Genomic DNA, 135651 nt, shown 5'->3' on the forward strand with positions numbered 1-135651 from the left:
CAAAAAACTGAACTGTATTGCTGTTTTTTGTAAAAACAGACAAGTTGTATGATCTTATATCCATTTTGTTTGATTAGCTTTATTGCAGAGTATTATGATAGTTGAAAAAATATTGAAAATTTGAAAAATATATGTATAAAAACCCACAATATTATTTTGGGTTCAAATATTTTATTTACATCAAAACAAAATTTATTGTCTTTTTACTTTCTCGGCTTTAATGGAAACAAACTCATCAACAGTACTTCTAAAATCTACTTCTTTTCTTCTTTTAAATTGAAGGAACTGACATCATTGACAACTTGTCTTGACTAAGTAAAGATCTTAAGTAATTTTTAATTGACTTTAGCTTACTGAAACTTCTTTTGCAGGACGCCATTTGTGAATTTTAATGTGTTCATTTTTCAAATTTTGATGTTTTGTTTATCAAGAGTTTTGCACTAATTTTTATTTTTAAAAATACTGCATTAAAATATTATCAATTTCTGATTTTTCTGGTGCCCCATTAACTTTTGCACTAAGTGAGTGCCACCTCCTGTGTTCCAGGTACAGAAGATCACTTGCCCACATCCGAGCATGACAAGAGTTAAGCTTCTGAATCTTCTTCCATGCAGTGCCCTCTGAGTGAAAGCTCTTCTCTGCTCTGTTTGTGGCTTTGGTAACAAAATCTATCCAGGACTCAGCTCAGGGGTCACTCCTTCTCTGAAGCCTTTCCTGAACACCACTCTTAGGAAAAACTGATGGCTTCTTTCCTCGGGCTCCACTAAATCTTTACCTGTTTCTGTCAGATCACTTACCATCTGTCTACCCCAAACGCATTCACCGTAAGCCACTCAAGAGCAGGGACTGTCTCATACAATTCTGTGACATTGGTGCCAGCACGGGCACCTGGGAGCACTACATAAATACTGAATGAAGGGAGGGAGAGATGGGAAGAGAGAGAGGAGAGAATAAGGGAGAGAAGAAAGATGGGAGAGAATAAACAGTTGTCTAATGAAAAAGAAGGGAGTGGACAGTTACCTGACGAAAATCCCTCTAGGGTGACTTGACTTTTTTTCCTTTTTAAGTTATTTGGCTCCATGAGTTAGTACTCTTTCAGTTTTAAGTAATAGAAACTCCAACTCAAACAACTTAACCAAAATCGGGGAAAAGAAGGGGGAGGTGTTCTAAAATTAAACCCGGGATTTAATTCACAGTGTTATGCCTGAGAGACTGAGGTCAGTGACCTTGGAAGAAGATTTCTATTACCTTTCCTGAAAGAAGAGGGCCCACCACACCACGCAGGGCCACGGGGGAAGCATCAGGGTTTGGTTGGCGGCAGAAGCAACAGTGAGTGAAAAGCCCAGGCCAGAGCCTTTACTGGAATTTCTGTGGGAAAAGCAAGGCAGGGCGGGGGCTTAGGACTGGCCCATTTAAATGATGTTAGGTAGGCTGTAGGCTACAGGGGTAATCTCTAGTTGTCTGATACCTGGCCCTGGGTTGATTTATGGTAGGAGAAATATTAGTTTAGTGTGTGAGAGTTTGATAAAGAGACTAGTCATGGGGTATAGATGGGATTGGCTGGTTTGCACATGAAAGGCATGCTCAGGCCAAGTCTTTGCTATCTCTAAAAATTGGCTCTTCCTGGGAGGAACAGTTTCTTCCCACTAAGAGAAGCTACAAATGCCAGAGCATCAAGAATACAAAAAATAAGAAAACATAGTTAATATAATTGACCCTGTGATGAATGGATGCCAGACAGACAAATACAGAATCTAAGAAACCATAGAACAGGGAGAAATTCACTGATTCGTAAAACTGAAAATTCAGAATTATTTCCAACATCAGGTGAGGTTTGATCCAGCACTTCAAATGATGTCATCAAGGACTCAACTTCACCCTCTCTATTCAGCCTTCCCTGATAGACTCCTACAAAGGCTTCCCAAATGCACCACTCAGTGTAGCAAAATGGCTTTATAACTGTCCAGATGTCTCGTCTCCATGGGCAACTAAAATATCAGTGGGAAGAGTGAAGCTTCTTTTTCTCAGAAGTCTCAACAAATAGTCTTCTTACATTTCATTGGCTCTGAACAGGTTATGTGCCTGTCTCTGAACCAACCACTGTAAGGAAGAGAATGGAATATATGGATAGGCTTGGGCCCATCATACACCATTCCTAGAGCTTGGAGTCAAGTCAACCCTACTTGGACTGTGAAGATGAAAAATGTAGTGATTTCCAGAAAAAAATCAATAAACCCAGGAAGGGGACATGGATACTGAGCATCCAAAAAATGCCTGTTAATTAAAAATTTTTACATTGCTGGTACCAGTACTTATATCACAGTAGTAAAAGATTCCAGATTCCCCTTCCTTTCTGAATAGAGTAGCATGGCTTTATTAGGCAGTAACTCCTGGGGATGTTTAGAAAAAAATACACAATTTATTAATGTGCACTTTAACAAGCAGAGTGGACAGATATTACGTATACCATTACCATTTTGGTTACACTAAGCAGTGCTTTCACTAAAGCAATCCTTCACATTTTTGCCCACATCAAAAGTGCCAATATTTTAGGAGCATACTTGGAGTAAAGTGGAAGATATTTAGAGGTATCTATATGGGACTTGGTGAAAAGAAGTCTACTTTTTCTATATTATGTAATTGTGATAAGAAATAAAAACACAACGTATTATTGAATAAATCTGTCCATACGTCTAAGTCAAATAAATTCCAAACAACTTTATTGCGAAACTTAGCTTACTTCTGACCATAACTTTTTTTTTTAATCAGATTGTATGCTTAAATGCCTCCCCACAATTCCTGACAAAGGAAAGATCATCTCTTCAAATTCTTGATAGATGACATCAACCAGAAATGCTATTTGCACAAGCAGGTGATGAAAATGTTTAAATCATTTTTACAACCATTCAAAATTTTACAGCAGCTAAGATTACATGTAACGGATATAACAAATCTTCCTTTTCTTTTGTTGACAAAGGTAATGTTGAAAGTTCTTGCCAAAGTGTGGATTTGAATGCAATCAAACATTTTCATACCAAGTGTTTTAAAATCATGATGCTCTATTTGGAAGAACATCCACGCTTTATTGGAGCGGTCACCCTGAAGCTGGCTTGGACGTCATTAAAGAGCGTATGTGCCGCAAAGGGATGGAAAAATCTGACAAATATATATAAGGATAGAGAGTCTCTGCTGCTGTAGCCGAGAGCTCTGCTTTGTAGAGCCTCTGACTCCCCTCCTTGCTTCCCACCCGTGGACACCATGACAAGACCTTGGGTGCAGTGCATGACCCTTGGCATCTCATCCAGTGGCTTCAGGGGCCTCTTATCCACTATGGGCAGTGGGACACTCTGCAGTTGGATACTGAAATAGATATACAGGGGACTGGCTTCCTTGGCCTTGCTCATACCTCTTAGCAGAGGAACAGGGCCAGGTGAATCAGAAGAAACTAGGGGACTCGCCCTCAGAAATGTTCCTGATGAGGCAGTTCCTAGTGGGAGGCCCTTCCACACCATCCTTCTGGCTGAGGTACCTGGAATCCATTCGCGAACACCTATTAGGAAGCACTGCCCTAAAAGTATGATTACAATGCTAACAACAACCCACATTCCATCCTCCTAAATCCTGCAAACAAATAACATAGTAATAATGGGGGAGATGAAACTTGTGGCAAAGACAGCTATTGTCCCACAATATCTATTTTCTCCTTTCAGAATGATTGGACCTGAGCCCTTGATTTTTATCTGGGTATATAGCCCATTTCCTAACTCCCCTCTTTGGCCACGATTCTGTCACTTAGCTGTCACTTAAAAAACTAGATGTCTCCTAAGGACATAGCTTCCCCTGAAGCCCTCTTAATGATGGCTCTTTCTTTTTTCCTATAGGGTCCAAAGGTGGCATCCATGCCCTCCTTGCTCATTATTGCTGCCACCAGGTCATTATTCCTCTCTCCTTCCTAAAAATCCAGCTCCACTAAAGCACATGCCTTAAGATTATACCATCTGTTGCCTCCATTTATTGCAGTTTTCTACCATCTTCCTGGTCACTTCTCATTTATTGAAGATTTTAGTCCCTGAGTTTTGGCATATCCCTTTACTTACATTCTTGTCACCATTCTTGGTGATTTTAGTACGCACATCGAGAATTCATCAAATTCTTGGCCTCTCTCGTCCTTGCCCACATTGTCTCCATGGTCCTCTTTCCACCACGTGGGACTCATTAACAGTCATTCACTCTGGGGATTGCATGCTACAGAGGCTGTAACACTACACCCTGAAATGAGACTACAGTGTTCCTCCAGGAGACAGACAGAAGCTGGTCCTTCGTGATGCTGATGAGCTGCCAAACTAAACAGCTCTGGAATCAACTAGCCTTGGACTTTGTTTGGTAAAATCATAAATTTCCTTACTGTTTCAGCGATTTAAAGTTGATCTTTTTCCTTAATTGCAGCCAAAGGCATCCTAAATGATACAAAGCACAGGTGAAACAGATGTATTACCTATTATTAATACCCAGGTTTGCATTAAAGCAAATCATCTCCTGCATGGAGAATGAAGAATTGGAAGAAGTAGTGCATTAATCGAAGTGAAACAGTGATGGGTTTGGAATAGTGTGGGAATAGTGGAAATGCAAAGAAGTGAATAGAATGAAAAGTTATTTAGAGGTAAAATCTCTAAGACAATCATGAGTGATTGGATTTCTGTGTGAAAAATAGGGATGAGTCAAAAGTGAATGCCAGGTTTCTAGCTTGAACCCCTGAGAAGATGATGTTTTATTATTGTGATCTTAAACAGTGGAGGAGGTCCAGGTTTACAGCAGGTCAGGAGTTCAATGTTAGATGCATTGAGTTTGAGGTATCTGTGAAATATCCAAAGAGAACAGAGGAGAAATTTGGGCCATAGATGTAACTTTGAGAGTTGGTATATAAATAGTAATTGAAACCATTGGAATGGCTGAGCATCTAGGTAGAAAGTACAGACCTGTAGTTTCCAAACTTTAACGTGCATGAGAATCACCTGAAGAACTTACTTAAAGATAGATTGCTATACCCCATCCCAGAATTTCTGATTCATTAGATGTGATGCTTAGTTTTATGTGTCAACTTGGCCAGGCTATAGTACCTGGTTATTTAATCAAATATTAATCTAGGTGTTTCTTTGAGGGTATTTTGTTGATGTGGTTAACATCTATAATCAATTGACCTTAAGTAAAGGAGATTACCCTCAATAATGTGGGTGGACCTCATCTAATCAGTTGAAGAGCCTTAAGAACAAAAACTGAGGTTCCCCAGAGAAGAAATTCTATCTCAAGAATGCGGCATCAATTCCTGCCTGAGTTTCTTGTCTGTGCCTGCACTATACATTCTGGACTTGCCAGTCTCCACAATTGCATGAGCAAATTCCTTTAAATACATATATCCTGTTGATCCTGTTTTTCTGGAGAATGCTGACAGATATAGCAGTTCTGAGGTGAAGAAGCCTCAGAATTTGCTTTTCTAACAGCTTCCCGGGTAATGTTGATGCTGCTGGCTCAGGGACCACACTTTGAGAAGCACTGATGTAGAACTGTAAGTGAGCAAAAGTGAGGCCATCTTGTTTTGCTAAATGGCCCCAGCCCCTCCTCTGTGTGACTACTCGCTGCTCTGCACGCACTTTAAAAAATTCACATGCTCTCCTGATTTATGGCGTCTGCTTACATATGTACTCCCTGATACTTCGATAAATTAAAACTTTGTTCTATGAGTTTCTCTCCAGGAACAGGCTGACCACAGGCAGGAAACACACCTACAAGGTATCCATCACAGCTGACAGAAGAATGGAACAATGTGGTGCCTGGAGCCCGTCATGCCTGGAGACCAACATCCTGGACCCCCTCCTTACTGCCCATTTTCCCTATATAACTGCCTCAAGAATCTGAAATCCTCAAAGATGAGTTTTTGAGACATTAGTCACCTGTCTTCCAATTAGCCAGCTAATCTAATTAAACTTCCTTTCTTGATGTCTAACTCATTGTAATTAATTGGCTCAGATCAGGCAAGCAGAGGGAGCCCACTGCTCAGTATCAGAACAAAGAGCTCACAGTATGGAGCCATAATGGAACTTGATATTTAAAGGATGGGAGCAGCTGCCAGGACCTAACAAATGAGACTGGAAAGGAATGGTCATACAGAACAGTAAATCAAGGGCGTGATCCCCAAATGAAGAATGTTTAAGAAGAAAGGCATAGTCACTTGGTTTGGATAACACTGAAAGCTCAAGCAAGACAAAGAATGGAAAGTTGAATTGAGCTGAGTCAGAGAGGAAAATGTCAGAAAGCTTTGGTGCGAAGGGCCTTAGGGATGGATAGATACCTAGGAATTATTCATTTATTCAGTCATTTTACATATTATTTTTAAATGAGAGAGTAAAGCACATTTACGTAATGATTGAAAGCATCAAATATAAAGCCTGAAGGTGAAGATACAGGAAAGGAGGTCATTCATCGTGTGAGTCTGAAAAGGCAAAAGGGAATGAGATCAAGAGCAAGATACTGTTTTTAAGTAGGGCCTATCTCAGGACTACATTCATTGTAATGATACGCTGAGCCATATGGGATTGCCAATATTTAAGATCTTTTTACTCACAAGTATGATAATTCTGTAAGTTCAATCAATAATGAAATATAATAACTGGCCTTTATTGAGCACTATAGGACAGATAATTCCTTTACTTACCATGTTTAATCCTTACAACAATCCTATGAGGTATTATCCATTCTACATAAGAGGAATATGAGTCATTTGGAAATTAGATATTTTACGGAAAATTACAGTTGGCAATTGATGAATCCAGATTTGAAATCAAATGTTCTTACTACCAGAACCTGCACTCTTACTCACTACTATGTATGTTGTCATACCTTCTTTTTTCTAAGAGGAGGGAAATAGGAGTTTTGAAAATAGGAGAGTGTAGATTTGCAAATTTGGTGTACAGAAGTTGAGGAAGTTACTGTCTAGTGGCTTCTACCTCCTCAAAGGCAAGGTTATCCACTGAGCATGAAGGGGGGGAGCGGGGCAAGGGAAGGTCGGAGCTTTCTAGTGGGAAAACTCTGAAATCACGTGTATGCTTCCTGGGGCTGCCATAACAAATAACCACAAACTCGGTGACGTGAAACAACAGAAATTCATTCTCTCACAGTTTGGGAGTCCAGAAGTCTGAGATCAGGACATCAACAGGGTTTGTTCCTTCTGGATACTGAAGGAGAATTTGTTCCATGCCTCTCTCCTAGCTCCTGGTGGTTATCAGCAAGGGTGTTCCTTGGCTTATAGCTGTATCATTCCAATCTCTGTCTCCATCTTCAAATGTCCTTCTTCCGTATATGTATTCCCATCTCCAATCTCTCCCTCTTATACAGGCACCTATCATTGGATTTAGGGTCCACCCTAATCCAGTAGGACCTCATCTTAACTTGATTACATCTGCAAAAACTCTATTTCCAAATAACACTACATTCACAAGTACTTGCTGTTAGGACTCAACGTATCTTTTTGGGAGACACAGTTCAACTCATAGCATCATGGTTTGCAGAATGGACGAGGGAGTAGGCTAAAGAAACACAGTAAGATTGGCAGGCAGTATTGAGAGCCCAGATGGGCTTTGAATTTAGAGTAGCACCAATCTGCCTGGGTATGTGAGTGAAATGATGGTCATGGAATCTGAGCTGGGAAAGGACAGTTATAAGAGACATTGGAAAGTGCATTGGACTAAAAGTCCTGAGGATGAAAAACACTTGCAGCAAGCTGGGAGGCTCGGGGACTGTAGTCTCTGAAATGGTATTTGAATTCATGATTATGAAGGAGCAGGGTGGCTCAGCCCAGAATACTGTGGGACAGAATGGGTGTTTGAGGTGAAGTGTAAAAGGTGGAATTGGTGATGAAGACACAGAACTAAGTGGCCATAGCTTTCAGGGATTCTCCACCTGGACACCAAACTTACTGGGAAGTTCCTAGGACAACCAAGGGTAGAGACAAGGTGAGTCAGTGAATGAGTGTTACTGAGAAGAAAAATGAAAAGACGAAGGCAGTGGTTTGGGCCAGTGGAATCAGCCTCAAAGGTACAGTTTTTTCCATAAAAGAATGAAGAAGCAATGATCTGGAAACAGCATGAGGAGCAAAGAGGACTCTAAACACAACAATTGACCCCAAGTCTCATAGGAGGGTGCCAGATTACATAGCAAGTACATATAATTAAAATCTTTGTCATCTTGTTCATTTGCAGAATCATCAAAAGCAACATTAGCTATGAGTAAGGATGCAGATCATCTTCAATGGGAAAGAGAATCCTCCAAATGGTAGTTACATCATGGAATGCGAGGCCAAGCCAAGTTCATTCCCAGTGCAAGTGTGCACAGTACGGCAAAGGAGCAGAAGTCACAGAACATACACTCGGCTACCAGGGCCCTCTCCTATGGTTTGGGAGCAGTGCTCAGATGAGTGGGGAGTGAGTCATAAGCTGGGCAGACCACTGTTAACTTTAATATTTTTATTCAAAAGACCCCCAGGGAGAATTTGGGAGACATAAAAATACCAATTTTATATGATAAAATATTCCAATTTTATTCAGTGAAATTCGTTTTGATATTTTTATATTATGGTAGCGTGGTAAAAATGACAAAGTCCCGGGATCTGAAAAAGCTTTGCTCTGCTGACTGTCACTCTAGGATAGAAAATAAGGTCAAGCGTGAAAGCAACATGATCAAAGGCAAAGTTAAGAAAAACACATGGAGTATCTGGAGAGCAGCTCCCCAAACATATGTGGTTATATTGGTATGAGAAAATCTTAAACAGGGTTGGCAAAGAACATTTGAAGACATTACACTTGATTCAGAAGGAAATAAGAGACTATTACAGGGAAGACAAATTTGTAACACCTTCAGCTAATTTCAAATTTTAAATTGTGTTCTCATATATTAATTTTATTATTCCAAACATGGGGAGAGTCAGGCACGGCATATATACTCGATGTAAAAGAGACAAGAACAATGAGGTTCAGAGACACCAACTGCCCCCCATCACCCAGCTGATAAAGTGGAGCTGGGGCTGGACCTGTGGTCTTTCCGGAGCTCTGCTCCTCTTCCACTACTTCATGTTCTGTTAACTCTCAGGACATACAGAAAGCAGGACTTTGGGAAATCTATTCTGGAAGTGTCATGCAGGGAAGGTTAGAAAGGAACGAACTTAGAGTCGGGAGGCTGCCAGGGTACAGGCTGCAAATGCCCCCATGCTAAGGACTATGTGGGAGATTGGAGGAGGCTGATCTGAGGCATCAAAAGCAGAAAGGCAGGACTGGATGAATAACTTGAGCAAGCTGAAGGAGGCAAATGGTTAGAAGACAGCACTAAAATTTCAAACCAAATAACCTGGTACAAACGGTGCCACTAGAGAGGGAAGACGATTTACAGAAATTACAGAAGGGACCTAATGAATTTGTTCTGGCATGCATCGAGGACTCAAGAAAACAGCAAAATATACAGAGTGAGAGGCTTTACAACAATTGGAAGTACAGGTTTATAGTCCAGTTCAAGTGTTGGAACTGGAAATTTAAATTTGAAAGGAATTGACACTAGAGCAGATGGACTTTATATTTCAACCTATTTTTTTAAAGATGAATGGGTCACATCAGAAAAATAAATGGTAAATAATAAAGGGTATTCCCTGATGAAATTCATTTAGAAAGTTCCCAGAATGTATTATCAAAATTCAACTTTTATAATCATTGTCATTTCTCATTTCTTCCGGGTCTCAATTCAAACAGCATGGTCTCAATGCTTGTGTCTACAGTGGTAAAATCATCTCCTGAGATTTCAGACATCAATTTATCTTTTTTATTTTCCAAGAAGATACGCTCTTTTTCAGTTGTCTTCCAGCTATACTTTTCGATACTCATTGAAGGAAATTTTCAAAGTGATACATTTGACAATCCTCATCTGGGTTTTAATTAAGGCACTGTAGTACACAAAGGATCAGCACAGGTCAAAAGAAGTCAGAGGTCAAAAAAGGAAACAGGCGGTTAGGATTCTGGGAGCTTTAGAAGTTGTAACTTCAGGTCTGACGATAATGACTAGAAAGACTTGACAGATTAAAAGTTACATATTTAAAAAATTAAATTTACTTTTGGGGAAGTATAATGTTAAAGCAAACGTAGAGTAACCCAGTGAAACTAATTTTGAGTTCAAAACAAAAACGTTAAGGACAGAGAGGTAGGAAAAGGTAGCTATTAATTTAAAATAAAATATTCTGGAAGCACTATCATCTGCTTTTACATTCAGGACAGAAGGGACAAAGTATGAAGAGGAAGAAAAGTGAAAAGAGAAGAGAAGCAAAGAATATAGAATGGACAAATTAGGTAGAAAATGAAAGAAGTGAAGCAAGAATTCTCTTCAATCACAAAGACTAAAGTGTTTAATTTACAAGAAAAAGCCTGAGAGAACACTTTCTTTTTCTGCAAATTTATGGCCCCTTCCTTTTTCTAAATCAGCATCCTTAAAAAAGGGATGGGAAGGTGTTCTTTATGACCAGCATGACCATATCATTTAATGTCCACATCAGAGTACTTTTGTGTAGGACAAATGCTAAACTAGATAGGCTACCCAAGACCGCTGATGTCATCAGGAGTATCCCAGGCACACCAGAATGGGGGTGTAGCAGACTGATAGCAAAATGGCCACAATTCCTCATCCCTCTTTGTATCCCCATCTTGTGCAGAACAACTTCATGATACGAGCTCTTCCGATCAAGACGTGGACTTTATTTCCCACCTCTTGACTCTGGGCTGGCCAATATGGTTTTGTTTTGGCCAATATGGTACAGCCGAAGTGAAGCGCCAGTTCTGAGCCTTGGCCACAAGACACCTTGAGCATCTCTGCTCTATCTCTTCAACTCCCGCCATCCCCATTAAAACAAGACCAAGCTAGCCTGTTAGAGGATCAAACACCATGAGAAGAGCTGAGGTCCCCCAACCAATATCCAGTTAACTCCCTTAGAAGCTGAACTACCTAGCCAACCTACCGCTGCCCATGAGAACTCACCCAAGATCAGATCACCCAAATGAACTATGCCTAATTTCCTCTAAAATCATGAGCAACATGAGCCACCGAGTTTTAGAGTGGTTTCTTACACAGTGATACCTAACCCAGATGACTCACTCCAAGTGTGCCTACCACTTCAGAAATTCAGCAATGAAGCTTTCTACTCGAGTGAACCAACCCAATCCATCTCTCCCTAGGGCAGGGTTACAAGGCTCTTCAACCAAAGCCCTAGAAGATATTAAGCTGTTGCTGCTGCTTTTTTTTTTAAGTCTTTTATTTTTAGGAACTCAGGACTGCTCCATCCAAAAATAATATTGGCTATCTTCATGATTACGTCTAAGACATTAAAATCTACTGATCTTAAAGCTTGCATTTAAGCAGCATTCTATAGTTTACATACCATTTTACTAAAAGAAAAAAGAGCTATGAAGCATAGAATCACTGGTTATCATTGCCCATTTTACAAAGGAGGAAATCAAATCAAAGGGCAAATTAAATGACTCACAAGCAGTAAGTGGCAAAGCTATAACAAGCTATAACACTTGTCACTACATCTACAAACTTTCACTACTCCTTCTTAGAGCTCTTATGCTAAAATCTTGGGTTACTTTGGTATATAATTTTTCAGGTATTTAGTTATTTAAACCAGTGAGGCACAGTTTCCTTTCTTATACAAATAGGAATAATGTGACTTGGCTTAAGGGCTGTTTTGAGGAGCAAATAAAATAATGTATGAAAAGCACATAGCACAATGCCTAATACAAATGTTAGGCCCCCTGCCCTCTCTCACCACAAGGCTCCCTTCCAGGCTTGATAACCTCAACCCTCATAGCACTGAGCATTACTTGAAATGATAAGCTTTCAGACAGTTAGTATAGGCAAATTTTATTTCTACGGTAGAAGCATTTATTTCAGCTATAGAAAAATAACACTATTTCAAAGTCAAGGGGACTAAGCAGAAGTGTACTTTTTCCTTGTATACTCATTCTCAAATATCACATATAGTTTCAAGACATTCTTAAATTAACAAGGAACAAATGCAGAATCAAGGTAGTTATCTGTCAACAGAAGAGAGGTGTTAAAGCTACATATGAGCCCTGGCAATCAGAAAATACAAAGTGATCTCGTGCAGGGATTCTCACCTTGAGTGTCACCTGGATTGTGGAAACAGCACCTTCAGGGGACTGAAGGCAGGTTAAGCAAGCCCTTGGTCTCAGCATAAATACCAAAGGGACCGAAGATACAAACTTTCTTCCTCAGGGAGAGGCAAAGACAAAATACACCACGACAGATGAGATCCGCCATTTACTCATTGCATGACTTCTCCGAGCCTTAGATTAAGGAATAATAATACATCTACTCTCAAGAATTGTTCTACAGATTAGGTCAGATAGTGTGCAATAGTGCTTCTCTAATTCATAACACACAGCTACAATCATTCTCCCCCCACCCCCACTGCCAAATAGCTGCTATTTTAAAAATCAAATAAGCACTCATTTGAGTTCAAGCTCATGGACTACTGGTACCATTTTTATATTGGTAGCATTTTTGCTAGTTTCAACCATCCACTAAATTAAGATTTCAGTACATGGTTGAAATGACAATTTTTGTATCTAAACTAAGACACTGAACTCAAAGAAAGGGAACTAAAGCTTAAAAAGTGTGTGTGCTGCTTCTAAAGCGACAGCTAGGTGAATGAACTGCTTTTCACAGTGACCTACTTTAGACAATCTCTGACGTTTCGTGTATTATTTTCTGAATCTCAGGTTATTTATAGATGAAAACATGGGAATAAAATATCTATTATCTTCATCACTTTCTATATTCAATACACTACACAGTAATGAGTCATAGTTAAAGTTTTTGGCCATTTAAGTAACTACCCACATAAATATCTGAGGTTTTAATACTCTGAAACTATGAAACCAAGCTATAGAGGTGCACAGTCAGGCTAGGATAGGGCTTCTCAACCTCAGTAATACTGACATTTGGGGTTGGTTAACTCCTTTTTGCAGGAGGCTGTCCTGTGCACTGCAGCATGAGACATCCCTGGCCTCTACCTACTACTACACGCTAGGAGCAACCCACCCCACCTCCCAGTTTTGACAACCGAAAATGTCTCCAGACCTTGCCAAATGTTTTCTGGGGGCCAAAATCACTCCCTAGTTGAGAACCCCTGAGCCAGAATTTTACATAGACATAACAGTAAACTCTGAGTGCACAGATCATACAAGACTACGTAATTGTACAATAGTTTCGGCTATAGTGTTTATGTTAGGGCACAGAGTTTTTATATCATAGACTACTCTAGCACACAGTTACCCACATACAACTATCTTTTTCCTATTGAAAACACTGACATTAAACAGGGAAAAAAAACCCACAGCTAATCCTGTAACCAATTTTAAATTACCTGATATAGAGAAAGACCTACGGTTTACCACCATTTGCTAAATGGAGACCTAGAGAAATCACTGCAAGTGTCCTTCCTTCTGAATCCGAAGTCTCTCTTTCTCCACTTGTAAGCGCTCCTTTTCAATCTGCAGCTTCTCCGATTCAAATTTCAGAAACTGCAGCCTATCTTTTTCCAGTTGCAAGCGTTCTCTCTCAAGTTTTAACTTCTCTGTTTCTATGTCCTGTGGCTGAAGTATGGACTTTTCTCCTTGACCAAGTTCGTTTTCCAATGACGGTTTCTCTGAGCTGACTATCTGTAACCTCAGCTTCTCCCTCTCAATCTGCAGCCGCTCCTTCTCCAGCTGAAGCCGCTCGTGCTCCAGGTCTAAATGCCGCAGCCTCTCCTTCTCGATCTGCAGGCGTTCCTTTTCTACCTGCAGTCTTTCGGCCTCGATATCCAGTCGCCGCTTTTCCAACTCTAGTTTCTGTTTCTCTATGTTTACAAGCAAATGGGGCTCATCATACGCAGACCTAGAGGGTGTTGAGTTCAGTGTAAAAAACTCATCGATGTGGGGAAAATCAGGAAGTTCATTTTCCCTCCTGGAATCTGGTATGACTGAGGACAGCATTTCTTCTTCCTCCTCAATCTCAAACTAAAGAAAAGAGAAAAGTAATTTTCAGTATTTCTTTTCTTTCTTTCTTTTTTTTCTGCAGGGGAAGATTTGCCCTAAGCTAACATCTGTTGCCAGTGTTCCTCCTTTTTCTTCCATTTTCCCCCACAAAGCCCCAATACATAGTTGCGTATATTTGTAAACTGTTCTAGTTCGTCTATCTATGTGAGCCACTGCCACATCATGGCTACTGACAGACAAGTGGTGTGGTTCCACACCTGGGAACCAAAGCCAGGCTGCCAAAGCGGAGTGCACCGAACTTTAACCACTAGGCCATCAGGGCTGGCTCTCAGTATTGATTTCCACCTCATGGTTACTAATTTATCTAAACATTTCCTAAAAGCTTTCTGTATTGTTTGAGCACACAAAACCATTTACTCTTAATTTTAAAAAATATGTACAATGAATTACTTGATGTCACTAATATATATAATTGAAAGAAGTATACTTAGGTGAGAAGAAGGAAATTAATGAAATAAAGAGGAAAGAAATGGAATGACTTTGCTATGTACTATTTTTAAGTTAGCCTGAAAATAGCCTGAAAATCTGAGAACTTCTTAACCATTTCTGGACTAGAATAAACTCCCACATCAGAAAAAATAAAAAGAGGGTTCATAGGCTAATACTTACTTCAGGACTCTGGGGATCTCTTTCTTCCTCTTCCACTTTGACCTCAGTTAAGGATCCACCTGGATCCCTGAAATCTGCCACATTTTGCCAATCAAAATTTGCATCATTTCGGAATCCAATCTTCTCATCTATCTCTTCAGTGAGAGAGTCATCTAAATCAGATGTGGGAAGGGGAAACCCTGACCCAACCAGCTTAATGTTCGCCTTCATCCTCTTTCTCTTCATAAGTGCTCGCCAGTCCAGGTACCTTCTTTTCACTTCCGTCCCCGTCCTCTGCTCCCCTTCTCCTACAGCATTCACACACTGCGCAATCTCCTCCCACGCCATTCGCTTCATCACGTTAATTGTTGTATTGAGCTGCTTGGAAAAAATCACTTCTTTCCTTTTTGTAATTTCTTTCAAAAGGGTCTGAGTTTCTTGAACACTGAAATTGCTTTTCCTTTTCCTTTTCAACTGCTTCATTTTTCTAACTTAAATGCAATTTTTACCGTAAAAGAAGATGTGAAAAAAATTTGAGGAATGCCACAAAGTACAGATATCAAGGGCGATGCCTTGTTGGCACTTTGTTTAAATCAGAGTTTTCCATTCATCCAGTAGCACAGGCAGGCGGGATAATTCCTAAAGAGAAAGAAGTCAAAATCAATCAACCTGCAACTTCTGCACTGTACTTCAGCCCAAGAATAATTTTAAAAAACATAATTTAAAAAAAAACAAAACCCTCTAAATATGGCTCAAAACTGCCTACATTTCTGTCTCTGCCAGCACCACCATTGTCCAAGCTACCATTTTCTCTCACCCAGCTGCTATAAGGGTCCTTGACTAACTGCCAGTATTCACTCTTGACCTACTCCCCCCTACTTCTCCCGCTCCTTTTCCCATTCTGCTCTCCCCAGTTCATCCTCTCCAATTACACTGGCCTCTTTCAGTCTCCCATTCTCATCAAACTCTTCCCCTGTTCAGGGCTTTTGTACAGTTTCCCCTCCTTGGCCTACTTAATTCTTCCTCATCCTTCGACTCCCAGATTAGACATCTTGTTTCTCAGTGAAGCCTTTCTTGACAAGCCAAATTACTCTTCCTTGTCTAAATGTTACACTTGTGCTAATATACAGCTAAGAGTCTGTCTCTTCCCCATTTCACTAGAAGTTTCATGAGGGCAGCAACGTTTCTGCTCACCATGACCTCCCCAGGGCCTGGGAGAGTTTCTGGCACATGGCACATACCATTAACACTTTTTGAATGAATGAATGAGTCAAGTTGCCAAATTGACTACTAGGTTTGAGATGTCAAAAAGAAAAAAAATTTATCTCTGTAGAATAATGTTAGAGGAACACTGACTGTAGCCTTTGCTGGGCTACAAAATCAATAAAATTCAGAAACAAATTTGAGAGAGTGTAACCTGATCAAAGAAATAAAAACAACTTATATTTTACCACTTTTCAAATTAAACCTACATAGAAATTCTAAGCTTGGAATAAAATTTCCTGAAACACTGACAATACTGTAAGGATACAACGGAATTAAGAGAGTAGCATAAAAGTGGCAAGGATTTTTTCTCAGCCACTCTACCTAATTAATTTGATTTTTAAAATCACCAATTAAAATAGAAAAAATAATTTAGAATCCCTAAACCTTGCGAAGACTAATGCACCTTTCATGGTTTGCCACTGTAATTCTGTCCCTCAGTGCTCACCACATCCTCCCCTTCCCTCAGACCAACGACCTTAAACAGAAGCGCCTCACAGCACATGAAACAAGGCTGCATATTAAATTTGTTTCTAATCAATACTTTTAATTATTTGCCTTTCTTTGAAGAATTTCTCAGTACTTTGTAATATTCTGGGCCATTTTAACTGCAGAATTGAAGACCATGATATAGGCAAGTAACTGTACTTGGAGTCTCCATGAAATAAATTTAAAATACTCATGTGGCAAAATCTTACTATAAATTCTGAGTGGGAAAGATCCTCTTGTAAACATTTCTTTTAGATGGTTTCTCCATCTACTGTTCTCCAGAATGTTTCTCCAACTTCCAGAAGACTCTCATAGTGTCATAGCATCAAAGAGGGTGTGCCCAAAACTTGTTAGAAAGGCAACTTTTCAGCCCCCACCCCAGACCAACTGAATCAGGAACTCAGAGGTTGGGGCCTAGCAATCTATGTTTCAATAAGCCCTCCAGATGATTCTATTGCATGCTAAGTTCGAAAACCACTGTGCTAGACCCACAGCAGTAAAACAAATGCTTCACACATCTCACTCCCCTGCATACCTTGATTTCAAGTCCTACACAAGTACATATGACCGGCGAAATCAAAAGCACATCCGAATCCTCGTTACAATGGAGCTGGAAAATGGAGTTTTCCTGTTATCTAGCCTTTGCATTATGGAAAGGCACACTAGGAAGCTGGAAAGGATGTTGGGTGAGGCTTTTCCTTGCAAAAGATTTTAAAGTATGTAATGGAGAACAAAGGCTCAGAAAGAGCAAGTGATATATTCATAAACCATGTTTTCTGACTTCAGCTTCACTCACTGATCACTGCTAGAGCTGACTTTCCCACCCTTACAAAATGAGAAGGTAGGATGAGATTGCTAAAGTTCCTTTCAGTTCTTTCACTGTACGATCATAAACATTTCCTGCCAATATGAAGAAAAAATACCAAAGATCCATTCAGTTCCATGTTCTGTCATTTAATCCCCACCACAGCAGTGAATGTGAGATACCAGCATTTCTATTTATAAAACAAGATTCAGAGAAGTTAAATAATTTGCACATTACACAGCTAGTTAAATGACAGAACTTATATCCAGGTTCCCTTACGTCCTTCCACTTTATTAGCAGCTTGTGATACCTAAATCTTAGAAATGTGTTGGCTAAGGTAAGTTTTGAGATGTCTTTTAGCAGAAGATTTTCAAAAAGAGCAGACTCTCATCTCTGTGGAAAGTTTAGAGAAGGGTCTACATATGGGCACTAAAACTCTTCAAAGCTTCAACCAGTTATATTTCACTCTACCATGGTTTCTTCTCTTAAATACTTTAATATCTGCCAGTCTAAAATTTTTATTAGTGTGAAAAATATTTCTCTGGTAATTGAAAATACAAATAGTATCTTCTACTGAAGCAAAAATACATCAATTGAGTAAGGCTAACTAAATTTAATCATAAAATGTACAAATCTTTTCTATCATTGGTTGAGCCTTTTCTCTTTAAACTTAAAAGTAGATGCAGATTCCTTATTTCTAAACTCTAATAAAAAAGTATTTTTTATTATCATTTCACTAAACTTTAATGCAATTTTTCCATTTCAAGTTTCCAGTAATCTTTGTTCAACTAACTTTGTATGTATGTAGTAACATCACCAAAAATATGCCCATCACTACATCTTTTTGTTTCTAATCATTCATGTGGAATAACCATCTCCTGAACTGTCACTTGCTGCTGAAATGGAGGTCAGAGAGAACTAAAAATTCAAAAGAGAAGAAAATGAACTCTCAAGAAATCACTGTCAATTTCACATACCCGCAAAAAGGGTACAGCATGCAAAAACAAAAAAAGATTGCAAGCAAACTATTCCTAAAGTAGGCTTCCAAAATTTCTTGAGACAGTTGATAATAAAACTGAAATCCACTCAAGTGGAATGTATAATCAGTGGCAGCACTTCTGATCTGGTTCTAGGCAAACACTGCCCTTAGAGCCAAACATAATCCTCTTGTCACTAGAGTATAAGCAAACGTATTCATAAATTAAAACATCATCAAAAGAGGCAGTGTGTATAGTGATTTTGAGCACAAATTCTGCAGTCACACTGCCTGGGATAGAATCCTGGCTCTGCCACTTCCTACCTGTGTGGCCTTAGCTACTTAACCTCCCTAGGTACAATTTCACTTGAAAATAATGTTACTTCACAGACATACCATATGGATTAAAGGATTTAGTACAATACTGAGAATAGTTCCTGGCACACACTAAGCAAGTTAAATAAGTTTGATATTATTACAACAAAGGCAAATCTTTACATAATTTTGACAAAGGAAACAGAAAGGTCACAAATATTGGTATTGTTCTAGTTCTCAGGTCAAGCGGTAGGCGCATCGGTCTTTATTTTTATGCTTCATAACATATATGCTACATTGGGGTGTATTGGAGCCTGCTGGAGGGAGCTGGCAAAAGTCAACTGTGCATCTCTCTTCCCAACTCCATATTCAGAGATGGCACGTTGGGAGCTAGAAACTGGCCAAGATGGCGGTATTGACACCACAGAAATGGACAACTGTTGCATACTAGAACTTCTTTTTTTTTTTTGAGTGGTCAGGGAATGGGTTAACTAGCACACTTACAGCTACATTTTTTTGCATATTTCAAATATTACCAGATAAAAATTAAGGAAATGGGGGATGTTTTAACATTTGATCTCAAGTCAGTTTAGTGAACATTCTAGAAGACTTGTAATTTTAGAGGATCACATTTAATTAACACTCAGGCCTAACATTCCTTAGGTAATTCAAGTTATCAAATGAGCTGGGCAAGTATTCTGACTTCCTCTCAAGGCAACTGAAGAACACTTATGAGGTACTATATTTATAAGCCACACAAAAAAGAATTGAAGCAAACTGATTTATACATCATTAAACCAGCCCAAATATCCTTCTCCTTAGTCGCTACATTGTAGCACTCTCTTCAGTGAATTAGTGAAGTCAAAGTCCAGGTTTGGCTTTTTCCTTCCTCCACCATCTGCTCCACCACTCTGAGGATCTGGGAGATGGCAGCCCACCTGCTCCAAAGACAGTATGTTCAGTACAAACACTGTGCCTAACAAATACAAGCAGGCAAAAATACAATTTAAAGTAAGAAGGTGATTGGAGGATGGGAAAAAGAGTAGAAAATGAAACAGAAAATAACCCAAGGTGGGTAAGCCGGCAAACTGAAACTTCTATGGGCAAAGCATATGTTTAAAAGAAAAAGGCAGCTCAAGTCACTATCAGCAAGAAGCAGTTTTTGAGATTAAAAGAAGACTTTAGGTAAACTACCCACCTGGTAACTATGACAAAGAACATTAACAGTTAACAAGTTACACAAAATTCTGCAAAAAAAATTTTAAGTAAACAAGCTATGTTGCTACTTAGGCAGTAAGGACTAAGGATGAGCAAGTTATCAAAGACATTCTAAAAATGGAATCAGCATGCTAGACGTCCTTATAAATAGAACAGAGAGCTAAAATTACATCAAATTCCATACAGAATTAAATATTTACAACACCTTAAGGATGACTTTTTGTTTCTAAAGATATAGAATATTTCAGACCATTTAAATAGTAGCTTCTTGAACGTAGAAACACTATCATATTTTAAAGGTAAAACCGTGGTAAAAATATAAATATTCATGAATAAGGGATTGGATAAATAAAATATATTACAGCCACATAATGGGATATACGCAATAAATGCCATATTAAAGTACGAAGAAGGCTTAGCACAACATTATTCCTGTGTAAATGCTAGAGTTAACGCAAGCCAACGAAACTGGAAGGGAAATGTGTGTGTATGTCTATGGGTGTTCACACACTCAAAAAAGATCAATTTTCCACTTAGGAACATTTATAGTCAGAGGATGCTATGCTCGACAAAGGTTCACGCACTCTGTGCGCCGCCAACCCCCAGCTCTAGGGACCCCGTGTGCAGTCATCTCTGTCTTCAGCCATACAGCCATTTGTTAGCCCAGAGCACGTGCATTTTATTTTACTTTGAGGTGATTAACATTATGTTAAAAATATACTTCTAGAGATTTTAATTATGGAAAAATACATTTTTTTAAAGTCCCATAAACCCAATACCCACAAATCTCTATTCATCTGGAAAAAAAGGCAAAATACACATGGTTAGAAAAGCTAAATAAAGGTACAAAATGAAGTGAAAATCTCTCTCCACCACCAATGTAACTAATATTAATAATTTCTGGAGATTCTTTCTGGAAAATCATATGTTTAAAATAGCATACATGTATTTAACACACATTACACACAATTACATGAATATATATTAATTCCATTCACATACATTAATTAAAAAACAGTGACTGTTGAAAATGTTGAGATGTCAAATTATAAAAAAGTGCAAGAGAATTAAGTGAAAATAGAAAAATGAGATGTATATGAATGATTCTAAAGGACAAAGGAAGAGACAAAGAGGGAATCATGAATGTAAAAAGTTACCAGCCGCTACAATGAAAAGTAATCAACAAGAGATGAAGAAAAATTAAGAAATTGAAAAAAATTCTGAAGATGTTGCTAGAGCAATGTCTCTCAAACTCTGTATAAATGTATCACCTGGATTCTTGTTAAAACGAGATTCTGATTCAGTAGGCCTGGAGTGGGGCCAGTGATTCCACATTTCTGACAAACTCCCAAATGATGCTGATGCTGCTGGTCCTCGGACTCTATCTTGAGTAGCGATGGTCTACACTAGAGCAGCACTGTCCAATAGAAATATATGACCCACACAAGCAACTTAAAATTTTCCAGTAGCCACAGTAAAGCAAAAATGAAACAGAACAAAAAAAGGTGGAATTATTTTTAGCATATTTTATTTAATCCTATATATTCAATATATTATCATTTCAGTATATAATCAATATAAAAATTATTAATGAGGGAGTTTCCATTCTTGTTTTTTCCACTAAGTCTTTGAATCCAGATATATTTTACAGTTACAGCATATCTCATTTTGTACTAGCTGCATTTCAAGAACTCAACAGACATATTAGTGCATGTCTACAGCACACTGAAATCACCTAGAGAATTTTTAAAAATACCTATCTCTGACCAATTAGAACAATCTTTAGAAGAGGGCCCAGCATTGGGAGTTTAAAAAGCTCTCCAGTAATCTTCAGCATTCTTACCACACACACAGAACTAACTATGTGAGGTGATGGATGTGTTAATTATCTTGATCTTGGTAACCATTCCACAATGTATTACGTATATCAAATCATAATGTTGTACACTTTAAATGTATACAATTATATTCGGGAATTATTCCTCAACAAGGTTTATAAAAAAACAACCTCTCCAGGCGATTCTCATTTGCAGTCGGGCTTGAGAAGCACCCTGCTAGAGAATCAGTGTTAAAAGTTTACTTGCTCAAATGTGTACAGAGAAGCAAGGTGGAGTGCAAATGTGGCTAAGACATTTCCCTTCAGAGATCATCAGGAAAAGGCCTCATCTGCCACCAAAGACTTACAACCTAGACAAAGCTGGTCTCTTTTTGGAAGAATATGCCCAGCAGAACATTATGTTGGCTGGAAGAATATGCCTAGTTGTAAAGACCAACTCACACTCCTATTTGTTGGCAACACATCAAAGGAATACAAGTCAATTGAGACTTAAGAAGAAATGGAATGCTCTCTCTTTGATTCTCAAATCAAACTTTCTTATAAGTAGAATGTCTTTAGACCCCTACCCATGTCTTTATTAGAAAGAATTAGGACTGAATTGGGAGTATACATCAGGAACATTCATTATTAGATTAAGTAATTAAGACACACTGCTTCATTCAACAAATACGTAGTGAGTGCCTAAAACCTTTCAAGGGCTTTCCACAGACTTAGGAGGTAAATTTACTCTCTCCATTCTTTCTCTCTCCCTGTTACAAACTCTATCTGAACATTACCTATACATCTTCATATCTACCTTTGCCAGTCTTATCTGTCACCTCCAATTCTAACCCCCAACCTACTTTTCCCAAACCACCCTCTCCAGCACACAGTACCAGTCATTCTGAAATTCCTCTAAATTCTAGGTCAGCCCTGTCCAATAAAAATATAATGAGAGTCACATATATAATTTTAAATCCTCTAGTAGCCACATTAGAAAAATAAGGAAAAACAGGTTAAAATTAAGATATATTTTAACCTAATATATCAAAATATTATCATTTCAATATGTAATGAATATAAAAAAGTAATTAAGGTATTTTACACTGCTTTTTTGTGCTACGTCTTCAGAATCCAGTGGGCATTTCACACTACACTTTACAACTCAATTTGCACTAGCCACACTTCAAGTCCTCAATAGCAATATACTGCTATTGACTACTGTACTGGACAGCACAGTTCTAGTTTTCTTGATCCCTGGCTTAAGAGTATCATACATGTACTCCTTTAGCATCTTCCCAACTCCCATGGTCTCTGTTCTTTTGTCTGACCAATGACTACTCATCGACAGCGCTAGACGTAACCATCTGTTCCTGGACACCTTCACTGTTCCCATTCATCTAAGTCTAACACCCTTGCTACACACATGTTCCACTATCATGCTGTATTATAACGACTTATTTTACATGACGAACAATAAGGGATCAAAGATGAACATATTAATCTTGCTATCAAATAATTTATTGTCTAGTAAAACAGTTACGCATAAAAAATTTCCATGAAAAAATCCTAAGGGAGACTGTAAACTGCAAGCTGTGAATACAGACTACCTAGGCTTGTATGTTCATTCCACCACTTACTAGCTCTGTGATCTTAAGCAAATTACTTAACTTTTTAAACTTATTTCCTTATCTATAAACAGGAAAAAGAATAGAATAACACTCCCGATGTTTTGAAGATTAAATGAGATAATCCAATTAAGAAGCTTACATGCATAAGACATAGTAAGCCCTCAACAAATATCAGCCATTATCCATTTCCCAGTACAGTGTCTGGACACGGTATGTGAATATATGAAAAGTGCAACAAGAGAAGTACTAACAAAATACCCTCAGTTTTCAGGAGAAATCTTTGATGGGATCAAGGAAGTTTGTGAGACGAACTAAGCATTTGATTCAGGTCTTATAAAACAAACAGACTAAAGAGGGACAGCAATAAAGGGGAGAAGCACAAGGAATTAAAGCTGGAAAACTAGGTTGGGGCCACATCTCAGCAAATCTTTAATGCTGATTTAGTAAGACCCTATACTTTGTTTAAAAACTTACTGCAAGAGACAAATATAACTGTGAAAGTTCACTTTTTTTTTTGAGGATTAGCCCTGAGCTAACATCTGCTGCCAATCCTCCTCTTCTGGCTGAGGAAGACTGGCCCTGAGCTAACATCTGTGCCCATCATCCTCTACCTTATATGTGGGATGCCTGCCACAGCATGGCTTGACAAGGGGAGTGTAGGTCGGCACTCAGGATCCAAATGGGCGAACCTCGGGCCACCGAAGCGGAATGTGCAACTTAACTGCTGCGCCACTGGGCTGGCCCCCAGAAAGTTCACATATTTTTGAAACTCAAGCAGGTTACGTTTTACATGGAGGCAATGTTTACTGTAATAACAGACACACTATAATATATAAAATGTAGGTATATAATAAAATAATAAACATTGATTGCAGTTGTCAAGAGAATCCTAATTTATGCAGACATCCATCATCAGATTTTGCCGCTTTTAGAATCTGAGATCAATTTAGTAAATGGATTGTGGTAAACTTATTGGCACATGGCAGAAATAACAGGCCTTTTAAAACTATGCCTGAATCAATATATTTTTAGAATTTTGGCAGCAGTTGTTACTTGCATGTCCTATTTCTTCTCAACAATTTGTAACTCCATACCTCTATCTTACAAAAGTGGTATTCCTTTGTCCCTAACTGTTCTATGCTACACTGATGAAGGATTTCACTGACAAAATGCACTTTAATACACATTTTTAATCTCACTGAAATTGATATTGGCATGTATCTTGGATTTCCAGTCAGTCACAGCTTAACTGAAAATTTTTGACATTTTCTGATTAACGTAAGAAAGTACTAAAATCAATGCACCTTAAGTTGAAATTTGGTAGCTATGCTTGCAAGGATAGAAGCTATGTTTCCAGGAATGTTGTTTTTCTCCCCCACGTTTTGGTGCTCATATAACACAGCCTGGGTTTTCTGTTATCCATTACCCAAAAATTTACTCAAATATTTATTGAGGTCCTACATGGCAGGCACATATTCTTGGTGCTGGGGATATAACTAACCTCAAAAAAATGTGAAAAGATGCCATTTTAGATGCCAAATACTATTCCTTTTTATATCGGTTGTCTTCCTTGTCTTTACAGGAGGGTATTCAGTAGTTGCAACCTCTAAAAATCCATAGATCTTCCATGTCCAATCACAGAAAACAGCCATTTCCTTGAAATCCTGTCTCAGAATCACTCTTTACTGGTTGGAAATAGGTATGATAAGTAGTTCACTTACGTAATCCTGTTAAGATGAGGTACCACCAATGACATACTATAACTAGACAATTTTTTTCAAGGACTAACCCTTGAGCATGAAGTTCCTAAAAACTGCGTGATAAGACAGAAGGAAAGGATCTGAGGATAATCAGGCAGTGAATCCTGGGTCCAAAATAATTGTTAGGTAAATTCACTAGGCTGTTCAAGAAACAAAGCATCACAAAATCTACAAACTTCCCCCAACCTGCACCCTAATCGATTTAAAGTTTCCCCCATCCCACCACGCCACCAGTCTTGGAGGAAATTCACTTCCCTGCCAAATGGGATGCTCTTCTCTAAAACTTGTGCTAGGTAAATAACTAGTCTATTTAAGGTTCGCCTGTTATCAGATTAATAAAGTACCTCGGACTCCCTCCCCGCCGCTTCCGTTGAGACCGCCCTGTAATGGCCCCTGGGAAGAATCGAGGCCGACAGAATTCCCGGGAGGCCGCCCAGGAGCAGGGGGCGCGCACCTGACTCGGCCACAGAGCAGCGGCTGCACCTAGTGGGAGATGGGGCAACCTGGAAGGAGATTCCTCTCTCTGGATATTAAATTGGAGTCCCGACTGGGTGCCCAGAAACTTCCGCAGCCTTTTTTCGGCGGTCTGGGCCCTCCACACCCTCCCTGGTCCGGCGGCAGCCGCGACTGGTACTTCTCCCCAGCGACGTAGTCCCGCGACGCCGCAGAGCCAGGGCCAAAGCCGGCAGCGCGGGGGACGGGCACCTGCCACTGACCTCGCCGGGACCCTCCCTGCTGCGAGGGCACCCACCGTCCGCGAACCCACCGCCACCCTAACCGCCTCCTCCGGGACAGAACCGCTCACCTGCGACCCCAGCGGCACCTCCGCCGGTCGCCCGTAAGTGGGGGTAGGAAAAAAGATGCTTCGTTGATTCCCCGCCCACCGACTTTGCCCGCCCCCCTGCCGGCACCCATTGGCTAGCGCGGCTGCCGCTCGTTTGATGCGGCTCGTCCATTGGCCTGGAGGTTATTGCCATTCTGGCTGAGAGCCCGCCCCAGGTCTGGCCTCACAATGGGAATCGAGTCCCAAACCGGTTCCGGGTTAGTGCCCTGGAATTCCGCCCCCTTGTGATTCGCGGCCTCCCGCTCTGCGCTCAGTCTTTGGCCCGCGCCTCTGTCAGTCAAGTGGACTCTAAGAAAGGATTGGCCCCTAGCGATCAGCCCGCTGCGGTGTTCCACCTGATTGGGACACTGGTCGCTCCATCTCCAAACTCTACTCCTGTCCTTGATCCTCACCTGTTAAAGGAGCAAAGAGGAAGTGAGACCCCTGCGTTTCCCCAGCCGGTTCCTCACCCAGCATGACCTTCTGCGACCTAGTTTGACCTCAGCCATTCCACTGAGACTGCCCCTGCCAAAGGTCACCGGTGATTTCCTTATGGCTAAACCTAGGCATCACTTCTCAATCCTTATCTTCCTTGACTCCTCCAAAAATATTTGACTTGACCATTTCTTCATTGTTTTCTGTAATATATGCTTCTGGTTTTCCTCCCTCTTGGGCCTCTTCTCTCTCCTCCTTTGCAGTTGTCTCTTTTGCTGCCATCTCAAGTTCTGGTGTTATTAATGGGTCTGTCTTTCCATGGCCTTTGTTCAGGCCTCTACTGAGATGCTGAATTATGTCAGTAGCCTCCTTTCTGATCTCTCAGTATCCCGCCAGCCTTAGTGTAGTCCCTTCTTCAGCTGTAGCCAAGATAGGGTGCCTAAAGTTCTTTGATGGAATCACACTCTTCTTAAGATAAAGCACAAACTCTTTACAAGAGTGTCTTCTGCTTTTTCCTCAGGCTTCGTCTTTCATCGACATTCCGCCTCTTGCTTCTTCCTTACTCCAATTCCTTTGCTTATTTCAGTTCCTATGATGTGGATTAAGGCTGCCCCAGCTAGAGAAGCCCAAGGTGACCTGGCCTACATGCCAAACTATACGACCCAGTGGACTTTTTTTATGGTATGAATTAGGACTGCCCCAGGGAGAGAAGCCCGGGGCATCCTCACCTGCATGCCGATCTATATGGCCAGATTCGTATCTAAAGTTATATGACCACACAATAACCAGACCTCGTCTGCCCTGAAATCATTTAATGACTTTTTACACCATCTTTTCTTTTTTTCCAGTAAAAATAAGTCACGTACCCATGCCTTATAAAATTAGCCCTAACCCTCAACTCAGGGCAGCAGCAGGAGCTCTGACTGCCCGTGGGTCCTGTCCCCACGCACCAGCTCTGCCTGCCCATGGGTCCTGTCCCCATGCCAGCGGGGGCAGCAGAAGCGGCGGCAGCAGAAGCTCTGACTGCCCGTGGGTCCTGTCCCCATGCTATTCCACACTATTCTCTAAATAAAAGAGCACTACTGCCAGATCTTGAGAGTCTAAGAAATCTTTCTTTCAACTCCTCGGCTCACCGACCCCGCATCACCTAGACTTGACCATGGCATTGGGACTTAGTTTGCACTATTTTCACCTGGAAAGATTTCTCCCTGCCTCTTCCCTGCCATGCTCAGAATTCCTCTTAAGAAGTTACTTTAAATCTGGCAACCCTACTCCTCCGGCCTGCGCCCATCACAGTCAGTACCTTTCCTCTGACAGCTCTTACCCCATGTGCCTTGTGGGTGGGTCTTTCTTGTTCACTACTGTAATTTCCTTGCCTAGCACATAGCCTAGAATATAATAGGCACTCAAGAGATTTGGTAAATAAATAATAGAATTTTCTGGATGAATGGTGACTCTTTGCTGGATATTCCTAGAGGAACTCTCTTCCATAACATAGGAAGTACATATGAAATATGCTCTTTAAAATGTAAAGATCAGCTTAATCTTTCAGATTTGTATGTGTGACTTTGTAAAAGAAGCATGTCTATATTTTGCCTAGGTAGAACAAAAAAACTTTTGTTGTTTTTGGAAAAATATGAATACTTGTGTTTTATAATTTTGGCTTTTATTTGTGGTGGGTGTTTTTTGGGTGAGTGAGCTGAGAAGGTAGGAGAACTATCCATCCTCATTATGACCAGACAATTTCCCTCTGTCCCCTTTCAGGGTCTGTCCACCATTTGAACCTATTTATTTCTTTTAGTAACAGGAATAAGGCTTAGAATGATTAAGTGAGTATTTAAGAAACTTCTGCTTTCATATCATGAACTTATTATGCTTTCTCCAATTAACCTTAGTCTCCTTGCTAATTGCAAGACGTTTTCCAGATATCCTCAATATTTTTTCTCAGCTTTATCTCATCCGAGTGGATGTAGACCCACAAGGGAGAGATTGAAAGTAATCTGAAATGCCTAATATTAGCACCCCATTAGCAATCTGATCATCTGTTTACTGATTTGATTTTTGTTAATATTATTTGCAGGCTAGAGATTTGACCCAAAGGTCCTTACATACTTATTCTAGAACTGAGCTGTACAACTGCAGTAACCACTAGCCGCATTAACCCTTGAAATGTCACTAGTACAGCCAAATAACTGAATTTTAACTGTATTTAATTTTAATTAATTTTAATTTAAAAACTGATAATCAGTTCAGACTGGATCACTTCTAAGTATGTTTGCAAAACTCGAGTTATGTGAATCTACTTTTTCAACTATAAGTTTTTTGAACTCTAAATGCAGATTGAATATTTTTTATAAAAAATTAGCATCTGATTTGAGATGTGCTGTAAGTGTAAAATATACACAGGATTTCAAAGATTTAGCATAAAAATGTAAAATATTTCATTGATAATTTTATATTGATTATAAATTGAAATTATAACATTTTGCATAATTGAGTTAAGGAAAATATATTCTTAAAATTAATTCTATCTCTGTTTTTTTACTTTTTAAAATGAGACTGATAGGAAATTTAAACTTATACATGGGGTTTGCATTATATTTCTCTTAGACAGTGCTGTTTTAGACTGTGCCTGGCCATAACTTATTAAAAGTCTCAGTATGAGAATATAATAGTTAACTAAAATATTTCTATTTCATTGCTTATTATTTAACCAAAGGGAAAGAAAAAAATCACTTTTCCTGTCTTTCCTCCAACGCAGTTTAGCTAAGAAAAAATAAGCCAGTGAACACATTATAACCTGTATTATATACCAACACTTACAGTTCACTGTAGCATGCTGTTTTCAATCTCCATTTTTGCCTTTGCACGTGCTGTTTCCTCTGTGTCTTGTCCTTATGACGTACTCTTATTCTTCTTTAAAACCTGATCTTCTCTGACAATTTTAGAAAAGATCAGCTCTTTTTTTCACATGAAAAAAATCCTTGTACATATCCTATTTAGATATCATAGTGTATTGCTGTTCCCTTTTACCTTTTTATCTCCAGCATCTAGCGCATTACCTGGTACTTAGCCTGGCAAAAATATATTTGATGAATTGAACTGAACACTGACAAGATAAAACTCACTCTCTTTTGTCCTCTGTGGTGTTCCATCAATTTGCTTACAATTTTCACCATCCATCAGGTAAATTATAATGGTTTGTAAAATGACATGGAAAACTTTTCACCAGCAAGTTTCTTGATTCTAAAAAATTTATATTGAATGGAAAGAGCCAGTATGGTTCCTATAGAAATTGTTGCGATTATTTTACTTTAGTTGTTAATAAAGGAAATAATTGTTGCAATTATTTCCTTGTTTCCCTTATAACTGGGGAAAATAGGGAATGCTAGAATATGAGCTATTTAAAAATGGTAATCATTATAGCAAGAGGTGGGGATGGCAAATTTTAGTTTCAAGATCAGTCTGGTACCAAATTTTGAGAACTCAAATGGGTCCTGGCATTCCAACCAGCATCAACTATGGTTAGGTTGCGATTTTTGTTTGTAGTGGGAGGTTTGGTTTCTACTAAAATAGCCTATGAAATAGTATGAGCCAACGGTTATTAGGAAGATCATTAACAATACTTTTTCAAAAAGTCATCGTCTATTCCAGTGCACATGTTTGTGAGGTTGCCCATGGAAGAAACAGCTTAGTTGCAAATTAATTCCTGCAGTTTGGAATGTGTGCCCTGGTGAATTTCTATTTGGAACTCATTTTTAAAAATCACTTTTGGTATGTATACACTTTTGGTTTCTCTCTCCTGTTTGGCAGTCAAAAAGGCCTCTTGTTGAATAACACTTTTAGTGCCTGTTTCTTTGAGTCCTCTGCAGGATGAGTTTTATTTATGCAAAATAGCCTATATTTTAAGTCACCCCATCCCAAATAAATCCTGAATATTTAGTGAAAATTGATCTAGCCTTTTTCACATGATGTATCAACAGAAGAACATGCATCAATTTCATTTTAGTGGTAAAGATTAATCATACTGTTTTCTCAGTTTGAGAAATTATGGTGATTTTTGTAACTTCTTGGTTGTGCTTATGCATGTGCATTCTTGAGTTCCTTTTATAAGAACGGTGCAGATTTTTGCAGTTAGGGCCTTTCATTCACTGGCCAGTTGTCTTTCCTCAACTCCCTTAAAAATAAATATTGAATGGGTCTTCTTTGTCTCTCCCCCATCGAATCTACAACTAATTGGACATTCACTGATTAACAAAGGATATCCAGATAGCATCTCAAGATGCCTAAAAGTCTCGTGCTACTACACATCGGAAGGCGGACGGACTTCCCCCCCAGGAGGAGGTGGAAATAGGTGAAAGCTCTCCGACCCCCGACCCCCGGACTGCCTAGTTCCTGCAGGAGGCTCTCTTCCAGCGGACTCCCCCATAGCATCGCCACACACCAAGGGCAGGAGTGTGCACTCACCAGCGGAGCGATGGTGGAAACAGGTGACAACACCCCTACACAAGCCCCCCACGATCACACCTAAGCCCAGGGGGAAATCCCCAGCGTCCCGCACCCACCGGCAGGGAAGGCCTCCGCTCGCCATTAGCAGGGAGGCCCTTCCCAGAAGCCAGAACAAAGAGAAGCTCCTGGTGGGCCTGGCACGGCACCAGACCACAAGCTGCCACTGAGCTCACGGTCTCCAGCGCACAGCTCGGTGCAGGGGGCACTTGGACTTCCCGGAGACGTGCTTAGGGACACGGTTGGAGCTCCAGCACCTGGCTCTGCAGCGCAGGGGAAGGCTCTGGGGCCCCACATCTCCCCGGCAGGGAAAGCCTCTGCTTGCCATTAGCAGGGAGTCCACGCCCAGAATCCAGGACAAAGGGAAGCTCCCAGTGGATGGATCCCCTGGGGTGGCACCAGACCGCGAGCTGCCACTGGGCTCACGGTCTCCGGGACATGGCTCGGTGCAGGAGGTGCCCAGACTTCCTGTAGATGTGCTTGGGGACATGGTTGGAGCTCCAGCACCGGGCTCTGTGGCGCAAGGGAAGGCTCTGGGGTCCCGCATCTCCCCAGCAGGGAAAGCCTCTGCACGCCATTAGCAGGGAGGTGATGCCCACAATCCAGGACAAAGGGAAGCTCCCAGTGGGCAGATCCCCGGGGCGGCTCCAGACCACAAGCTGCCACTGGGCTCATGGTCTCCTGCACACGGGTTGGTGCAGGGGGTGCCCGGACTTCCCGTGGACACGCTTGGGGACTGGGTGGAGCTCCAACACCCAGCTCTGCATACCGGGGGGTCGCTCCAGGGTCCCGCACCCCCCCAGCAGGGAGGGCCTCTGCTCGCCATTGGCAGGGAGGCCCTGCCCAGCATTCGGAACACCAGGAAGCTCCCTAGAGCAGAATTCCCCACAAGGACAGAGCTTACAAGCTGCTGCCAGGCCCACGGACTCTGGCCGTATCTCAGACGATGCAAGGGGCTCCCAGAGATCCCGTGAGAGTGAAGTGGGGCAGAGTAGAGCTCCGGTGAAATGGCTACGTAGCCCAGGAGGCATCTCCAGGTTTTTGCAGCAGCCTCAGCGAAAGCCTCTGCACAGCAGTACTGGAGAGGTCCCAACTGGCAATCACAAGGCGGGAAGGCCCTGGGGCAAAAGCAGCACAGGTTAGCTAACAACAGACTGCAGAAGATACCCATAGCTCTGCTGGGACCTATAGTGGACTAGTGTGATCTGGTGGGCTCTGTTAGAGACAAATCAGAGATTATAGGTGATCCTGCTCCCGGCTGATGCTCCTGTTGTGGCTGAAGCCCACAACACTGCTGCAGACCAGAAGGAGGGAGCACCTCTACATGGGCTGCAGCAGTAGTCACCAGCAGCCTGAGGCCCCCTTGTGATTACCCCCACAACCAACGAGGGACCCCCACAGGACCACTGTGACTACGAGGAGGGGTCCAGGCCCAGTCAGTAACAGCTGACAGGCTTCCTGGTTGGGGCAGTCTAAACAGCTGCCCACCCACACACACCAGACACAACAAGTGGAAGCAGCGAGTAAACTCTATCTGTATGAGGAGGCACAAATCCACGCCATAAAGCAGTATGAAAAAATATATTAAATCTCCAGAACAGAAGGAAAATGATAAGCACCCAGAAAACAATCCCAAAGACAATGAAATCTATAACCTAAATGACGATGATTTCAAAACTGCCATTATGAAAAAACTCAACTACCTAAAAGAGAATTCAGATAGACAACTCAATGAGTTCAGGAGCTATGTCACAAAAGAGCTTGATACTATAAAGAGGAACCAATTAGAAATACTGGAGATGAAGAACACAATGGAGGAGATTAAGAAAAATCTGGACTCTCTGAACAGTAGGGTCGATAATATGGAGGACAGAATTAGCAATTTGGAGGATAGGAATATAGAAATGCTGCAGGCAGAGGAGGAGAGAGAATTAAGACTAAAAAGAAATGAAGAAACTCTCCGAGAATTATCCAACTCAATTAGGAGATGCAACATAAGGATTATAGGTATACCAGAGGGAGAAGAGAAGGAGAAGGGGGCAGAAGGCCTGTTCAAAGAAATAATGGCTGAGAACTTTCCCAACTTGGGAAGAGAGATGGAACTTCACATCACAGAAGCCAATAGATCTCCAAACTTTATTAACGCAAGAAGACCAACGCCAAGACATATAATAGTGAAACTAGCAAAAGTCAATGACAAAGAGAAAATACTAAGGGCAGCAAGGCAGAAGAAAATAATTTACAAAGGAAACCCCATATAGCTATCAGCAGATTTCTCAGGAGAGACCTTACAGGCTAGAAGAGAGTGGAATGAAATATTCAAAACTCTGAAGGACAAAAACCTGCAGCTAAGAATACGCTACCCAGCAAAAATATACTTCAAATACGATGGAGAAATCAAAACTTTCTCAGATAAACAAAAGTTAAGGGAGTTCATCACCACAAAACCTCCTCTTCAAGAATTGCTCAGGAAGAAACTCATTCCTGAAAGATCAAAAAAAGGAAAGGGGTTACAAAATCCAGAACAAAGTAGATAAGCAGAAGGACAATAACACAAAGTAACAGCTCTCCATCAGGACAAAATGCAAAAGAACTGGAAAACAAGTGATAAAATGGCAACAGTAGGTCCCCACATTTCAATAATCACACTAAACGTGAATGGATTGAACTCTCCAATCAAAAGGCACAGAGTGGAGGATGGATCAAAGAACAAGATCCAACAATATGCTGCCTCCAGGAAACACACCTCAGCCCCCAAAACAAACACAGACTCACAGTGAAGGGATGGAAGACAGTACTCCAAGCCAATAATGAACAAAAGAGGCAGGTGTTGCCATACTTATATCAGACAAAGTAGACTTCAAAGCAAAACAGATAAAGAAAGACAAAGAGGGGCAGTATATAATGATAAAAGGGACGCTCCACCAAGATGACATAACAGTTATAAATATATACGCACCTAACACAGGAGCACCAAAATTCGTAAAGAAACTATTAACAAAACTAAAAGGAGACATCAACAGCAATACAATAATACTAGGGGACCTCAACACCCCATTAACACCAATGGACAGATCATCCAGACAGCAAATCAACAAGGAAATTATAGAATTAAATGAAAAATTAGATCAGATGGACCTAATAGATATATATAGGACACTTCATCCAAAAGCAGCAGGTTACACATTCTTCTCAAGCACACATGGAACATTCTCAAGGATAGACCATATCTTGGGAAACAAAGCAAGCATCAATAAGTTCAAGAGGGTTGAAATAATATCAAGCATCTTTTCTGATCACAATGCTATGAAACTAGAAATCAACTACAAGAATAAAGCTGGGAAAGGGCCAAAAATGTGGAGACTAAACAACATGCTACTGAACAAACAATGGATTATTGAAGAAATCAAAGAAGAAATCAAATATTATCGGGAGACAAATGAAAATGAAAACACACCATGCCAAATTATTTGAGACGCAGCAAGGCAGTCCTAAGAGGGAAATTCATTGCAATACAGGCTCACCTCAATAAGCAAGAAAAATCTTACATAAACAACCTCAAACGACACCTAACGGAATTAGAAAAAGAAGAACAAACAAAGCCCAAAGTCAGTAGAAGGAGGGAAATAATAAGAATTACAGCAGAAATAAATGATATTGAATCAAAAAAGACAGTAGAAAGGATCAATGAAACAAAGAGTTGGTTCTTCGCAAAAATTAACAAAATTGACAAACCCTTAGCCAGACTCACTAAAAAAAAAGAGAGAAGTCTCAAATAAATAAAATTAGAAACGAGAGAGGAGAAATCACAACAAATACCAAAGAAATACAAAGGATCATAAGAGAATACTATGAAAAACTATATGCCAACAAATTGAACAACCTAGAAGAAATGGATAAATTCCTAGACTCATACAACCTACCCAAACTGAATCAGGAAGAAATAGAGAATCTGAATAGACCAATCACAAGTAAAGAAATAGAAACAGTAATTGAAAACCTCCCCAAAAATAAGAGTCCAGGACCACACGGCTTCTCTGGAGAATTCTACCAAACATTCAAAGAAGATTTAATACCTATCCTTCTCAAACTGTTCCAGAAAATAGAGGAAGATGGAGCGCTCCCTAATACATTCTATGAAGCCAACATCACCCTGATCCCCAAACCTGACAAGGACAACACAAAGAAGGAAAACTACAGGCCCATATCACTGATGAACATGGATGCAAATATCCTCAACAAAATTTTGGCAAACTGAATACAGCAATACATCAAAAAGATTATACACCATGATCGAGTGGGATTGATACCAGGGACACAGGGATGGTTCAACATCCGCAAGTCAATCAACGTGATTCACTACATTAACAAAATTAGAAACCAAAAACCACATGATCATCTCAATAGATGCAGAGAAAGCATTCAACAAGATCCAACATCCATTTATGATAAAAACCCTCAATAAAATAGGTATAGAAGGAAAGTACCTCAACATAATAAAGGCCATATATGACAAACCCACAGCCAACATCATACTCAATGGACAAAAACTGAAACCCATCCCTCTCAGAACAGGAACAAGACAAGGGTGCCCACTTTCCCCACTCTTATTCAACATAGTACTGGAGGTGTTGGCCAGAGCAATTCGGCAGGAAAAAGAAATAAAAGGAATCCAAATAGGCAACGAAGAAGTAAAACTCTCGCTGTTTGCAGACGACATGATCTTATATATAGAAAACCCCAAAGAATCCATAGAAAAACTATTAGAAACAATCAACAACTATAGCAAAGTTGCAGGGTATAAAATCAACATACATAAATCAGTAGCATTTCTATATGCTAACAATGAACTAACAGAAAAAGATCTCAAGAACTCAATCCCATTCATGATCACAACAAAAAGAGTAAAATACCTTGGGATAAATTTAACCAAGGAAGTGAAAGATCTATACAACGAAAACTACAAGACCTTCTTGAAAGAAATTGACGACAGCATAAAGAGATGGAAAGACATTCCATGCACATGGATTGGAGGAATAAACATAGTTAAAATGTCCATACTACCTAAAGCAATCCACAGATTCAACGCTATCCCAATCAGAATTCCAATGTCATTCTTTACAGAAATTGAACAAAGAATCCAAGAATTCATATGGGGCAACAAAAGAACCCAAATTGCTAAAGCAATCCTGAGAAAGAAGAACAAAGCTGGAGGCATCACAATCCCTGACTTCAAAACATACTACAAAGCTACAGTAATCAAAACAGCATGGTACTGGTACAAAAACAGGTGCTGAGATCAATGGAACAGAATTGAAAGCCCAGAAATAAAACCACACATCTATGGACAGCTAATCTTTGACAAAGGAGCTGAGGGCCTACAATGGAGGAAAGAAAGTCTCTTCAACAAATGGTGCTGGGAAAACTGGACAGCCACATGTAAAAGAATGAAAATCAACCAGTCTTTTTCACCATTTACTAAAATAAACTCAAAATGGATCAAAGACCTAAAGATTAGGCCTGAAACAATAAGTCTTCTAGAAGAGAATATCGGCAGCACACTCTTTGACATCAGCTTCAAAAGAATCTTTTCAGACACCATAACCCCTCTCATGAGGGAAACAATAGAAAGAATAAACAAATGGGACTTCATCAGGCTAAAGAGCTTCTTCAAGGCAAGGGAAAACAGGATTAGAAACCAAAAAACAGCCCACTAATTGGGAAAAAATATTCACAAGTTATTTATCTGACAAAGGATTAATCTCCATAATATACAAAGAACTCACACAACTCAACAATAAAAAATCAAATAACCCAATTATAAAATGGGCAGGGGACATGAACAGACATTTCTCCAAAGAAGATATACAGATGGCCAATAGACACATGAAAAGATGCTCATCATCACTAATCATCAGGGAAATGCAAATCAAAACTACACTAAGATGTCACCGCACACCTGTTAGAATGGCAAAAATATCCAAAACCAGGAGTGACAAATGTTGGAGAGGCTGTGGAGAAAAGGGAACCCTCATACACTGTTGGTGGGAATGCAAACTGGTGCAGCCACTAAGGAAAGCAGTATGGAGATTCCTCAAAAAGTTAAGAATAGAAATACCTTATGACCCAGCCATCCCACTACTGGGTATCTATCCTAGGAACCTGAAATCAGCAATTCCAGAAGTTCCATGCACCCCTATCTTCATTGCAGCATTATTCACAATAGCTAAGTCATGGAACCAACCTAAGTGCCCAGCAACTGATGACTGGATAAAGAAGTTGTGGTATATATATACAATGGAATACTACTCAGCCATAAAAAGGGACAAAGTCATCCCATTCACAACAACATGGATAGACCTTGAGAGTATTATGTTGAGTGAAATAAGCCAGACAGAGAAAGACGAACTCTGTATGACTCCACTCATAGGTGGTAGTTAACATATGGACAAAGAGAACTGATCGGTGGTTGCCAGGGGAAAGGGGGGTGGGGGGAGGGCACTAGGGGTGCAGTGGTGTACCTACAACATGACTAATAATAATGTACAACTGTAATTTCACAAGGATGTTAACTTTTATAACCTTAATAAAAAAATAAAATAAAATAAATAAGTATTGAACGCTATTCTGTGCCAAGCACTGATTGAAGGGCTTCATATGCATTAATCTATTTATTATAAGAACCCTCTATGGGAAGTCTACTAGTATTCTTCACATTCTTTAGATAAGGAAACTGAGGCAAAATGATGTTAAGTATCTTTCCAAGATTGCACAGTTAGTAAGTGTCAGAAATGGAGTTTAAATCCAATCTGTTCACTTAAATTCCACACTGTACAATCACTCAAATGGATGTGATTGCTACCTGCAAGGAGATTGTTTTAAAGGTGGCCGGCCCGGTGGCGCAGCGGGTAAGTTCGAACATTCCGCTTTGGTGGCCTGGGGTTCACCAGTTTGGATCTCGGGTGTGGACATGGCACTGCTTGTCAAGCCATCCTGTGGCAGGTGTCCCACATATAAAGTGGAGGAAGATGGGCACGGATGTTAGCTCAGGGCCAGTCTTCCTCAGCAAAAAGAGGAGGATTGGCAGCAGATGTTAGCTCAGGGCTAATCTTCCTCAAAAAAAAAAAAATTAATTAATTAAAGGTGGCCAAAATATTTGAAAAGATTTTAGTGGAGTAGGGGGACAGTCAAACTCCCCCCAAAAAACACCCTCTTTTTCCTAACATTTGTTGGACTGTGTTGTAAGCTCCTCAGAGGCAGGGATCATGGCACTTTTCTTTCATCCCCCAGCCCCTAGCACAGACCTTGCATTTACTGTTTATTCCCAAACAAATTTAGATTTGGGGATGTGGAATGGAGAATGGTCATATAATTCCTTTGAACAGTTGCCTTAGTCAATGAATCTATCATTGGTTAGCAGCTGATTGAAAGCTTCTCTACACCACAGTGTCCATTGCTTTCATTTCTGTTCTTCACCAATTTCCATGGAATACCTTCTCCTAAACACCACTGTCTGTACTGTCTATAGGCAAATTTGTTCTTAATGTTTTTTCCTGCTCACATTTTTTTTTCTGTTAGGAGTAATAGTGGCTGTGATCAATATACAATAACAATAACACAGATGTAAATGGGATCCTGAGTTGGCCTAGAAGACTTGCCTTTGGTTACTCCACTCATGTAAATTTTTTAAAGACAGCAGCTGTGATTCCTGGCAAGACTTTTTGGGTTGATCAACTATAAAAGCAACAGAAAAGGCAGAGGGACATACAAAGTAGGGAGAAACACATTTCACAAGACCCAGAAATAGAGTATACCTCAAATTTTACCCTATCCCCAAGTTGCCAACACACAAACACTGTCTTTATACCGTTTAACGCATTACACCTTTTATGTATGCAAATCTAAGATATGAGAGTACAGGTTTAAGCCATAGTTACCGAGATGGATATGGGGGATCCTGGTGATTAATCAGTTTTCAAAAGAATTTCTATTCATAAAAAGATAAGTCAAAAGAGTTTTTTTTTATTAATTATCATACATTATAATCTGTATTCTTTCATTTCTGTTCTCAGGATGTTATCTTTCTTATCTCCATTTTACAAAAGAGAAAGCAGGTCCAGAGTGATCTATGGCTCGTCTAGTCACAAATTGGCAGTCAACTGGAGACCACGTCGTGAGTCTGCCCGCTCCTGTGCTGTGTTCTCTCCACTGTATCACGTCCTACTTCAGTCATGTTCTGCCACTTCAAATAGTGTGGTCTTCTATATCAAATTATTTGACTTCTCAAAAATGTCATCGCTCAAGAAACAAAGAAAAAAAGTATAAGACAAAGTAGACCAGTGTTGTGTCCTTTCCAAATTCCTCCCATTCTCATAATTCTTAGCTAGAAAATATAACCAATAATACACTTGCTGGATGCTTACTAAGCGCTAGACACTATTAAGTACTTTGGAAACATTACCTCTTTAAAGGGTTTGCAGTTACGGAAACTGAGGACATATCACCATTTTATGAAAAAGGAAACTGAGGCTCAGAAAAGTTAGGAGGCTTCCTCAAAATCACATGACAAGGAAGTGGCGGAACTAAGAGAACACCCTCTGATTCCAGCCCCATGTTTCACCCAACCATTATGAATACCTTCTCTTTGAACAATAAACAGTTTTCTAAATTACTGTAGAGTTGAATAAACTTTCAGAAGTCAGTGGCAACTTATATAGCTGTTGATAGCCCAAATAAGTTGATATATTTCAATAACCCCTGTAGCATCAGGTATAGTCATATAAAACATCCCTCTCTGAATTTCTGGCTCTCTGTCCTTTCAGATCCCTCTGTCTACCTTTTCATACTTTGGTTCTTTCTTCTTCTACCACCCCTGGCTCAATTATGTTTTTTCTAACTTTCCTTTGTAATATCCCTTCTACACTGCATTCCCACTACTCTGTCCTCTATTTTGCCTTCTGAATCTTTCCCTATTTTTTTCTCCATTAATCAAAAAGGGGTAGCTGAAGTATGTTTCTATCCTATTGCATATGGTAATTTAATAATAATGTAATAGTATTTCAGTTCCTAATCATAAGGTTAAAAGTGGATGAATAGATCATATAACATTTTCTTAAACAAAGAAAGCCCCTCAAAAATTCCAAGGAATTTCTTTACTAATTTTTGTGGACCCTAATTTCCATTATTCTACAATTTATTTCTCCTAAAAAGACAAAAAATATTCTCCTTTTTCCATTATTATTTCATGTTAAATTTCAACATCTCACAAATTAAAGCTATTTTTATATGTTTAAATTAAAAGGCTGATTTTTAATAACAAAAGAATGTTTTACTTCTACTTCCTGAGTTTTTTCCTCTATATTTTTCTACTTTTTAATCATGTTTTGCAATTTGATTAAAGTGCAGCAAGGCCTGTCTCATGTCATCTGTGTTCTAGTACTAGAAAACGTTCTCATACATCTTGTGCATTAATAATACTGCCCCTTCCTCCTTCTTGCGGGGAGTGAAAGGGGCTTTATTTTAATAGAATTTGGAATTGGTGTCAGAATCCAGTGTTTCATTACTATAGCAACGGAAAATAATGGAAAGACTAAACGTCAAACACATTCATTGTTGCTATAGTAACAATCAGTTGCTTTACCAAATATGTTTACTGTTCCATTCTGGTCAGTTTTTTTAAAATATGCTCATCTATATGAATGCACAAAAAGGGAGAAAAAAGTTCAAAATCATTTAAGAAAGACAAAAGCCCTCCAAGAGATGAAAGCAATTTGTTTCACTGTCCATTATTTGATAAGAAAGCCACAGAGTCCATGAAAAGACTATAAGGGAAATAGAAACGCTCATTTCTGTTCAAATAAGTATTCTTCCTATTTGCAGTCAGGGAAATTGGAGCATGGAGTTTAAGACATGTCTATATTGTCATTTCATGCTATTTCAAACCATTTTTTTCTGAGCTGAAAATAGGGAATTCTGCCACATTGAGATGGAAAACTTTTTCTTTTTAAGCAGTAGCGCTTGAAGGCACATGCCTGCCAGACAACTGAACCCCCAACAAAATCATTAAAGCAGGCAATAATTTATTCCAGCCCCTTCAAGTATCTTCCTTTTCCTTTCAACAGCCTCCTCCCTTGCTGGCAAAACATCCTCATTATAGTAACGCGTCAAGGATCTCTGTATCCCACAACGTCCTAGTGATCTTGGTTTGTACCTTTTTCTTCCTCTTCCCATAATTATTTCCACTGGACTAAAGCTAGGGAGGACAGGCACCATGATTTCTTTCACCGTTGAAAATGCATTTCCTAGCACACTGCCTGGCTCATAGTAGAACACAGTAAATGTTAATTGAATGAATGAGCTTCCCTCAAACAATGTCCTGTATTTTAGTCTTTCTGAGACTCTACTGGATGACTAAAACAGCAAATTCAAAGTAATATTTAAACAGGCAGCAGTGGCCTAATGGGGCACTTTTCTCAAAGTACAGTCTACATTAGAAGTGACTGGTATTTATAGGTTCATTTAGGAAGTGGTTGTTGGAAAGTCAAGGTACATTTATTCTACAGAAGCAATGTGCTAAATAAATGGTAGTTAAGTTTCTGGGTTGACCAGCAAAAATACATAGAATGCCAGTTGTGTCTGAGCTGTAAAAATAATAGCACCACTTCCATAATTTCTAGTTTTTTTCATAAAATTGTCGACTATGCAAAATTAACTTCTATTCCATTTCAGAATTTCTGGAGCTTATCTCCACCAGCCTATAATGGTAGTTCTGGCATCAGAAATCATTCTTAGGTACTGGTAATGTGCTGGCTAACTATACTTCTGTAGTAGGCAGAATAATGTTCCCTGAAAGATATCCACATCCTAATTCTCGGAACATGTGAATATCTTACCTTCCATGGCAGAATGGACTTTCTCTGTGTGATCAAGGATCTTGAGATGAGGAAATTATTCTGGATTATCTTGGTTGCCCCAATTTAATTACAAAGGTCCTTATAAGTAAAAGAGGGAAGAGGAGAGTGTCAGAATGATGCAGTCTGAGAAGACTTGACCAGACTTTGCTGGCTTTGAAGAGGCAGTAAGGGAACCATAAGCCAAGGAATGTGGGCAGCCTCTAGAAGGTGGAAAAGGCAAGGAAATGAATTTTAACCATGTGACTCCAACTTTGGAATTCTGACCTCCAGAACTCTTAAGATAATAAATTTGTGCTGTTTTAAGCCACCAAGTTAGTGTTATTTGTTACAGCAGCAATAGGAAGCTAATGCAACTTGCACGTCTACATAAAGGAAATGAGCTCTCAAAGAGCAATTGTTCTGAAATGCTTTTGATTTGGCCCACTTAACTTCCAGTTAACAACCCTTCACTCATCCCCTACAACAATCATTACTTTCTAGTGAGCAGAAAAGAATTCCAATCATATTGAAAAGGTACAAAATAACAATAAAAATGAGAACTCATGATGTACTAGTTTTAGTTTATGAGCATCAAATTTTATTAACTCTCAGTTAACCTTAATAACCCTTTATTAACCCTCACTCAGTAGATTACTTGGAGTTAACCCCTATCTATATGAAAAATTAAAGCCTTTGAAATGGACCCTTAAGAACTAAAAAACAGCCCTTGGTTTTGGAACACCTCTAAGACAAACAGTAGGAAACCAAATGTTGAGAAACGGTGCATCATCATTCTTCCTGCAAGTTTTTTTTAATAATGAATTGGAGAGAAATACCTGTTGTGTGGGTCAGGTGAGGAACTCTGAGGGGTTGAAGGGAGGTGAAAGAAAAGAATTTCAAATTTTGATTCCTGAGAAATGATCCCATTCATTACATAGGTCGTTATAAATTTATTCTTTTTCTTGGAACACTTTGGTTTGACCTTTTATTCTTCATTCATCTATAAATGTTTCAAAATGTATCTCTATAAGATAAGGAATATGGTATTATCACAACTTACACAATTAACAATTCTCACAATCTATTCTAGGTATTGCAGTTACTCTGCCAAATGAAAATAATGTGGTTGTGATGGTGCATTTTTGAAAAGCTCCATAGAAAAATGATAACAGATGTACCAAATAATAATATGGGAGCCACTGAATCACAGGAGGGGACGGTTCTCCACAGGTGATCAAATCATTGAATGTTTTAATCCCATCTTCCCAGCACCACTAAGAATTTTCAACCTAAGTTTCCCCATTTCTACCTAAATTTTCCCAATTCCTTTAATCCTCATAATAGAATTTCAAGTCTCTTCACACCTTGCTCCTCTAGAACACTTCTGTTGTTCTCTTGTAAAATGTGATATGCAATATTTGAGGTATGAAATGGGATTTCCCCATAGTAGAATAATCAAACCATCCTTTTCCTTATTCTAATGAATTATTCTTAATGAATTCTAAGATTACATCAACCTGTTGTTTATCTATTTTAGTTGCCACATGTATTCATTCAACAATTTATTGAGGATCTACTATGTGACCAAAACAAACAAAAATCCATGCTGTCATAGAGTTTACACTCCATGATCTAGATCATTGACATATAAATCTATAAGTCCTAAATTTATTTTGAAATCTACTCAGCCAGGTTCCTGCCAGCTTCACACCCACTTTGGGCCCCTGCTTGTCCTGAGATGTCTGCTTCTGCTCTGTTCTGAAAACATTTTTAAAGATTTCATAGCTTACCATGTGTAAGGGTAGCCGTTCTTTCCCAATAAACAGATCTTTAGATGAAAAGATTTTTATCCACTGTTTACACTTGTCATTTAACTCAAAATTATTCACTATTTCCTTTCCTTCCTGAAAATAGTAACATCAAATGAAAATGAGCAGAACTATAGTGAGGTATTTTGGAAAACAAAACAACAAAAAACCAAATGACAACCTCAGCACTTCGAGAATGATGAAAAGAAGAAGAAATTATGCACAAGTGCAAAAACCTAGGCATTACTGTGTAGTCAATCACCAAAATGACAGCGGTGCCCTACTGAGGACAATTATTAAGAAGCACATCACCCGGCTTTCCCTATGTTGGCCATTTGATTATGCTTGTTTCCATTCACGCATGTGGACTTTGGACATTATTTTAAATTATGCCATAAGGAAAGCCAAACATGATTTTTGTTTTATTCAGAAAACAAAATGCTTTTGCAGCATCACTGACTAAAGTAATAACTGTTATTTCAAGGCACTTTTCAAAAGCATGAAGCGCTACATTTGCTGGGAAGCAAGAATACCTAAGGTCATTTGATTCAACATGAACTAATCCACAGGGAGTTTCACAGCTAACAAAGGAAGGGCCCAGTTCAACATTCTAATATGAGACTGGTTGTATTTCTCCCTCTTTCCCAAATCTAATCTTTTTGATTGTCCTTCTTCAGTGTTGTTAGATTCCATCTCCTCTGTGGTCTGGTTCTCAACATCTTTCACCTTTGGAAAGAAATAGTGCCCAAATAATCTCCCTGCTCCAAACCATCCTGTTCACTACTGTCAAGAGTCTCATCTTGAAGCCAAGACCCCATCTTGTCACCTTCTTCCTCAAGAACCTCTGCCTCTCATCCTGCTTCCTATTGTTCTTTTCCCTACCAATATCTCATTTACAACTGCTGAGTCTTAACAAGGTAATTTTCAATTTGTTTTCTTACCACTAACTAAGCTTTGCCCCCTTTATCTGGGATTTTATACATGTGGGCATTTTTGTCTCTTTGCGTTCTTTGCTTCGAGGAGAAGGAGGGGTGAGAGGTCTACATGTGTTTAGGCTGTGCTGGATTCTAATGAGTGGGTTCTGGTCTCTTTGGCAGGAAGGTACGCTATAGCATCTTGGACAAGCATTGAAACTTGGTGAGAAGAGTAGACAGGACAGTAGAGTTGGCTAGACAAGAAAAAAACTAGGGACATCACAGGAGGAGGGGCTTAAGTGAGAAACAGCAGGCAGAGTTGGAGATCTGGTGAGTTGTAGGCTGGACCTGGTTAGACAACTGGGTGTCAGGATCACAGCAACACAAGGATCTATAGTAGAGGCTGTGTAAAAAGTGGGGTTGGGCCATTTCTCAAAGCATAATTAAATCAGATTGGTTTGGAAAAGCAATACAAGATACTCTACAATATGTGGTTGAATTAGAAATTTAATCAGATGGATATGTTAGCCATTAATATGCAAGTTTAAAATCATATATATTTATTGATTCTTTTTTTGTCTTTTTTCTGCTCCTTTGGAGTAGTTAGGTGTGCTGGAGATATCACCAGATATAGATTAAAAGAGATCTGAGTTTGTGGAAGATTATATTTTCTAGTGATGGCCACATCAATATCTCCCACCTCCCATTCTCTTCTGCAGTGTGACCTTACTACTCCTCCCCATTAAGAGAAGGAATCTATTTCTCCTCCTTCTTGAGTCTGGGCAGGTCCTGTGACTACCTTGACAAAAAAAAACACCAGAAAACAAAGAACCCCAATAACATCAACAACATCAACAACAACAAGAAAACCAGTAGAAGCTATGCTATGCCAGCTCCAGACATCGTCCTTAACTAGCATTGGCAGCACCGTACAAGAAGTGTGATCACCCTGATACTACCAAGCATGTGAGAAATCCACACTCGGAGAGGTCCTGTAGGATAAAAAGTGATGTGGAGCTGGAAAGACTCCAAGAAGCACTGAGGCGGCAGACAGGTAGATGAGGAAACCACCTTGGAAGTTGAATCCTCACACCATCTGCCCCAGCTGATGCTCCATGGGTCAGAAACAAACCACATGGCCAAACCCTTCTGGAATTCCTGATCCACAAGGAGGGGTGGGGGGCAGATACAACAGTGGTTCCACACCACTAAATTTTGGGGTGTTTTGTTACACAGCAATAAACAACCAAAATAGGCTTCTTGTTCCATTTCTTTGAGTAATCCAGTGACTGCAGAAGCTCTTTATCCACCTCTATGAGATGTAGACACTGATCCTTGACTATCTACCTCATGTACTTACTGTAATGTTCAAAGATAAATAGGTGAAAGTATTGTGGAGGCAAGATATTATTATTTCTCCTTGAAAAATGTATCTATAATACTGATTTGTGTGTGCCCATGTATGTACATCTTCATTACCTCATGAGCATTCTTTCCAATTATAAGCATAGATATTTGAGATTAATTCACTGTATTCCATATGCAGCCTTTGTGGTAGCTTTCAATTTAGGTGGAATGTCTTTTATTAAAGATAGAAATTACCCTATGTTATTTTAATAATCTTTTAAGCTATTACTAGCGTTTTTCCTTCCAAATATATTTTACATTTCAGTCCAATATGATTAGAAAGCATCCCCACAATTTTTAAATTACCAAAATGATTTTCCAATCATTTGTACAAATCACAAAGCCTTAAAGGAATTCTCTGGCTCATTGTTTCTTGACTAAGGTAACTTGAAAGAGGAAATAAAAATCAATTGTGCTTCCCTAAATAATAGAAAAGCAAAGGAGAAATAAAAAAAGCAGTAAAATCATATTGTCTGTTTGTTTTCATTTTTATAGAGCAAGCATATTTTTAATTTATAGCCAGCTGAGAGACTCTTAATCTGCAGAATTGGTCAATAATGTAGTTCAATAACTCTCAAACTTTGAGGCCTTCTAGTTTATGAAGGAAGGGCTTACTTTTCAATAATAATTCCCATGGATAATAACCTAATAATGTTGAACGAAGGCTAAATTTCTTCAAGTGATAAAATAGAAAACATTGACCAAATAAAGTTTCAAAACTGTGCTACTGACTATAGTTGCTTGGAATTGAGTGTTCTAGTCAATTTAATAATTTGGTTAATAGAAGTTTTCATAGAGAGGCAGTGTGATTTCAAGAAAATAGTTCCAGGTACTATCCTGAGTTCATCTTACTAGTTATGTGTCTTCAGGCAAAGTGTACAACTCTCTAAGCCTCAGTTTACTCATTTCTTAACTCATAACATGGACATTATGGTATCTATGTGATTAGGGTTGTGATGGTTAATAAGAAATGTACATAAAGTACCTATCATTATGCTTTGTGTCTCAGAGCTTTAATTGGAATTTGTAGCTTCTATATCCATCTTGGAGGCAGGACTGGCCATTTTGCTGCCAGTGTTGCTAATATCAGCCTTGTCGTTTCTATAATCACTGTTATCAGCCTTACTCCCACTACTTGTTACTGCTCCTTCTGGGCCAGAAGTAGACCCTCTCTTCACTAGAGGATCCTTTCACTGAAAGGATAAGTCTCTTTTTTTGGTGAGGAAGATTGGCCCTGAGCTAGCATCTGTTGCCAATCTTCCTCTTTTTGCTTGAGGAAGATTGTTGCTGAGCTAACATCTGTGCCAATATTTCCTCTATTTTTTGTGTGAGATGCCACCACAGCATGGCTTGATGAGCAGTGTGTAGGTCTGTGTCTGGGATACAAACCCTTGGCTACCAAAGCAGAGTGTGCAAACTCTACCACCATGCCACTGGGGCAGGCCCTAGGATAACTTCATATTTTAACTTTTTTTATAGTCCCCCTTTTCTAGATAAGCTTCCTTTAAGCTTAGTTAGTGGAAACTTGAATCCTGTGCCAATCCATCCCACACCTTCCGACAATCAGTCAGAGTGTGAGGGAGCTCCCAGAGGTTAGGCCAGCCATTGCTGCTTCTTTCTACCCCACCCAACAAATGCCCAACACTTCTTTGAGATTATTACTTCTAGTGTCTCTTGTTTGACAGTTCCAAAGTCTACAGGTGCATGTGAACAGGACTCCTGGTGACCTACCCCTCCTCATGCTGGACTTTCCAGTAGGTGCAATCTCTCTCCTAAAGCCTTAGGGACATCATGTCTAAAGATTCCATATTGCTTGTAGATGATATTCTATGTGGCACTTCCTCTTTTAACACCTGCTGGTCTCTGACTATGAAGTCACTTACTGTATCAAGTCAGAGGTCAGATCCAGGGTAAAGCTGGCCTTGGGAGTATCATGTGACTGTGAAGACTGAGACTAGGTATAAGACGTTTCTTTGATTTGCATTTCTAACATGGTTAAAGGAGCCAGGACAAAAAAAAAAAGAAAGAAAGAAGAGTGCCCTGAATTTGATTCCATTTAAGAAAACACATTCCAGCAAGTAGGCCACACATATTTGCGTATTTAAAAAAATCAATACAGTAATCAAACAAAAATCCATTAAGCTATGAAATAGCAGAGCTACAAATCTATGTTGTCTTTAATGAATGCATTTAGTCTTCTAGAGGTAAAACGTTCAGAGGAAAGGCTAAATGAGTCCTTGGTTTTAAATGGATTCAATCTTGAAAATACCATTTGTATACGCAGCCTCAGCTGCTAAAAAGATATGATGTTCAAAAACGCAATTTACTTTACCAAATGATACCAGAAGAAAATAGTAAATACTGTTTATCAAGAATGCTGATATATTACCATTAAATGTTCGCTGAGCATCCACAGAATGAACTGCATTCTATTAGGTACCTTGAGACCACTGTAGTTTCAGTTAGAGTAGTCCTCAGAAAGCCCTCAGAAAGCTTAGAATGAAATAAGGAAAGAAGAGTATCCATTAGGTATAATATAAATGTATTGACTTATTAAGTATAAAATTTATTTCTTAGATCATTGAGCAAGCCACTATTTAAAAATTGTGTTACTTCATACTATTTTCTTTATCTTTAAATATGCATCCTGAGTTAAAAAGTCATAGAATTATATTTGAAAATATATATATAAAACTTCAAAATTAGAAAGAAGATCAATAATAAAAACTAACCTTTATATGGTGCTACTATGGGCCTGGCGCTATTCAAACGGTTCCGTATATGTTAACATACTGAATTCTCACAACTATCCTATGATGAAGACACTGCTGTTATGCCCATTTATCAGAGAAAGAAACTGAGTCACTAAGATGCTAAATAGCTATGTGATAGAGCCCTCTGGCTCCCTACACCAAATTTCTAGTGAAGGAAATTAAGAGTGAAAGAGGAATGACTTTTTCAAACAAAACTAATTTCACATTGCAAAATTGATTTTTTAAATCTCTCAAATACAGGGCAACTCAAAGTATAAGACAGAAAACACCAGTTTAAGAAAACTATGAGTTTGGAAATTAAAATTTTTGTTGTAGGCATTTTCCTGATGAACTATCTACTTCAAGCCATTATAGACTAATAGGACTTAGTTTATGTGGCAGATTTTTTAAGAAATGGGATATAGGTAAGAAAAATTTTAAAAAGGTGGGAGGTCTAGCATAGGGGAAAAGGGTAATTAACCTTTCTTGACAATTTGGCCTGGATCTGGCCTTTAATAACATGTGATTTACCTTCAGAAGATAATTTCATCACCTGGAATAGCTAATGTTGGTTATCAAACTGCTCCATGAGCTATTTTAAATTGATTTTTCCATTGGTTCTGAGATTAGTACAGATAAAATGTGCAGGTTTCTAAAACTTTACTACTTATTCAACAAATATTTATTAGGAGCCCATGATGTACCAGGTACTAGGTACTTGAGATACATCAGAGAAACAAAATAAAGATCCCTGCCTTAACAGAACTTAAAGGCTGTCAGAGGGAGACATAAAACATTGCTATATAGAATGTGGGAAGATGAGCAGTGCCATGGGGTAAATAAAGGAAGAGCAGAGTGTGAGGGGTTGGGGGTTTTATGGGTAGGAGGATAGTTGCAGGTTTAAATAGAGTATTAGGGTAAGTGCCATGGAGAAGGTGACATCTGAGCTGAGCTTTGAAGATGGGGAGGGATTTAGCCATGCAGATAGCTGGGTGAAGAGCATTCCAAGCAAAGAAAGCAGCCAGTGTAAAAGCCCTTAGGAGGAACTGCCTGTTCTGAGTGCGTAAATGGGAGAATAGTAGGAGAGGAGGTCAGAGAGATAAGAGGGAATGTGTCCACTGCATGGGCTTTGGTTTTCTTAGACAGATTTGGAGCCATTGGAGGGTTTTGAGCAGAAGAGTGAAATGATCTGACCTACATGTATCTTAATGGTATCGCTCGCTGTTGTGTTGAGAACAGACTGTAAGGGTGTAAGTGGAAGGACAGACACTAGTCAAGAGGCTATTACACTAATTCATATAAGAGATGATGGTGGCCCAGGTGGAGGCAGAGATAATGGTGATTCTGCTTATTTTCCAAAGGGGGATCCTACAGGAATTCTTGGTGGACTGGACATAGGTTATGAGCAAGAAAAGTTGAAGATGTGTACAAAAACTTTGGCCCAAGGAACTGGATGGATGGAGATGCCATTACTGACTGTCTGGGTTGTAAGAGGGTATATTAGTTTAGCTTTGGAAATCTTAATTTTTTTGATGTTTATTAGACAGCAAACAGGAGATAATATGTAGGGATTTTGATATATGAACTTCAGAAGAGGTGTGGATTAGAACTATACACTTGGAAGCCATCAGCAAATGGATGGTGTTTAAGCCCTTGACATTGAGTGAGATCACCTAGGGAGTTAGTGTAGATGGAGAAGATCTTAAGAGCTGATCCTTGGGACATTAACGTTAGGAGCTCAGGGAGGAGAGAAGGAACAAGCATAGGAGACTGAGATGGAGTGAGACAGAACGAAAACCAGAAGAGGGTGAAGTTCAGGAAGCCCCATGAGAAAAATATATCAAAGAGGAGGAAGTGATGAACTCGGTAAAAAGCTGCTAATAGGTCAGGTAAGAGAAGTATCAAGAGGCTACTAGTGGTCTTGACTAAAGCAGTTTTGGTAAAATGATTGATAAAAGCCTGAGAGAAGAAAGATAAGAGATGGATGCATGCAGAGAAATGAGGTAGTTTCTGGAAGGTACATGGAGTCAACATGTTTGTATGCTGATGGGAATGATCTATAAAGATGGGGCAATGGATGCTGAAGGAGAACGCAGGAAGAACTGCTGAAGTGAGAGGGAATGTGATCTACTCACAGGTGGGAGTGGACACAAGAACATTTCATCTATTGTGAAAAGGGAGAAGGAAGAATATATAGATAAAAATGCTGGTAGGTGGGTAGATTTGGTTAGTGATGGGAAGTCTTAGAAGTTCTCATCAGATCACTTCTGCTTTGATTTTGCACAGTAAGTATGACAAAGCAAAAGAGAGGCAAAGGATTTGAGCATATAAGCATGGGAGTGATCAGAAAGTTTAACAAGGAAATTTAAGCAGTTTTTACCTTACAACGTAATTTTACCTTGCAATGGTAAGGGAGAAAGAGGATACAGAGGCAGAGGTTTGAGGGAATATGGCTGCAAAACAAGGATAGAGCATAGAATGCAAGATAGAGAGTGAAGAGAGACAAGGCTAAAAAGAGGCCAGATTCTGATGTGACTACCTACTTCCTAAAGAGAACAGATCATTGAGTTTGGTATGGTGGTAGTTTGTTAAAAATGGCACCCAATGAATCATACCTCTCTGTTTCTGCATCCTTTATGATATGTCTTTGCTATTTGATATGGAGTCTATTTCCCACCCCTTGAATCCATGCTGTTTTGTGAATTGCTTTGACCAACAGAATGTAGAAGCGGTGTGTGGGACTTCTGAGGCCAGGTCTTGAGGCCCTGTAGCTCTGCTGTCAGTCAGAGAGAAACCAGGCACTTTCTTGGAAAGAAGTCCAAGCCATCCTGCTGGAGAGAGGCCACAGGGAAAGAACGGCCCTAGAGTAATGTTTTCCAACAGAAATTTATGCTATGGTGGAAGTACTCTGCATTGTCCAATGTGGCACCACTAGCCATATGTGACCGTTGAGTACTTGAAATGTGACTTGTGATGGGGAAATGGAATTTTTAATTTTTAAAATTTTGATTAATATAATTTTTGATGTCAATAGTCACATGTGGATAGTGCTTACCACACTGGACAGTGAAGCCCTAGAGGAAAGAGGCCACATGGAAAAGAACTGAGGTGCCCCAACTGACTGCCAGCACCAAGGCACCAGATGGGTAAGGCCTGCAGCTCAAGTTGGATCTCTCCAGCCAACACCATGTGGAACAAAGACAAGCTGTCCCTGCTGAGCTCTGCCCAAATTCATGACCTACAAAATCATGAGCAATAGGATTGTTTTAAGCCATTCAATTTGAGGTAGTTTGTTATGTAGCAATAACTGATATAGACATGGTGGCAACAAGGTCCTGCCATCCTTTGAGGACCTGTCTGGGGTAGCCAGCTGGCTTTTCCCAAGTAACACTTTGGACTATGATACTTTTATTCTATAGAAATGTTGACCGCTCCTAGTCTCCAGTTTAAGAAATTAAGGTGCTCGAAGTAGAATGTGCAAGAGGAAACTATTTTCATTTACTAAGCATCAGGGTCTTCCTGTGCCGGCTTCTTACCTGTGCTCAGAGAGATCACTATGATTCAAAGGAAGTTTATAACAGGGAAGTCTGGGCCCCGGCCACTGAATTTGACTGTCTCTTCTTTGGACTCAACAGAACCTGTAAATCTGGATCGCTCTTACTTCCCATAAAACACCTTCTGTCTTTTTTTTTTCCTTAAAGACATAGATTGTCACAACTCCTGGCCACAGGTAAGTGTAGCCCACTTAAGGCCAGAGATGTTGGCTGAGCAGAGCAGGGCTCAAGAATGACAGTTTACAGCAGCTCCTCTCGTTGAGTCATTGGTTTCTATCCTTCAGCCCTCCCCTCTGCAGAGGTCCTTACTCTGCACTGTACAGAGTCCCTTATATTCCCAGTCACATGGAATTTATACTACTTGCCTCTGCTTTCTTTTACTCCCCTGATGCTGCATTAATTACATTTGCGGGATAAAGGAGGGCTCTTAAATTATTAATGAGAGAGATCATTATACGTAAGTAGAATTTTTCATGACTTACCATCCTTATTTTCTATTTCCAGATATCAATAAGCTGACCTCTGCACATTTTCTCAAGTCTGTGTTATTTTGGTGAGGATGTATGTTTGGGAAACAGATGAGAAATGGTAATCTCACTCAATTTACCAGGTGAAAAAACACCACAGTAGTACTATGTGTAATATATGAGAGTTTGCCAATACGACACATTGTACAAAGCTGGTTACATATACCAGGGTGGGAGATTACTGAGAAAAAAATTTTGAATTGTGTTCATTCAAAGGTTTACCCATTCTTCTGTATTGGAGTTTGTGAAAATAAAATATTCAATACGTTTGAAATTCCTTGCAGACGGCTAAGAGCTCTCACCCATTTTATGACCACTCTAGGATTCTGTGATCTGGTGGTCTGACCCCACTGCTCACAGGTTTGCAGGAGATCTGGGCTTCATTCTCAATCTGGCATCAGCTACAGGAGCTGTGGTTGAACTTGAGAGCTCAAGGCCTTAGTAAGAAAGAGTGGAAAACAAAACTGGGGCCAAATCGAAAGTGTTAGCAATAGAGATCAGGCCACATCAAATCTGGAGACTCACAGAAGCAGCAGGATATTCAGTGAGTTCCAGGAGAACAGGGAACACATCTGATTTTCTTGCTATTATACCCTCAAGCATAGTGTAGTGATGACATACATTAGGAGCTCAAGAAATAGTTGTTGAATGAATAAATTAATAAATTAGAAACTCATGGTGGAGCCTAAGAGGCAATGTTAAGGACCAAGTCAAAACTAAACTGTGCATTAGGCAGTTTAACTTGTTCCCATCAATTCCCCCTGCCAAGATAGAATTGGGTACTTTTGAGATCTGAAATTTTATCTCTAATTGTAGAATGAAAGACTGGTAGCATTTTGGAGAGTCAGGAGAAGACGGCTTCTGCTGAAATCAAAGAAGAAAAAAGAAAGGAAGGAGACAGAAACATTTATTGAACATTTCCCATCGCCAAGCACTGTGCCAAGGATGTCACGTGGATTATTTCATTTTATTCTCACTACAACATCTTGTGGGAGGTACAACTATTATCCCAATTTTGCCGATAAAGAAGTTGGGGCACAGAATGTTTAAGTAACTTGCTCAAGCTTATAGAGTTTATAAACCACTCTCTATGGTGGAACTGAAATTCAGACCCGGGCCTGTCTGACTTCAGAGCTGAGTTCCCAACCTCCACCCCAGCATATTCCCTGACTTGCTCACTGATAAGAATTATCTATTTGCAGGGATTTTTAAAAATATGAGTTAGCAGGACCTGAATCTAGAACTTACTAAATTAAAATCTCCAAGAATGAGGTCTAGTATTTGATATTTTTAAGAGGGATCCCAGATGGTTTGTTTTTTGAAGCAAGGTTGAAATACACTGCCTGACACTGCACATTCCTGGGAGATATCCCCTTACAGAAGTTATCAGTTAGATCTTCAATATTTCACTTATCAATGGAAGAAATTTAGATGCTTTATTTTAAACTATTAAATAATTTTCTTTGTAAAAATTCTTAGAAACAAGAGTGCATATTAGTTTGTGCTTATAAGAGAAATGTGAATTGCATTTAAATAGAAGAATACTGTGGTAATATTTTACACCTTTTGGAATAGATACAAGATGAATGCTACTTGTAAAAGAAAGAAAAATTTACTGATTTGCTAAAAGCTTGTTCAAAAAAGAGCAATAAATAGTCTAAATTCCAATTAACAACATAAAAGGGTGGTTTCACAACATAAAAGGGTGGTTAATCTCTAAAAGGAAAACATTAAGGCTAATTGGATTTTTAAATCTGAAAAGCCCACAGGGAGAGGCTTTTCTTGATTAAAAAATTTAAACTCATTTCACAGCATTCATTTTGGTCAGGGTTAGGGAAGGGTAATTAAACTCCTATGGAGGACTCATTAATTACCACTGGAGCAAAACCAGGTTGAATAAGACCTGAACCTGGAAGAAACGCAAACGTATTTACCAGGTGCAGTAGAATCTAACGCTATAAATGCTAGGATGATTCCTTTACTATTTATGTCTAAATTCTATTTTAAGATAGCACGAAAAAATTTCTTAAGTTTTTCATGCATATTATTAAGTTTGCTGTCTTAGGTTTAGTCTCATTAAGCTTTACGGAAGTCTTTAAAATTGCAAAATGTAATTAAGTGCAAAGAAACTTTATTCTGGAAACATGGGTTATATAAAAAGTATTTAAAAATATCGCCTGCAGTCTTAATTAATTAATATTCATTAGGTAGATTAGTCTATTGCCATATTGCCTAAAAATTCAATATTTCATAGTTTCAAAAACCTCAAAACATTTTATAAACATTATTTTGAAACTTTATAGTCCTAGTGAAAAGTGATTACTTTTTAAGGATTATTTTCTCCAGAAAATACACATATAATTCAATTAAATTCTGTATACTGGCTAAATTGCTACAAATAGTTTTTGACCAAACATATTTTGTAACATTGTAAATGCAGGCGTCTCCTGCACAATATTAAGTAGCTCTTAATGATTGAAAAGGGACAAACTGCTAGTTTCAATGTTCTTTGCAATTTATTTCCTGTAAATATAGAGACTAATTTTTTTTTTTTTTTTTGGTGAGGAAGATTCAATCTGAGCTAACGTCTGTTGCCAATCTTCCTCTTTTTGTTTTTTTCACTTTGAGGAAGACTAGCCCTGAGCTAACATCTGTGCCAATCTTCTATTTTGTATGTGGGTTGCCACCACAGAATGACTAATGAGTAGTGTAAGATTGTGCCTGGGATCCAAACCTGTGAACCCGAGCCACCGAAGTGGAGTGTGCCAGACTGAATCACTATGCCATGGGGCTGGCCCCTGGAGATTAAATTTTGTCATTGAGGGGCTTCTTTCTTTTTTTCTCCTGTAGTGAGGGGAAAGAGGAAAACTCAGAATTTAGGGAAAGAACTTCAAATGCCAATGCGTCAGACTGAGGTGGGTAACCATTCTCTTAAATGTCTTAAGAGGAAAGCTTCACTGGGGGCCTGTGAGGATTAAAATTTTGACTGGGAAAGGAGACTTCCAGCTGAGGAAGGCAGCCTCAACAAACTAGTGGCAGGCCAATACTAACAATATCCTTACGTTTGGAATAAACTTTGTTAAGGCTTCTGTCTAGGAGGATTAAAGAGAAGGGGATGAGTTAGTGTTTGAGGGCAAAGAGAACTGCAGAAGGCTGGAGGCACATGGAGAATTGGAGGTAATAAGGGAAAAAGTCTGGAGCAATAAATTTGGATGAAGGATTAGTAAGTGAGGACCAGAGCACCTCGGAAATTCAGACAGGGTAAGTGGCCTATGCAGTCATGTGGGATAGGGACGGTTGACTTTCCAAGGGTTGCTTTCCAAGGAGGAACTCTGTTTCAACCTCGGCAGTAGTCTAGAAGAGGGACTTGGGAGCCAAGGTCATTGAGTAAATCACAGCTTGTTACACAGGAAAGCAGAAACATGACAGAAAATAGGCCTGCCCAGAAAGAGGAAAAATTACAGGAACTGGAATTGAGAGCATCTGTCCAATGTAAACATTTAAAAAGTCTTTTCTTGGTATCACTGAGTCTGTCAGACTTTGGACTCCTTTCCTAGCTCCAGCCCACGAGCATTTGTGTGTATGAGGGAGGAAGGCTTATGCCCCAGCAGCTAGCTGGTCCTTGTACGCCTCGTGTCCAGTGAGGCAGGGCTGGCCACTCTCTGGCCCTGTACATTCAGCTAGCTTCAGCTGTGTCACTTGCGGTTCATGGGTATATTGTCTGTTCTTTCTTAGCTCAGTGATGGCCCAAACACCTATGACACATCTGAAGTCTAGTTGGTATTCTATTCTTTCAGACCAGGGTGTCCACTTTGAAGTTTATATTGCAAGACATGTCATCACAGCTATAGAAGCCCCTTCTGACAATCCCCCCACCTCCACTATCACACTCTCAGTAGTTCTGAGACTCATCAGAGCCCCTGGGGCATTAGGAAAGGAGGCAAGAAAATGAGACCTTAGCATCCGCCTTTATCTATCTCTTTTATTTCTAATGACAATGAATACAGACAGGATATGTATTCTTTTCTGATATACATTTTTACAAATTAACAATTATTTTATAGAATTGAAATGTTTTACTACATGTTAATATGGACCCGCAAAAATGCTGATTTTATTTCTTATAGCATTTAGCAAAAGCCCACATTCCACTAATAGGGAAATGAAGTACATTACTTGTGTATGCAATGCAAATCGCTTTGAGCACTATAGGGATAAAAGGTCACTAAAGCTATTATGCTATTGTAGGAGAAATGGGGGTTGCATGTCTACTAATGAAACTTGCAGTCATTGTCTTATCCATTATTGCCTTTGAAAGGAAACACAGAATTACATATTATAATTAAAATTCACTGAGAACAAATTATCCCTAAGCACTAAAGAATTAGGTGGATAAATAACTTTGAATCTATAATTTCACTTCCAAGAACCAACTATAAATATACTATGCAACTATACAATCAACTATACATGTTCTCCAAAGGTGGGCAGAGCACTGTATAATGCAATTTCACTCTCAAGTAAATAACACTTCATCATTAGCTTTTCCGTATAATAGCAAAAACTGAGGTTGCATAAAGTACCTAAACCAATTGTCTCAGAGACTTTTAACATAAGAAAGATATCAAATATTACAAAAAGAATTAACAAATACATAAATAGATAACTAAGGTACAATGTGGTAGCATTTAAAAATGTTAAACTGTAGTATCCATCAAAATAATTTCCTTTGTACATGAAAATAAGTTGCAAAATGTACAGTTAAATCAAACCCATTCAGTAACAATATAACTCTAGTAAATATATTTTGCTTCACACATTGACTCAATAGAATATCAGTTTATTTATTATATGCAGGCGCTGTGTTAATTGCTAGGTTCAGAAATGATGAGGATATGTCCCCATTCCTAAGAGCTTCCAATTACATGAGGAAGACAGACACGTAAAGGAATATTTACACTACAACGTGATACTCAAAGAACTGTACTCTTAATTATTCCAGCAACCTTGTTACCCTTGGAGCCAACAGCATAATTTGTTGAGCTAGTTAGACAGTTAGTTGGGAATGCTGTCAAAGTTAATGAAATGAATAAAGCTACCTGACCCATAGAGTTATTTAATAATGGCCTTGTTTTATGAAAATACCATGCTTTATCCAACTGGACTAACAGCGCGAATCTCCACATTTAGATTGTTATTACCATAAGGCTGGTCTGTATTGATTGTCTTCTCATTAACCACCAAGAAGGTGACTGCTTTGATTTCTATTTTTTGTATAGTTTCTGGGGTCTTTTTTAGAAGTGTTTTAAAAATCCTGAAAACCATATTCAATGATAAATGATTGAAAAATTTATTAAAATCTGGCTTTAAATTCCTCTTCCAGAAAATGTTTGCGATTATATTGACCGGGGTGGGGGGGGTACGAAGAGAGAGACACAGCAAGGCGCTAGCCCAAACTGGATTTATAAAAGCTAGAGAGCTGGTTAAGGGAACAAGATGCCTGAGTTATCAAATACGCTGGAATGGACAGTGAGGCAAGACTCGTGTGTGAAATAGAGATTCTGAAATGCCGGTCAGGCTCAAACCACCAAAAAGGAGGCAGAGCTAGGCTAGATTCTCTGAGGCAACTGTACAAGGACAAGGAATGTAACACCTATTGTGGCAGGTTTTAAAGCGCTGAGCATTTGAATAAGAAGGAAAATGAGGCCTTGATTTTAGAGGAATGAGAGACATACTACTCTTTCAAACACTTGTGGGGACAACCACCTAAGACCAAAGGCTGGAAGTTATTACAGGGAGACAGAGTTGCTTTCCATGTTAGGAAGTACTTTCTAACAGAATCGTTAAAAAATGGAGGTAGTGAGCTCTTTACCCCTGAAAACACTGAATTAGAAATTGAAAAAAGTCATCTGTCAAGAGTGTTTTAGAATTTACAGGGACTTTCTATACCAGGTTGGAAGCTGTATTAGATTCTAAGGTTATTTTCAAGTTTGAATGAGTCTATGATTTAGAAGAGATATCTTTTGATAAGCAATAGTATCATCTTGTGATTAAATTTCCTATTTAGATATTAAATTGGACTAAGCATCATAGTGTCATCAAATATAATTTATTTATAAACATATCTAAATTAAGATTCTGTATAAAGATATTCTTTCAAATCACATAATCTTTAACTAGAATCACTACATTTAACTATATAGCTACATTTGCAGCAAAATTAGAAATAATTCAGGAGAAAATTTTAGGTACTGGTCTTCCAGTTTCTATTTACTATAAAACAAATGTGCACCTATGGTAGACAGAAGGAAAAAATCTCTATTAGCAGCTCACTGTAAATGTCAGCACCAATTACAGACTTTTTCCTGAGTGATTAAAAAAAAGAGAAAAAAGAACAAATTTCCTTCAGTAAGAATGCTCCTAAAAATGATGTACTTTTAAAACTCAAGTCCTATTGAAATCTTGAGTATGCAGAACCATTGAAACCAAGTTACTTGGAATGCCTAAAATGCTAAATAAATTGGAGGAAGCAATTAGTCCTACATCACAAAACTATTAAGATCCAAATGTGTAAACAGAATGTAGAAATCTTTGGTCGTGGACTCCTGTGTAGGAAGGTATTGGGCTAATCATACGCCACATGCCACAGTCTTTGATAACTAGGCGTATCCTAAAGTATGGCTTTATAAAGTGGAGTAAAGTTGTTTCTTACATTGAAGAGAAACCTGCTTCCCTACAAGTTCCAGCTTTTGTTTTTAGGTTACCCTCCAGAGCTGTCCATTGGAAGACATTTTTGTCTTACACACTCAATTCTAAATATAATAGGAGAAGAGTTTCCAAACACTGGATCCAATTGAACTGAGAATGATGATCTAAAAGTAAACACTATATATTCAACAATGTATTTAATCATTCCATTATAATTTCTGCCTCCAATTCTGAAAACATAAACAGATGTTTGCCTTTTCTAGTTGACTGATTTTGAAATCGTGTACCTTGAGCTGGGTACAGTGAACACATATGCAATTGCTCTTCTTGGTATCTGGGAAAAATAGAATCATGTTGTAGCATGTAGTTGCTCTCCAATAATATTCTAGTTTCCAAGGGTAGTATGTAATGAATATTGCCATGATAAAGACCTCTTTCCCTCCTCATACCAGAGTCGAGTGTTATGGGAATGTAGTTAATTTTGATTATGCAAATATTCTTCATACTGCTTAGTTGCACAGGCAATAGATGAATAAAAGTGCTCCACATTTTAAACCAAGTTTGAAGATCACTCTAGGAATATCCATTAACTCTGAATTATCTCATATGTTGAACTTAATCTTTTTTATATTTAATAATGCTATATACTTTTCAATTTCAGAAGACACTACGAAATTAGAATTCTTTCTTTTGTGAAACGTAGTGGAGCAAGACAAATGATAAAGGATTTAGAAATGTTAAAATTTTCCACAAGAATGACAGCAATCTGGATAATGAGCAGAATTGTTTTATCTCTTACCCTGCGGCATTAGCTGAAGGATGATAATGAAAAGAAAGTAGACTTAAAGAAAAAAAAGACTAAAGGAAGAGGCCATAGATAAAGGGATGTTATTTCCTGAACTTACAGACAGGGAAAATAGCTTCTTTGGGGGTACCGAGAATAGAACCTTAGAGATCACTGAGATTTGCATGTCAGAGATCCAGAATGGAGGGTGAGGCCAGAATGATATGTATGGTTCTTGGAGAGTGAAGCCACAGCAACAGGCATGATCAGAAAGATATAAACAGTTTAGTCACTGACCATGTGTGTAAGTGGCTAGATTCCTTGAAGGTTTTGAACACGCAGATCATTTTTTGATAAGGCAGATAGATCAAATGAAAGTGCAAACTTTACAAGATGCAAAATGAGAGAGAACAAGATCAATTATTAGTGGAGCCAAGCCCAGCACAGATTACTATGGTGCCAAGGAAAGAGAACAGTAAATAAAGGAAGAGTTTGGGGCTTTATGATTAGAGAGAGTACTTTTCTTGCAGTTATAACTGATGAAGAGCTCTCAGGTGCAGATGGAAAGGGATGGCAATAAATGAAAATGATTAACAAGTAACATGCAGCAATTGCGGAAACAGGCAGAAAACTTGTGCATTAGAAAGTGTATTAAATCAAATGCAGAGAGAGCCACCTAGGGCTTGATGACAAGGATATTTCTAGAAACATAACCATAAATCAATGGCCAATGAGAAGAATGGTGGAAATAAAGATGATTCGATAAGGAAACAAGATCAGGAAGGGATTCTATTTTTTTTAGTTTCTTCTAGAAGAGATTAACAATTCCTAGAGTCAGTGATTAAAACAATATTTATTTTAAGCATACTTTAATTATTTGTATATGCTTAAATTAACTGTTCAGTAAATCCACATAGAGGTCACCCACTGTGTTATGGTCTTTCTCAAATAATTTGTTTTCAAAGTCTCACACACACACACGCAAAAGCCTCTACTGAATTTTTTTCTTACACACACACACACACAAACACCCACAGAGGAAAAGGCAGAGCCAACAAAAGTAGGTAGGGAGGAAGGCCACCAAATCTACAGAATACTTTTTATCTCATCTCATTAGGGATGGTCCCTGATTTTGGAATTGCATAATAATGTAGTCTAATATCTTGTTCTATTTTGAAAAATATATTTGAAACTTCTGATTGCATAAATTTATATGGTAAAATAAAAGAACCTTCATTTAGCTGCATTTCCATACTTACAGGAACACACTTCTAAAAAATATGTACATTTACAACAGATTTATATTTACTGCAGAGTGTGGGAAACTCATCTGATTCTGGAGAGGTGCAATCTATACATTACCTGAGATGTAAAGCAGGGGTCTTAAAACCTAAAATGCTTATATCTTTTAAACTGATTAAAGAAACATACCCTTTTGCAAGGCGGAATCATCCTGAGAACAAGGATAATTGATACTCTTCCACTGTTTGGGTTAAAGGTGATTAAACATCTAAACAAATACAGGTTGTGAATTCCACTAATCATAGCAAAAGCCCAGTCATTTTTTTAAATTTAGAAAATAATTCACTATGAATAATTTACTGAACTGGTAAACCAACACAGTGCTTTACAGATGGTATGTATCATCGCAGAAAACTGATACGGTACTAATTTAAACCCTGAAATTTCTTATTGCAACTCAAATTTAGACATTTAAGAAGTTAGGAAATGCAACAATAATGAGCCACTTATCTAGAAGTCAGATTTTTCACCTCCTCCGTTATGTTGGAACCTGGCAATGATACATAAAAAGGATTTTAGGACTATCCTCCCCAAATCCAAGAACGTCACTCAGTGGGTTACACGTTAAGATAAACTCAGGTCAGGCATAACTTAAACTACTAATTAAATCAAAAGTGCTAATTTACTGAGCTTGAGCCAGAAAAGAAAAAGAAATATGATACTGATAGAAATTGAAACCAACCAACACTGAGAACTAATAGAATTAGCAATTTTAAAAGCATTTCAGTAACTGCCGATGGCATGATGGCCTTATAACATGGTACATTATGCTCTTAATGAAGAGTAAAAAAGTTAAGCCATGTTTACTGTACAGTTTAGAAGCCTGGGGAAATACATTGCGTTTTAGAAAAATTTCTGACCAAAAAAAGTGCAAGAAAAGGAGGGCTTAAAAGAAGCTAACCAATGATCAGAAAGGACAGACATTCAGTAACTCTTATACCTATAGTAACAAGGGAGGATTCGCACCTCTTTCTAATTTATTTTCTAGTTCATATAATACAGTGTAATTCATTTTTACTACCTAAAGAGATTTCTTCCATCTAAATAGTATAAATCTATGAATTTTGATTTGTTTTCATTAGTCTTTTATGGATAGAGTACTTTAAAAATCAAAACGTCAAAGCCTATGGGTTTTATTTACATATGAAAATACTAAATATTCTGGATTCTCCAAGATTAAATTATATTCAATGTAATTTTTGATAAAACATATTTTGTATTTTAAGTTTCTGGGAACTGCTAATTCATATATGGTATACATTCATAGTGATTCTCTAATAGAAGGAATATTTTATCTTATTAAGATGTAAAGACCTTTTTACCAACTATTAAGGTTAACAAATTAACTGTAGGTTTCTAGAACTGGAATAGTTTTAGACTGTCTAAGCACACACTAGTTTTAGAAATGATTAGAAAACCATGGGTCCCTGTATTTGTTAAACTGGATCGCCTGGCAGTAAAATTCAGTTAAGGCTCTTGGCATTGGTGAAACTTCTTCCCACTCGGACCTGCTGCTGTGGTAGACCTGCACTTCATCTGTGATTTCATCCGGTGCATAATCGCCACCTAATATATAAATTTTATCTTCAATTCCAACTGCACCTGCATTAAAGCCTGCACATTCAAAAGATCCTTCACCCTTCCAAACACAAGTATCTGGACAAAAACTATAAACCTTATAGGTGGAAAGGTCACATATATACAGTGTGCAGTTGACTGGGACAGCTTTAATTAGTGTTGCATGAAAAAACTGCCCAAATTCTGCTACTAGTTCAGACCACTGATCAGTTGTAGCATTGTATTTAAAAAAGCAATCAAGTGATGGGTTAAAGGCATCCGTAATCTCTACTTCTGATCCAAGAACATAAATTACATTTTGGCATGCACTTGCTTCGGGATAGTATATGCCTCTGGGTAATGGGCTAACAGAGATCCATTCTTTGGAAAGAGGGTTGTAAGATTCAACAGCTAAGAGACTTTTAATGTCCTGAGATCCTCTAGTCTTCCCACCTATGACAAATAATCTATTGAGAGCCATAACTGATGTATGCATGGTTCTTGGTGTTTTCATAGTCGATACCAGGAAGAAATCATTTTTGACTGGACAGTAGCACCAGGTTTGATCAGTGGCATCATGGTAGGACTCTGCAATATGGAGCCTAACCGTTCTACAACATGGCCCTTTGCAACCACCTGTCAGGAATATTTTCTCTCCATAACTAGACAGACTAGATCCTGGCAAATCAATCAGGTGTGACTGTGACAATACTTTCCACGAATCAGTTTTAATATTATAGCAAAATGTATATTGACTTTCTCCATTTTCCTCAGTTTTGTGAACAAATATGTATTTTTCAGTTGTGGATGGTCGAGCATCAGGGAAAAGTCCACCAGAACCTTGCACACGCTTAACTGCATCCATGATTATGTCAAAACAGTTTGTGCTTTTGAGTAAACACTCCTCACTGAGCAGACAGTCTTGAAGCGTCTCCTCAGATAACTGATGTAATCTTACTTTTTTAATCAAATGAGGCAGATGCTTTTGCCTGGATTCTAAGTTATGTTTAGTCCAACTAAGGACAACTTTCAGTACGGTTTCTTCTTCAGGAACATTTAATTCATCTGATTCTAGACATTTTTGCAGTACTCCAAAATTAATCTCTAAGAAATCACTGGATTTAAATACTAAAGAAAAGTGATGTTGTACAAAGTACAATGCATGATCAAACAAACGGGTAGAGCCATAGCTATCTGACATAGATAATAACTGTAAACAATTGACAAGATTAATACTTTTTATTAAAAAGTCACTGCAAGCCTTGGATAGGAAGGAAACTTGGAGAAATGATGACAACTGGAAGAACATTTCCACATTATCATCTGTTATCTTTGTTTTTCCAGTATAGGCATAATCAAGAAATGCTTTTACTGCTTTGGAGGACAAATTAGTAATGGTAACACTTCCACCATCTCTTTCTTTCATGTTTACTTCAAACATAGCCCTGCAAAAATAAAGAACACAGAAGAACAAGTAAACAGGAATATTTTATTCCATAACAATTTCAATATTATCTTAAAGAGGTTTCCTTATTTTATTCCTTCCTATATCTATGAAATATATTTTTAAAGCATCCTAATAAATTATTTTAATATCTAGAATAGTCATACACCATACTATTTATCCATCAAACATATATATTAAATAACTCCTATACAGCAAAATATATACATTATATCTAAGCTACAGTAACTAATCCAAAGAAGACTATAAAAAGATTCAAATTTTACATATTGATTTGATGTTCTTATATATTATTAATAAAATTAGGGTAAAATCTCTCTAATGGAAGAATTTTTTATCTGTGGCTTTCTTAATATCAACTGTGCAGGTAATAACTAAAATTACTTAAAATGTACAATGCTTTTGGGTTTAGCATTTAAAAATCTCTTTCAAACTAATTTTCATTTTGGCAGTAGTGAAACAAGTGAAAGATGGAATACAGTGAGGTATTAGATACCTCCAACAAGTCTGTTTATGTGGGAAAATCCACCAAATAAGGTAAACTTAAACACACATCTAAAAAGACACATTTCATACAGTACTTTAGGAAAAAGGGAATGTGATTTCATAGAACTAAATAATAACAGTGTACCATACAAAGCCAAAGGCTAAAAATCAGTTTCCATTGAAATAGCCAGAGAGATGGAGCTGAGTCCTCAGATTTGAATAATTACACCACTTTGAAAGTTCTTCATAATAAGTTCTAATTTATCTCAACATGTAAAGTTGATAGAATCTAAGGAATTAGGAACTTTTTTGGCTCAGGTTCAGCAAGAATATAAATTATCTGGAAATGTTTGGGCAGGAGACTAAGATGTATTTCACTATTGGTTTTGGTCAGAACAATATTACCATCCATCCTTACACTAACTTCATATCCAGAGTTATTCATTTTTACACTTTAAACAAACCCATTATGGTGGTTGTCAGTGGAAGAGTAAATAGAGATTAAGATTAAAGGGGAAAGAGCTACAACAAAGAACCAAGGACTGCCAGGTGAGCATTCATTAAGACTCAAGAGCAACTGGCTTTGGATCTGGTTTAATACTGGTTTGTGTTTGTGTCAGTACTGTCCAGGGTACCTTTGTGAGCAGTGTCCCAAGGTGCCCAAGTGCTCTGGAGGGAAACCAATTTAATTAGAGTCTACTCTATAGGGTAACTAAAGGTGTTTAAGAAGCACTAGCAGTCAACTGAAAAACATAAGGGGCCCTCCAAATACAGATTATACCCCTTAGGAAAACAAAGGATGACACAGTGCCTTCCTACTAGGCTATTCAATACTTCTTAATACAAAAATAAATAAATATAGTTACAAAAATTATATATATGTCATATATTATACAGGGTATTTCAATAATGTATATCAACTTAGAAATATTAACTTGTAATGATAATTATATTAGATTATTAAGACATCTATAGTCAGTTTAGGGTAATATTAAGACCATGGCCTCCAGAACCCAGCTGCCTGGGTAGGCATCTAGCCTCTGCCACTCATTAGCTGTGTGACCTTGGGGAGGTGACTTAACTTTACTGAGCTTCAAATTCTTTATCTGAAAACATGGATATTGGTAGTACCTATTTCACTGAGTTGTGAGAGGAACAAATGAGTTAACTGATGCAAAGCATTAACTGGTATTGCTATTATTTTAAGAAAACAAATGCTTTCTATCAGATTCTATGTATTTTTAATTTACCATCAGCTTCTGAATTATCTTTGAGACGATACACATAAGATCATATTTCTATACTTCATCCTATTCATCTTTAAAGCATCCATTAATATCCATCTCAAATTGACCATGTTATCATAAAGCGGTTACATAATATGTGTGATTCCTTTGCAATCTTGTCTCCAATGACTTTACATCTCAATAATAATTTTCATTTTCCAAAAGCATTGTAAAGGGCATTTATCATGCATTGTGTACTTTTCTGCTATTTTTATTTTGTGTTCTTCCTTCCAGTACTCCAGTCAGTTTGATTATAGCACAAATATGAATTAGTGGCCTTATCATACAAAAGCGTAAATTATAGACTTCCATCTACATTTATACATATTTTTATGTGAACTCTACTCATTTAGTAAAATACAATATATTATAAAGGATTTAGGTCATTATGAAACTGTCATTTGTGTTACTTCAAAGCAGTAAAAATTTTTAAAAATCTATTGTTCTAACAATAATTCAAAAAATTTAAAGCAGATCCATAGAAAGCTAGGAGTAAGCTGAACAAAGTAGTAGGGACAAAAATTATGTGCAGGGACATTTAATTAATAAATAACCTCAATATAAAGAGCAGAAGACTGCCAATTCAAATGTTTACATGAACTTGTTATTTTGTTAACATGAAAACATTATAGGGGAATCAGGCTGTATGTTCACATCAGATTATTTCCATTTTTGCCTAGGTTTGGAAATAATAATAATAATAATGATTACTAATATTAGTTGAATGTAGTGGACACCATCCTAGTCATTAATTTCATTTAACCCTCATAATGACTCTATGACTTAGGTTCTATTTTTATTATCTTAATTTTTTACAAATAAGGCAACTGAGGCCTGAAGAGGTTAAGTAACTTGCCTAAGGTCACACATCTAATAAGAGGTGGAGCTGGGATTTAGATTTAGGGCATGTGTATTAAGAGGCCAAGTACTTAACCCTTATATCATACGGCTTCTTGCGATGAAGAGGTGACATGAAAGCTAAGGGAGCAGTCGAGACACTTGGAAGAAAAGCTGGATCAGAAGAGAGGTGGGAAGAAATTGGTGTAACCTGATCGTGTCAGAGGACAAGAACAGTTAGGGCCCCAGTGGAGTGCAAAAAAGAATAACTTAGGTTACCTGAGAGAAGGGGTGAAAAGAACAGATGGAGACATATAGTCTAGTTAGGCAAACAGCTAAAGACTGTTGTCATCTCCCTGTCCCCAGTGAACCATGATGGAGCACTGAGCCATTGCTCCCAAATTCAAAGCAAAAGCCCTACAGGAACAGGTGTTTAGCAAGTAGTCAACATCAGTTAAGTTTTTGCTGAATGAATTACAGCCTATAAGATTTACTCCAGAAGGCAATAAGAGTAAGGTCTAAGATGTTGGTTAGATGTTGGTAGCAAAATAGGAGTTAAACTAAGGATTAAACCAGTATAAGTCAACTTGCATCTAGGTGTTTTTATATCTTAAACCTTACTTTGTTTTATCATTTATTTATCAGAGATTGAAACTCTTTTTACTGCAAATAAAAATTGCTTCCAAAATTGAACATAATAAAAAATATTGCAATTAGGATTTAAGTTCACGGCAGTATGACTAGCAGGGCTGAAGGCCAGGATGTCATGAAGACAGGCTTGTGTGTCTGCAGACCAAGAGGCCTCTCAGGATGGTATTACCTTGATACAGTTACTACAATACTAAAGTCATGTGTCTGACCTGTAACCTTCAGAATCAGAAACCCACTGTCATCACAGTAGATTCTTACAGTGACATGACTAGGACATTCCCTGTAGGATGATATACATGGGAACCAAATCATATCTGGAAGGTTGTTCAGAATCAGAACAAGTTGGTGCTCTCCAGAAATGCTTCTGGAGATATTTCCTTACTACAGGAATATCTTTGCCAAAGAGAGGAGAAATCTTGAAATCCTCTGGGTTAGAGTCCCTCTCCCCTGGATAATCCGTGGATACAATAAATGACTGAAATTTATTTTCCTCTCAGATTCTTCATTTTCTTCGAACTTGGCTTCCATTTTTTATCATTCTGTCCTTTCCTCTTACCTAAATGATACAGCGAAGGGATCCCCCGAACAAAACTGACCCCAGATCAAAACAAATTTTTTTCCCAGAAAATTTCAAGGGACTAATGTTCCATAGACCTCTAGGAAATGCTGGCCTGGGAAGACCTGAGTTTTAAAAAAAGTAGTCTTAAATTTTTATCCTCAAAATCATTAGTTACTCTTAGGTTCTAATTAGCTGTTTTTACAAATTAAAAATTACTGCTGCATGCTCTTGTGGGGGAAAAACTGAGTATAGATATAAAAAAAATAGCATAATTATCCGTATCATAAAATATGAGGCACAGCTGTATAGACAAGGAAAAGTACCTGAAAAAGTCACTGCATGCTGCTAACACACAACGATGACATGGGATTGTTTCATCTTTCATGATTATTTTGAAATCATAAAAGACATTTTGTTCTCTAAAATTCTGTAGTACACTTAAGATTTTCTGTCCGTGATCTTCTGACACAAGGAAGCTGTTCTTCTTCTCAGATGGAATTCCATTACATGAATTTCGTCGATTGAAATCATATGAATTATCCATAGCCAATTCTACCTGTTCTTAGAACTGGAATGAGAAAACAAAAAATCAGTGATGGAGTAGAGTCCTAATGAAATTATCACACTCCAACATTTTCTCACTTACTGTCAATTACACAAAAATGCTCACAAAGAACAATTATAAGATAGTAACGTTCTAAACATTTTTTTCATGATATTTAATAATAAATTCCTTTTAGTTTTCTTAAGTGATGAGCTCACTGGGATAAAAAGTATTTTATTAAGGTATAACATTCAATGCTATATAATTGTGTCAGATAGCAAAATTTATAAGTTGTATAAAAAGCTTAGATAGGATCTCAGTGTATGACCAGTCTTATTGTTACACATAAGAGGTAATATTTATACAGTAGTTATCATTTGAGTATATACACAACACAGCCCTCTCCCCTCCCATCCATTTCCTTCTGGTAGCCAAGCAGATGTTAAAATACTGATCTTGAAGCATCGATATGTACCTTCTGAGGTTAGACTTTTAAAAGAGAATTGATTGAAAAAGATCAGAGTGCTAGATTGTATTAACTTTTGTAGTTACAGCCTTTAGTAAGGAAGAAAACGGTAAGCAGTGGTTCAAATTGGCCTAATTGAAAGCAGGAAGGAAAACAGCAGGAAGGAAAAAAGCAGGAAGAAAGGTCTTTTAAACATGAGGCCAGAAATCCAACATAGTTGAAGGTCAGATAATTGTGACTTTCCCAAACTGCAAATTCAGCTTCAAGCATAAAAGTTTGTACCACCAAAAGCAAGGAAGTGGGAAACAGAAAGTAAAAGGAGACTGGGACTTGGGGAGACAGAGAAACAGGGAATCTTGATTCCTCAGTATCTTTCTGTTCTGGTTATCTACTGTTTTGCCAATGACCCCCAAACTCCATGGCTTAAGATAGCAATTTATCATTCTCTCTCATGGTTCTGTGGGTTTAGCTGGAGCTTCCTGCTTGGGGGCTTTCACATGGCTAGAGGCGGATGGCAGCTGTGGCTGAAGTCACCTGAAGACCTGACTGGATTAGAGGTCCAATATGGTTTCTTCATTCACATTTCTGATGTTTCAACTGGGATGGCTGAACGGATGAGGCCCTCTCTCTCTTAATGCCCTCTCTTCGTGTTGGCTAGCTTATGCTTCCTCATCACATGGCAGTCTCAGGGTAGTCAGACTTCTTGCACGGTGGCCTCCTTCTCCAAAAGGGGGTCTTCTAAGATGCCCAGGTAGAAGTTGGATACTGGAGAAGTACTCTCAATGGTCCTACAGCGTCAATCAAAGCTCCATTCTAGGACTGAGACAAGCTACTGCTGTGTTGTCCGATATAGTAACCATAAACTATGTTTAGTTATTTAAATTTAAGTTACTTAAAATTAAATAAAATTAAAAATTTTGTACTGTGGTTGCTCAAGTCCTATTTTAAGGGGTCAGTAGCCAAATGTAGTGGGATAGTTAATTTTATGTGTCAACCAGACTGGGCCATAGGCTGCCCAAACTGGCTAAACATTATTTCTAGGTGTGTCTGTGAGAGTGTTCTGGATGAGACCAGCATTTGAACTGGTGGACTAAGCAGACTGCCCTCCCTAATGTGAGTGGGACTCATCCAATCTGTCGAAGGTCTGAATAGAATAAATGGCTGAGTAAGAAAGAATCCTTTGTCTCTGCCTGCCTGTCTTTGAGTTGGGATGTTAGTCTTCTCCTGCCTCTGGACTAGGACTAGGACTGGAACTACACTATCCACTCTCCGGGGTTTCCAGAGTGCTGACTGTAGATTGTGAGACTTCTCAGCCTCCATAATCACGTAAGCCAACTCCTTACAGTCAATCAATCATTCTCTCTCTCTCTTTCTCCAATTGGTTCTGTTTCTCTGGAGATCCCAGACAATACATGTGCCTAGTGGCTATTGTATCGTACAGCACAAATATAGAAGATTTTCATTATCACATAAAGTTCCACTGGACAGCTGAGGTACTGTGTGAAGAATAGTGTGCATGTATGTGTGCGTGTGCAGGGAGGAGTAATAGGATGTAACCGGCAGTATCATTGGAAAATTAAGTTACTTGCAGTAGTTTTGTGAGCAGTGTTCTAAGCAGCTGTGAGCATGGAAATATATTAAGAATGAGAGCAGGTGTCATGAGTGTGAGAGATAATGAGCAGCTTAGGGCCAGTTCTGAAGAAAAGTAAGGCAAAAACAATTGTATTAGAGTTCTCTTGAGAAACAGACCCACTGGACCAATAAGATTATATGAGTATATCTATGTATACAGGATATATTATATAGATGGGAAGACTACATATATATAAAAAGATTTATTATTTATAAAGCATTGGCTCACACAATTATGGAGGTCTCAAGATCAGCAGTTGAGTTGGAGACCCAGGAGAGCCGATGGTATAGTTCCAGGCTGAATCCAAAGGCCTGAGAACCAGGACAGCTGATGGTATAAGTTCCAGTCTGACAGCCAGCAGGCCTGAAATTCAGGAAGAGCTGATTTTTCAGTTTGAGTCTGAAGGCAGGAAATGACGAGTTGTGTTGTTGAGAATATTAAAAAGAATACATAATTTAGCATATAAAATGTGCTAAATAGGAAGGAAGTTAGTATTTATTTTCTATTAGAAATTTAACATAAAAGGCAAGGAAATCACATAAATGACATTAATCAAAAAGTTTATAATTATAAGGTGGTGGGGGGAGGGGCAGAAGCAGCAGCTCTCTAATAATTCCTAGGGCTTAAGAGAAAAGTTGAATACTAGAGCTATTGCAGTGAAGTAGTTTATCTGGAGTGTCAGGATCAACGGAAAGAAGAGAGAGAATTGGCTGAGACTTGAGCCAGACTCTCTTATTGATTCCATGATGACGGAAAGGAATATTTAAAGGGACTAGCAAGGGTTATTTATACTACACATAAAGGCACACAGATCAAGTAAATAGGCTTCTACATTAGATGGACAGACATGAGTTAATGGGCATTTGAGTATTGTTCTGATTTATTGGTTTAACGGTCTAAAAAGATTTGCTTTGTGATATGGATGTAGGTGCTGAATTTAGATTGCTGTAATCATTACCCAAATTTCCCTCCAAATCCCACCTTTCTCCTCAGTGTATTGGCATGCTCAAGTTTTTCTCATCTAAAACAAAAAATATTTTCTGGAATCGGCATGCTCCTCTAGGCCCCACCTCACTGAACTTTAAAATAAAGAAAGAAATTATACAAGTTGTGCCCATTATTCCCTCTCTAAAGCACTGTAATCTGACCTCTCCCCACCTCACCCACAAAGAACCATCAATGACTTCAGTCCTTACCTTACCTACTTTTCCTCAGTTTTTGAGGATACAGGTAACTACTTCCTACCTGGAATTCTCTTCCCTTGGTTTCCGCCACCTCTCCTAATTGTCAGCCATTTCTCTCACTGCCCTTGTGAGTCCTTCCTCAGCTAGAGAACTTCCTCACCTTGTGCCTTCCAAACATTGTATTTTCCACTATATTTTCAATTCATTTACAACCAGCACCTGGTATGTAGTAGGTGCTGCATGAAGAATTCTTCAACTGAATTGCTTATCACTTAAGGTTATTCATCCTTGGTGTTCTATCCTTGGCCCTTTTCTCTACTAATTCTTCTTATTTTCCCTGATTGATTTTTATCCATTTCAATGGCTTTAGTTATCATGTGGATGGAGTCCCCCTTTCATACATTTTCTAGCACCTCTCCTCTTTGACAGCACTTGTCCTTGTTATGATTAAATAAAGTCTATGAATAGAAATTTACTCAAACCAAATTAAGAAAATAGAAAATTTCAAGTTCTCTGCTAAGCCATTCCACATAAGAGTAAACACAGCAGGCTTTAACTTTTAACCACTTGACAAAAATGAATACCTGTGTATAAAGCTACTGTATTAATTTGATACTTGAACATTTCTAATAAAGTTGTTTTACTTACATTTCCATTCATATGAATAAAAATTACTATATACACATATCTTTGGATTCACTTCTTATCCATGAACTACGGGCTTCAATAATTGACTTAATTCATCACAAGTTCCAAATTATTTACATATGTATAAATATGCATAAATAATTATGTGTAAATTATATATACATATACATATAGTAACATTAATTTAAAAGGTTTGGATTTGTTTTTTGGTGAGGAAGATTGGCCCTGAGCTAATATCTGTTGCCAATTTACCTCTTTTTGCTTGAGAAAGATTGTACCTCAGCTAACACCTGTGCCAATTTTCCTCTATTTTGTATGTGGGATGCTGTCACAGCATGGCTTGATGAGCTGTGTGTAGGTCCGCACCTGAGATCTGTACCTGCAGACCCTGGGCCACTGAAGCAGGGTGCACAAACTTAACCACTACAACACCAGGCTGGCCCTTGGATTTTTTTAATTGATAGTGTGCATATGTATATCTGCCCTATCAGATAGTAAACTCCACGAGAATAGGAGCCACATCTTTGTTACTCACTGTGGTATTCCTAGCAGAGTGATGTAAAATGTAAATCCAATGATATCATGCCTCTCCTACCTAAAATCCTTCTAAACATTCCTCATTAACTAGAGAAAGAAACCCAAGCTCCCTTACACGGTATGTAAGACTTAGCATGAGCCAGTCCCTATTTATCACTTCAGCTTTACTTACCCCATCCCCAATCCTCAACCATCCGTTAGGAATGAAGGGGAAATCAAGACATTCTGAGATGAGGGAAAATGAGAATTTGTCATGAGCAGATTTATTCTAAAAAAGTGGATAAGGAAGTTCTCTAACTAGAAATTTAATAATAAAAGAAAAAATATTGGAATATTAAGAAGGAAGAAAGAACACAAATACAGTCATGCATTGCTTAATGACCAGGACAAGTTCTGAGAAGTACGTCCTTAGGTGATTTTGCTGTTGTGTAAATAGCATAGAGTATACCGAAGGGAACAAAATTTGCCACCCCAAAATGTGTCTCTTTAACATAGGGATTATTTTAGCTTTTTATTTTTAAGAAACAAAAGATTCAGGAAGTTTTCTTGTTACCTCCCCTTTAACTGCCTAAAAGAATTCAGATAGAAAAACCTGTCTCAGGAAGCCATCTATCACATCAGCATAACATGAACCAGGTGGTAGACAAGGAGGAACCTAGAAAAGGTGTTTGTTGGGCCCCCTCTGTGCTCTTCTGTTTCTGTGGGGCCAAACTCATTTCCCAAACGTTTGCTCCTTTTTACCTACCCGTGAATTGCTTGCCTTCCTTGTGAAGTCCCTGACTCTCCCCACCCCCAACATCTTCTTTTGTCTTTAGCTGAGAATGGTATTAAAGGTGAGGGCTTTGGCCATTTTAGCCAGTTACTCAGTTTTCCTGGATTTCTCCCACGTGTACCTGTTATCAAATTTTTGTTTGTTTTTCTCCTGTAAATCTGTCTCACGTCAATTTAATTCTTAGGCCAGTCAGAAGAATGGAGAAGGGTAGAGGAAAACTTCTTCTTCCCTACAGTACTTACACAAATCTAGATGGTATAGCCTACTACACACTTAGGCTATATGATATTAATCTTATGGGACCACTGTCATATATGCAGTCCATCATTGACCAGAATGTGGTTATGAGACATATGACAGTAAATGGAAAGGTATTCTGTGCTCATGTATTGGAATTAATAAAGAATTATTAATAAAGAATTAATATTGCTAAAATGTCTATACTACCCAAAGCAATCTACAGATTCAATGCAATCCCTATTGAAATTTTAACGGCATTTTTCACAGAACTAGAACAAATAATCCTAAAATTTTTATGGAACCACAAAAGATCCTGAATAGCCAAAGCAATCTTGAGAAAGAAGAACAATGCTGGAGGTACCATTGTCCCTGATTTCAAACCATACTACAAAGCCATAGTAATCAAAACAGGATGGTATTGGCATAAAAGCAGACACATAGATCAATGGAACAGAACTGAGAGCCCAGAAACAAACCCATACATATATGGACAATTAATTTATGACAAAAGAGCCAAGAACATACAATGGGGAAAGGACAGTCTCTTCAATAAACCGTGTTGGGAAAACTGGACAGCCACATACAAAGGAATGAAACTAGACCACTATCTTACACCATACACAAAAATAAACTCAAAATGAATTAAAGACTTGGATGGAAGACCTGTGATCATAAAACTGCTAGAAGAAAACATAGGTGATAAGTTCCTTGACATTGGTCTTAGCCCTGTTTTTGTGGATCTGACTCCAAAGGCAAGGGACAGAAAAGCAAAATTCAACAAATGGGACTACATCAAACTAAAAAACTTTTAAAACTAAAAACTTTAAAGCTTAAAACTAAAACTGTAAACTAAAAAGCTTTTACATAGCAAAGGAAACCATTATCAAAATAAAACAATCTACTAAATGAACGAAGATATGTGCAAACCATGTATCCTATAACAGGTTAGTTAACGTCCAAAATATATAAAGAACTGATACAACTCAACAACAACAAAAAATCTGATTTAAAAAGGGGCAGAAGATTTGAATGGACATTTTTTCAAGAAGACATACAGATGGCCAATAGGCACATGAAAAGATCCTCAACATCACTAATCATTAGAGAAATGCAAATCAAAACCACAATGAGCATTGTTACACTGGCTACTATCAAAAAGATAAGAAATAACAAGTGTTGGAAAGGATGTAGAGAAAAGGAAACTCTCATTCACTGTTGGTGGGAATGTAAATTGGTGTAGTCATTAAAGAAAACAGTATGGAGATTCCTCAAAAACTTTAGTATAAAACTACCATATGATCCAACCATTCTACCTCTGGGTATTGATAAATAAATGGAAAACAACAGGAAATACTGGAATATACGAGGAAGCCATATGGTGTAAAACTAACTCGGCCTGACCTTGTTTTTCCGAAAGGGCCTGACGTGGCCGTTGAGCATACATTGTTATATTGCTTTAAGTATTTACTATATCACGAAGACAAGAACAATGCCTTTTAAGATAAAGAAAGATGCAACTTCCCCCACATTGGCATTTCCTTAAAGATAAGCATCTCTCCCTAGGCTAGGGATTGATTGCTGACCTGCTGTGACCACCCAGCTGCAGACCACTGCTAGCTGGTGTGTTCAACTGCTGTGTGAATTGCTGTCTTCTGACTGTTGTAAAAGGGACATTCCAATCATTTGTGATACATGTGCTTTGATGGTATATAATCACTCTGTACACTCCTACTTCTTTGGAGTGCTCCATTCCTTTGTGAAAGGACTCTCCCGGGCTATATGGTGCTCAGATCTGGCTCATAATAAACTCACTCCCAATTTTGATTTATAGATTGGTTATGGATTATTTGTGTCAACAGTATTTACCTGAATAATACAAAAACACTAATTCAAAAAGATATATGCACCTCTATGTTCACTATATACATCATTATATACAATCATTATATACAATATTCATCATTATATACAATAATCAAGATATGCAAACAATCTAAGTGTCCATCGATGGGTGAACTAATAAAGAGGATGTGGTATATATATAAAATAGAATATACTCAGCCATAAAAAAGAATGAAACCTTGCCATGTGTGACATGGATGGACCTTGAGGGTATGACACTTAAGTGAAATAAGTCAAAGAAAGACAAATTCCATATGATTTCATTCACATGTGGAATCTGAAAAAACAAAACAAGTGAACAAACAAAACCAAACCAAACTCATAGATAAAGAGAACAGACTGGTGGTTACGAGAGGGGAAGGGGGATGGGAGAAGAGTGAAATGGGTAAAGGGGATCAATTATATGGTAATGGATGGTAACTAGATTTTTGGTGTTGAGCACTTTGTAGTGTATACAGGTATCAAATTACAATGTCATAGACCTGAAACTTATATAATATTATATACCAATTTTACCTCAATAAAAAAAAAAGAAATCAAAAGGTCAATAATATTTTGTGACGTGAAAACTATGTGAAATTCAAATTGTAATGTCCATAAAGTTTTATTGGGATGCAATCACACACACAAAAAAAGAATAAAAAAAGAAAGACTAGAGAAAGAGTAATAACCTGGTTAAATACAATAGACTTTCTGTCTCTCCCTGATTTTTCTAAATTATGTTTGATGGTTGAAGCAAAAATTATAACACTGCCTAACATGGCTCTCAATGTACATAAAAGAATTACATAAAACAATTATATTATGAGGATATGAGGGAGAGTAAAGGAAGCAAAAGGGCATAAAGTTTCTACACATTGCTTAAACTGGTAAAATGCTGACACTAGTATTGTCATAAAATATACATTGTGTGTGTGTACATATATCCACACACATACATGTATTACATATATACGTATAAATAATGTGACTGCTAGAACCACTCAAAAAATCTATACAAAGAGATATACTCATAGCCACTCGAGCTGAATCAAAATGGAATTCTAAAAAGGTTCAAGTAACCCACAGGAAGGCAAAAAAAGAAACGAGAGACATTATAAGAGAGAGTAAACAGAAAACAAACAAAAAAGGACAAGTACTAACAAATCAATAATTGCACTAAATGTAAGTGGTCTATATACACCAATTAAAAGACATATTAGCAGAGCAGATTTTAAAAAATGACCCAAATTTATGCTTTCCACAAGTAACTCATTTCAAATACAATGGTATAAGTAGGTTGAAAGTCAAAGGATGGAAAAAGATATAACATACATGCATTAACTAAAAAATGTTTTAAATGTGTGGCTATCTTAATATCAGATAAAGTAGACTTCAGTGAAGAAAATTATCAGGAACAGAGAGGAATGTTACAGAATGTCAATCTACCAAAAAGACACAGCAAACCTAAATGTGTACGTATCAAACAACACAGCTGCAAAATATGTGAAGCAAAAACTGATAGAACTGAAATGAAAAATAGACAAATGCACCAATATTGCTGGAGACTTTATCACCCCTCTCTGAAATTAATAGAACAAAAGAAGAGTAAATCGGCAATGATATAGAAGAACTCAACACCATCAACCAACAGAATCTAATTAACATTTATAGAAAACTCCATCTAACAAGAGAATACATTATTTTCAAGAGCCTATGAAACATATACCAAGAGTGACCATTTCCTGACCCACAAAATAAACCTCAAATGATTTAAAAGAATTGAAATCACACACTATGTTCTCTGACCACAATGAAATCAAACTAGAACTCAATAAGAAAAAGATAACATGAAAATTTCCATGCACTTGGAAACTAAATAACACACTTCTAAGCAATCTATGAATCAAAGAGAAAGTCTCAAGGGAAATTAAAAAAAAAAAACATTGAACTGAATAAAAATGAAAATACAACATATCAAAATGTATGGGAGTAGCTAAAACAATGCTGAGAGGAAAATTCACAGCACTAAGTGCTTATACAGGCATATCTTGTTTTATTGTGCTTTGCTTCATAGCACTTTGAAGATATTACATTTTTTCCAAGATCTTCCTCCACAAAAAGATTATGCTCACTGAAGGCTCAGATAATGGTTAGCAATTTTTAGCAAGTATTTTTTAATTAAAGTATGTACTTTTTAGACATAATGCTATTGCACACTTAATAGACTACAGTATTTAGAAACATAACTTTCATATGCACTGGGAAACCAAAAAATTCATGTGATTCACTTATCGTGATATTTGCTTTATTTTGGCAGTCTGGAACTGACCTCACAGTATGTCCAAGGTATGCATGTATTAGAAAAGAATAAAGATCTCAAATCAATAATCTAAACTCCTACATCAAGAAACTGGAAAAAGAAGAGCAAAGTAAACTCAATGTAGACAGAAAAAAGGAAATAATAACAAGCAGAAAGCTATGAAACTGAAAACAGAAACTGCAGAGAAAAACCAATGAAACAGCTTATTCTTTGAAAAGTTCAATAAAATAGAGAAATCTCTAGCAAGACTGACAAAGAACAAAAGAGAGAAGACACAAACCACTAATATCAGGAATGAAACATCAGAATCATTACAGACCTTGAAGACATCAAAAGGATAAGGGAATACTATAACAATTCTACAGATAACAATTTGATAGTGTAGATGAATGGACTAATTCCTCAAAAAACGCACATTACAACAACTTATCAAGATGAAATGCAAAAGGAAATTAAATTTATCAAAAGCATAATGAAGAATTAATACCAAAGCTATACAATTTCTTCTAGAACACAGAAGAGGAGGGAACACTTCCCAACTAATTTTATGAAGTAAGTATTACTGTGGTATCCCAGACAAAGATAGTACCAAAAAAATCCCAAAAGTACAGATCAATATCCCTTACATGTATAAATGTAAAAATTCTTTAAGAAAATTGGTGAAAATAATTCAGGAATTTATAAAAGGAATTATACACTATGACCAAGTAGGTTTATCCAGGAATGTAAGCACGGTTCAATATATGAATATCATTCAATGCAATCCATCATTTTAGCAAGCTAAAAATGAAAAATTACATGATTGTATCAATTGACACAGTAAAAACATTTGAAAATCCAACACCTATTCATGACAAAAACTCTCAGCAAACAAGGAATAGGGAAGAACTCCAACTTGATAAAGAACATCTATAAAAAACCAATAGCTAACATCATAAATGCTAAGAGACTGAATGTTTTTGCTCTAAGATGAGGAAAATGGCAAGGATGTCCACTCTTACCACTGCTATTTATCATAGTAATGGAAGCTCTAGTCAGCACACAAAGGCAAAAATATTCAATGAAAGACATATACACTGGAGAGGTAGAAATAAACTGTCTCTATTTAGAGAGGACAAGATTGTGTATGTAGACAATCCCAAGAAATCTACAAAAAATTCAGGGAAACTAGAATAGCTAACACAATTTTGAAAAATGATAATAATGTGGGAAGAATCAGTCTACCTGATTTCAAGACTTATCATGCAGCTACAGTAACATAAAGACTGATATTGGTGAAAATATTGACACATAGATCAGTGGAACAGAATATATAACTAAGAAATAGTTCCACTCAAGTAAAATCAACTGATTTTTGAGCAAAGTTCAAAAGAAATCCAATGGAGTACAGACCTTTTAACAAATAATGTTGAAAGAAATGGATATCTACAGGCAAAAAAACCCCCAAAAAAACCTTTGACAAAAAAACCCTTTGATCTAACATCATACTTCATACAAAAATTAACTAAAAATGCACCATACACTTAAATATAAAATTTAAACCTATAAAAACTTTGAGAAGAAAATATAGGAGCAAATCTTTGAGACCAGGGATTGGTCAATGAGTTCTTTTGTTGTTAGTGCAGTCAAACTGATTCCAACTCCTAGTGACCCTGTAAACAACAGAGTGGAACCCTGCCTCATTGTTTTGTGCCACCCTCTCACCTTTCGGCACTATACCAGACAATGCTCCATGCTATTCACAGGGTTTTCATGGCTAATTTTTTCTGAAGTGGGTGTCCAGGTCCTTCTCCCTAGTCATCTTAGTCTGGAAGCTCTGCTGAAACCTGTCTACTATGGGTGACTCCGCTGTATTTGAAATACCACTGGCATAGCTTTCAGCATCACAGTAACATGCAGCCACCACAGTACGACAACTGACAGATGAGTGATGTGGTTCTCTGATGAGGAAACAAACCTGGGCCATGGTGATGTTAGGACCAAATCTTAAGCACTAGACCACCAGGGCTGGCTGAGTTCTTAGTTATGACATTAAAAGCATAGTCCATCAAACAGAAGGAGAAAGTTGATAGATTGAATTTCATCAAAATAAAAACATTTTCCTCTGCGAAAGACCCTGTTAAAAGGATGAAAACACAAGCAACAGGCTGGAAGAAAATATTTGCAAATAAAATCTCATATAGGATTCATATCTACAATATATAAAGAACTCTCAAAACTCATCAGTAAAAAATCAAATGATCCAATTAAAAGAAAGGCCAAAGACAATGAAATATTTCACCAAAAAGAATATACATACGGCAAATAAACACACTAAGAATGTTTAGCATCATTAGTTATTATCACAATGCAAAATTAAGACCACAATGAAATATCATTACCCATCTATTAGAATGGCTAATATAAAGTGATAACACCAAATGCTTGAGAGGATGCAGAGTCACTGAATCACCCATACATTGCTAGCAGGAATTATTTGGCAGAATCTTAAAAAGCTAAATACAAGACAGTGACCCCATCTGACCAGGGAACTCAGTGGGCAGTTCTGCCTGATTCAAGACTCCAAACAATGTGGCCTTGGACCCTGTTTTGCCACCTCAGCCAGGCAAGAAAGCTACTTCCGAGTGCTGTCTACTGCTGAGTGCAATGCCCAGTCTTGTTAGCCAGAAAGTCTGGCTAGAGCACCCAGGAGACTGAGTAGCCTAACAGTACTTGTGTGGAATACCAAGCCAGAGACTGCCCAGCTGATGACTCCATCTAGTCAGGGAGCTTGATGCACAGTTTTGCCTGATTTGGGTTCCTGGCAAGCAAGCCATACTGGCTGTGGAGCCTGTTATACAGCCCTGCCCAGGCTGGGAAGCAAATTTGAAGCCCTGACTAGGGCTGAATATTCCTCCTGTCCTGCCCATGATGAAGCCTAACCAAAATACCTGGGCAGCTGCATAACACAGTCTACATCCCTGCTGACACCTCCACTCAAGCAGAGAGCCAAGCCAGCGGTCTGTCCATCTGCAGAGCAAAGCTGGTGATACTATCTGAGCTGGGAGCTTGGTGGGCAGCTTTTCTGTTTTCAGGTTCCCAGCAATCAAACCTAACAACTCCGAAGCACATTCTATGGTTCCACTCAGGCAAAGAAGCAAATTTGCAGGCCTGCCTAACTGCTGAGTATAGCACCAGTCCCATTTGACTAGGGACATTGACCAGAGAATCAGAGCAACTAAAGAGCCCATCCTACAATTGTACTTGGGCAGAGAACCAAGGGAGTAGTTTTATCCAAATGTTCCCAGATGGTGGTACCCACCCTGAACTCAGTTCAGTCAGTGGCCTTACCCAAAGAGAAACCTCAATATCAAGCCCCACCTGCCCAAGGATGCTACCAGCTGACCTGTCCTGAACCCCAAGCTGAGCTTACTGGTGAAAGACTGTCTCTGAAGAAGTCAACTTGTAAAGTATGGAAGAGGAGACCACTTACTCAAATGCATAGATACCAATGCAAAGAATCAAAGATCAGAAAGAATCAGGTAAACATTATACCAGCAAAGGAAAGCAATAAAGCTGTAATAACTGAACCTAAAGAAATGGAGAACTATGAACTCTCTGCAAAGAATTCAGAATAATGCCCTTGAAGTTTATAGTAAACTACATGAAAACACAGACAACTAAATGAAATTAGGGAAAAAAAAATGCATGAACAAAATGAGAAGTTCAACAAAGAAATAGAAACTGTTAAAGAAAAAAACAATAGAAATCCTAGAGTTCAAGAATACAATGACTGACCTGAAGGGAGAGCTTCAACACCAGACTTGATCAAGCAGATGGAAGAATCAGTGAACTAGAAGATAGGTCATTTGAAATTATTCAGTTAGAGAAGCAAAAAGAATGAAAAAGAGTGAAGAAAGACTACAGGACTCATGGGACACCATCAATAGAACAATACATGCATTATGGGAATCCCAAAAGGAGAAGAGAAAGAAAAAGGAACAGAAAGTGTTTTTAAAGCACTAATGGTTGAAAACTTTCCAAACCTGGGGAAAGAAATGGACATCCAGAGTCATGAGGCCCAAAGGACCCCAAATAAGTTGAAATCAAAAAGGGCTACACAGAGATACATTATAATTAAATTTACAAAAGTCAAAGACAAAGGAGGAATTTGGCAAGCAAGAGGAGAACACCACATCATAAAGAATAACCTACCCCCATGAAATTAGGAAAAATTAGACTAAATTAGATCCATTAAGACGATGGGTAGATTTCTCAACAGAAATTTTGCAGGCCAGGAGAGAATAGGTTGATATAATCAATATATTAAAAGAAAAATCCTGTCAACTAAGAATACTATACCTAGCAAAGCTGTCCTTCACAAATGAGTAAAAGATGATGATTTTCCTGAACAAACAAAAGCTGAGAGAATTCAGTATTAGTATTCCTGCCTTACAAGAAATACTAAAGGGAGTCCTTCAAGCAGAAATAAAAGGATGCTGATTAATATTATAAGAGCATATGAATGTAAGTGTAAAACAGGTAATGGTACATATCTAGTAAAAGTCAGATTCTCTAGTATTGCAACGATGGTATACAATTCAGTTACAACTCTAGTTTAAAAGTTAAAAAAACAAATGTATTAAAAAATAACCATAGGGGCTGGCCCAGTGGCACAGAGGTTAAGTTCTCAGGTTCCACTTCAGCAGCCCAGGGTTCACCGGTTCAGATCCCAGGTGCGGACATGGCACCGCTTGGTAAGCCATGCTGTGGTAGGCGTCCCACATATAAAGTAGAGGAAGATGGGCATGGATGTTAGCTTAGGACCAGTCTTCCTCAGCAAAAAGGGGAAGACTGGCAGCAGGTGTTAGCTCAGGGCTAATATTCCTCAAAATAAATAAATAAATGAATGAATGAATGAATGAATAAAAATAACGTTAACTACAGTAATTTGTTATTGGATCCACAATATAAAATACACGTAAACTGGAGAATTCTACCAAACATTCAAAGAAGACTTAATACCTATTCTCCTCAAACTGTTCCAGAAAATTGAGAAAGATGGAGAACTCCCTAACACATTCTATGAAGCCAACATCACTCTGATCCCCAAACCTGACAAGGACAACACAAAGAAGGAGAACTACAGGCCGATATCACTGATGAACATAGATGCAAAAATCCTCAACAAAATTTTGGCAAACCGATTACAGCAATACATCAAAAAGATTATACACCATGATCAAGTGGGATTTATACCAGGGACACAGGGATGGTTCAACATCCGCAAGTCAATCAACGTGATACACTACATCAACAAAATGAAAAACAAAAACCACATGATCATCTCAATAGACGCAGAGAAAGCATTCGACAAGATCCAACACCCATTTATGATAAAAACCCTCAGTAAAATGGGTATAGAAGGAAAGTACCTCAACATAATAAAGGCCATATATGATAGACCCACAGCCAACATCATACTCAATGGACAAAAGCTGAAAGCCATCCCTCTGAGGACAGGAACAAGACAAGGGTGCCCACTTTCACCACTCCTATTCAACATAGTACTGGAGGTGCTGGCCAGAGCAATTCGGCAGGAAAAAAAAATAAAAGGAATCCAAATAGGTAACGAAGAAGTAAAACTCGCGTTGTTTGCAGACGACATGATCTTATACATAGAAAACCCCAAAGAATCCACAGAAAAACTATTAGAAATAATCAACAACTACAGCAAAGTAGCAGGGTATAAAATTAACGTGCATAAATCAGTAGCATTTCTATACACTAACAATAAACTAACAGAAAAAGAACTCAAGAACTCTATCCCATTCACCATCGCAACGAAAAGAATAAAATACCTTGGGATAAACTTAACCAAGGAAGTGAAGGATCTATACAATGAAAACTACAAGACTTTCTTGAAAGAAATTGACGATGACATAAAGAGATGGAAAGACATTCCTTGCACATGGATTGGAAGAATAAACATAGTTAAAATGTCCATACTACCTAAAGCAATATACAGATTCAATGCTATCCCAATCAGAATCCCCAGAACATTCTTCACAGAAATTGAACAAACAATCCTAAAATTCATATGGGGGAACAAAAGACCACGAATTGCTAAAGCAATCTTGAGCAAGAAAAACAAAGCCGGCGGAATCACAATCCCCGATTTCAAAACATACTACAAAGCTACAGTGATCAAAACAGCATGGTACTGGTACAAAAACAGGTCCACAGATCAATGGAACAGAATTGAAAGCCCAGAGATAAAACCACACATCTATGGACAGCTAATCTTCGACAAAGGAGCAGAGGGCCTACAATGGAGAAAAGAAAGTCTCTTCAACAAATGGTGCTGGGAAAACTGGACAGCCACATGCAAAAGATTGAAAATCGACCATTCTTTTTCACCACACACCAAAATAAACTCAAAATGGATCAAAGACCTAAAGATTAGGCCTGAAACAATAAGTCTTCTGGAAGAGAATATAGGCAGTACACTCTTTGACATCAGTTTCAAAAGAATCTTTTCGGACACTGTAACTCCTCAGTTGAGGGAAACAATAGAAAGAATAAACAAATGGGACTTCATCAGACTAAAGAGCTTCTTCAAGGCAAGGGAAAACAGAATTGAAACAAAAAAACAGCTCACTAATTGGGAAAAAATATTTACAAGCCACTTATCCGACAAAGGGTTAATCTCCATAATATACAAAGAACTCACACTGCTTAACAACAAAAAAACAAACAACCCGATCAAAAAATGGGCAGAGGACATGAACAGACATTTCTCAAAAGAAGATATGAATATGGCCAATAGACACATGAAAAGATGTTCATCATCGCTAATCATCAGGGAAATGCAAATCAAAACTACACTAAGATATCACCTTACCCCCGTTAGATTGGCAAAAACATCCAAAACCAAGAACGACAAATGTTGGAGAGGTTGTGGAGAAAGAGGAACCCTCATACACTGTTGGTGGGAATGCAAACTGGTACAGCCACTATGGAAAACAGTATGGAGATTTCTCAAAAAGTTAAAAATAGAAATACCCTATGACCCAGCCATCCCATTACTGGGTATCTATCCTAAGAACCTGATATCAGATATCTCAAGAGTCCGTTGCACCCCTATGTTCATCGCAGCATTATTTACAATAGCCAAGACGTGGAACCAGCCTACATGCCCAGAAACTGATGATTGGATAAAGAAGATGTGGTATATATACACAATGGAATACTACTCAGCCATAAAAAAAGACGAAATTGGCCCATTCACAACAATGTGGATGGACCTCGAGGGCATTATGTTAAGCGAAATAAGTCAGTCAGAGAAAGACGAACTCTATATGACTCCACTCATAGGTGGAAATTAGTATATTGAGAAGGAGATCTGATCGGTGGTTACCAGGGAAAAGGGGGGGTGGGGGGAGGGTACGGAGGGGGAAGTGGTGTACCCACAACATGACTAACAAAAATGTACAACTGAAATTTCACAAGCTTGTAATCCATCATAACATTAATAAAAAAAAAAAAAAATACATGTAAACTGGAACATCAATAACCCAAAATGCAAGAAAGGAGAGGTAAAAATGTAAGACTTATGTATGTTATCAAAATTAAGTTGTTATCAGCTTAAAATAGATTGCTATAAATATAAGATATTTTATGTAAGCCTCATGGTAACCACAAAGGAAAAACCTGTAGTAGTCACATAAAAGATTATGATAAAGTGGTCAAAGAATACTGCTACAAAAAGTCATCAAAAAATGAAGAAGACAGCAAGATACAAAAGAAGGAACCAGAGATCTACAAAATGGTCAAAACACACTTAAAATTGCAACAGTAAGTCCTTACCAATTAATAATTCCTTTAAACATAAATGGATTAAATTCTCCAATTAAAAGACATAGAATGGCTGAATGGATTAAAAAACAAGATCCAATGATACGCTGCCTACAGGAGACTCACTTTAGTTTTAAAGACACACGTAAACTCAGAGTGAAGAAATAGCAAAAGATATTTCAAGCAAAGGGTACCCAAAAGAAAGCAGAGGTAACTACAGTTATACTGGACAAAATAGACTTTAAGCTACAAATGGCCAAAAGAGACAAAGCAGATCATTATATAACGATAACGGGGTCAATCGATCAAGAAAATACAACAATTGTAAATATTTATGCACCCGACATCAGAGCACCTAATATATAAAACAAATACTAACAGAATTAGTAATAAACAGTAATACAGTAATAATTAAGGACTTTAATACCCCACTCTCAACAATGGATTGATCATTCAGACAGAGAATCAACAAGGAAACATAAGATTTGAACAACATTATAGACCACATGGACCTAACAGGCAGATACAGAACATTACATCCAACAACAGCAGAATATTCATTATTCTCAAGTGCACACAGAACATATTCTGGGATAAAGTATATGTTAAGACACAAAACAAGTCTTACCATAAGAAGACTGAAATCACACCAACTATGTTTTCTGGCCACAATCTTATAAAACTAGAAATCAATAACAGGTGGAAAACTGGAAAATAGGCAAATATTTGAAAATTATACAACACACTTATGAATAACCAATGTATTAGAAAAAGGAAATAAAAAAGTATCTTTAGATAAACAAAAATGGAAACACAACATACCAAAACCTATGAGATGAGCAAAAGCAGTTCTAAGAGAGAAGTTCATAGCAATAAACACCTACATCAAGAAAAAAGAAAGACCTTAAATAAACAATCTAATTTTACATCTCAAGGAACTACAAAAAGAAGTACAGAATAAGCCCAAAGTTAGCAGAAGTAAGAAAATAATAAAGATTAGAGCAGGAATAAATGAAATAGAAAACAAGAAAACAATAGAAAGATGGATAAAACTAAGAGTTGATTCTTTGAAAAGATATAGAAAATTGACAAACTTTTACCTAGACTAACCAAGGAAAGAAAGGACACAAATAAATAAAATTATAAATGAAAGAAGAAACATTACAATTGATACTACAGGTACCAAATGTCCTAAGAAACTACTATGAACAATTATACACTAAATGGACAAACTAGGAGAAATAGATAAATTCCTAGAAATATACCTCTTAAGTATGAATAATGAAGAAATAGGAAATATGAACAGACCAATTACTATGAGATTGAATCAGTAATCAAAAACCTCCTGATGAAGAAAAGCCCAGGAGCAGATGGATTCATAGGTAAATTTTACCACACATTTGAAGCAGAATTAAGGCCAACACTTCTGAAACTCTTACAGGAAAATAAAGAGAAAGGAACACTCCCAAACTCACTTTATAAGGTCAGCATTACTGTGATACCAAAGCCAGAGAGGGCCACAGCAAAAAAAGATAACTACAGACCAATATCCCTTGTGAATATAGCTGCAAAATTCTCAACAAAATACTGGCAAACTGAATTCAACAGCACATTAGAAGGATCATACACCATGATCAAGTGGGATTCATTCCTGGGATGCAAGGAAAGTTCAATATACACAAATCAAAAAATGTTATTAAACATATTAATAGAAAAATAAAAATCATATGATCATCTTGATAGATGCAGAAAAAGCATTTGACAAAATTTAACATCCATTCACGATAAAAACTCTCAACAAATTGGGCATAGAAGGAAAGTAACTAAACATAATAAAGGCCATATATGACAAGCCCACCGTCAAACTCAATGGTGAAAACTATAAGACGTTGATGAAAGAAATTGAAGACACAAATAAATGGAAAGATACCTTATGTTCATAAATTGGAAGAATTAATATTTTTTTTTTTTTTAAAGATTTTATTTTTTTTTCCTTTTTCTCCCCAAAGCCCCCGGTACATAGTTGTATATTCTTCGTTGTGGGTTCTTCTAGTTGTGGTATGTGGGACGCTGCCTCAGCGTGGTTTGATGAGCAGTGCCATGTCCGCGCCCAGGATTCGAACCAACGAAACACTGGGCCGCCTGCAGCGGAGCGCGCGAACTTAACCACTCGGCCACGGGGCCAGCCCCAGAAGAATTAATATTTTTAAAATGTCCATACTCCCCAAAGCCATCTGTAGATTCAATGTAATCCTTATTAAGATTCCCAAGGCATTTTTAACAGAAATAGTAAAACAATCCTAAAATTTGTATGCAACTATCACAGAGCCCGAATAGCCAAAGCAATCCTGAGAAGGAAGAACAAAGCTACACATATCACATTTCCTGATCTTAAACTATATTAGAAAGCTATAGTAATCAAAGCAGTAAGATACCGGCATAAAAACAGACACACAGACAAATGGAACAGAATCGAGATCCCAGAAGCAAACTCACACATATACAATCAACTAACATTTGACAAAGAAGCCACGAATACTCAATGGAGAAAAGACAGTTTCTTCAGTAAATGGTGCTGGGAAAATAGGATATTCACATGCAAAGGAATGAAACTAGACCCCTGTCTCACATCACTCACAAAGAATTAACTTGAAATCAACTCAAGACACAAATGTAAGACCTGAAACCACAAAAATCTTAGAAGAAAAATAGGGAATGATCTCCTCGACACTGGTATTAGAAATAATATTTTGGATATGACATCTAAAGCACAAGCAACAAAATAAAAAATAAACAAGTGGGATTACATCAACGTAAAAAGCTTCTGCACAGTAAAAGAAAATTAAAAAACTGAAAAGTCAACCTATGGAATAGAAGAAAATATTCTCACAGCACACATCTGATAAAGTGTTAATACCCAACATAATTAAAGAGCTCATACAACTCAATAGCAAAAAACTCAAAATAATCCAATAAAAAAATGGGCAAAGAGGGGCCAGCCCCATGGCCTAGTAGTTAAGTCTGGCACACTCTTCTTCGGCAGCCCAGGTTTGGGTCCCAGGTGTGTATTATACCACTTGTCAGTGGCCATGTTGTGGTGGTGACCAACATACAAAATAGAGGAAGACTGGTACAGGTGTTAGCTCAGGGCCAATCTTCCTCAAGTAAAAAGAGGAAGATTGGCAATGGATGTTAGCTCAAGGCAAAGCTTCCTTGGAGGAAAATAAAAAGGCAAAGGACATTAACATACATTTTTCCAAAGAAGATATTCAAATGACCAACAGGTATGTGAAAAGGTGCTCAACATCACTAATCATCAGGAAAATGCTAATCAAAACCATGACAGATTACCTCACGACTGTCAGCATGGCTACTGTCAAAAAGACAAGAGATAAAAGTGCTGTTAGGGATGTGGGGAAAAGGGAATCCTTGTACACTTTTGTATGAATTGTAAATTGGTACAGCTAATATAGAAAACAGTATCAAGGTTCCTCAAAAAATTAAAAATAGATCTACCATATGACCCAAGAATTCAACTTCTGAGTATATAGCCAGAGGAAACTAAATCGCTATCCTGAAGAGATTATCTGCACCCCCATGTTCATTACAGCATTATTTACAATAGCCAAAACACTGAAACAACTTAAATGTTCAGGGATGGGTGAATGGCTAAAGAAAATGTGATATATATACAAATATATATATGATATATATGTGTGTGCATATATATATACATATGTGCGTATGTGAGTGTATACACACACAGTGGACCATTACTAAGCCATAAAAAATGAATCCATTTTTTGTCGCCATTTCCAACAACATGAATGGATCTTGAGGGCATTACGCTAAGTAAAATAAGTTAGATAAAGACAAATACTGTATGATCTCACTTATATGTGGAATCTAAAATAAAACCAAACTCATAGAAACAGAGAACAAATTGGTGTTTGCCAGAGGTGGGGGTGCTGGGCAGGGGAACTGAGTGAAGGTGATCAAAAAGGTACAAACTTCCACTTATAAGATAAGTAAGTTCTGGAGATACAATGTACAGCACGATGATTATAGTTAACAATATTGCATTATATATTTGAAAGTTGCTAAGAAAGCTGATCTTAGAAGTTTTCATCAGAAGAAAAAAATTATAATTATGTGAGGTGATGGATGTTAACTAAACTTATTATGGTAATCATTTTGCAATATACACATATATCAAATCATTATGCTGTACACCTAAAATTAACACAATGTTATATCAATTATATTTCAATAAAACTGGAAAAAAAAGCTAAACACACACCATATTATCCAATAATCACGCATCTCAGCATTTCCCCTAGAGAAATAAAAACATGTACTCACATAAACTTGTACATGATTTTTCACAGCATCTTTATTTACATAGTCAAAAACTGTACACAACCAAAATGTTGCTCAATAGATGAATGAGTTTACAAACTGTGGTACACCCATATCATGGAATACTACTCACTGTTAAAAAGGAACAAACTACTGATATACATGACAACTTAGATGGATTTCAAGGACATTATGTTGAGGGAAAAAAGCCAGTCTCAAAGGGTTACATACTGTATAATTCCATTTCTGTAACATTCTTGAAATGACAAAATTATAGACATGGAAAACAGATCAGTGGTTTCCAGGGATTGAGGACTGTGGCATGGGTGGCCGGGGGTGGTGGAGAGAGGTGGGTATGCAAAAGGGAGACATTTGTAGCCATCTATAGGAACTCGTAATTCGGTAGTTACAGGAATCTACACATGGGATAAAATGACACAGAATTATAAACACACAATGTACAATGCCAAATTCCTAGTTCTGATTTTGGACAAAACTTATGTAAGATGTAACCATTGGGGTAACTGGGCAAAGGATACATGCGATCTCTCTATACTACCTTTGTAACTTCCTGTATAACTATAATTACTTCAAAATAAAAATTAAAAGAAAAAGACGATGAAACAAATTCAATTCAGAAACTATCTTGTCATTCCAATTTTCTTCTTATTCATTTCATTTTTGGTATGAGGCACTTCCTCAATCTTTTAAAATAAGTTGAATTTAAAACAAAATAGCTAAAAGGTACTCAAACCTGAGGCTTTCAAAAGGATAAAAACTATATTTCTGCATAGTGGCATAGGTCTTGAAACCCCAACAACAAACATTTTTTAACTTCATTGTCATCAAAAACATTATGCAATTTAGATCTTGTGTTGTATTAAGTCAATTACTGAAAATTACTACAAATACTGAACAATTACATTGTTCATGAGTAAGAGTTGAATCATATCAAATCACTATGTTGTACACCTGAAACCAACATGTCAATAATATCTCAATAAAAAAAGAACTAAACCCAATGATGTAAGCAAAAAGTAAATCTTATTTCTATAAATAGTAACAAAAGCAAACTTTACCAGAAATGTTCACATATTCTCAAATAAGTATTCTCAAATATATTAGGATCATACAAAGCTATTCACTTTATAAAGTTTGTTAAAAGATAAAGCCTGGGCTGGCTCTGTGGTCAAATGGTTAAGTCCACGCGCTCTGCTTCCATGGCCCAGAGTTTAACTGGTTCAGATCATGGGCGCAGACCTAGCACTGCTCATCAAGCCATGCTGAGGTGGCGTCCCATATTGCAGAACTAGAAAGACCTACAACTAGAATATACAACTATGTACTGGGGGCTTTGGGGAGAAGAAGAAGAAAAGAAAAAAGAAGATTGGTGACAGATGTTAGCTCAGGGCCAATCTTAAAAAAAAAAAAGATAAAGCCTGCCATGTATATTCTACACAGAATGACAAATCCAAGAAGCTAAAATTTTCCATTTCTTAAATCTAGCTTGAGTAAATCTCCACTTGTATTAGTGTATTTTGCAAATAACAAAGAATTTGGTATTTGGAGCTGAAGAAACAGTCATAAACGGTTCATCACTTACTAGTGACTCCTACTGACGCTCTCTAAGGCTTTGGCTTTCTCATCTGCAAAGTGCAACACACCTATTACATTGTACTGTCGTGATGGTTAAATGATATCACGAATATTAAATTAACATTGTCAAGTGGTATATAAATATTAATGGTTAAAATCAATAACATATACTTAGCCAGTAACATTATTAGTCGTTAAACAATTCTTAAAACGATCTGCAAAGGAATTATTTTTTTCCAAGTATTCTGCAAATTCAATATCATATTTCACTAATTTTAAGACACAATATTTTCTCACACTTAACATGTCTGAAATTGATGGGTATCTTATAATTGCTTTTGGTCAGGAAGCAGGCATGACCTATTTGTCATTACATATGTATGTGCATCAAAATGGGAAGAATGGGTATTAGCATCTTGGAAGAAAACCCTGGAAACAATAACGGACATTCATTTAAGAAATGACATGTCACTAATGCTCTTAGTAACAGAAAATGATATTATGTGGAAAAACATGGACGCCAAGACTCTGAGTTGAAAGAGAATTAGAACAGTCAGATCCTGAATGTGAAGAAGTTTTAAAATAACTTCAGCTAATTAATTTTGCTTATATTTTTCTTTTTATGTGTGTTCAAGGGTGATAACGATTCTTTTTAAAATGGGCTTTCCATAAGTATGGAAAAATCCAAGTGATAAAGAGTCGTATCATAGTTAAAAATGGCATTGCTTTCTTTCTTAGTAACATATAAAACAATGGTGTATTTTATAAGACTGTATCTCAGCTTCAATGAAACACCTTCCTGCTCAAAATAGTGAATTGATTTTCAAAACTGTTCTCTTGTTCTTTCTTTTAATGTCTTTCACTAAAATTTGACTTAAATAATTAAATCAATAAAAGTACAAGAATCAAGCCTAAGAACCAAGTCTTTGATATAAAGTAATGACAAAAAAGCATACACCCCTTTATAGAAATGGAATATTAAACTAAAGCCCTACTCTCACTGATCTGGGCTTTGATTTCATCAGGTCTTCCCGTGATATTAGTTTGGTCACTGATATTTCAATATAGGGTATCATTTCTGGTCTATTCTACTCAATATTTATTATAGAGTGCTAACTCTATGCCAGGTACTGAATTAGGCACTAGAGAGCATAGAGAATAAAGACAGAAATGAGCCCTGCTGTCTTGGTGTTTAGTATTTAGTGAGGAAGACTAACAAATTATAAGTCGTTAGAAATACTGTGAAGAAACAACTGGGAAATGGAAATAAAAATGAAGACGGGGAGCATCCAACCTCAGATAATAACAATGGTAACAGTGAATACTTCTACGGTGCTTCCTATGTGCCAGGTTCTGCACTCCATGCTTTAAGTACTTTTAATCCTCAGAACAACTGTATAAAATAGATACTATTATTGTCTCCATTTTATAGAAAGGGAAAAAGAGGCTTCAAGAATTTAACCAATTTGCCCAAAGTCACATAGCAAGTAAGCAGGGAGCTGGGATGTAAACTCAGACAGTCTGGCTTCAGAGCCTCTGCTCTCGTCCCCTACAGTAATAGGGGCCTTTCTGAGAAGGTGTCAGTTACGTTGACACCTGAATGTAAGAAGGTAAGAGGTTGGTGGGAGAAATCATGTATATAAAGCCCTCAAGTGGGAGAGGAGGGTCCTTCAGTGTTAGGAAATGAAAGAAAGTCAGCATCACTGGAGCATAGTTAAAAAGAGTGTCAGGAGATCGGGCTGCAGAAGGCCAGTGCTGCCTCATGCAGGATCCTCTAGGCCACAGGAGCTGGAATGCTATTCTAAGTGCAATAGGAACCACTGAAGACTTTAAACTGGACAGTGATGTGATCTGATTTTTTTAAAATATCTTTCTGACTGATGTGTGAAGAATGAATTGAAAGAAGGTAAGAGAAATAGAGTCTAAGTCTTTCATTAATTCACCAAATAAAATTAATGGAGTAGCTATTATCGTGGTAGGAACTACTCTAGATACTGGGCGTAGAGCCAAAAACAAGACAAACAAGCTCCTCCATTCTGGAGGACATTTCAGAGTGGTGACTACACACACAAAACCACCCTCTTTCGTACAGCAACAATTTCTCCCACTCTACTGGACACTGCATACAAACCTAATATCTCCCATATTTGAAGAAACGAAAATCTATCCTTTGACCTTTTATTCCCCTCCAGCTACCATCCCACTTTTCTACTCCCTAACCCAGAAAAACTTCTTTAAAAAACAGTCTAGAGTAGCTTCACCTCCAGTTATCATCTCAACCCACTACAATCAAGTTCCTCTCTTTTACCCTCCTAAAACTGCTCGTGTCAATGTCACCACACTACCTAGTCTTGCAGTCAAATGCTAACTTCTCTCTCCTCGTCTTATTTAACCTCTCAGGAGTAATTCACACAATCAACTAGGTCTCCCTTCTTTTCTGTGCCACAACACTCTTCAGGTTTCCTATTTTGCTCGCCTCTCCTCCTCAGTCTAACTAGGAAGCCATATTGCATGTGATTAAAGGCATGGACTTCTAGACTTAGCTCTGAAGACAGGTTGATTCAGGAATGCTCACAGCATGGAGGGCAGGCACAGGAAGAGAATGCTCCCCTTCTCGTGAGGCTAGAAAACTAATCAGTATTTCAGGTGAGAAATGATGGTGATTTCAACTAGAGTATTAACAAGGCAGACAGAGAGAAATAGGTGGATTTTTTGCTCTATTTTAGAAGTAGAACCAATAGAACTTTGGAATAGATTAAAGAATTGACAGAAAAGGGGAATCAAGATTTCTTCTTTGGGTAATTGGTAGAATTATAGAGTTATTTACTAAAGTCTTGGAAAGGAAATTTTGCAATGGAATCAAGTCTAAGTTGTGACCCAATAAAAAGCTAATGAACATTACCTAAAAAAAAAATCACCAAACCTTAGAGATGCTCTCATTTGGTGCCTTTGCATTGAAACTGGTACCTAGGAGAGGTTATGTGATTGACCCAAAATCACACAGATAATCGGAGGTAGAACTCCAAATAGAACACGGGTCTCTCAGAATCCTACTAAGAAGCCACAGAACAGGAACTGGCAAGACGATTATTGCTCAAATTTGCTGAGCCTCTACCATTTTAGTCTTCTTTCTCCCCTGACCAATGCAATAAAAAATACCATAATAAAATTTGGGGGTTTATTGAATATAGTTAGGCAAGTTATTAACTGCATACTTCATATTTCCTTAAGGAAAAAGTGAGGAGTAAAGGTAGACAGAATAGAAATATCAGTGTTAACTTGTGAAAAGAGTAAACTCTACTGTAAAACATTTACTGATGTATACTATTTGTAAAAGGTAAGGTATACGTGAAATTCCCCCTCAAGTAAATGCCAAATGAATTACACAGATGACATATATTTTTTTAAAGTACTCTGCGATAGTCCTTAAGAAAAGGTAAGGTTTGAGCTAAGCCTTGAATGACAAGTAAGAATTTAAAAAAAGATAGGAAAGGGGCTTAAACAAACCTATAAAGAGTGCCCACTAGGGTACTAGGCTCGGAGTTGGGAGTAGGGAGTGACGAAAGTGAGCTTTTAGGTTGGTTGTGCAGAGAAATTCTCTTTGGTATGACATTTGAGCTGAGACCTGAATGACACAGAGGAACAAGGAATGTGATGACGGGAGAAGAGAACATTCTAGGCAGAGAGAACAAGTACAATTAACCACTACGTTACCTGACTGTATACTAGGCTCTATAGATTGAATACACAGAGCTTAGTTCAATTGTAAAAGAACGGACTAAGAATTCCTAAACCCGAATTTAAATAATTCCACAAATTCTGGTTCTGATCTCAGTTTCTACATCAGTAATAATTATTGCACAGAAGAACACGAGCTAATGTACACAGAAGTTTTTCAGAAACAGAAAAATAATATACTGAAACTCTAAAAAAACAGTTCAAAAAGACAAGAATGGAAAAGTTATAATATGATGCCTAGATATATAAAATTAAAAGTGGAGAACGAGTTATGATCATTACTGACATGGGCATTAATAGATACCTTATACCTTACACATCTTTACATTTTCTCTAGCAGCTTTTTTGCACGTTTTATCTGCCTTGCTAGATTGTAAGCTCTCTGCAGGTCATAAGCAGATCTTAAATATGGCACCTGACGCAGGGTTTTAGTGAGTATTAGCTAAGTAGATATATGAAGACAGTGATTCATTTCACAGCACTTTGAGAATTTGTGTGTTCAAAATCTCATCTACTTGCAAAGGACTGGAGGGGGCTCATGATATCATGAAAAGCTAATGGAAACAAGTATAGATAAAAACAGAATAGAACCCATTTTAAAGGGTATGGAAATAATCCCCAGGTAAACTGTGTTGGCCTTAGTTGACATTTCCTGACAGCCAAAGGAAGAAGGGAATCGGCATTTAATCTACCACAAAGTTAGGAATTCACATTCTTCTGCAGAGACCAACTTTGCCCTGGGCCAAAACCCGCAATGGGCTTTGATCACGAGGGCTTTCACAGAAGAGTCACCCACCGTCTAGGTAGAACTGTGGAAACAGAGACTCAGGACGGCCCTTGATAAAGTCTAAGATAAATGAGCAAAGGCACAGAGTAACTCTGAAGGGCTGCTGAAGTTATTTACTTGGTTCTGCTGCTTTTACAGCAAGGACCTCTGATATGATGGAAACACTGGTGCCTCCACAACAGAACCCTCTTCCTAAAACTGCAATAGACTTGGCAACAGCAACACAGCACCTGGGTCACTTGACGGCCGCAGTAAAGGATCAGCAGCATTAGCCCAGCTGCTGGCTGCCAGCCTCGGATTCAGGCGGGGCCCGCACCCGCACTGGAGGCAGTCTCTTGGCCAGGCCCTCGGAGGCAAGTTTCAGGGTGGGCAGCTGTTAGGGATGGGGAGCGTCCTGGGTTGAGGGGGGCTTCGGCAGAAGGAGCTGGGAGAGGAGGGAGGAAGGCAACTCAGGGCCACCGTACAGCACAACTCCAGGGGGCATCATGCAGTCCCCTCCCAGCCGCGGATCCTGTCCCGCCCGTGAACAAGAAGGAGCGGCAGAGGGACCTGAAGCCACGGGAATTTTCTCCCGTGTGGGTCATGGGGGCCGACCTGGGCCCCCAGGAATAAGGTGCTACTATCCCACTCCTCCAGACCCCAGAGCTCACCCACCTGCAACTGCAGTCTCCGAATCTCCACCCCAGTCTCTCGGCCTCCAGAGGACTGACTGCGATTGGCCTGCACCGCTGTCCCGTTAGCGCTCCTCCAAGTGTGACTGGCGTAACTCTCCGGCTCTCGGCCTTGGTCCCACCCTTCGCTCCCTCCGAAGCCCCGCCCCACGTGACGACTCACGCTGCCGCAGAGCGCAGAGGCGGGGCTCCGTCTCCGCCCCCAGCCGCTTTCTCCTGGAGAGCGCTACGGGGTTGCCAGGGGAAAGTGAAGGCTCTCGGAGGGCAGAGCGCCCGGGGACGTAGCGCGACGCCCCGCCCCTTTCGCACAGACGCCGGGAAGAAAGGGGTGGGGCCACGTGAGCGTCGGCGCCATCAGGCCCGGGGAGGCGGCGAGGGCTGTTTTCAGTGTATGGTTTTCCCTGCCAAGCGGGTCTGCTTGGTGCCAGCGATGGAGGGCGTGCGCTGGGCCTTTTCCTGCGGCACTTGGCTGCCGAGCCGAGCCGAGTGGCTGCTGGCGGTGCGATCGATCCAGCCCGAGGAGAAGGAGCGCATCGGCCAGTTCGTCTTCGCCCGGGACGCTAAGGCAGCCATGGTACTACAGGTCTTTGGTATTCAGAGCCGAGGAAGCAAGTGTTGGGGGAGGGGGCCGGCTTGGAGACCCCTTTCAGTCCCGGCGTCGACGCCCGCCCTCCAGCCCACTTGTGGCCGGCCTGGGCCCGGGGTGAGCGTGGTCAGCACCGCCGAGTCGCCGTCGTGTGCGCTCGGCCTGGTCTCGACGGTCTTTGTAGTCGCCTCGGCGGCGTCGATCGCTGTAGAAATGAGCCCCTCCCCCGTTGTAGTTGCAAATAGAGACCCCGCTAAACCATAAAATCGGTGTAAGGAAGGCCTATGAAGTAACGTGTTTTCTCCATAGTGAGGGTTTTTATTTTTAAGGGTTATGGAATTTTCGTTTTTTCTTTGCCTGAGCCCATAGCATGTGCTTAGTCTGCCTATTAAATATCCCACCCCTCTCGAAGGGCACCCTGCACGCCGTGATCTCTAAAAAATATTGGTAATATGACTTAGTTTAGCCTTGTACACCATGGAACTGGAAGACGCCTAGACCACCCTGCTTTTACCAATGGAACTGAAGCCCAGGGAGGAGGCGGCCCAGGCATGCTTTCCTGGTTCGATAGCTCGGGAAAACAGTGTTTTAAATAGAATTATTTTAGTTCTGTGTTTTGTAGGCAACAGATGGAAAATTGGATTGCAAAACTGTTTACTATATATTGCAGTTTCAAACAGCCTCTGATTACCATCACTTCACAGAGAGTCATTTCTTGAAAATGTTCCTATGTCGAAACACCTTTTCGTTTGAAATGTGGGCTAGTTGATAATTTCTTGAAAGCATATTGGTGAAAATTTTTTATGCTTTTTATGGTATAAAAGAAATTGTGAAATTGAAATTCTTGCAGTTTTAAAACTCATTGTTAGACTCGAAGGAAAAAAACTTGAAAGGTATTTTACAAAATATTATATAGTTTGTGACCTTATACCCTTGGGTATTTGTGTGATTTTAGTAATTTCTTTCTTAATAATTAATGGAGGTGGGGGAGAGTGGATGGGGTATGGGGTATATGTGAAAAAAGATAGATCATGCAGTACTGATTGTTGAGGCTGGGTGGTGGGTATATAGGAACTAGAAATAAGCACACATGTGCACAAAGATATACGTAATAGCAAACTAGAGCCAGCCTAAAATGTCCAATAATAAGGGAATGGTCAATCAAGTTGTGGTGCCTTGAAACTATGAACTATTTTGCTACAGAGAAAAATGCGCATCCCAGTCCATTATGTACAGATGTGAAATCCCCAACACTTGGAAGTTAAAAAGATTATATATGGTAGAATACTATATATAGTAGGATCTCATATATGTAGATAGATAGCAAAAGCATGTGCAAATGAACGTATATTTAGATACCTAGAGAAAAGACTGAAGGATCTCTACTTAACATTGGTTACCTATTGAAGGGAGGGAATTGCTAAGGAGGGACTTGTTAAAGTTTCTTCTATCTTAAGCATTGCTTAAATCTTAATGCAGTGTATTTAATGCTTACGTACTCTTAAAAACTTTTAAAAATGAATATTTTGGGAACCACAAAAATAGATTTTGTATGTTACAGGCCGTGTACCTAAATCTTTAGTTGACATCACTACATACTAAATGTTTTATTTACTTAACAGGCTGGTCGACTGATGATAAGGAAATTAGTTGCAGAGAAATTGAATATCCCTTGGAATAATATTCGTTTGCAGAGAACTGCAAAAGGAAAACCAGTTCTTGCGAAAGACTCCTTGAATCCTTACCCTAATTTTAACTTTAACATCTCTCATCAAGGGGACTATGCTGTACTTGCTGCTGAACCTGAGCTACAAGTTGGAATTGATATAATGAAAACTAGTTTTCCAGGTAATGTTGCATTTTTGTAGTACAAGAGTTATTAAGTGTCTTCTCTCAGTTCTTATGTCTTGAGTAATCTCAGGCCAAGAGAGGTATTGCAGATATTTAAGTTGAGGAAAGATGTGCTCAGTACTCAAAGGTACTGTAACTGAGAGAGCACATATCTGAAAAGGGTATATTTCCTTGAATATTAACAGACTTTTACATAAAAGATGGATTCTACGTCACTGTGGATTCATATAGTGCTTTGCCTAGAGGCAAAGTGAAAATGTAAAGATTTTCTTTTTGAATTATACCTCAGCTTGTTAAGTAAGGCTAAATTTGAAACTGTTTTGGAAGGTTCTTCAATTTTATAAAGAATGGTTTTTCAATAGCTGTTTGTCTTTTAGTTAACTAATAAATGTTAAACCACATTGAACTCAATGGAGTCAATTTTAAGTAGCATTCTATTCAAAAAGCATGGTAATTATATTGTAACAACTTTGTTTCGCTTAAGTATTTCCTCAATTCATCAGTAAGCTGTTGGTTTTTTTCAAAAAAATAACCTTAATGGTAAAGTGTATTGTAGTCCTTAGGCAGCGATAGGTATTTGTGCTAAACCTAAATATACCTCTTTGTAGCACGTGTATATGAGTAAAAATGAAGAGCAAGCAATTATTGAAATGTTTAAGTTGCTTGTATTTTGCCTTGGAAATTTATGATTGCTGACTGTAGAAACTGCTAGCATTTCTTGCAGTGTTGAGTAGGCAGTTTTACTAGAACACAGGTTCTGTTAGCTACTCTATAGCTTTCATCATCACTACACTTAGTGAGCACTTACTGTATACTAAGGCCTTACATATACTCTCCAATGTAATTGTCCCAACCACCCGGAACATGCTACTATTTTTATCAGCAGATTAAGTAACAGGCTAAGAAGAAAGCTGTTAATAAGGGAACATCTTGCTAATTTCCTAGTGCAACTTCCTAATCTCCGCACTGCTCCCACCACAGGATCATTGCTTCTGGATCCCCCCAGCTGGAAGTTTTGAGTAAACGTTATCCCCACCCCCATGTCTGCATAGAGAACTTAGTTACTGCGTAGGTTTCGCTTCAGTCTTACTTTAGGGAAGCCTTTGTGAACCTTCATTCTAAGCCAGCTTCTTTTGTTGTAGGCACTCATAAAGTGTATTTCCTCCGTTCCGGTAACATGTCTGTTTGTAATTATTTCCAAGGGTGATTGATTGTCTTTCCCCTGGCCCTTATAAGCCACCTGAGAACGGGAACTACGTTAGCTACACCTGAGTTTGGTCACTATCACATCTCTTAGCTGTCTACCTAGTTCATAATAATGCCCAGTAAATAATGTGTCAAATGTGCTGCTATAATAAGATTACCGTATGGCTGTGACTCTCATCTCTCACTTTTGCTGTTGGTATCTTTACCTTGCGTTTTCCCGCCAGCTGCTTTTTCTCTCACCTGCTCATGAACGGTTCTGTTAACAACTTTATTCTTAACTTTGCTCTGAAGGAGGCGCTACTGCTGATAACAGGAGTTCCTGACCTAAAGTTGCTGGATAAGCATCAAGGAATTTTTTTTCGTAACCCTTGAAATTGTTTGCTACATTTTGTATGCATGTGTGCATTTTTATGTGGAGAGTGTCTAGTTTTCAGCAGGGTCATAGAAGGTTTATTCTGAAAGAACCACTGCTATAAAGGATTCAGAGTGAGCATGGGAGCAAACCCATAAGCTTTCATAGCGTTCTATGTCCTTATGTGAGTTTTTCCTAAAATCAGAAATTATCAGAAAGACCATTGCTTCTTAGAATGCAGTTAGCACAGTTACTCAGTAATGAATGACTGGCTCATCAGGTTGATAGCTGCCTGGAAGTTATGCCTGTGAATTTTTATTACCACTTGCCTTGATGGACAGTGTTGGCTTATGGTCAGTACTGGATAAACAAGTAATTGCTAACTGAAACTTTTTATAAACGATAGGAAGGTAACTGAGCACAAATTGAACATTTAGTTTGTTGTTAATTATATTTTTTTAGACTCCCCCCCAGTGTTTTTGATTGATCTTATTTGACTAATCACGGTATTCAGGCCTTGTCTTACTCTTCGGCTGTTTCATTGCCAAAAAGCTATTGATAAATCTAGTAACACACAGGGAAAGAACTGTTTTTCAGTTCTCACTAGGATTGTTAGTTTGTCATTAATTTCTGAAGTGTGAATGGACAAAGCATCTATTTCTCAGTGAGGGTGGGAAATAGACACTGGTTTACCTCACTGGAGATTCATTTGAGTTGCTCTGCTTATCGGAGTAAGTGAGGAAATTGAGCAAGAGAAGTTCGCCAAGAGTTGCTAAATGATGGAGGGTAAAACTTAGGACTGCAGCAAGGGAAGTACTGTCCTTTGTACTGAACGTTGTTGTTAGATTGTCAGCTCTCAAGGTGGTTGTCAGCCTTTATCATTAGTATACTGAAAGACTCAGTTCCATTGCTCCTGTTTTGTCTGCAAGTATGCATTGTATAGGAATGTGTGGGGTCTTTCCTTCTTGTCACATTAGCTGTTTATACTAGGTGCAGATCACTTCCTGCCTCTCCCGCTTTCCGCCATTGCTGCTGTGGCATGGCAGGAGAGAATGTATTGATGAATCTTGGAAGCTTTGGGTTTCTTCCTTCTACTGGATGCTCATAATTAAGGAGAATATTGCAACCGCCACTTTATTCTCTGCCTAACGGAGAAAGAAACCTTATACAGAAGTAACTTGTGCATAGTTGGCACTCAATAAATGCTTTTTTAATGAATGTCCAGTGAAGAGGGATTATATGATATTGGGAACCCTGCCAAACTGCCAGTGCAGTGCATTCTTAACCCCAATCTTAACCCCAGGGAAAAGATGTTTACAGGTAATCATCATCATTTGCTGTACCCAGTGGGAAATTTTGTTTGGTTTTTCTTTCATTTTCTAATTTTTATCTCCCATTAAAGACTTTTACAGTTACATATGTAAAAGGAAGGATAGTTTTATGAATTGTTCAGTTTTATTTCCCTGTTTACAAAATAAGGCCAGATAAGATACATACAGGATAAAAATGATGATTTAAATTTGTGAAAAGACCAAAGTATTTTTTTCCCCATGGTTTTACCTTTCCAAGTTTACATTTTATTATAAACTTTGCTGGATATTTCTTGGGAGGACAAAATGACTCAATATTTTGAGATTTAATACTAATTTAATAGCTTTGAAGTGACCGTATCGTAGAATTGTCTTTGAAACAACTGTTATGTAACTAAGTACTACAGTGAGTAGAAAGTAAGTGGTGGTATCATTTGTTGGTTAGGAAGGTGATAGAGCCTATTTCTTGTCTCCTTCTCCTGTACCATTATACCATCTCCTGCACTATTTTAATAGCTTCCTTATTGGTTCCCCCTTTTCACCTTTTTTTTGTGTGTGTGAGGAAGATTGGCCCTGAGCTAACATCTGTTGCCAATCTTCCTCTTTTTGCTTGAGGAAGATTGTCCCTGAGCTAACATTTGTGCCAGTCCTCCTCTATTTTTTGTATGTGGGATGCCACCACAGTGTGGCTTGACAAGCGATGTGCAGGTCTGCACCTGGGATCTGAACACGCAAACCCAGGGCCACCAAAGCAGAGCATGCAAACTTAACTACTATGCCCCAGGGCTGGCCTCAGCCCCCTTTTCACTTTTGTCCTCACCTAGGCAGTACTCAGTGGAGTGGTCTTTTTTAAAAAATACCTATAGCTGTTTTCTCAAAACTCAGGTTGATTGTTAGTAAAATCCAGTCCCCTTAACATGACCTCATCATCTTGTCCCCACCTACCTCTCCAGTCCCATTTCTGGCTGCTCTCTTAGCTCCGCTATTTTCTGTCCACACTCATCTTGTATTACTTTGAATGTAGCAAACTTTTTCCTATTCAAAATCATTTCAAAATAAGTTTATCCCTCTGCCTGTTCTTCTGCCTACTCTTTTCTTGAGTACCTGAGACCTGAATGATGAGAAGTAGTCAGTACCTCTTTAGAAAGCACTTTACTGACCACCTGATCTGTTCCTTCATGGCCCTTCCCAAAGTAACTCTAACTTAGTTATTTGATTATTATCTGTTGTCCCTTGTGAGATGAGTTCAGGAATCATGGTTGTTTTGTTTTTGCCACAGAATACTTACAACTTAGCAGAGTGTCTAGCACATAGTAGGTGCTCAGTGAATATTTATTGAATGTACAGATGATAGGAGTTCTCAGTTCCTCTTAAAATATTCCTTGTTTGTTGAAAAATGAAAAAAATGGGTACACAACCACAATGAAAAACAGTATTCATAGGAGATTCTAGTTGGAATTTAAACTGTTCTTGTCAGTGAGTAAGGATTAAAAATAGTTGTCACTTCGAGTCGTCTTCCTCCCCCTACATTTATCTTCCTAGCTGCTTCTCTCCTCCATTTTCATCCCCCCATATTGAATTTTCAGCTTTGTTGCTGCTGCAGTCTATTCCACTATCATTTCTATCTAGGGCAGTCTACCTTCTAGATCTGCATTTCGCAGGATGTGCTTAGTTAAAGCATTTTTTTTTTTTTAAAGCTTGGAGACTTAGAGCCTGCAAGTAGCTTAAGTAAGTTACACTTTCTTTGTACTCTGAACTTCTTTCTGGAAAACCAGTTCTTTACTGACTGGGAGGTTTCCCCTTTCCCAATTACAACATGGCTCTTTTTCACTGTCCAGAGGCTTTGAGTGGGGTCACAGTATAGAACTTACTATTTATTGCGCAGCAGCCTCTGTGTGTGTGTGATATACACTGTGTTAAATGCCTTACATACGTCATCTTGTTCTATCCACTTAAGCCTAGGATGTAAGTACTCTTATTATTTTATAGATTAGATTAAGACACTTGCTCAAGGTGACTTACCTAAAAAGTAGAAGAGCATGGATTTGAACCCACACTGCAAAGCCCACATATTTAGGCACTGCACTCCACAATATATGGCCTCTAACTACTAGATTTTATTGACATCTGTTTAAGGATTTGCAAGTACAAAAATCTATGAAAAATTCTGTGGAACTGGGTCAAATGAATTTAAATTTTTACGGAGGAACTGACATCTAAAAACGTCAGAATACAGTCAGAGGGAAGTTGCCTTAACAGTTTTTAAAACTTACATTAGGCATTGTAAATAGAAGAGTATGGTGTTAGCAAAAGAATAGATAACTAGGAGAATTAAGAGTTAGAACCCAGTATTTATACATAACATTTCAATTCATTGGGTAAAAATTAGTTTATTAAATGGGCTGTTACCCTAATCACTAGGGTAATAGCTTATTGGCTACTTGAATTTGTTCTTCTTTAAACTGCGTATTAATATTTTCTAGTCAGTGTATAAAAGCTATTTGTATGTTATGGATATTGACACTATTGATAAAATCTGTTACAGGTATTTTTCCCATTCTATTATTTATCTATCTTTTGAATTTGGCTATATTTTTTGCCATATGAATTTTATTTTTTTAAATATATGTTATCATTTTTTTGATAAATTCTGAATTCTGTCTTGTTTGAAAAAATAATTAAGTTGGTAAAAGATTTACTCCAACTGTAGGTTGTAGAGTCTTTTGGATCTTGTCTGAAATTGTGATTTGTTTTCACATTTGAATCTTTTAATTTTTCTAGAATTTGTGTGTATAGTATGTTTTACATGCTGATGGCTGAACAGCTTTACCAGCAGAGTTAGGTAGATTAAGGAATAAACATGTAAAATGCCTGGAATTACTAAGTACTTAATAAATGTTAGCTCTGTGGTTGTTGTGATAGTTATTGTTTTATGTATAGAATGGTGGTCAGGATGTTAAAGTCACCCAGGATGCCTGTTAAAAATGCAGATTCCTTGGGACAGTCCTCATGGCCTAGTGGTTAAGTTTGATGTGCTCTGCTTCAGTGGCCTGGGTTCTGTTCCCTGGTGCGGACATAGCCCATTCATGAGCAGCCATGCTGTGGTGGCAACCCACGTACAAAATAGAGGAAGATTGGCACAGGTGTTAGCTTGGGAAATATTCCTCAGAAAAAAAAATGCACATTTCTTGAAATCACCCCAGACCTACTAAACCAGAATTTCTGAGAGTACAACCAGGGATTCTATATTTAAACAGTTTTCCCAGGTGACTGTTAGGCATATTAATGTTTGGAAAACACTGTGTTAGATGTAATTTGCAGAGCCTACAAAGATTGTAACTCATCCATTTTTTTTTGAGTGAAGTCATCAGAAAGCCATTAAATCCTTGTCTCGTGTTATACAGCACAATTAATTAGAGTTAGATTTTAATAACAGTTACTGGAACACAGTAGAATTGTATATTTGGTCTGACTTCTGAAAGAACCACAAAGTCAGCAGAGGTGATTGACTTTATATTAAATGTCTCACTCACAGACCAGGGAGTACATTTGTTGCGAATACACCAGACAAAGGTTACTATTGTTAATATGTAAAATGCTTCTAAGTATTGATAGGAAAACCATTTAAGACTTGACAAATGGACGAAGGACTTGCTAAAACAATTCACGGAAGAGGATATACATGTAACAACTACCACAACAACCTTAAAGTAAATTTATTAAGTACTTAATAATTCCAGGCACTTTATATGTTTATTCCTTAATCTACCCAACTCTTTGTCCCTATTTTATAATTTACGAAACAGCCATAGAGATGTCAAATAAGTAGCAGTAAACAAGTAAGGGAGCCAGCATGTGAACATTTGACTCCAGGGGCGTAACACTAAAGCTCTTCAGAGTGTGTGTGTCTATATATAAGTTTAATTGTATGCGTGTGTGTGTTAGTTTCCATGAGTTCCTAACATGGTACCACAAACTCAGTGTTTTAAAACAACAAATTTACTGTCTGACAGTTGTGAAGGATGGAAGTCAATCAAGGTGTTGACGGGGCCATACTTCCTCTGAGGGTTCCAGGGAAGAATCGTTTGCCTCTCCCTAGTTTCCTTGCAGTCCTTGGCATTCCCTGGCTTATAGCTGCATCAGTTCAATTTCTGCCTTCATCTTCATATGGCCTTTTTTCCTATATTCTCTCTGTGTGTCTAAATGTTTCTCCTTATAAGGACACCAGTCCTGGGCTGCCGGGCCCACCCTAATGCAATATGACCTCATCTTAACTTGATTACATCTACAAAGACTATTTCCAAATAAGATCTATTCTGAGGTTCTGGGTGGGCATGAATTTTGGGAGACACTGTTTAACTCAGTACAGTCCGTCCTCTGGACCCCCAAAATATACATCCATGCCACATACAAAAGAAATTCACCCTATCCCCGTGTCCCCAAGTCTTAACCTATTCCAATATTAACGCTAAATCCAAAATCTCTTCTAAATATCATTAAATCCAAAAGTTACAGATCTTACCATCTGAATGATCTAAATCAGATGTAGGTGAGACTCTGAGTAGGATCCATCTGGGGCAAAATTCCTCTCCCATCAGTGAACCTGTGATACTAGAAAACAGATCATCTTCTAAAATACAGTGGTGGGACAGGCATAGGATAGACATCCCATTTGAAAAGGGAACAGTTGGAAGGAAAAAAAGGGTCATGAGTCCCAAGCAAGTTTGAAACCCAGCAGGGCAAATTACATTAGGTTTAAGGGCCTGAGAATAATCCTCTGTGGCTCCATGTTCTGTCCTCTGGACCCTCAGGATGGCCACACCCTTTTGCCCCTCCCCCCTGCCTTCTGAGTCCTTTCCTTTTCTTGAAGGATAACATTTGCAGCCAAATAGCCCTAGCTCTATAGGCCCTTTCCTTGTGTGTGTGTGTTGATACGTGTATGTGTTAATAAATGCACATTTACATAGACACACTAAGAGCTACTGAAGGTGAGGATTGCCTCCGTGGAGAGTTTCGAGCCTAGGTTGTCATTCAGTCTCGTGCCTTTTCTGCTGTACCCCACTTGTACTGATGGCTTAAGGAGTTCCTTTGTCAGTAACACGAGGCTTTGTGCATGCGGTTTGTGAAACCTATGTTAGCGGCTCAGGCATTTTTGTTTTTTTCTGGGTTTGTATCTGGATAAATTCCCAGGCAAGTGAGCTGATAAAGTCAACCGTTATTGTGTTACGTATTAACTCAAATTTTGGAAGACTATATATAATGGAAGCAAGACTATATAATCCAGTACTTAGAAAATGAAACTACTAGAATTTCTAATATGGCTTATTATCCAAAACTAAATTTTGTTACTTTAAAGCGCACAGATGGACATTGCTCAGCTCCCCCCTAGAATACCTGGCCCCTTTTCTTTGAGAAGAGAGGTGAACTTTAACTGAGACGCTGTTATGTGCGCACATCAGTGACCTGGTTTTGGAGAGAGCTTGATGTAGGTGGGCTTTGAGGTTATGGTAAGGATTTTTTTTCCTAGGCTTAAAATAGCAGCTAAGGGTATAGACTATAAATTGTTGTATATGTATGTTTAATAAACTTTCTACTTGTGTGGTCTTGTTTAGTTGATCATTGCAGAACACTTAGTTAATATTTAACACTGCTTTCCCTAAAGATTAAGCTATAAGATGGGGGATCTGGTTTTTCTAAGCTTGATTAGTAGTTCTATCTCAGTGTTTTGGTTATTTCATCTTACTTAGAGGTTCTTACGTGTGAAATAAGATGATTAAATCAAAGATGATTGAATTGAAGATTGTTATAGGCATGAGTATGTGATGATATTGTTAGGAGGATTTGCCAACTTACATATCTGATGTGCTGTCAGATTGTCTGAGGGACAAATGTACTTCATTTGTCCAGTTTCCTGGATAAACTGTATTTAATGTTCACTCACTGTGAATTTTATTTCCACGATAAGGCCACAGTGTGGTGCTGTTGTGCTTTGGCTGAATACAAAATCATCTTTTTCTGTTGTCAGATCTCTTATTTTGTGAAATAGGTAAGATGCTCTCAAAAGTGTATGAAAACACACTCATATTGGATACTTTTTTAGCTGTACATAATCAGTAGTGATTACTTTCCAGTGATTGTGCTAGATTGCTGCTTATGTTAATCAGTTCGTTTTTTATTAGCATGCATATTTAAACTTTTTTTCCTTGATTGCCCCATCGTATTTAGTTAAAAATCAGAGGACTTCTTGAAGGTTATGACATTATAATTTGAACAGACTAACAAATAAAATGACACTGTAGATGACAACAGGCATATCTTTTAAAATTCTAGACTTTTTAGATAGTATTCCATTAAAACTACAGTTCCACTTGAAATATCTAATGCCGTCTTCCAAATCCAAGGTAACTGCTCTTCCCATTGTTATTTACACTGTTTGTGCCAAAGTATATTCAAGAGGAAACTGTATGATTTATGGAGATACAATGCTCCTGCTATTTAAAATCTCCGGCTCTGCTTTTGTCACTTTTGCAAGCTTGCTTGCTTTATGTATTATTTGTCGAGCCAGTACTGTGTACTGCTAATGCTTGCATTTTAAAAGGATGCAAGGGATCCATGGCCCAAAAAGGGCAAGAATCCCCTCCCCTGGGTCTCTTAAGATCACAGTTTAATATTTCAGTGCTATTACATTAAATGACTTTATAGCTTTGCTGGACTACTTTTAGGAAATAATTGTCTTTTAACATTAATATGAGCAGATACAAATAATAGACATTAATCGAGTTCATAAAATGGGTTGAAATTAAGTTATTCTTCTTGAGAAGAATAGAGTGCTAAGGAGTAGATGAATGAATCAGATGAGTCTGATCAACTTGAAAATAAATGAGAATGTTTGTCTCTATCTAAAGGACCACATACCATTCATTGTAGGATCATGAGAAATATTTTCTGGCTAAATAAGAAGAGACTATTTTGACTGTGTTGAAGTGGGGGTGGTAGGGGAATCATAAACAGTTTTGTGGGAGAATTGACGTAATGTTTTCTGCCCTTGAGATAACGATGGGAAAGGTACTTAAGGTTACTGCAAGAGAAATGTAAACTCCTGTGAAGATAAAGACCGTGTCTGTTTTGCTCATCCTGATAGTCCTGTCATCTAGCACTTGGGTATTTTTAGAATGAATGGTCATTAATAGAAGTTCTACTTGTTGAATTTTCTTGGCATTGGTTAGTGATTAAATGCCAGTAAAGCATTAAGTAGAGGGGTTTGACGTCTTTTTTTTTTTTCCCCAGACGTACTTCTCCCCCTCAGAAATGCCTGTAGAGAGTATAGCGGCAGCTGTCACTTTAAGAGTGGTAGTCAGGTAGTTGGGAATGTCAAGTTTTGGAGTTGGATATTTTAGAAATGTGAGTTGGGATTTAAGTGGACAAGCCATGTTAACAGAATCTGCAGAGGGACTACCTTGAAGAGGTTTTCTGGAAAATAATGTAGTCATGAACTAAGGATGTAGGGCAGTAGAGCATTCAGGAAGTAACTTCCCAAATAATAGTTAATGTTCATTTATTCATACAGTAAACGTTTGTGGCTCACCTGCTTTGAGCCAGGCTCTCTGACAGGCCTCTTAGCTCTTAGTGTGTGAGGGCAAGAGCCATGACTGTTTTTAACTGTTAGTTCAATACATATTAGTATTCTGCATATTTGTAGAATAAATAAATGAGTGTTAATAGAAAGTTCCTGCCCAGTAGTAAAGATAGACAAACATATAGTTATAATATTTTGACAAAATATGAAAGGCATACCATGTACTGTTAATGTAATTCTCCATTTTGAGAATCAAGTTCTTTGAGTTTGTCATTTATTTTTAGAATATTTTGTAATATTTTGTTGTCTGTGGAACAGTGGAGCAAGGGAACTATTTTAAATTTTTTAAAAATGAGCTTATTTCACAGCAGCATCCCCAAAAGAATAGAAATTAAAATCTACGTTTATTTGGAGAACTCTTATTAGAAAACATGTTGCAAAACAATCATTTTGAAGGAAGTAAGCATTGTTAAGTTTTGAATCACAGTGATAACTTAGAATAAAAGAACAATCCTCTGCTTTCTACCAATTTTCAAAAAATTATGATAAATTGTTCCCTTTTTTCCTGTTATATAGCAAAGTAAAGTTTTAAACTCCAAAATAGTATGGTTCTCTTTTAAGAATGTTTGTTGTAGATTTCTGATATTCTGTCATGTATAGGAAATTTCCTCTTATTTAGGGTTTATAACAGGTTTGGCTGCCAAATCTTTAGGAGGCACCTATTAATATAACCATATTGTTGTTATTCTTAATTATTTGATTTCACTATCCCTGTTAAACTGCTCTTCTGTTTCTGGGCTAACCCCTGCTTGTCATGTGTTATTCTTTTAATTTTCAACTTATGTTGATTTGCTGAGATTTTCTTTAGGATTATTGTGACTGTATCCAAAAGTAAGATTGGCCTATAATTTTCTGTTTTTGTACTTTTTAAGAGTTTTGTTAATAGCTGTTTTTAATTCTGTGTTTCCTCAATTGACAGGTCGTGGTTCAATTCCAGAATTCTTTCATATTATGAAAAGAAAGTTTACCAACAAAGAATGGGAAACAATCAGAAGCTTTAAGGATGAATGGACTCAGCTGGATATGTTTTATAGGAATTGGGTATAATTTCTTTCTAATTTTGAGAGTAAAAGCCTATGGTGATTCCATTATCTTTGCTAAAAATAGAAGCAAAAGTCTTTTGGTTACCCAGTAGTTCATACATTGCTTGAATTAAATGGGTCATAACTTGGGAACTTCATGATTTTTGTGTGTATGTATGTTATTACATTATAATGACCTTTAAGAAAATTTAACATTTATTTAATGCTCAATTAGAAGGTGGTTACTCTTAAAGCTAAAACAAAACATTTCTCACCATTTATAAATAATGTTTAATGTTTTCTGTCTCAAAGGAATTCGTACACGAGGCCTTATTTAACCAACACTTATATATTACATATTTGCCAGTAGACATTACTTTAAGCCCTTCATAACTTGGTTAATTTAATTATCGTAACAGCTCTATGAGGTGGGTGCTATTGTTATTACATGTTACACGTCAGGGAATGGAGGCACAGGGAGCTTAAATGATTTTCCTTAAAATTACATGGCTGATTTGTCTCCATGCTACTACAAAACAATAGCTTGTAGCCATAATGTAGTACAGAGTTAAAAATCCAGATGTGCTGGACCTGTAGATTTTATGAACGATTCTATCTACTAAGTGCTCTAAGAGAAAACGTCTCTGTATGTTAGGCACTGAAAGAAAGCTTCATAAAGGCCATTGGTGTTGGACTAGGATTTGAATTGCAACGGCTTGAATTTGATATATCCCCCTTAAACCTGGAAATAGGCCAAGTTTATAAAGAAACACGTTTGTTCCTGGATGGGGAAGAGGAAAAAGAATGGGCATTTGAGGTAAGAAATTTATCAGAATTGCTAAAACTGTAAGAATTTCCTTATTTTGTGCATGTTTGTGCATGAGATTAATTTGTGGAGGCTAGTCGTTGAAACTAGACACAACTGGAATCCACTCTTAGTGCTCTGAAGGTAAAGTCAGGGATGCTGTGAGAGCATGTGACATTTAAGCTGATACGTGAAAGTTAAGTCATAGTGAGTTAGGTAAAATGGGAAGGGCAAAGAGGCCCTGGAATAGAAGGAGCTTCGTGTGTATGAACAGCCATGGAAGCCGCTTTGTACTGTGATGAGGGGATTTGAGAGAGATTCCTGGTTAGGCTACTAGTAAGATCATGCAGGGCATTATTGGTCAGCTTAAAGATTTTGGCCTCTTTTGTATTTTGTTACTAGCAATTCTTGGTTGCTAGTGAGAGAACCTCAACACAAACTCATTTAAGCCGAAGACATTATTATAGGCTATTAGAGTGATTCATGTAACTGGGCCTTAGAATTAGGTGCTGAAAAACTCAGAACTCTTTATCTTTTACTTTTGCTTTTCCATATGTCCTAGCTTCAGTTTTCTCCCACCCTCGACTCTTGTTCTATACACCAGCTTTCTTAACGTCTCTGGTCTATGTGGCAGGAAACTTGGCTGCCTACCACTCTTGCATTTAACGATTTATACTGTAAACTCCCACAGAGATTGGTGAAATCCATTTCTATTCCAAGCTATAAAAGCCCTGGAGAAGGGCCTCCCTGGCCTAGTTTGGGCCAGGTGCTTGTTTAGTGACCAATCATTGTAGCCAAAGAAGTGGTCTACTGTAATTGGTCCAGCTTGTGTCAGGTGTCCAGAGCCCAGCAAATGGGTTGTATTATAATGTTTTTGCCGTAATCACCTGAGTGGTGTGCAGAGAACGTCGGTCCCCAAAATAAGGAATTAGTGGCGAGTGGATAAAATAGGAAGCATTCACTAATTTTCTCAAGAGAGTTTAACAGATATTAAGTAGAGAATGATAAGATCAGATTTGTATGTTAAGACCAAGTCCTATTTATGATGATAGGTGGAGGTTAAGAAAGTGAGACGTCAAAGATGTCATGAGCAGTTCTGTGACTTAGCGGACTATTTATTGAGATATTGAATACTAGGGAACAAGTGAGATGGTAAGTTTGAGGTGCCATAGAAACACCCAAGTGAAGATGTCAAGTAGGTGAATAGCATGGGAGGCTGGGCTGGGGGGACAAATTACAATCATTAACGTGTGAATGGTAGCTGAAGGCATGGGTATTAAAGTTGCAGCTATGAGATTACCTAAGTTAGAAGAGAGGCCTAGGATGGAGAGAGTTCTGAGAATACTAATGTTTAAAAGTGGAGTGGAGGAGACTGAGAAAGAGTGTCCAAAATGGTAAGAAGTAAAATAAGAGAGTAGTATCAGGGCGTCTAAGGACAGAAAGCATAGTGAGAAAGAGAGCTATATTAAAACTACTAAGACAGCAAGTAAAGTAGAGATTCTGTCAATTAAAGAGTAAATTTTACTTAGGATACTATATTTTTAAAGAAAGTACAATTTTAAAACTATAGCCAAAATTATTAACAAATATTCTCATGCTTAAAGGAGAAAGCCTCAGCCATTTCTCTGACATGGAATCCCTTATTCTTACTGATGTCAGATAAAAAGTTTTTACTATACATTTTAACATTTACCTTTCTCTCCTGCATTCAATAGAAATTAAGTTTTATGTTCACTGCATCATTATTTATAACTTGAAAAAATTCAGACACCACCTAATTAGAAAACTGAAGCAAACTCTGGTTAGTCTTTTACTGCAGCCTTACAGGTGATGCTTAATAATAATTTGTATCCACATGGGAAAGGCAGCTTATATCATGTACATGGTTATAGGCATCCTGCTTTTATTCTATCTGATGTTCGGTGAGAAAAGAATCTTTACAGCTGGAAAACAAATTTATGTATACATAAAAAGGCTACTTGGAAACACTCAATGGTGTATAGTAGGCAGTGGTGGAAGATGGTAGTTAGGTTTTTGAGTTAGAGGGTTAGAATCTTAATACCAACTTCTTGACTTTGGCAAATAGACTTTTCTGAACATAGTTTTGTTTTTTTCATAGTATATCCTTGTTACATGAATTAATTGAAATTTTGTTACTAACTTTAATATATTTTAGGGCAGATTTGATCTAATTTGTCTTAATGATTTATCTCTAGATAAATTCTGTTTCAGTTTTTCTTACAATAAGCACTTTAGATATTCTTTACAACTTGTTAGGAGATGGAGATTTCATTTTTATAAAATATATTACATATTTTAAAGTAATTTGTTTACATTTGTACAGGTTAACCCAATAAAAATTTTATTTTATGTTTAAAAGTTAACTGAATTAGCATTAGGTGGAAATCTTTCTGCTTTTCCAGGTTTAATTCGAAGTATCTGAGGTCTTTTAGGAAGCCAGCAACCATTGCCCAAGCAACCATTTACATTGTATTATTTTTGGAAGTGTCTTAATGTATTACAGATTTTTTTTTTTCAAAAGTAAATATAAAGAATATTAAATGGAATTTCTTCTTTTGATATAAAAGAAATGCAGACACATCTATGCATTACTCATTAGAATAGCAAAACTGGTCCACCAGCCACCACTGAAGCCAGCCTATATATAAGTAAAGTGTGTTTGTGTGGTGGTGGGAGGGTGGTCTTGCTACCATGACACACTAGTAGGCCCATCTGTGTGTGACCCTCGTAGAGTAGAGAGCATTAAGAGAGTTTGTAGGAAAATTTGGCTTGTGTTCTTAGGAGTTTAGAGGTGTGTGTAAAGATAGACACACTGGCACCCGCTTCTCATCTGGAGGAACTGGAAGGCAGGATCCTGGCTGCAGTAGGGCCTACTATGCAGAGTGAAGAGGGAAGAGTCAGCAGTTGGGCCAGCTGTTCTTTAGTTTTTTGGATAGCAAAGGTGTCTGAGTTCCTCTGGACCAAATAGATGCTCTGTAATTGGGCTCGGAGTGTCTTTAAATGACCCCACCCAAAAGGAGCTCCAAAAGAAAGAGGCAGTGGGCATTATATTCTGTATTAGTTGCTGAGGGAAGGAATTTACACGGAGTCGCCTGTTAAATGCACTGCTAGCTCTAGGGAGCGGTACACGGCTGAAGAAATGGAGGCGGTTCTATGAAAATTCCACAGATGCCCACCCCATGAACTAAGCCAGCACTGGGATGCTTAGTATGACCCAGAGTTCCAAAACCTAGATTACAACAGCACTGGTTATTACTTTGCCACTTCCTTCCACTTCCCTTCCTCTCTGCCACCTACCTTAAAGAAACTAGAGTGCAGGAGGAAGAATGGAAGAGCATGGTGAGGCCCAGGGGCAGAACGTGCCTTCTATTCCCACACGATGGAATCTGGCTTCTTTAGTAACTGAAAACAAGGTACAGAGAAGGTTTGGCCCTTCCACCCAGTTTGTGCCTAAATCTAAATGAAGGATTTGCACAGGACGACTTTGTTGTAGGATTAAAATGGGATTTTTTTAACTGAAAGCGACTGAAGAGCTGTGGAGTTTGCCTAAGGGCTTGTCCAGGACCTGGGATGAGAGATCCATCAGGGCATATTTGGAGGCAGCCATGGAAGAAAAATTCAGTTCTTTACTGAATGTACCTGAGTGTTTTGCCCATTCAATGCACCAGTTATGAAAATATGAAAAATAGTATATTAGATGAGTATATTTAAGTGTGGACTGTTACTACACTATAAATAGGCCTTGGAGGGTTGAGTGAACATAACAGAATGAGTCTGCTGATCTGCACAGCCAGAAATGGGTTGATGGGAAGAGATGAGCCTAGAGCCAAGGGCACTATCCCTGGAAACAAGGAATGCAGGTGGGATGTTCCTGTCAGGGCATCTCCAAAGTACCCCACAAGTTAAAGAACCAGCCTTTGGGCATGCAGCCCTGGTGGTTAACATTTGGTGGTCTCACTGCCACAGTCGTGGTTTGTTTCTTGGTCAGAGAACCACACCACCTGTCTGTGTTGGTTCTCATACTGTGGTATGCTGCGTGTTGCTGTGATGCTGAAAGCTATGCCACAGGATTTCAGATACTGGCAGGGTCACCCATGGTGAACAGGTTTCAGTGGAGCTTCTAGAGGAAGACAGACTAGGAAGAAGGACCTGGCCACCCATTTCTGGAAGAAGTGGCCATGAGAGCCCCATGAATAGCAGCGGAGCAGAACTCATGCTGTGATTTTCCAAAAGTAATTATAACCAAAACATCTCTGTATGTTATAGTATTCATATTATTAATATATTTAGTGTAAAGAATGGAAGACCGTGTATCAAAAGGAGTAATTTTGTTTATAATAATTATAGTGAGCTTGTTTTTAAAGGGAAAATAACTGTGACCTATTAAATCTTATGATACTTAGTTATGTATTTTTTTTTTAAACATAATGTTCTTAAAGTTATCTTTACTGAATTTTATTTTTTGCTAATTTGGATATCTTACAGTGAGGGTATGAAAAATGGGCTTGAGTTTCTGATTGTAGTCTCCTATTCAACTGATGGTTTTTGGAGGAATGCCTTGGTAAAGTGGCTTTTCAGTGAAATTTTTAATAGTTTTTAATAGTTCATAATTGAGGTGACTGCTTCAATCTCTATTATATTTTAAAGCTCCCTCCCCCTTTGTTTCATACATAAGGGAAAACAGAAAGCTGTGTATCCTTTAAGTCTTACGTATACATTTCCTCTGTGATTTCCCATAGGCTATACTATTTAGTTAACTGAATGCTATAAACCAGTGACAGTCTGATTTTTTTGAAACCTACACTTCAAGCATATACAAAGTTCACATCACCAGCAAGAGCAGGTGGCTGTCTAGATGCACCTCTAGATAGGACACTTCATCATATAGTATTCTGGTTGGAAAAGTATAGTCTAAATGTAATTATTAAGAAACATCAGACAAACTGAAAATGAGCAATATTCTGTTAATAAGAGGAGGAGAGTGGGTTTTCTGTTTTAAAATAGACAAAAGAAACACTAGCAAGACATGAGAACTGAGTACATAGAATTTAGAATACAGATAGTCAATTTAAGAATTATTTCAATGTTAAATTTACTGATGTTATTAACTACTGTGGTTATATAAGAGAATATCCCTATTAGGAAATAAATACTGAAACATTTAAGAGTAAAGGGCCAAAATGTATGTGACTTCTCCTTAAATGGTTCAGGGATGTGGGGGGGGGGGGGGGGGGGGTGTGTGTGTGTGTGTGTGTGTGTGTGTGTGTGTGTGTTTATATATGTAGAGAGAGATTGAGATTTTAAAAATGTAAACAAAAGTATATCTAAATTTACATATTTCATAATCTGTGTTTACTTACGTTTTATTTTTCAGGAAAGCAAAATAGATGAGCACCATTTTGTTGCAGTAGCTCTTAGGAAACCCGATGGATCTAAAGATAAGGTTGTAAGATTTTAAGATTTCTCTGACTGTTTTCTGAAAAGCATGAGTCAATGTTGAGTTTTTTCTTTGTCGATGGAAACAGTAATGTAGTTTATATTAGGTTAGAGGTTTGTTTTAAAGATTATAGATTTAGAAGTGTTTTTTATTATCAGATCCTTAAGATCATCTGCAATTTCACAGAGATTTTTGAAAAGCATGTTATCTTCTTCACATTCAAATACACTTAAATATTGCAAAGAAAAAATTTTGATACTACTGTCCTAGTATGTATATTTTCAGTAGAAATTCCAGATAATCACTATCTCAGTCATCTTAACAGTGGTTTATTTCCCAGTGAGTTGGGGCTGTGTTGAATATAAGGGGAGCAAGTAGAAGGGTATTGAGTAATGAAATTATCTGGCAAGTTGAACCCCCTCCCGCTTTTATAGTAATCTCCTGTAGTATTCCCAAAATTACACTGTCATACATGAGACAACTCATGTCATATTGTGGCATAAAATCTGTCTCAATTCTTCAAATCACAATTTGTTTTTACTTTCTTCAGCTATTAATTGGTAAGTGAAGGAAAAAAAACCTTAGCCTCAGGACCCTCAGCCTACGTATAGTTCTGATTCTGCAGAAATATTTATTTAATTTTTAATTTTAATATTTAATTATAATTTATATATTATACTATTTTAATATCTTTAATTTTAATAATATAACTGATAATGTTATAATAATTGAAACTATATGCATATCATTATTTTTAGGGAATCCGTGTGGGAGACTGTGGCATGATCAATATATGTATATCATTACCTCTGGAAAAATAGCTCAGTGTACAGACCATGCCTTTAGTAGACTAACTAAGGATTAAAATTCTTTCTAGATTATCTTCTTTGCAAAGAGATGGCGTGTTAAAATTGAATCCTCTTATCTGAACATGTTCTGACCCAAGTTACCTGTCCTGGTGTGCTCAAGTCTTAGCTTGACACTCTGCAGATAGCCTATGGAAACAGAGCTTTGATAATTCTTTATAATATTTGCACATGCAATACTTCCTTTCTCTTTCACTGGAGAAACCTATTCGGACAGCGTTGACATAGTTGGAAAAGAGTACATAGTTGGACGAGAGTACTATTCCGAAGACCTGGGTTCTAGGCCCAGGTCCACCATTTAACCTGCTGTGAGCTTGAGCAAATTGGTTGATCTTCCTGAGCCTCAATTTCACCATCTACAAAATTGAGATAACAACCATATCAGCATAGTGGTGAAACATAGATCACATAAAATAGGCACTGGACCTTGTTAAAGCCCTGTGTACAACCCAAGTACTATCTTTACTGGAATGCATGGGATATTACAGAAAGTCTACACTGGGTTGAGTTGTGAACAAGGGCTCTATCTTAGAGTGTAAGACAGTGTTGCATCTTTGTTTGGCTATGGGAATTTTGTTAGATCCATCCTCTAGAGTATTTCTCAGAAGGTGACATTGTAGCCCCCCACTATCAGAATAACCCACCTGCCTGTTAAAAGTTACATATCTTGGGATTCTTTTTAATTCGTTTGCTGAATCAGAGTTTTTGAATGTGTGGCTCAGTAAAGCCACATTTTAAACAAATACCACAGGTTATTGTTATGTCAGAAAGTTTTGAGAATCGGGTTATTTCATATTTTCCTTAATTTGTTATGTCAGTAACATTAACATAAGGAGTAAAAACAGTTATCTAGAAATCCTGCCATGTTGTGATTTAATATTACTGAAATGTAATTTGGTCTTATTTTCCTAGTTAGAAAATTGACTGTAAGATTAACACGCTGTGTAACAATGAGGTAATCTATTTTTTTTCCCTTTTAGGTTCCATCCCAAGATGATTCTAAACCAACCCAGAGGCAGTTTACTATTCTCACCTTTAGTGATTTAATATCATCTGCTGTTCCTATGACCCCTGAAGATCCTTCGTTTTGGGACTGTTTTTGCTTCACAGAAGAAATTCCAATACGAAATGGTACAAAGTCATGATGCGATTCCCTAAGTAACAAAGGGAAGTGAAAACTGTAGTCTTTATCCACTAAAAAATAAATGCCTGATAGCATCAAATTTTATTTCACAAAACAGTTTTAAAAAAACAACTTTTTCTATTAAAAAAGCTGACTCCCAGTTCAAGTAGCTCAGTAGATTACATGGTTACCTCTTCTTCTTCCCCCAAATTGCATTGGATTGACAGAAGGAATAGAAAAAGTTGGCAGAATGTTAAAGTGATACATATTCATTGTAGAAAAAAGTGGAAAGTGCAGATATATGAAAAGGAAACATTTAAATTCCTATCTTTCAGAGATACTGATCCTAAAACCTAGATTTTCTTTTCAGATGTTTTTCTTGGCAGATGAATCCATGTTAATATGCTTGGGTGTTTTTTGAAAAATGGGAACATACTGTTTTGTAATTTTTTCTCTTAACTGCACATCTGTTCATAAATATACTTCTGTGGCATAACTTTTAGTGGCACTAAAGTTTTCTGTTGTATGGCTAATATCAGTTAGGATGCTTTTGACCAGAAGTAACAGTGTCCAAATATAATCGGCTGAAGTAACCAAGGGCATTTATTATCTCACGTAACACACATTTCAGAAGTGTCATTAAGGACACTTTTTTTCTTTTTGCCTCGGTCTGATTTTATTGATTTTGCTTTAGGTTTGCCTCCCTGGTGGGCATAAGAGCTGCTGCTGTAACTTCCAGTTTCACATCCTCAAAAAATTGCATCTAAAATTCAAGAAAGGCCATTTTCTCCTCTCACATCTCAGTTTTATCCTTGAAGAAAACTTTTTCCCAAGAGCCCCCAGAAGATTTTCCTTCAGTTTTCATTGACTCAGATCAGGTCACTGAGAAAGCCAATATCTGACATTATTAGCCTCTAGAAAGTAGACTCTTGGTAAGGAAAAAGCTAAGGCAGGGTTGGGGGAACGGCATTGAGGGGAACCCACTGCCTGCTGTGAGGCGGGTGTGCCACGATTTACTCTCTTTCCTCTGTTAGACATTTTGTCTGCAGTTTTTACTATAAGCAGTGGTGCAACGCATATCCTTGTAACCACATTTTGAGGTACGTGTTTAACTATGTCCTTCAGAAAGTTTCTACAAGTGGAATGATTGTTTCAAAGGGATTAAACATTTTTTTAGAGCTTTGGTAAGTATTGCCAAATTACTCTCCAAAAAGGGTGTACAGTTTATTCTTCCAGTTAGTGTTATGTGTCTGACTACCCCTCACCCCCCTACATACTCCCTGGTTAATTGTTGATTATTTTTTTAATTTAATCTTTTCCAACATAAGTGAAGAGTGGTACCTTATTTTTTAAATTTGTATTTCTTTCATTACAAGTGAGGTCAACGTGTCAGTGTTGTTATTGACTATTCCTTTTTTTTACGAACCACCTGTTCATTGCCTGTTTTGATTTTAGTAAATAGGAATTAATTTAAAGTGGGAACATAATATATAAAATGCCACGACCATCATATTGATGACAGAATCTGTTACATGGTTGTAGTGCATGTCTTGGGAGTTAAAGTCTTGTTGAGTATCAAGAAGTGAAATAATTTCATTGTTTCTATTACTAAAATTAAAAGTTGTGTGTAAATTGTATAAAATTAGATACTTTGCTTAGTAAAAAAAAATTTGGAATGTTTTGTAATCTTTTTAATTTTATTAAGCATGCCCAAGTATTCTAAGCATAGTAAATAATGTGTTTTAAAAAGATCAAGTAGTATTTGTAATAGAGGAAGCATTGTTATCCCTAGCATGAATGTAATGGTGATTTGAAAAACTGTCATCTGTCTTGTCATTATAATAATAAAACGATTAACATTATGGAATTTCTGTGAGCCAGGCATGCTGCTAGATTTTGTGTTTCTCCTTTTTTTTTAATCAAAGTTACACATAGTTTAAAGAGTCAAATAGATCTACAAATTTTTGTTTTTCCAAATGAAAAATACCACTACCGTGACCTCCTCCCATTTCCTGTCTCCAGAGCAAACACTTTCAACTCTTTCAGCTGATTTTTTAATTACCATATAGTCAAATAACACTGAGATTGCTTTTACTTGATTTTTCAGTTTTAACCTTTCTTTAATTCCTAATATAAAGCTTCACTCTGCTGCTTCCTGTATTACATTTTTATGACCTTGAGTTAATAATTGACTTTGTTTGCATAGGTTTCTATGCTAGTTCAGCCCAAAACTACCAGAGGTATGAATCTTCTCCATATGTTCAGACATACCTGTTGTTCTATTAGTTTCATCCATCTTCTTGAAGAAAGCTCCTGGAGCGACCTGTTTTGTCCAGCAGTAGCTGTGCCTTCTGTGGCTGGTGCACAGCTGTTATCCTGGATTCTCCTTTTGCCGTCATCCTGGGGGTCGCTGCCTCTCCCCTATGTTGGATTCCATGATTTCTCATTTCCTATATCTCATGTCTTACATTTACTCCATTTGTGTGGATCATATCCCAAGAATAAAGGACATATGGGAGATAATTTTTGAGACTTTGTATGAGAAAGGGGCAATCCCCTAATGCAGAGTAGTATAAGAAAGATCTAGCTGGTTCTTAAACAGATTACTCCATTCCTCTTCACCGTCAAAGCCCAGTATGTGATGCTGCCAGTTGTTGAGTCCTGTGCTGGGTGAACACAGTACTGCTTCATATCCATGTTCTGCTGAATCCAAAACCATTCTTTGCATTGTACCATACTTCCTAACGTATAGCATTATTGGTTTCTATTAATAGTTTCCTGCATAGGAACTCTCATGGATTGATTTAAAATACGGATTTGTGTGTGTGTGTGTGTGCATGTGCCTTTGCTATGCAAACTCAGGAATCCATTACACTTGGGTAAATTTTCAGTTGAATTTTTAAGTCAGTATCTGAAACTCAGAAACCAGTTAGATTTGAGTAACTCAGTAGCCCCTCACTAGCTGAACTATTGCCATCTGAACTTGAGAACTAAATAGATTTATATATCCACATATATGCATGTATCTTTAATCAAAGATATGCCTACAAATAATTTCATCTACTAGTACTCTTAAACTAAAGGGAGTGTGAAGAGAGCTAATTGATTGATTTTATTTTATGGGGGAAATAAATATGCCATCATAGTTTTTGTGAATTTGGGACCTGCAAAGGTCTTTGAACATATGTCCAGTTGATATCAGGTGACTGCTTTGTCTGTTTTAGGGAATTTACATTTTGTATTAGAACAGCAGTCTTCCTTTTTAAGTGCTTCACATGTATCAAGCTATTCATTCCTTAGCATATCCTTATAGAGTAGATTCTGTTATCATCCTCAGTTTACTGATGGGGAAAAGAGGCACTGAGATGTTGAGCAACTTGCTAAAGATACACGTCCAGTGAAGAGTGGAGCTCAGTATTTGAACTTAGCCTAGATTCAGAGCCTGAACTCCACTGTACTAAACTTGGTGATATGCTGGTAAATGTTTTAACAACAAGCAGTTCTGGGGCAGGGATGATGGGGTCTGGGAGCCTTTATTTGTGTAGCTTTTGCTGATTTCATGAGAGGCCACTTGTAACCAACACCTAGGTTTACCACATACTGCATTTTTGCCGTATTTGCTTCAGATCTCCACCCCACTTATTTCAGGAATAGCAGGTGCAGCTAAAGACCTCCCACCCTCAGTCACCACTCCCTCCTCCCCTCTCCAGGGATCATCTCTGGTATTAGTCGTTTTATGCACTTAACTACTTGGGTATGCATCCATAATTGATGCATGCTGTTAGGTACTTAAATCCTTTATTTTCCTATTAGGATTGAAACATCAGGATGGGATCTCTTTGGGTGGTACTTTAAAAATGGTAACAGTGTCAAGATAACGAGGTCGCTTAAGCTCAAGCTTCTCCAAGGAGAGTATACATACCCTTAGGGGTAGGCAAGTGGTGTGTTAGGAGTTAGTCAACACAAGATAACAATTGAACGCCTAGAGACATTCATTTTATCTGAATTTTTGGAAAGAATCTTTTTATAATAAAAGCAAAACAGATACAGTAAGTAGAATGCACATTTGCCCACAGTTTAAGACAAGAGAGAGGAGCTTCAGAGGAATTTTCTTGGGAGAAGTATACAGTCATTATTCTCTTAGGGTCATTTTTCAGGTGAAAAATTGCAAAGGAACCAACATTAGAAGGAAGAAATGCAACATTGAGTACTTAAGTAGAGGTAGAGAGTTCCTACTGCTTGACATAGTGCACCCCTTTGCAGGTCACCTTCAAGAGAGTGCCCTTGTGCTAGGTGTAAGGCCACTCTTCTCCTGGGCTAGACCTTCAGCAGTAGGCAAGTGGAAGCCCAGAACTTTGGTGGTCCCGACAGTACTGTCTTTTTCCTGTTGATACTTAGCACCCTTTAAAGCATTTTCTATGATGTTTCCAATATTTCATGAGTGAAAGCCTGTTAAACTGGCTTTGCTTTCCCCTTTAAATCCATTCCACCCTTCACCCTGCTCAGTAATATCCCAGGAAGCTGACTTCTGTGCAGTCTGTTAACCAGAATCCCTGTTTCTTGGTTGGGTTTTACAAATGGGAAAGGCTGTCAGGAGAAGGCTGGATGGGAAGGGAAAGAGGTCGAGGTGTTTGTTCTCTTGCCTTTCTCCCTACCCTGCAGTGGTTTGGGAATAGCTGTGTTCCTCTGCATCACAGCTCCTGACATAGCCCTCTTCTCAGGTTCTGGAACCACTTTTCTTTGCCTTTTCTTAGGAGCGGAAGTATTTGCTCTTGCTTAGCCCAGGCTGCTTCACCATCTCTTGTAGGTTTTTTTTATCCTTGCCTACACACTTCACTCTCTTCTTGGGCATGCCATCCGTCTCCTGCTGCAATCCTGAATAATTAGTAATTTGTACCAGGAGTACCCCCAGGAAACAGCCTGAAAGTGGGATTCTGGGATTGGGTTGCTTACGTGGTTGATTGATACAAAAGTAACTCTTGTTGGGGCAAATGGATACTTGTAATTGGTGGCAAGTGGTGATTTCACGTTTACTCAAATTATCACTAGTGGTGGTGTGGGGTGTTGGAGGACAGTGAGTTGGAGGATCAAGTGGCTGTGGCACTTCGTTGCTGTGGCCATGGTGAGGATTTCAGAGATTGTTGTGAGGGCTAGTTTTGGATGCCCAGGGTATACACAAGGAAAATGGATGAATTGGAAGCAAGGGTGAAACAGAAGAAAACTTAGGACAGCGTTAGTGGAATATTTTGTCCTTTGTAGCTGGCAGAAGGAACCCTTCGTGTCTGAGGGAAATCATCTTACGCCACCCCCACACTTCCAAGAAAAAACATTTCAATGACTTCACCTAAGATAATTCTCAGAAGAGGGTATCAGTTATCCTCAGGATCCACATCTACCATCCATCTTTACTTCCTGGAAAATAATAAATTAGGTGTTAGCATACTCCAAACAGAAGTACAAGATCAGGTCCAGGAGAAGGTGGTTAGGCAGAAGAGTTGTAGAATATCATCATTTTGCATTGGTAGGAGTCTAGGGACCAAGTTTGGGAGTGGCTTCTAAGGGTATTAGACCAAAAAGGATGACATAAAATAGGCCAGACATGTTGAAACGAGTGTACTCACACAGGAACTGATTTAGTGTGTTGGCTTGAAAACCTGGGAGTGCTGACAACAGTGATTCAATGGCATGGCGATCTGCAGTCAACTAGGTTGAAATGTCAGAACTTTCCTGGCATGTTATAAAGGGCAGAGTCCAAAATCCTAGGGAGATGGGAATGTGAATCTGTTCTGTGCAAATCTGCTCATTCACCCTCTGAGGTATGAGTTTAGGATAGTCACTTCCCCAAGGTATTTTTTAAAAATCTGTTAGTGAGGGGGCCAGCCCTGTGGCCAAGTGGTTAAGTTCGCGCACTCCACTTTGGCAGCCTGGGGTTTCGCCGGTTCGTATCTTGGGCTCCGACATGGCACTGTGCATCCCACATGCTACAACTAGAAGGACCCACAACTAAAATATACAACTGTGTACCAGGGAGCTTTGGGGAGAAAAAGGAAAAGTAAAAAATCTTTAAAAATTCGTTAGTGAGGGAGTACCAACATCCTTGAAAAGCCTAAAGTGTCATCTCTTTAGGCCAGAAATGACTGGGAGATGCTGCAGTGGACTTGAGTTCCTTATTTTCAGTGGGAATAATACAAACCCAGAATGATTGAGACCATGAGGTGGTACTTACAGAGAAGTAATCAGAGGGTTTTGTGCCACAGGGATTTCTGGTGATGGTTAATTGATCACAGGATCCCTAGGAGTGCAATAGACGAGCAGCCTGCTAAGATCTGTTTGACACATTAGAAAAGTTCTACGTTTGATGGGTAGATACCTGACTGAAATCACTGGAGTCATGATTCACTGCTTTTTTTCAGATCTAAGCCATCTCATAGACTTAGGATGCCTAATTGAGGGGGTAGCTGAGTAGCTTTGAGAAAGACTCCTGCATTGTGACCACAAGTATACAAGAGAAATCATTCCCCCAAATTTCCCAGGGGCACCCGTGTCCATTTACCATGGTGATCGTTCACTAGGGAAAGAGAAATACTGAGAACTTATGGGGCCTACTGATACTGATTCTGAACTGAAGCTAAAATCTGGAGACCAAACGGCCATTGTGTTCCCTTGCCACAGTGGAAGCTATGGAGGTCAGAGGTGGATGAAGTCTTGGCCAGAGTCTGTCTCATAATGTGGTTATTTCCCCAGTTTCAAAATGTACAGTGGAATAAATATGCTTACTAACCTTCAGATGCCCCACATTGATTCCTTGCCCCGTGAGATAGAGTTATTATGGTTCTAAGGACCAAGTGCAGCCCCCTGGAACCGCTTACCCTGCCTCTAGCTAAGGTGGTAAACTCAAAGAGATTGCAGAGATCAGTGCCATGTTCAGAGACTTGAAAGATGCAGAGACAGTGATTTCCGCCACATCTCCATCAAACTTGTCTGTTTGCTAAGGAAAAAATTAATCTTGAAAAATGACTGTAGATTATTGCACTTTAATGAGATGATGATCCCAATTTGGAGCGTTGTTACTGAAGCAAGTCAGCACAATCTGTGGCACCTTAAATCAAACTGTTCAACTATCAAATGCTTTCTTTTGCTATCAGTAAAGAAAATCAGAAGCAGTACATCATCATGTGGCAAAGAGAGCAGTACACCTTTGCTTGTCTTACAGCTCTCCTGCTCGGTCAAAATATGATCAAGTGGGGGCCTTGATCTGTTACGCTGATGGCATTATGTTTTCTGGTGACCTTGCTGGTAAGATACATGCATGCCAGAGGATAGAAGATAAACCCTGTAAAAGTTCAGAGGCTTGCCATGTTGGTGAAGTTTCTAGGGGTCCAGTGGCTTGGGAATAAAGGAGTAGTCCCTCTAAAGTGAGAGACAAGTTGCATCATCTTGCACCAAATGCCATTAACAGAGCAGCACAATGCTTGGTGAGCCTCTGAATTTTTGGAGGCAAAATATCCATGTTTGATGTGTTACTCTGATCCGTTTACCAGGTAGCTCCCAAGGCTAAGTCAGTTTGGAGGGGAGCCTCATATCTTAGTTCAGTCAGGTAAACGGAGCCACTACAAGTGTGACCAGAATAAAGAGTTTAGTATGGGGGACAGAGTGAATGTGAGAGGAGCGACTTTCTAATTTGCTGAAAGCTAGTGGTAGTCCAACCTCACTTCAACTCTCCAGTCCTTGGCTGTGGTTTGATTTACACCTAATTACCTGTATTAATAACCTTTCTGGAAGTTTCCACTACTGGGAAGATGGAGTAGACCTGCTTTTCCCTATTCTTCCTGCTAAGTTGAACTAAAACTCCTGGACATTTGTATTAGTTTCCTGTGGCTGATAGAACAAATTACCAAACTTGGTGGCTTACAAGAACAGAATTGTATCCCTTCATAGTTCTGGAGGTCAGGAACCAGAAATCAGTTTCACTGGGCTGAGGTCAAGGTGTCAGCAGGGTTGTCCTCCCTCTGGAGGGCCCAGGGCTCTAGGGGGAAATCTGTTCCTTGCCTCTTCTAACTTCTGGTGGCTGCTGACATCTCTTGGCTTGTGTCCATATCACTCCAACCTTTGCCTCCATGGAAGCATTGCCTCCTCTTTTGTACGTGTCAAATCTGCCTCTGTCTCTCTCTTATAAAGATACTTGTGATTGCATTTAGGGTGAACTGAGATAATCCAGGATTGAATATTCTTAACTAAATCACAATTGTGGTTTCTTTTGTCATAGGAGCTATGATTCACAGGTTCCAGGGTTTAGGACTTGATATCTTTGGGGGCCCTCATTCAGCTTACTACAGTATGTCCTTCAGTAGGTAAACGATTAAACAAACTATGGTTCATTGATACCATAAATAACTCAGGAATAAAAAGGAGGCCACCCCCATGGCCCAGTGGTTAAGTTCGCGCGCTCCGCTTCAGTGGCCTGAGGTTTGCGGTTTGGATCCTGGGCGCAGATGTGGCACTGCTCATCAAGCCTTGCTGACGTGGCATCCCACATAGCACAACCAGAAGGACCTACAACTAGAATATACAACTATGTACTGGGGGCTTTAGGAAGAAGAGGAAGAAAAAAAAGAAGATTGGCAACAGATGTTAGCTCAGGTACCAATCTAAAAAAAAAGAGAGAGAGATGAAGCATGGATGCACATTTCAACATGGATGAATCCCTAGAGAATTATGCTAAGTGAAAAAAAGCCAATTCCAAAGGTTTTAGACTGTATGATTCTATTCATCTAACCCTTTTTTTTTTTTTAAAGATTTTATTTTTTCCTTTTTCTCCCCAAAGCCCCCCGGTACATAGTTGTATATTCTTTGTTGTGGGTTCTTCTAGTTGTGGCATGTGGGACGCTGCCTCAGCGTGGTTCGACGAGCAGTGTCATGTCCGCGCCCAGGATTCGAACCAACGAAACACTGGGCTGCCTGCAGCGGAGCGCGCGAACTTAACCGCTCGGCCACCGGGCCAGCCCCTTCATCTAACACTTTTTAATTGACAAAATTATAGAAATGGAGAGAAGATTACTGATTGCCAGGGGTTAAGGAGGCTTTGGGTGCAGGAGGGAGGTGGGTGTGGCCATAGGAGGACATGAGAGATCCTTGTGGAGAGGTTGATGTTATGTACCTTGATTGTAATCAATATCAAAATCCTGATTGTGATGTTCTATAGTTTTGCAAGATGTTACCACTGGGAAAAACTGGCGAAAGAGTACACAGGAGCTCTCTGTGGTATTGTATATCTTTATGTGAATCTACAACTATCTCAAAATAAAAAGCTTAATTAGAAAATTCCTCTTCTTGAAATAACAAGAGTGGCTTCTGTTTTCCTGACTGAATCCAAACTGATAGAACTCCCTCTCCTATTCCACCAAATTAATAATTTCCCCACTATTTGCCCATGTCAGCCATCACAAGCCCATGACCCTCAGGTCCCTGGCTTTCTAGCGGCTATCCTCATATGTGTTTCCATCTCCCACACTCACCATCTAGTGAAACCCTTTTATAATGCCCTCAAGAACCCAAGGTCAATCATCAGCTAAATCCTCTTTATCCTCAACCTTTCCTCTGACACTCCCTACAGAGCTACCTGCTCTAATTGAAACCTGGTTCTCCTCTGAAGGCACCTTCCCCTCCAGTCCTCTCAAACATGGCTGTTTTTACTCCCCCACTTCCCAGTACCTCTGAGCCTGGATGTGGCATAGGTGATCTGCTTGTTCCTTAATGACACCTTCAGACTATTCCCCTCCTTTCTCCTGTTCCTCATGTCATCAGTCTGTAGCACCCAACATCTCTTCTTATTACAGTCACCTATGGACATGGAGGCACTGCCCCTATTCCTTGGCTCAATATCTCTGTATCACATTAAATTCTTGGTGAGTCTAATGAACGTGTAGATGATCAGTCCAATATGCTAGCCTGTCAGGTCCTGGACATACTCTCCTCCAATAATGTTACTCTTCATCTTACATCAGCTACTCTATTCCATGAGCAATCCTTGGACTTTGTTATCAGTAATACCTGTAACTTCGCTACAATCCCACTTGCAGACATTCTGCTTTCCAACCACCATTTCCTATCTTTCTGACTCACATCCTCTGCTGAATGTAGTAGCCCTCTCATTTATCGGATCAACCATCATGGTATCATAGTGCTCATGTTCAATTAACCCTTATTTTACTTAATGGTCCCAGAGCACAAGAGTAATGATGCTGGCAATTCAGATATGCCAGAGAGAAGCCATAAAGAGAGCTTCCTTTAAGGGAAAAGGTGAAAGCTCTAGACCTAATAAGGAAAGAAAAAAAAGATTGTATGCTGAAGTTGCTATGATCTATGATAACTTTTATTACAGTATATTGTTATAATTTTTCTATTTTATTATTAATTGTTATTAATATCTGACTGTGCCTAACTTATAAAGTAAACTTTATCATAGGTATGTATGAATAGGAAAAAACAGTATATGGAGGGTTCCATACTACTGGCGTTTTCAGGCATCCACTGGGAATCTTGGAACATATTCCCCGCAGATACAGGGGGACTACTGCACCAGCTTGCAGTTGTTTCTCCCCTCTTAAAGTAAATGATAAAATAATCCCATCTTCTACCACCCTGTTTCTCTTTTGACCTTATGGCATTGTATGCACTCGGTGACCACAAACTCCTTCCTCTCCTTCTCTCTTAAATCGAATTCTGAGTAGGTTTTCACTCCCATTTGTCCACAGAAATGGTTCTTATCTCATTTATGAATGACATTCACATTATTAAAGCTAATAGTCAAGTCTCAATCGCAATTTATTAACTAATGGGCACCATTTTACAGACACAATACTCTCTCTTTCTTTAAATACTTTTCTTCTCACCTGCCTTCAAGGGCATCATAGGTTACTTGTTTTCTCCTCCCACCCCTCTGCCCACTGCTTCCCAGCAGCTGTGTTGGTTGCTCCTCATCTTCCTAAACTGTAGAACAGTCCACATCTTGACTATGTCAGGCACACTCCAGTTTCAGGTCTCTGAACTTGCTTTGCCTCTGTCCGGAATGCTCTTCTGCCGCAGAGCCACCTGACTGACTCCCTCATTTCCATCAGATCTTTACTCTGATGTCACGTCCTCAGTGGGGCCTGTCCTGATTACTCTATCTAAAATTAAAAACTGCCTCTTCTCTCACCCCCAACACTTCTGATCTTCCTTCCCTACTTTATTTTTCTTCCTGGCGCTTGCCAGCATCTATTTTCCTTTCTTGATTATTGTCTCTCCCCTGTTCCAGGCCCTGCCAGACTGTAAGCTCTGTGGGGACAAGGACTTAAACTAGTTTACTGCTGTTTCCTCAGGGTCTCAGAACAATGCCTAACTCATATAAGGCCTCGAAAACTATTTGTTGAATGCGTGAATGTTGAGATTTTGTATTAATTTGCCAGGGCTGTTGTAAGAAAGTTCCACAGGCTGGGTGGCTTAAAGAACAGAAATTTATTTTCTCACCATTCTGGAGGCTGAGGTCTGAGATCAAGGCATTAGAGGGGTTGATTTCTTCTGGGACCTTTCTCCTTGGCCTATAGATGGCCCCCTTCTCTTGAGTCTTCACATGGTCTTCCCTCTGTGTGTGTTGGTATCCTAGTCTCTGCTTATAAGGACACAATTTTATTGGATTAAGACCCACCCTAATGACCTCATTTAACCTTAATTGCATCTTTAAAGACCCAGTATCCAAATACAATCATATGGGGAGGCAGAACGTCAACAAATGAATTTTGGAGGGCCCAATTCATTCCATAACAGTTTTCTATCTATATTACCTATTTAATCACTTCCTTACATGGGTTATTTCTATCCCCTCTTCCCCCCATTATTTGCTTACATAGTGCTAGTATCTTTTCTTCTTTGGCCCCTTATCTCAATTTGTAATAATATGTCTACATATTTACTTACATCATGTCTGTCTCTTCCTTCTACCTCTAGACTCTAAGTTCATGACATTGTGTTGCGTGAATTACATTCTTAATGTGAACATGATAACTTCCCTACGAGGTGTTATTACTCTCATTTCAAGAATATACAATCTGAGGCTCAAAAGAGACTAGGTAATTTTTCTGAGGTTACAGTACCAGTAAATAGTGTCATTCTAACTCTAATTTAGTTCTGATGGACTCAAAAGCCCATTTTCTTTCTTCTACCACACTGTCATCAAGATGAATGGTAAAAAACCACTCTTCTGCTTTATATATTGTAAGTGAGGCTGCCTTTGAAGTGGATCTCACATTTCAAGAGATGGGATTAAGTTGAGAATCTGAATAATTATCCCCACAGGTCTAATTTGAATCTCCTATCTGTATGTTTTTCACCTTTGCAATTTCTGTTGTCGTTGATGATCGTGTACATTTATTCTTCTCTTTGTAAAATTTAGCAATTAAGAATATTAAGAAAGTTTGTTTCCTTATTAAAAAGTCAGAATAATATAGTGAATTCATAATGTCAGAGCAATGGCTATTATTTTATTCTGAAATCAGAGGAAAAGGCCATTGCTTTTGTTATAAGAGTTTAACATATGTTCTTGATGCCTCTCTAGTGCTCTATTGGTGAAAACCCATAGTAGTCTTTGAAAGCCAGCTATTTATAGTTAGGAGACTCTCCTTCTCTTTTTGGGTGTAGCTGATTGTTTAAAATAGAAATTAAAATTTTTATCCATAGATTTTATATTCTAGAATGTTCTTTGCTTTAAAATGTTTTTCATGTTTGCATTGAAAAATTTAATTCCACTAGATACATGTTATGCAGTCATTAAATTGACAGGAAAGTAGGTCTCAATACTTTTCATTTAGATATGTAGATAGAAATACTATAGGTCTCAGTATGACTACTTGTAACTACTGAACTCTGGTTTCCATCTGGCATTTCCAAACCACTGCTCTGAGTTTATTGATGTTGATCAAGTGGCAATTTAGTGGTCATTTTTAAATTGGCATCAGGGATGCAAAGATGGCTCTTAAACTGTGTATGAGGAAACTGTTTATTGATTTTCTATTTTTGTGTACATATGGGTCCTAAAAATAAAGGACTAGATCATACTATCTGAATAAATTTAACTTTATTCAAAGCAAATGTACATTGTGAATGAGATAAAGACTTGGATAATAATAAATCTGATATTAATTGAGAGACTGAATGAGATAAAGACTTGGATAATAATAAATCTGGTATTAATTGAGAGACTCAATATAGGCCCAGAAAAGACCTGTAGACAATGAAATACTTGAAATGAATGGCAATTAAAACAAAGAAACAGCCTGACTCTTCAGGCGTAAATTCCTATTTTTTCCCTAGGAACCTCTCATGTATAAATAAGTACAGTTGACCAAGTTGAATGAAAGCGTTCATGTTTAGTGACTTGGAAGAGATAAGCGTATCGTCTAGTAAAATTTGGTTTGTATCATTGTTGAAGACATATTTTATTTAATGATCAAAGAATTAATTTCAGGTCTATCTCTTTTGTTTGCATTTTCAGGATTAAACTAATCTTGAAGCAAATGAATTAAAATCATTTAGAACTGAACTAGACTAGAAAAGCCAGATCCTAGAGTCTTGATAAAGGTAGTTTGAACATTCTTTTTCATCAATAAAAAAGAATTAAAATTCTTGGATGACAATCACCATGTGGAAGAGGGTTTCCAGGGTTCCAAAAAACATGGCACGTGATTTTGGGTTAAGAGTATAGCCTTATTGCATCTGCTTTCACAGAAATCATGGTTCAAATATCAAATGCGGTGTCTGCTAAAATTGCCTTTTGTAAAACTGGCATCCTTTCATTTACTGGCATGATTCATTTACTAAGGAGAAAAAATGTTTACCTCTCTCTGGATCTTAATCACATTTATATTTAGAATTATCATTAAAAGTAGTATTTCTCAAAACAGTTGATAAATTATAAGTCAAGATAAATTTGCTTGTGAAGTTATCAAATAGAAAAGTGTTCATAAAGCAGTTATTTCACATTTTACAGGAAAATGAGCATTTTACGTCCTTAATTCATTTATGTTATATCCCAGTTATTTGTGTTTCATACTCTTTTTAGTGTTTGTATGTGTGAAAATGTGCAATATATGATCATTTAAAAGCTTAACTAATTTAGAAAGAGTCTGCCAGAAACAAATGCAGTACATTATGTCCAAAGTAATCATGTAGATCTTCCGTCAAAGAAATAGTTGATTTATTTCAAATGGATTTTCTTTCCTCTTTCCTTTTCTTTTTAACAAGCCAAGTCACCAGAGAATATTTTCTTTTTGCTAACCTCGAGGCAGGGCAAGAGCAGATTTGTCTCAGAACACATGGTCCATATTTATGAGGTGCCTAGGAAAATTAAGAAGACTACTTAGATAAAAAGCTTAATGGGAACTCATGATGGGTTCAGATTTTTCAAAAACATTCTGTTAGGAAATTTTTTATTTACCAGTCCAGTTTCATTGAGTACACTATATTTTCTGGTTATAACAAGGAGTTTTAAGTACCACAAAGTCCTTATATTCACTAATAAAATTTCAGCCCATCATGTTCGTACCTACAGAATTGACTCTGGCCAACCAAATTAAATTATACCATTACCCACCTTGAAAAGCAGAATTCTTTTCTTTCTATCTTGTAGGTTCAAGTATAAATCCTTAATATGGCTTACAACACTTCAGTTACAAACCCCTCCAGATTTTCATTTCTCTACTTTATTCTGCCACTCTACTTTTTAGCTATACCGACTCCTCACAGCTCTCCAAACCCTCAAAGTGTCCACTCCTTGCCTCTTCTGTCCCAGCCTTTTCCAGCTGATTGGTCTCATTTAAATTCATACCACTAATATTAGATGGGTTATAGTGCTGGTCTGCAATCATACAACATTTCTCTGGACCGCTCACCCGGATTTACTATTCCATACCTTTTCCTTCTCTCCTCCAACCTCTAATACGTCATTCTTGATCCTTACTCTCAGCTGATTACCTTGTTCCTCATTCTACTAAAAGAGCAGAATCACTCAGAGGAGACCTTCCCCAAACTCCCTCCATCACATCCACCCACATCATTGCATCTGTTCACCTTCACTCTCCCTTCCCTCCTGCTATTAGAGAGGAATTGTCTGTGCTCTTGCCTAAGTCCAGCCCCTCCATCTGTATATTAGATTCAATTTCTTCTCCCTTACTTAGGATGTTATTTTGGCAGTTCTCACCTCTTTGGCAAGTCAATTTCCCCATCTTGACTACATCATTCCCCAAAACACAAAAGCATGTTATTGCTTTTCCCATTTAAAAAAAAAAAAAAATCCTCCCTTGATTTCATCCTTAACCTTTGGATACTGTCCCATGTTTCTGTTCCCCTTTTCTGCAAAAATTTGAGATACATTCATTATCTCTAAGTTCTCTCATGCTTTACCTCTAGAACCCACTCAAACTTTTTCATCAGGCTTTTGTTCCAGTCTACCACTGAAGTTTCTTTTTTCCAAGGTCACCAGAGACTTCCACATTGCTAAGTCTTTTGGGAAGTACTAGTCTTCATTCTTCATTCTCAGTCTTCATCTTACTTGACCTATCAGCAATATTTAACTCAAGGCAAATGCTCTCTGTTAGGGGCTGAATGTTTGTGTCCCCTCCAAACTCATATGTTGAAACTCTCCCGCCAATATGATGGTATTAGGAGATGGGGCATTTGGGAGGTGATCAGGATTAGATGAGGTCATGAGGGTGATGTCCTTATCGATGGAGTTAATGCCCTTATAAGAGTGATGAGAGACCTTGCTTCCTTTCTCTGCTCCTGCCATGCGAGGATACCATGAAAAATCTCCAACCCAGAAGAGGGCTTCTACTAGCCTGATCATGTTGGCTCCCTGATCAAAGACTTTCAGCCTCTAGAACTGTGAGAAATAAATTTGTGTTGTTTATAAGCCTACAGTATTCCGT

At 38.2% G+C, this 135651-nt stretch overlaps 3 protein-coding genes across 8 annotated transcripts; 1 reads left to right on the forward strand and 2 right to left on the reverse strand.

Annotated features, from left to right (window-relative positions):
* Positions 1–11930: 11930 nt before the first annotated feature.
* MSANTD4 (Myb/SANT DNA binding domain containing 4 with coiled-coils) lies at positions 11931–25887 on the reverse strand. Of its 2 annotated transcripts, none has more exons than XM_046638351.1 (3): positions 25814–25887; positions 14757–15374; positions 11931–14108 (listed from the first exon to the last, which is right to left on the reverse strand). In XM_046638351.1, the coding sequence occupies exons 2-3, from the start codon at positions 15216–15218 to the stop codon at positions 13533–13535; spliced, it is 1038 nt and encodes a 345-aa protein (XP_046494307.1). In that variant the 5' UTR covers positions 15219–15374; positions 25814–25887; the 3' UTR covers positions 11931–13532. The 2 variants fall into 2 exon arrangements, with proteins under 2 accessions (XP_046494307.1, XP_046494306.1); XM_046638350.1 differs by lacking the exon at positions 25814–25887 and adding an exon at positions 25353–25758.
* A 30727-nt stretch (positions 25888–56614) lies between these two features.
* KBTBD3 (kelch repeat and BTB domain containing 3) lies at positions 56615–97573 on the reverse strand. Of its 5 annotated transcripts, none has more exons than XM_046638597.1 (4): positions 97461–97565; positions 71134–71268; positions 68586–68830; positions 56615–64423 (listed from the first exon to the last, which is right to left on the reverse strand). In XM_046638597.1, the coding sequence occupies exons 3-4, from the start codon at positions 68804–68806 to the stop codon at positions 62821–62823; spliced, it is 1824 nt and encodes a 607-aa protein (XP_046494553.1). In that variant the 5' UTR covers positions 68807–68830; positions 71134–71268; positions 97461–97565; the 3' UTR covers positions 56615–62820. The 5 variants fall into 5 exon arrangements, with proteins under 5 accessions (XP_046494553.1, XP_046494552.1, XP_046494554.1 ...); XM_046638596.1 differs by having other exon boundaries at positions 71134–71304; XM_046638598.1 differs by lacking the exon at positions 71134–71268 and adding an exon at positions 97037–97230.
* A 222-nt stretch (positions 97574–97795) lies between these two features.
* On the forward strand, positions 97796–121559 carry AASDHPPT (aminoadipate-semialdehyde dehydrogenase-phosphopantetheinyl transferase). Its single transcript, XM_046686169.1, has 6 exons — positions 97796–98051; positions 99686–99911; positions 111338–111459; positions 112096–112257; positions 117641–117709; positions 119550–121559. Exons 1-6 carry the CDS (start codon positions 97869–97871, stop codon positions 119712–119714), a joined length of 927 nt encoding a protein of 308 aa, XP_046542125.1. The 5' UTR covers positions 97796–97868; the 3' UTR covers positions 119715–121559.
* The last annotated feature ends 14092 nt before the right edge of the window (positions 121560–135651 follow it).

Source organism: Equus quagga, chromosome 14 (genome assembly GCF_021613505.1).
Source record: "Equus quagga isolate Etosha38 chromosome 14, UCLA_HA_Equagga_1.0, whole genome shotgun sequence".
Classification (NCBI taxonomy): domain Eukaryota; kingdom Metazoa; phylum Chordata; class Mammalia; order Perissodactyla; family Equidae; genus Equus; species Equus quagga.

Bases quoted from the DNA above. Each gene is read 5' to 3' on its own strand.
- MSANTD4 (XM_046638351.1), bottom strand. From the start codon at position 15,218: ATGAAGCAGTTGAAAAGGAAAAGGAAAAGCAATTTCAGTGTTCAAGAA. The intron at 14,109-14,756 runs GTAAGTATTAGC...TCTTTTCTTTAG, and splicing joins GAGATCCCCAGAGTCCTGAA to TTTGAGATTGAGGAGGAAGA.
- KBTBD3 (XM_046638595.1), bottom strand. From the start codon at position 68,806: ATGGATAATTCATATGATTTCAATCGACGAAATTCATGTAATGGAATT. The intron at 64,424-68,585 runs GTACTTTTCCTT...TTATTTTTGCAG, and splicing joins GCATGCAGTGACTTTTTCAG to GGCTATGTTTGAAGTAAACA.
- AASDHPPT (XM_046686169.1), top strand. From the start codon at position 97,869: ATGGTTTTCCCTGCCAAGCGGGTCTGCTTGGTGCCAGCGATGGAGGGC. The intron at 112,258-117,640 runs GTAAGAAATTTA...TTTATTTTTCAG, and splicing joins AAAAAGAATGGGCATTTGAG to GAAAGCAAAATAGATGAGCA. The intron at 117,710-119,549 runs GTTGTAAGATTT...TTTCCCTTTTAG, and splicing joins CCGATGGATCTAAAGATAAG to GTTCCATCCCAAGATGATTC.